Source organism: Chlamydotis macqueenii, chromosome 2 (assembly GCF_036417535.1).
Source record: "Chlamydotis macqueenii isolate bChlMac1 chromosome 2, bChlMac1.mat, whole genome shotgun sequence".
NCBI lineage: Eukaryota > Metazoa > Chordata > Aves > Otidiformes > Otididae > Chlamydotis > Chlamydotis macqueenii.
Genome location: NC_141557.1, coordinates 126,600,405 through 126,739,164, shown reverse-complemented (window position 1 = coordinate 126,739,164; position 138,760 = coordinate 126,600,405). Strand labels below are relative to the sequence as shown.

The 138,760-nt window shown below is 43.5% G+C and overlaps 2 protein-coding genes, 1 long non-coding RNA gene and 30 other non-coding genes across 37 annotated transcripts in view; 31 read left to right on the top strand and 2 right to left on the bottom strand.

Moving 5' to 3' along the window:
- Nucleotides 1-41,290, bottom strand: part of DNAJC5B (DnaJ heat shock protein family (Hsp40) member C5 beta) — a 55,324-nt gene extending 14,034 nt beyond the window's left edge. Inside the window, exons 1-2 of the mRNA XM_086742383.1 lie at nt 41,150-41,290; nt 38,504-38,634 (exon numbers count right to left, since the gene is read on the bottom strand). Of these exons, the coding sequence (XP_086598509.1) occupies nt 38,504-38,610 (107 nt within the window). The 5' untranslated portion in view covers nt 38,611-38,634; nt 41,150-41,290. The remainder of the gene's footprint in view (nt 1-38,503; nt 38,635-41,149) is intronic.
- Nucleotides 14,136-14,208, top strand: TRNAA-AGC (transfer RNA alanine (anticodon AGC)). Its single transcript has one exon. It is a non-coding gene; the product is annotated as a tRNA-Ala (tRNA).
- On the top strand, nt 15,360-15,432 carry TRNAA-AGC (transfer RNA alanine (anticodon AGC)). The gene has a single exon. It is a non-coding gene; the product is annotated as a tRNA-Ala (tRNA).
- Nucleotides 17,400-17,488, top strand: TRNAY-GUA (transfer RNA tyrosine (anticodon GUA)). The gene is given in 2 exon segments: nt 17,400-17,436; nt 17,453-17,488. It is a non-coding gene; the product is annotated as a tRNA-Tyr (tRNA).
- Nucleotides 17,808-17,880, top strand: TRNAA-AGC (transfer RNA alanine (anticodon AGC)). Its single transcript has one exon. It is a non-coding gene; the product is annotated as a tRNA-Ala (tRNA).
- Nucleotides 18,623-18,711, top strand: TRNAY-GUA (transfer RNA tyrosine (anticodon GUA)). Its single transcript is given in 2 exon segments — nt 18,623-18,659; nt 18,676-18,711. It is a non-coding gene; the product is annotated as a tRNA-Tyr (tRNA).
- TRNAY-GUA (transfer RNA tyrosine (anticodon GUA)) lies at nt 19,848-19,936 on the top strand. Its single transcript is given in 2 exon segments — nt 19,848-19,884; nt 19,901-19,936. It is a non-coding gene; the product is annotated as a tRNA-Tyr (tRNA).
- On the top strand, nt 20,257-20,329 carry TRNAA-AGC (transfer RNA alanine (anticodon AGC)). Its single transcript has one exon. It is a non-coding gene; the product is annotated as a tRNA-Ala (tRNA).
- Nucleotides 21,072-21,160, top strand: TRNAY-GUA (transfer RNA tyrosine (anticodon GUA)). Its single transcript is given in 2 exon segments — nt 21,072-21,108; nt 21,125-21,160. It is a non-coding gene; the product is annotated as a tRNA-Tyr (tRNA).
- On the top strand, nt 22,297-22,385 carry TRNAY-GUA (transfer RNA tyrosine (anticodon GUA)). The gene is given in 2 exon segments: nt 22,297-22,333; nt 22,350-22,385. It is a non-coding gene; the product is annotated as a tRNA-Tyr (tRNA).
- On the top strand, nt 22,706-22,778 carry TRNAA-AGC (transfer RNA alanine (anticodon AGC)). The gene has a single exon. It is a non-coding gene; the product is annotated as a tRNA-Ala (tRNA).
- Nucleotides 23,522-23,610, top strand: TRNAY-GUA (transfer RNA tyrosine (anticodon GUA)). Its single transcript is given in 2 exon segments — nt 23,522-23,558; nt 23,575-23,610. It is a non-coding gene; the product is annotated as a tRNA-Tyr (tRNA).
- TRNAY-GUA (transfer RNA tyrosine (anticodon GUA)) lies at nt 24,747-24,835 on the top strand. Its single transcript is given in 2 exon segments — nt 24,747-24,783; nt 24,800-24,835. It is a non-coding gene; the product is annotated as a tRNA-Tyr (tRNA).
- On the top strand, nt 25,156-25,228 carry TRNAA-AGC (transfer RNA alanine (anticodon AGC)). The gene has a single exon. It is a non-coding gene; the product is annotated as a tRNA-Ala (tRNA).
- On the top strand, nt 25,971-26,059 carry TRNAY-GUA (transfer RNA tyrosine (anticodon GUA)). The gene is given in 2 exon segments: nt 25,971-26,007; nt 26,024-26,059. It is a non-coding gene; the product is annotated as a tRNA-Tyr (tRNA).
- On the top strand, nt 26,380-26,452 carry TRNAA-AGC (transfer RNA alanine (anticodon AGC)). Its single transcript has one exon. It is a non-coding gene; the product is annotated as a tRNA-Ala (tRNA).
- TRNAY-GUA (transfer RNA tyrosine (anticodon GUA)) lies at nt 27,195-27,283 on the top strand. The gene is given in 2 exon segments: nt 27,195-27,231; nt 27,248-27,283. It is a non-coding gene; the product is annotated as a tRNA-Tyr (tRNA).
- TRNAA-AGC (transfer RNA alanine (anticodon AGC)) lies at nt 27,604-27,676 on the top strand. Its single transcript has one exon. It is a non-coding gene; the product is annotated as a tRNA-Ala (tRNA).
- TRNAY-GUA (transfer RNA tyrosine (anticodon GUA)) lies at nt 28,419-28,507 on the top strand. Its single transcript is given in 2 exon segments — nt 28,419-28,455; nt 28,472-28,507. It is a non-coding gene; the product is annotated as a tRNA-Tyr (tRNA).
- On the top strand, nt 29,644-29,732 carry TRNAY-GUA (transfer RNA tyrosine (anticodon GUA)). The gene is given in 2 exon segments: nt 29,644-29,680; nt 29,697-29,732. It is a non-coding gene; the product is annotated as a tRNA-Tyr (tRNA).
- Nucleotides 30,053-30,125, top strand: TRNAA-AGC (transfer RNA alanine (anticodon AGC)). Its single transcript has one exon. It is a non-coding gene; the product is annotated as a tRNA-Ala (tRNA).
- Nucleotides 30,869-30,957, top strand: TRNAY-GUA (transfer RNA tyrosine (anticodon GUA)). Its single transcript is given in 2 exon segments — nt 30,869-30,905; nt 30,922-30,957. It is a non-coding gene; the product is annotated as a tRNA-Tyr (tRNA).
- On the top strand, nt 31,278-31,350 carry TRNAA-AGC (transfer RNA alanine (anticodon AGC)). The gene has a single exon. It is a non-coding gene; the product is annotated as a tRNA-Ala (tRNA).
- TRNAY-GUA (transfer RNA tyrosine (anticodon GUA)) lies at nt 32,094-32,182 on the top strand. The gene is given in 2 exon segments: nt 32,094-32,130; nt 32,147-32,182. It is a non-coding gene; the product is annotated as a tRNA-Tyr (tRNA).
- Nucleotides 32,503-32,575, top strand: TRNAA-AGC (transfer RNA alanine (anticodon AGC)). The gene has a single exon. It is a non-coding gene; the product is annotated as a tRNA-Ala (tRNA).
- TRNAY-GUA (transfer RNA tyrosine (anticodon GUA)) lies at nt 33,318-33,406 on the top strand. Its single transcript is given in 2 exon segments — nt 33,318-33,354; nt 33,371-33,406. It is a non-coding gene; the product is annotated as a tRNA-Tyr (tRNA).
- On the top strand, nt 33,727-33,799 carry TRNAA-AGC (transfer RNA alanine (anticodon AGC)). The gene has a single exon. It is a non-coding gene; the product is annotated as a tRNA-Ala (tRNA).
- On the top strand, nt 34,542-34,630 carry TRNAY-GUA (transfer RNA tyrosine (anticodon GUA)). Its single transcript is given in 2 exon segments — nt 34,542-34,578; nt 34,595-34,630. It is a non-coding gene; the product is annotated as a tRNA-Tyr (tRNA).
- TRNAA-AGC (transfer RNA alanine (anticodon AGC)) lies at nt 34,951-35,023 on the top strand. Its single transcript has one exon. It is a non-coding gene; the product is annotated as a tRNA-Ala (tRNA).
- On the top strand, nt 35,766-35,854 carry TRNAY-GUA (transfer RNA tyrosine (anticodon GUA)). Its single transcript is given in 2 exon segments — nt 35,766-35,802; nt 35,819-35,854. It is a non-coding gene; the product is annotated as a tRNA-Tyr (tRNA).
- Nucleotides 36,175-36,247, top strand: TRNAA-AGC (transfer RNA alanine (anticodon AGC)). The gene has a single exon. It is a non-coding gene; the product is annotated as a tRNA-Ala (tRNA).
- Nucleotides 41,291-56,005: 14,715 nt separating the features above from the next.
- Nucleotides 56,006-58,486, bottom strand: LOC147601778 (uncharacterized). The gene is made up of 3 exons (XR_015257705.1): nt 58,266-58,486; nt 57,751-57,844; nt 56,006-56,966 (listed from the first exon to the last, which is right to left on the bottom strand). It is a non-coding gene; the product is annotated as an uncharacterized LOC147601778 (long non-coding RNA).
- Nucleotides 58,487-58,920: 434 nt separating this feature from the next.
- PDE7A (phosphodiesterase 7A) lies at nt 58,921-136,244 on the top strand. 5 transcript variants are annotated; one of them, XM_086740886.1, is made up of 14 exons: nt 58,921-59,227; nt 100,679-100,739; nt 107,908-107,940; nt 108,435-108,518; nt 121,279-121,430; nt 123,084-123,147; nt 125,444-125,539; nt 128,625-128,725; nt 130,603-130,734; nt 131,069-131,160; nt 131,839-131,983; nt 132,844-132,940; nt 133,876-133,956; nt 135,292-136,244. In XM_086740886.1, exons 1-14 carry the CDS (start codon nt 59,090-59,092, stop codon nt 135,501-135,503), a joined length of 1,488 nt encoding a protein of 495 aa, XP_086597012.1. In that variant the 5' UTR covers nt 58,921-59,089; the 3' UTR covers nt 135,504-136,244. The 5 variants fall into 5 exon arrangements, with proteins under 5 accessions (XP_086597012.1, XP_086597008.1, XP_086597010.1 ...); XM_086740882.1 differs by lacking the exon at nt 107,908-107,940; XM_086740883.1 differs by lacking the exons at nt 58,921-59,227; nt 107,908-107,940 and adding an exon at nt 93,592-93,680.
- The last annotated feature ends 2,516 nt before the right edge of the window (nt 136,245-138,760 follow it).

The following is a 138,760-nucleotide window of genomic DNA, read 5'->3' as shown; positions in this document are numbered from 1 at the left end:
GACGGATTATGGGTGAGCGTTTTTTGTCCGTGAGGAGAGTGCAGCCGTAGAAGAATGAGGTTGAAGGAGGTTGCGGAGGATTTCTGTTTGGGGGTTGGCCGGACTTGAGGGGCTGAAAGGTTGATGACGGGGCCGTGCTGTTGGAGCTGCGTGTGTTTGAAGTAGGATGTAGGAGAAGAGGCATCATGGCGTGCTGTGCATGGAGCAGTGTTGGATGCGGGTGTGGTGGGCGAGGTGCTGGGCAGTGCCCCATGATTCCTTCGATAGCTCAGCTGGTAGAGCGGAGGACTGTAGGCTCCTTTGCACGGCCATCCTTAGGTCGCTGGTTCAACTCCGGCTCGAAGGAGCGCCCTTTTGGCTCTGGCCCACACCCTGTGGCGCCTCGGCCTTTTGGCCCTGTCGGGTGGCTCCCCTTGAGGGGCTGGGCAGCCTGGAGCTCTTGCCTGAGGTGGGGAAGGCGAGGACCAGGCAAGGGAGTGGCTGGCGTGAACGGTGGTGAGGGGAAGGTGGTCCTGAGCGCTGGGTTGGTCAGGGCTCACGTTCATGAGGCAAGGGAGTGGGTGGGTGGGCAAGGCCGCTGCGAAGGCCAGGGTTTGGGTGGAGGGCAGAGAGGGTCAGGGGTGGGTGCCTGGGAGGGGAGAGGCCGTCCAGCAGAGGCTGTGGGCTGGGGAATTAGCTCAAGTGGTAGAGCGCTCGCTTAGCATGTGAGAGGCAGCGGGATCGATGCCCGCATTCTCCAATGCTTTTCATTCCCCTTGCCTGGACACAAGGCCCTTTGCCGGTGGCCTTCTGTGTTCTGGGCCCTATGAAGAATGCACGGTGTGCCCAGGTTTTACAGAGGAGGATGACATCCAGGGCTGTAGCAAGAGCGGCGCAGGCAGTTTAACAGAGGAATTGACTTTCTCCCTCTTTGCTTGACAGTCGTCAAATATCATCTCGAGTGCTCTGCGCAGCTTGGAGCTTCCCATACAGGAAGGACATGAACAAAATGGAGCAACTTCAGTGGAGAAGCACCAGGAAGCTCAGGAATGGAGAGATTTCTCTGTGAGGATGGGCTGAGGCCAGAGGGCGTCTTCCGCCTGGAGACAGAAGGGATCAGTGGGCTCTACGCATGACCTTCCAGCAGTCGTGAGCAGGTTAGGGAGTAGAGGCAATGCTGTCCTGGGCGTGGTGCTTGACCAGAGGGCAGGAGACAGCAGAGGGAAACAGAGTCAAGGGAAGTTGCGACGGATTATGGGTGAGCGTTTTTTGTCCGTGAGGAGAGTGCAGCCGTAGAAGAATGAGGTTGAAGGAGGTTGCGGAGGATTTCTGTTTGGGGGTTGGCCGGACTTGAGGGGCTGAAAGGTTGATGACGGGGCCGTGCTGTTGGAGCTGCGTGTGTTTGAAGTAGGATGTAGGAGAAGAGGCATCATGGCGTGCTGTGCATGGAGCAGTGTTGGATGCGGGTGTGGTGGGCGAGGTGCTGGGCAGTGCCCCATGATTCCTTCGATAGCTCAGCTGGTAGAGCGGAGGACTGTAGGCTCCTTTGCACGGCCATCCTTAGGTCGCTGGTTCAACTCCGGCTCGAAGGAGCGCCCTTTTGGCTCTGGCCCACACCCTGTGGCGCCTCGGCCTTTTGGCCCTGTCGGGTGGCTCCCCTTGAGGGGCTGGGCAGCCTGGAGCTCTTGCCTGAGGTGGGGAAGGTGAGGACCAGGCAAGGGAGTGGCTGGCGTGAACGGTGGTGAGGGGAAGGTGGTCCTGAGCGCTGGGTTGGTCAGGGCTCACGTTCATGAGGCAAGGGAGTGGGTGGGTGGGCAAGGCCGCTGCGAAGGCCAGGGTTTGGGTGGAGGGCAGAGAGGGTCAGGGGTGGGTGCCTGGGAGGGGAGAGGCCGTCCAGCAGAGGCTGTGGGCTGGGGAATTAGCTCAAGTGGTAGAGCGCTCGCTTAGCATGTGAGAGGCAGCGGGATCGATGCCCGCATTCTCCAATGCTTTTCATTCCCCTTGCCTGGACACAAGGCCCTTTGCCGGTGGCCTTCTGTGTTCTGGGCCCTATGAAGAATGCACGGTGTGCCCAGGTTTTACAGAGGAGGATGACATCCAGGGCTGTAGCAAGAGCGGCGCAGGCAGTTTAACAGAGGAATTGACTTTCTCCCTCTTTGCTTGACAGTCGTCAAATATCATCTCGAGTGCTCTGCGCAGCTTGGAGCTTCCCATACAGGAAGGACATGAACGAAATGGAGCAACTTCAGTGGAGAAGCACCAGGAAGCTCAGGAATGGAGAGATTTCTCTGTGAGGATGGGCTGAGGCCAGAGGGCGTCTTCCGCCTGGAGACAGAAGGGATCAGTGGGCTCTACGCATGACCTTCCAGCAGTCGTGAGCAGGTTAGGGAGTAGAGGCAATGCTGTCCTGGGTGTGGTGCTTGACCAGAGGGCAGGAGACAGCAGAGGGAAACAGAGTCAAGGGAAGTTGCGACGGATTATGGGTGAGCGTTTTTTGTCCGTGAGGAGAGTGCAGCCGTAGAAGAATGAGGTTGAAGGAGGTTGCGGAGGATTTCTGTTTGGGGGTTGGCCGGACTTGAGGGGCTGAAAGGTTGATGACGGGGCCGTGCTGTTGGAGCTGCGTGTGTTTGACGTAGGATGTAGGAGAAGAGGCATCATGGCGTGCTGTGCATGGAGCAGTGTTGGATGCGGGTGTGGTGGGCGAGGTGCTGGGCAGTGCCCCATGATTCCTTCGATAGCTCAGCTGGTAGAGCGGAGGACTGTAGGCTCCTTTGCACGGCCATCCTTAGGTCGCTGGTTCAACTCCGGCTCGAAGGAGCGCCCTTTTGGCTCTGGCCCACACCCTGTGGCGCCTCGGCCTTTTGGCCTGTCGGGTGGCTCCCCTTGAGGGGCTGGGCAGCCTGGAGCTCTTGCCTGAGGTGGGGAAGGTGAGGACCAGGCAAGGGAGTGGCTGGCGTGAACGGTGGTGAGGGGAAGGTGGTCCTGAGCGCTGGGTTGGTCAGGGCTCACGTTCATGAGGCAAGGGAGTGGGTGGGTGGGCAAGGCCGCTGCGAAGGCCAGGGTTTGGGTGGAGGGCAGAGAGGGTCAGGGGTGGGTGCCTGGGAGGGGAGAGGCCGTCCAGCAGAGGCTGTGGGCTGGGGAATTAGCTCAAGTGGTAGAGCGCTCGCTTAGCATGTGAGAGGCAGCGGGATCGATGCCCGCATTCTCCAATGCTTTTCATTCCCCTTGCCTGGACACAAGGCCCTTTGCCGGTGGCCTTCTGTGTTCTGGGCCCTATGAAGAATGCACGGTGTGCCCAGGTTTTACAGAGGAGGATGACATCCAGGGCTGTAGCAAGAGCGGCGCAGGCAGTTTAACAGAGGAATTGACTTTCTCCCTCTTTGCTTGACAGTCGTCAAATATCATCTCGAGTGCTCTGCGCAGCTTGGAGCTTCCCATACAGGAAGGACATGAACAAAATGGAGCAACTTCAGTGGAGAAGTACCAGGAAGCTCAGGAATGAAGAGATTTCTCTGTGAGGATGGGCTGAGGCCAGAGGGCGTCTTCCGCCTGGAGACAGAAGGGATCAGTGGGCTCTACGCATGACCTTCCAGCAGTCGTGAGCAGGTTAGGGAGCAGAGGCAATGCTGTCCTGGGTGTGGTGCTTGACCAGAGGGCAGGAGACAGCAGAGGGAAACAGAGTCAAGGGAAGTTGCGACGGATTATGGGTGAGCGTTTTTTGTCCGTGAGGAGAGTGCAGCCGTAGAAGATGAGGTTGAAGGAGGTTGCGGAGGATTTCTGTTTGGGGGTTGGCCGGACTTGAGGGGCTGAAAGGTTGATGACGGGGCCGTGCTGTTGGAGCTGCGTGTGTTTGACGTAGGATGTAGGAGAAGAGGCATCATGGCGTGCTGTGCATGGAGCAGTGTTGGATGCGGGTGTGGTGGGCGAGGTGCTGGGCAGTGCCCCATGATTCCTTCGATAGCTCAGCTGGTAGAGCGGAGGACTGTAGGCTCCTTTGCACGGCCATCCTTAGGTCGCTGGTTCAACTCCGGCTCGAAGGAGCGCCCTTTTGGCTCTGGCCCACACCCTGTGGCGCCTCGGCCTTTTGGCCCTGTCGGGTGGCTCCCCTTGAGGGGCTGGGCAGCCTGGAGCTCTTGCCTGAGGTGGGGAAGGCGAGGACCAGGCAAGGGAGTGGCTGGCGTGAACGGTGGTGAGGGGAAGGTGGTCCTGAGCGCTGGGTTGGTCAGGGCTCACGTTCATGAGGCAAGGGAGTGGGTGGGTGGGCAAGGCCGCTGCGAAGGCCAGGGTTTGGGTGGAGGGCAGAGAGGGTCAGGGGTGGGTGCCTGGGAGGGGAGAGGCCGTCCAGCAGAGGCTGTGGGCTGGGGAATTAGCTCAAGTGGTAGAGCGCTCGCTTAGCATGTGAGAGGCAGTGGGATCGATGCCCGCATTCTCCAATGCTTTTCATTCCCCTTGCCTGGACACAAGGCCCTTTGCCGGTGGCCTTCTGTGTTCTGGGCCCTATGAAGAATGCACGGTGTGCCCAGGTTTTACAGAGGAGGATGACATCCAGGGCTGTAGCAAGAGCGGCGCAGGCAGTTTAACAGAGGAATTGACTTTCTCCCTCTTTGCTTGACAGTCGTCAAATATCATCTCGAGTGCTCTGCGCAGCTTGGAGCTTCCCATACAGGAAGGACATGAACGAAATGGAGCAACTTCAGTGGAGAAGCACCAGGAAGCTCAGGAATGGAGAGATTTCTCTGTGAGGATGGGCTGAGGCCAGAGGGCGTCTTCCGCCTGGAGACAGAAGGGATCAGTGGGCTCTACGCATGACCTTCCAGCAGTCGTGAGCAGGTTAGGGAGTAGAGGCAATGCTGTCCTGGGCGTGGTGCTTGACCAGAGGGCAGGAGACAGCAGAGGGAAACAGAGTCAAGGGAAGTTGCGACGGATTATGGGTGAGCATTTTTTGTCCGTGAGGAGAGTGCAGCCGTAGAAGAATGAGGTTGAAGGAGGTTGCGGAGGATTTCTGTTTGGGGGTTGGCCGGACTTGAGGGGCTGAAAGGTTGATGACGGGGCCGTGCTGTTGGAGCTGCGTGTGTTTGAAGTAGGATGTAGGAGAAGAGGCATCATGGCGTGCTGTGCATGGAGCAGTGTTGGATGCGGGTGTGGTGGGCGAGGTGCTGGGCAGTGCCCCATGATTCCTTCGATAGCTCAGCTGGTAGAGCGGAGGACTGTAGGCTCCTTTGCACGGCCATCCTTAGGTCGCTGGTTCAACTCCGGCTCGAAGGAGCGCCCTTTTGGCTCTGGCCCACACCCTGTGGCGCCTCGGCCTTTTGGCCCTGTCGGGTGGCTCCCCTTGAGGGGCTGGGCAGCCTGGAGCTCTTGCCTGAGGTGGGGAAGGTGAGGACCAGGCAAGGGAGTGGCTGGCGTGAACGGTGGTGAGGGGAAGGTGGTCCTGAGCGCTGGGTTGGTCAGGGCTCACGTTCATGAGGCAAGGGAGTGGGTGGGTGGGCAAGGCCGCTGCGAAGGCCAGGGTTTGGGTGGAGGGCAGAGAGGGTCAGGGGTGGGTGCCTGGGAGGGGAGAGGCCGTCCAGCAGAGGCTGTGGGCTGGGGAATTAGCTCAAGTGGTAGAGCGCTCGCTTAGCATGTGAGAGGCAGCGGGATCGATGCCCGCATTCTCCAATGCTTTTCATTCCCCTTGCCTGGACACAAGGCCCTTTGCCGGTGGCCTTCTGTGTTCTGGGCCCTATGAAGAATGCACGGTGTGCCCAGGTTTTACAGAGGAGGATGACATCCAGGGCTGTAGCAAGAGCGGCGCAGGCAGTTTAACAGAGGAATTGACTTTCTCCCTCTTTGCTTGACAGTCGTCAAATATCATCTCGAGTGCTCTGCGCAGCTTGGAGCTTCCCATACAGGAAGGACATGAACAAAATGGAGCAACTTCAGTGGAGAAGCACCAGGAAGCTCAGGAATGGAGAGATTTCTCTGTGAGGATGGGCTGAGGCCAGAGGGCGTCTTCCGCCTGGAGACAGAAGGGATCAGTGGGCTCTACGCATGACCTTCCAGCAGTCGTGAGCAGGTTAGGGAGTAGAGGCAATGCTGTCCTGGGTGTGGTGCTTGACCAGAGGGCAGGAGACAGCAGAGGGAAACAGAGTCAAGGGAAGTTGCGACGGATTATGGGTGAGCGTTTTTTGTCCGTGAGGAGAGTGCAGCCGTAGAAGAATGAGGTTGAAGGAGGTTGCGGAGGATTTCTGTTTGGGGGTTGGCCGGACTTGAGGGGCTGAAAGGTTGATGACGGGGCCGTGCTGTTGGAGCTGCGTGTGTTTGACGTAGGATGTAGGAGAAGAGGCATCATGGCGTGCTGTGCATGGAGCAGTGTTGGATGCGGGTGTGGCGGGCGAGGTGCTGGGCAGTGCCCCATGATTCCTTCGATAGCTCAGCTGGTAGAGCGGAGGACTGTAGGCTCCTTTGCACGGCCATCCTTAGGTCGCTGGTTCAACTCCGGCTCGAAGGAGCGCCCTTTTGGCTCTGGCCCACACCCTGTGGCGCCTCGGCCTTTTGGCCTGTCGGGTGGCTCCCCTTGAGGGGCTGGGCAGCCTGGAGCTCTTGCCTGAGGTGGGGAAGGTGAGGACCAGGCAAGGGAGTGGCTGGCGTGAACGGTGGTGAGGGGAAGGTGGTCCTGAGCGCTGGGTTGGTCAGGGCTCACGTTCATGAGGCAAGGGAGTGGGTGGGTGGGCAAGGCCGCTGCGAAGGCCAGGGTTTGGGTGGAGGGCAGAGAGGGTCAGGGGTGGGTGCCTGGGAGGGGAGAGGCCGTCCAGCAGAGGCTGTGGGCTGGGGAATTAGCTCAAGTGGTAGAGCGCTCGCTTAGCATGTGAGAGGCAGCGGGATCGATGCCCGCATTCTCCAATGCTTTTCATTCCCCTTGCCTGGACACAAGGCCCTTTGCCGGTGGCCTTCTGTGTTCTGGGCCCTATGAAGAATGCACGGTGTGCCCAGGTTTTACAGAGGAGGATGACATCCAGGGCTGTAGCAAGAGCGGCGCAGGCAGTTTAACAGAGGAATTGACTTTCTCCCTCTTTGCTTGACAGTCGTCAAATATCATCTCGAGTGCTCTGCGCAGCTTGGAGCTTCCCATACAGGAAGGACATGAACAAAATGGAGCAACTTCAGTGGAGAAGTACCAGGAAGCTCAGGAATGAAGAGATTTCTCTGTGAGGATGGGCTGAGGCCAGAGGGCGTCTTCCGCCTGGAGACAGAAGGGATCAGTGGGCTCTACGCATGACCTTCCAGCAGTCGTGAGCAGGTTAGGGAGCAGAGGCAATGCTGTCCTGGGTGTGGTGCTTGACCAGAGGGCAGGAGACAGCAGAGGGAAACAGAGTCAAGGGAAGTTGCGACGGATTATGGGTGAGCGTTTTTTGTCCGTGAGGAGAGTGCAGCCGTAGAAGATGAGGTTGAAGGAGGTTGCGGAGGATTTCTGTTTGGGGGTTGGCCGGACTTGAGGGGCTGAAAGGTTGATGACGGGGCCGTGCTGTTGGAGCTGCGTGTGTTTGACGTAGGATGTAGGAGAAGAGGCATCATGGCGTGCTGTGCATGGAGCAGTGTTGGATGCGGGTGTGGTGGGCGAGGTGCTGGGCAGTGCCCCATGATTCCTTCGATAGCTCAGCTGGTAGAGCGGAGGACTGTAGGCTCCTTTGCACGGCCATCCTTAGGTCGCTGGTTCAACTCCGGCTCGAAGGAGCGCCCTTTTGGCTCTGGCCCACACCCTGTGGCGCCTCGGCCTTTTGGCCCTGTCGGGTGGCTCCCCTTGAGGGGCTGGGCAGCCTGGAGCTCTTGCCTGAGGTGGGGAAGGCGAGGACCAGGCAAGGGAGTGGCTGGCGTGAACGGTGGTGAGGGGAAGGTGGTCCTGAGCGCTGGGTTGGTCAGGGCTCACGTTCATGAGGCAAGGGAGTGGGTGGGTGGGCAAGGCCGCTGCGAAGGCCAGGGTTTGGGTGGAGGGCAGAGAGGGTCAGGGGTGGGTGCCTGGGAGGGGAGAGGCCGTCCAGCAGAGGCTGTGGGCTGGGGAATTAGCTCAAGTGGTAGAGCGCTCGCTTAGCATGTGAGAGGCAGTGGGATCGATGCCCGCATTCTCCAATGCTTTTCATTCCCCTTGCCTGGACACAAGGCCCTTTGCCGGTGGCCTTCTGTGTTCTGGGCCCTATGAAGAATGCACGGTGTGCCCAGGTTTTACAGAGGAGGATGACATCCAGGGCTGTAGCAAGAGCGGCGCAGGCAGTTTAACAGAGGAATTGACTTTCTCCCTCTTTGCTTGACAGTCGTCAAATATCATCTCGAGTGCTCTGCGCAGCTTGGAGCTTCCCATACAGGAAGGACATGAACGAAATGGAGCAACTTCAGTGGAGAAGCACCAGGAAGCTCAGGAATGGAGAGATTTCTCTGTGAGGATGGGCTGAGGCCAGAGGGCGTCTTCCGCCTGGAGACAGAAGGGATCAGTGGGCTCTACGCATGACCTTCCAGCAGTCGTGAGCAGGTTAGGGAGTAGAGGCAATGCTGTCCTGGGCGTGGTGCTTGACCAGAGGGCAGGAGACAGCAGAGGGAAACAGAGTCAAGGGAAGTTGCGACGGATTATGGGTGAGCGTTTTTTGTCCGTGAGGAGAGTGCAGCCGTAGAAGAATGAGGTTGAAGGAGGTTGCGGAGGATTTCTGTTTGGGGGTTGGCCGGACTTGAGGGGCTGAAAGGTTGATGACGGGGCCGTGCTGTTGGAGCTGCGTGTGTTTGAAGTAGGATGTAGGAGAAGAGGCATCATGGCGTGCTGTGCATGGAGCAGTGTTGGATGCGGGTGTGGTGGGCGAGGTGCTGGGCAGTGCCCCATGATTCCTTCGATAGCTCAGCTGGTAGAGCGGAGGACTGTAGGCTCCTTTGCACGGCCATCCTTAGGTCGCTGGTTCAACTCCGGCTCGAAGGAGCGCCCTTTTGGCTCTGGCCCACACCCTGTGGCGCCTCGGCCTTTTGGCCCTGTCGGGTGGCTCCCCTTGAGGGGCTGGGCAGCCTGGAGCTCTTGCCTGAGGTGGGGAAGGTGAGGACCAGGCAAGGGAGTGGCTGGCGTGAACGGTGGTGAGGGGAAGGTGGTCCTGAGCGCTGGGTTGGTCAGGGCTCACGTTCATGAGGCAAGGGAGTGGGTGGGTGGGCAAGGCCGCTGCGAAGGCCAGGGTTTGGGTGGAGGGCAGAGAGGGTCAGGGGTGGGTGCCTGGGAGGGGAGAGGCCGTCCAGCAGAGGCTGTGGGCTGGGGAATTAGCTCAAGTGGTAGAGCGCTCGCTTAGCATGTGAGAGGCAGCGGGATCGATGCCCGCATTCTCCAATGCTTTTCATTCCCCTTGCCTGGACACAAGGCCCTTTGCCGGTGGCCTTCTGTGTTCTGGGCCCTATGAAGAATGCACGGTGTGCCCAGGTTTTACAGAGGAGGATGACATCCAGGGCTGTAGCAAGAGCGGCGCAGGCAGTTTAACAGAGGAATTGACTTTCTCCCTCTTTGCTTGACAGTCGTCAAATATCATCTCGAGTGCTCTGCGCAGCTTGGAGCTTCCCATACAGGAAGGACATGAACGAAATGGAGCAACTTCAGTGGAGAAGCACCAGGAAGCTCAGGAATGGAGAGATTTCTCTGTGAGGATGGGCTGAGGCCAGAGGGCGTCTTCCGCCTGGAGACAGAAGGGATCAGTGGGCTCTACGCATGACCTTCCAGCAGTCGTGAGCAGGTTAGGGAGTAGAGGCAATGCTGTCCTGGGTGTGGTGCTTGACCAGAGGGCAGGAGACAGCAGAGGGAAACAGAGTCAAGGGAAGTTGCGACGGATTATGGGTGAGCGTTTTTTGTCCGTGAGGAGAGTGCAGCCGTAGAAGAATGAGGTTGAAGGAGGTTGCGGAGGATTTCTGTTTGGGGGTTGGCCGGACTTGAGGGGCTGAAAGGTTGATGACGGGGCCGTGCTGTTGGAGCTGCGTGTGTTTGACGTAGGATGTAGGAGAAGAGGCATCATGGCGTGCTGTGCATGGAGCAGTGTTGGATGCGGGTGTGGTGGGCGAGGTGCTGGGCAGTGCCCCATGATTCCTTCGATAGCTCAGCTGGTAGAGCGGAGGACTGTAGGCTCCTTTGCACGGCCATCCTTAGGTCGCTGGTTCAACTCCGGCTCGAAGGAGCGCCCTTTTGGCTCTGGCCCACACCCTGTGGCGCCTCGGCCTTTTGGCCCTGTCGGGTGGCTCCCCTTGAGGGGCTGGGCAGCCTGGAGCTCTTGCCTGAGGTGGGGAAGGCGAGGACCAGGCAAGGGAGTGGCTGGCGTGAACGGTGGTGAGGGGAAGGTGGTCCTGAGCGCTGGGTTGGTCAGGGCTCACGTTCATGAGGCAAGGGAGTGGGTGGGTGGGCAAGGCCGCTGCGAAGGCCAGGGTTTGGGTGGAGGGCAGAGAGGGTCAGGGGTGGGTGCCTGGGAGGGGAGAGGCCGTCCAGCAGAGGCTGTGGGCTGGGGAATTAGCTCAAGTGGTAGAGCGCTCGCTTAGCATGTGAGAGGCAGCGGGATCGATGCCCGCATTCTCCAATGCTTTTCATTCCCCTTGCCTGGACACAAGGCCCTTTGCCGGTGGCCTTCTGTGTTCTGGGCCCTATGAAGAATGCACGGTGTGCCCAGGTTTTACAGAGGAGGATGACATCCAGGGCTGTAGCAAGAGCGGCGCAGGCAGTTTAACAGAGGAATTGACTTTCTCCCTCTTTGCTTGACAGTCGTCAAATATCATCTCGAGTGCTCTGCGCAGCTTGGAGCTTCCCATACAGGAAGGACATGAACAAAATGGAGCAACTTCAGTGGAGAAGCACCAGGAAGCTCAGGAATGGAGAGATTTCTCTGTGAGGATGGGCTGAGGCCAGAGGGCGTCTTCCGCCTGGAGACAGAAGGGATCAGTGGGCTCTACGCATGACCTTCCAGCAGTCGTGAGCAGGTTAGGGAGTAGAGGCAATGCTGTCCTGGGTGTGGTGCTTGACCAGAGGGCAGGAGACAGCAGAGGGAAACAGAGTCAAGGGAAGTTGCGACGGATTATGGGTGAGCGTTTTTTGTCCGTGAGGAGAGTGCAGCCGTAGAAGAATGAGGTTGAAGGAGGTTGCGGAGGATTTCTGTTTGGGGGTTGGCCGGACTTGAGGGGCTGAAAGGTTGATGACGGGGCCGTGCTGTTGGAGCTGCGTGTGTTTGACGTAGGATGTAGGAGAAGAGGCATCATGGCGTGCTGTGCATGGAGCAGTGTTGGATGCGGGTGTGGCGGGCGAGGTGCTGGGCAGTGCCCCATGATTCCTTCGATAGCTCAGCTGGTAGAGCGGAGGACTGTAGGCTCCTTTGCACGGCCATCCTTAGGTCGCTGGTTCAACTCCGGCTCGAAGGAGCGCCCTTTTGGCTCTGGCCCACACCCTGTGGCGCCTCGGCCTTTTGGCCTGTCGGGTGGCTCCCCTTGAGGGGCTGGGCAGCCTGGAGCTCTTGCCTGAGGTGGGGAAGGTGAGGACCAGGCAAGGGAGTGGCTGGCGTGAACGGTGGTGAGGGGAAGGTGGTCCTGAGCGCTGGGTTGGTCAGGGCTCACGTTCATGAGGCAAGGGAGTGGGTGGGTGGGCAAGGCCGCTGCGAAGGCCAGGGTTTGGGTGGAGGGCAGAGAGGGTCAGGGGTGGGTGCCTGGGAGGGGAGAGGCCGTCCAGCAGAGGCTGTGGGCTGGGGAATTAGCTCAAGTGGTAGAGCGCTCGCTTAGCATGTGAGAGGCAGCGGGATCGATGCCCGCATTCTCCAATGCTTTTCATTCCCCTTGCCTGGACACAAGGCCCTTTGCCGGTGGCCTTCTGTGTTCTGGGCCCTATGAAGAATGCACGGTGTGCCCAGGTTTTACAGAGGAGGATGACATCCAGGGCTGTAGCAAGAGCGGCGCAGGCAGTTTAACAGAGGAATTGACTTTCTCCCTCTTTGCTTGACAGTCGTCAAATATCATCTCGAGTGCTCTGCGCAGCTTGGAGCTTCCCATACAGGAAGGACATGAACAAAATGGAGCAACTTCAGTGGAGAAGTACCAGGAAGCTCAGGAATGAAGAGATTTCTCTGTGAGGATGGGCTGAGGCCAGAGGGCGTCTTCCGCCTGGAGACAGAAGGGATCAGTGGGCTCTACGCATGACCTTCCAGCAGTCGTGAGCAGGTTAGGGAGCAGAGGCAATGCTGTCCTGGGTGTGGTGCTTGACCAGAGGGCAGGAGACAGCAGAGGGAAACAGAGTCAAGGGAAGTTGCGACGGATTATGGGTGAGCGTTTTTTGTCCGTGAGGAGAGTGCAGCCGTAGAAGATGAGGTTGAAGGAGGTTGCGGAGGATTTCTGTTTGGGGGTTGGCCGGACTTGAGGGGCTGAAAGGTTGATGACGGGGCCGTGCTGTTGGAGCTGCGTGTGTTTGACGTAGGATGTAGGAGAAGAGGCATCATGGCGTGCTGTGCATGGAGCAGTGTTGGATGCGGGTGTGGTGGGCGAGGTGCTGGGCAGTGCCCCATGATTCCTTCGATAGCTCAGCTGGTAGAGCGGAGGACTGTAGGCTCCTTTGCACGGCCATCCTTAGGTCGCTGGTTCAACTCCGGCTCGAAGGAGCGCCCTTTTGGCTCTGGCCCACACCCTGTGGCGCCTCGGCCTTTTGGCCCTGTCGGGTGGCTCCCCTTGAGGGGCTGGGCAGCCTGGAGCTCTTGCCTGAGGTGGGGAAGGCGAGGACCAGGCAAGGGAGTGGCTGGCGTGAACGGTGGTGAGGGGAAGGTGGTCCTGAGCGCTGGGTTGGTCAGGGCTCACGTTCATGAGGCAAGGGAGTGGGTGGGTGGGCAAGGCCGCTGCGAAGGCCAGGGTTTGGGTGGAGGGCAGAGAGGGTCAGGGGTGGGTGCCTGGGAGGGGAGAGGCCGTCCAGCAGAGGCTGTGGGCTGGGGAATTAGCTCAAGTGGTAGAGCGCTCGCTTAGCATGTGAGAGGCAGTGGGATCGATGCCCGCATTCTCCAATGCTTTTCATTCCCCTTGCCTGGACACAAGGCCCTTTGCCGGTGGCCTTCTGTGTTCTGGGCCCTATGAAGAATGCACGGTGTGCCCAGGTTTTACAGAGGAGGATGACATCCAGGGCTGTAGCAAGAGCGGCGCAGGCAGTTTAACAGAGGAATTGACTTTCTCCCTCTTTGCTTGACAGTCGTCAAATATCATCTCGAGTGCTCTGCGCAGCTTGGAGCTTCCCATACAGGAAGGACATGAACGAAATGGAGCAACTTCAGTGGAGAAGCACCAGGAAGCTCAGGAATGGAGAGATTTCTCTGTGAGGATGGGCTGAGGCCAGAGGGCGTCTTCCGCCTGGAGACAGAAGGGATCAGTGGGCTCTACGCATGACCTTCCAGCAGTCGTGAGCAGGTTAGGGAGTAGAGGCAATGCTGTCCTGGGTGTGGTGCTTGACCAGAGGGCAGGAGACAGCAGAGGGAAACAGAGTCAAGGGAAGTTGCGACGGATTATGGGTGAGCGTTTTTTGTCCGTGAGGAGAGTGCAGCCGTAGAAGAATGAGGTTGAAGGAGGTTGCGGAGGATTTCTGTTTGGGGGTTGGCCGGACTTGAGGGGCTGAAAGGTTGATGACGGGGCCGTGCTGTTGGAGCTGCGTGTGTTTGAAGTAGGATGTAGGAGAAGAGGCATCATGGCGTGCTGTGCATGGAGCAGTGTTGGATGCGGGTGTGGTGGGCGAGGTGCTGGGCAGTGCCCCATGATTCCTTCGATAGCTCAGCTGGTAGAGCGGAGGACTGTAGGCTCCTTTGCACGGCCATCCTTAGGTCGCTGGTTCAACTCCGGCTCGAAGGAGCGCCCTTTTGGCTCTGGCCCACACCCTGTGGCGCCTCGGCCTTTTGGCCCTGTCGGGTGGCTCCCCTTGAGGGGCTGGGCAGCCTGGAGCTCTTGCCTGAGGTGGGGAAGGCGAGGACCAGGCAAGGGAGTGGCTGGCGTGAACGGTGGTGAGGGGAAGGTGGTCCTGAGCACTGGGTTGGTCAGGGCTCACGTTCATGAGGCAAGGGAGTGGGTGGGTGGGCAAGGCCGCTGCGAAGGCCAGGGTTTGGGTGGAGGGCAGAGAGGGTCAGGGGTGGGTGCCTGGGAGGGGAGAGGCCGTCCAGCAGAGGCTGTGGGCTGGGGAATTAGCTCAAGTGGTAGAGCGCTCGCTTAGCATGTGAGAGGCAGCGGGATCGATGCCCGCATTCTCCAATGCTTTTCATTCCCCTTGCCTGGACACAAGGCCCTTTGCCGGTGGCCTTCTGTGTTCTGGGCCCTATGAAGAATGCACGGTGTGCCCAGGTTTTACAGAGGAGGATGACATCCAGGGCTGTAGCAAGAGCGGCGCAGGCAGTTTAACAGAGGAATTGACTTTCTCCCTCTTTGCTTGACAGTCGTCAAATATCATCTCGAGTGCTCTGCGCAGCTTGGAGCTTCCCATACAGGAAGGACATGAACAAAATGGAGCAACTTCAGTGGAGAAGCACCAGGAAGCTCAGGAATGGAGAGATTTCTCTGTGAGGATGGGCTGAGGCCAGAGGGCGTCTTCCGCCTGGAGACAGAAGGGATCAGTGGGCTCTACGCATGACCTTCCAGCAGTCGTGAGCAGGTTAGGGAGTAGAGGCAATGCTGTCCTGGGTGTGGTGCTTGACCAGAGGGCAGGAGACAGCAGAGGGAAACAGAGTCAAGGGAAGTTGCGACGGATTATGGGTGAGCGTTTTTTGTCCGTGAGGAGAGTGCAGCCGTAGAAGAATGAGGTTGAAGGAGGTTGCGGAGGATTTCTGTTTGGGGGTTGGCCGGACTTGAGGGGCTGAAAGGTTGATGACGGGGCCGTGCTGTTGGAGCTGCGTGTGTTTGACGTAGGATGTAGGAGAAGAGGCATCATGGCGTGCTGTGCATGGAGCAGTGTTGGATGCGGGTGTGGCGGGCGAGGTGCTGGGCAGTGCCCCATGATTCCTTCGATAGCTCAGCTGGTAGAGCGGAGGACTGTAGGCTCCTTTGCACGGCCATCCTTAGGTCGCTGGTTCAACTCCGGCTCGAAGGAGCGCCCTTTTGGCTCTGGCCCACACCCTGTGGCGCCTCGGCCTTTTGGCCTGTCGGGTGGCTCCCCTTGAGGGGCTGGGCAGCCTGGAGCTCTTGCCTGAGGTGGGGAAGGTGAGGACCAGGCAAGGGAGTGGCTGGCGTGAACGGTGGTGAGGGGAAGGTGGTCCTGAGCGCTGGGTTGGTCAGGGCTCACGTTCATGAGGCAAGGGAGTGGGTGGGTGGGCAAGGCCGCTGCGAAGGCCAGGGTTTGGGTGGAGGGCAGAGAGGGTCAGGGGTGGGTGCCTGGGAGGGGAGAGGCCGTCCAGCAGAGGCTGTGGGCTGGGGAATTAGCTCAAGTGGTAGAGCGCTCGCTTAGCATGTGAGAGGCAGCGGGATCGATGCCCGCATTCTCCAATGCTTTTCATTCCCCTTGCCTGGACACAAGGCCCTTTGCCGGTGGCCTTCTGTGTTCTGGGCCCTATGAAGAATGCACGGTGTGCCCAGGTTTTACAGAGGAGGATGACATCCAGGGCTGTAGCAAGAGCGGCGCAGGCAGTTTAACAGAGGAATTGACTTTCTCCCTCTTTGCTTGACAGTCGTCAAATATCATCTCGAGTGCTCTGCGCAGCTTGGAGCTTCCCATACAGGAAGGACATGAACAAAATGGAGCAACTTCAGTGGAGAAGTACCAGGAAGCTCAGGAATGAAGAGATTTCTCTGTGAGGATGGGCTGAGGCCAGAGGGCGTCTTCCGCCTGGAGACAGAAGGGATCAGTGGGCTCTACGCATGACCTTCCAGCAGTCGTGAGCAGGTTAGGGAGCAGAGGCAATGCTGTCCTGGGTGTGGTGCTTGACCAGAGGGCAGGAGACAGCAGAGGGAAACAGAGTCAAGGGAAGTTGCGACGGATTATGGGTGAGCGTTTTTTGTCCGTGAGGAGAGTGCAGCCGTAGAAGATGAGGTTGAAGGAGGTTGCGGAGGATTTCTGTTTGGGGGTTGGCCGGACTTGAGGGGCTGAAAGGTTGATGACGGGGCCGTGCTGTTGGAGCTGCGTGTGTTTGACGTAGGATGTAGGAGAAGAGGCATCATGGCGTGCTGTGCATGGAGCAGTGTTGGATGCGGGTGTGGTGGGCGAGGTGCTGGGCAGTGCCCCATGATTCCTTCGATAGCTCAGCTGGTAGAGCGGAGGACTGTAGGCTCCTTTGCACGGCCATCCTTAGGTCGCTGGTTCAACTCCGGCTCGAAGGAGCGCCCTTTTGGCTCTGGCCCACACCCTGTGGCGCCTCGGCCTTTTGGCCCTGTCGGGTGGCTCCCCTTGAGGGGCTGGGCAGCCTGGAGCTCTTGCCTGAGGTGGGGAAGGCGAGGACCAGGCAAGGGAGTGGCTGGCGTGAACGGTGGTGAGGGGAAGGTGGTCCTGAGCGCTGGGTTGGTCAGGGCTCACGTTCATGAGGCAAGGGAGTGGGTGGGTGGGCAAGGCCGCTGCGAAGGCCAGGGTTTGGGTGGAGGGCAGAGAGGGTCAGGGGTGGGTGCCTGGGAGGGGAGAGGCCGTCCAGCAGAGGCTGTGGGCTGGGGAATTAGCTCAAGTGGTAGAGCGCTCGCTTAGCATGTGAGAGGCAGTGGGATCGATGCCCGCATTCTCCAATGCTTTTCATTCCCCTTGCCTGGACACAAGGCCCTTTGCCGGTGGCCTTCTGTGTTCTGGGCCCTATGAAGAATGCACGGTGTGCCCAGGTTTTACAGAGGAGGATGACATCCAGGGCTGTAGCAAGAGCGGCGCAGGCAGTTTAACAGAGGAATTGACTTTCTCCCTCTTTGCTTGACAGTCGTCAAATATCATCTCGAGTGCTCTGCGCAGCTTGGAGCTTCCCATACAGGAAGGACATGAACGAAATGGAGCAACTTCAGTGGAGAAGCACCAGGAAGCTCAGGAATGGAGAGATTTCTCTGTGAGGATGGGCTGAGGCCAGAGGGCGTCTTCCGCCTGGAGACAGAAGGGATCAGTGGGCTCTACGCATGACCTTCCAGCAGTCGTGAGCAGGTTAGGGAGTAGAGGCAATGCTGTCCTGGGTGTGGTGCTTGACCAGAGGGCAGGAGACAGCAGAGGGAAACAGAGTCAAGGGAAGTTGCGACGGATTATGGGTGAGCGTTTTTTGTCCGTGAGGAGAGTGCAGCCGTAGAAGAATGAGGTTGAAGGAGGTTGCGGAGGATTTCTGTTTGGGGGTTGGCCGGACTTGAGGGGCTGAAAGGTTGATGACGGGGCCGTGCTGTTGGAGCTGCGTGTGTTTGAAGTAGGATGTAGGAGAAGAGGCATCATGGCGTGCTGTGCATGGAGCAGTGTTGGATGCGGGTGTGGTGGGCGAGGTGCTGGGCAGTGCCCCATGATTCCTTCGATAGCTCAGCTGGTAGAGCGGAGGACTGTAGGCTCCTTTGCACGGCCATCCTTAGGTCGCTGGTTCAACTCCGGCTCGAAGGAGCGCCCTTTTGGCTCTGGCCCACACCCTGTGGCGCCTCGGCCTTTTGGCCTGTCGGGTGGCTCCCCTTGAGGGGCTGGGCAGCCTGGAGCTCTTGCCTGAGGTGGGGAAGGCGAGGACCAGGCAAGGGAGTGGCTGGCGTGAACGGTGGTGAGGGGAAGGTGGTCCTGAGCGCTGGGTTGGTCAGGGCTCACGTTCATGAGGCAAGGGAGTGGGTGGGTGGGCAAGGCCGCTGCGAAGGCCAGGGTTTGGGTGGAGGGCAGAGAGGGTCAGGGGTGGGTGCCTGGGAGGGGAGAGGCCGTCCAGCAGAGGCTGTGGGCTGGGGAATTAGCTCAAGTGGTAGAGCGCTCGCTTAGCATGTGAGAGGCAGCGGGATCGATGCCCGCATTCTCCAATGCTTTTCATTCCCCTTGCCTGGACACAAGGCCCTTTGCCGGTGGCCTTCTGTGTTCTGGGCCCTATGAAGAATGCACGGTGTGCCCAGGTTTTACAGAGGAGGATGACATCCAGGGCTGTAGCAAGAGCGGCGCAGGCAGTTTAACAGAGGAATTGACTTTCTCCCTCTTTGCTTGACAGTCGTCAAATATCATCTCGAGTGCTCTGCGCAGCTTGGAGCTTCCCATACAGGAAGGACATGAACAAAATGGAGCAACTTCAGTGGAGAAGTACCAGGAAGCTCAGGAATGAAGAGATTTCTCTGTGAGGATGGGCTGAGGCCAGAGGGCGTCTTCCGCCTGGAGACAGAAGGGATCAGTGGGCTCTACGCATGACCTTCCAGCAGTCGTGAGCAGGTTAGGGAGCAGAGGCAATGCTGTCCTGGGTGTGGTGCTTGACCAGAGGGCAGGAGACAGCAGAGGGAAACAGAGTCAAGGGAAGTTGCGACGGATTATGGGTGAGCGTTTTTTGTCCGTGAGGAGAGTGCAGCCGTAGAAGATGAGGTTGAAGGAGGTTGCGGAGGATTTCTGTTTGGGGGTTGGCCGGACTTGAGGGGCTGAAAGGTTGATGACGGGGCCGTGCTGTTGGAGCTGCGTGTGTTTGACGTAGGATGTAGGAGAAGAGGCATCATGGCGTGCTGTGCATGGAGCAGTGTTGGATGCGGGTGTGGTGGGCGAGGTGCTGGGCAGTGCCCCATGATTCCTTCGATAGCTCAGCTGGTAGAGCGGAGGACTGTAGGCTCCTTTGCACGGCCATCCTTAGGTCGCTGGTTCAACTCCGGCTCGAAGGAGCGCCCTTTTGGCTCTGGCCCACACCCTGTGGCGCCTCGGCCTTTTGGCCCTGTCGGGTGGCTCCCCTTGAGGGGCTGGGCAGCCTGGAGCTCTTGCCTGAGGTGGGGAAGGCGAGGACCAGGCAAGGGAGTGGCTGGCGTGAACGGTGGTGAGGGGAAGGTGGTCCTGAGCGCTGGGTTGGTCAGGGCTCACGTTCATGAGGCAAGGGAGTGGGTGGGTGGGCAAGGCCGCTGCGAAGGCCAGGGTTTGGGTGGAGGGCAGAGAGGGTCAGGGGTGGGTGCCTGGGAGGGGAGAGGCCGTCCAGCAGAGGCTGTGGGCTGGGGAATTAGCTCAAGTGGTAGAGCGCTCGCTTAGCATGTGAGAGGCAGTGGGATCGATGCCCGCATTCTCCAATGCTTTTCATTCCCCTTGCCTGGACACAAGGCCCTTTGCCGGTGGCCTTCTGTGTTCTGGGCCCTATGAAGAATGCACGGTGTGCCCAGGTTTTACAGAGGAGGATGACATCCAGGGCTGTAGCAAGAGCGGCGCAGGCAGTTTAACAGAGGAATTGACTTTCTCCCTCTTTGCTTGACAGTCGTCAAATATCATCTCGAGTGCTCTGCGCAGCTTGGAGCTTCCCATACAGGAAGGACATGAACGAAATGGAGCAACTTCAGTGGAGAAGCACCAGGAAGCTCAGGAATGGAGAGATTTCTCTGTGAGGATGGGCTGAGGCCAGAGGGCGTCTTCCGCCTGGAGACAGAAGGGATCAGTGGGCTCTACGCATGACCTTCCAGCAGTCGTGAGCAGGTTAGGGAGTAGAGGCAATGCTGTCCTGGGTGTGGTGCTTGACCAGAGGGCAGGAGACAGCAGAGGGAAACAGAGTCAAGGGAAGTTGCGACGGATTATGGGTGAGCGTTTTTTGTCCGTGAGGAGAGTGCAGCCGTAGAAGAATGAGGTTGAAGGAGGTTGCGGAGGATTTCTGTTTGGGGGTTGGCCGGACTTGAGGGGCTGAAAGGTTGATGACGGGGCCGTGCTGTTGGAGCTGCGTGTGTTTGAAGTAGGATGTAGGAGAAGAGGCATCATGGCGTGCTGTGCATGGAGCAGTGTTGGATGCGGGTGTGGTGGGCGAGGTGCTGGGCAGTGCCCCATGATTCCTTCGATAGCTCAGCTGGTAGAGCGGAGGACTGTAGGCTCCTTTGCACGGCCATCCTTAGGTCGCTGGTTCAACTCCGGCTCGAAGGAGCGCCCTTTTGGCTCTGGCCCACACCCTGTGGCGCCTCGGCCTTTTGGCCCTGTCGGGTGGCTCCCCTTGAGGGGCTGGGCAGCCTGGAGCTCTTGCCTGAGGTGGGGAAGGCGAGGACCAGGCAAGGGAGTGGCTGGCGTGAACGGTGGTGAGGGGAAGGTGGTCCTGAGCGCTGGGTTGGTCAGGGCTCACGTTCATGAGGCAAGGGAGTGGGTGGGTGGGCAAGGCCGCTGCGAAGGCCAGGGTTTGGGTGGAGGGCAGAGAGGGTCAGGGGTGGGTGCCTGGGAGGGGAGAGGCCGTCCAGCAGAGGCTGTGGGCTGGGGAATTAGCTCAAGTGGTAGAGCGCTCGCTTAGCATGTGAGAGGCAGCGGGATCGATGCCCGCATTCTCCAATGCTTTTCATTCCCCTTGCCTGGACACAAGGCCCTTTGCTGGTGGCCTTCTGTGTTCTGGGCCCTATGAAGAATGCACGGTGTGCCCAGGTTTTACAGAGGAGGATGACATCCAGGGCTGTAGCAAGAGCGGCGCAGGCAGTTTAACAGAGGAATTGACTTTCTCCCTCTTTGCTTGACAGTCGTCAAATATCATCTCGAGTGCTCTGCGCAGCTTGGAGCTTCCCATACAGGAAGGACATGAACAAAATGGAGCAACTTCAGTGGAGAAGTACCAGGAAGCTCAGGAATGAAGAGATTTCTCTGTGAGGATGGGCTGAGGCCAGAGGGCGTCTTCCGCCTGGAGACAGAAGGGATCAGTGGGCTCTACGCATGACCTTCCAGCAGTCGTGAGCAGGTTAGGGAGCAGAGGCAATGCTGTCCTGGGTGTGGTGCTTGACCAGAGGGCAGGAGACAGCAGAGGGAAACAGAGTCAAGGGAAGTTGCGACGGATTATGGGTGAGCGTTTTTTGTCCGTGAGGAGAGTGCAGCCGTAGAAGATGAGGTTGAAGGAGGTTGCGGAGGATTTCTGTTTGGGGGTTGGCCGGACTTGAGGGGCTGAAAGGTTGATGACGGGGCCGTGCTGTTGGAGCTGCGTGTGTTTGACGTAGGATGTAGGAGAAGAGGCATCATGGCGTGCTGTGCATGGAGCAGTGTTGGATGCGGGTGTGGTGGGCGAGGTGCTGGGCAGTGCCCCATGATTCCTTCGATAGCTCAGCTGGTAGAGCGGAGGACTGTAGGCTCCTTTGCACGGCCATCCTTAGGTCGCTGGTTCAACTCCGGCTCGAAGGAGCGCCCTTTTGGCTCTGGCCCACACCCTGTGGCGCCTCGGCCTTTTGGCCCTGTCGGGTGGCTCCCCTTGAGGGGCTGGGCAGCCTGGAGCTCTTGCCTGAGGTGGGGAAGGCGAGGACCAGGCAAGGGAGTGGCTGGCGTGAACGGTGGTGAGGGGAAGGTGGTCCTGAGCGCTGGGTTGGTCAGGGCTCACGTTCATGAGGCAAGGGAGTGGGTGGGTGGGCAAGGCCGCTGCGAAGGCCAGGGTTTGGGTGGAGGGCAGAGAGGGTCAGGGGTGGGTGCCTGGGAGGGGAGAGGCCGTCCAGCAGAGGCTGTGGGCTGGGGAATTAGCTCAAGTGGTAGAGCGCTCGCTTAGCATGTGAGAGGCAGTGGGATCGATGCCCGCATTCTCCAATGCTTTTCATTCCCCTTGCCTGGACACAAGGCCCTTTGCCGGTGGCCTTCTGTGTTCTGGGCCCTATGAAGAATGCACGGTGTGCCCAGGTTTTACAGAGGAGGATGACATCCAGGGCTGTAGCAAGAGCGGCGCAGGCAGTTTAACAGAGGAATTGACTTTCTCCCTCTTTGCTTGACAGTCGTCAAATATCATCTCGAGTGCTCTGCGCAGCTTGGAGCTTCCCATACAGGAAGGACATGAACAAAATGGAGCAACTTCAGTGGAGAAGCACCAGGAAGCTCAGGAATGGAGAGATTTCTCTGTGAGGATGGGCTGAGGCCAGAGGGCGTCTTCCGCCTGGAGACAGAAGGGATCAGTGGGCTCTACGCATGACCTTCCAGCAGTCGTGAGCAGGTTAGGGAGTAGAGGCAATGCTGTCCTGGGTGTGGTGCTTGACCAGAGGGCAGGAGACAGCAGAGGGAAACAGAGTCAAGGGAAGTTGCGACGGATTATGGGTGAGCGTTTTTTGTCCGTGAGGAGAGTGCAGCCGTAGAAGAATGAGGTTGAAGGAGGTTGCGGAGGATTTCTGTTTGGGGGTTGGCCGGACTTGAGGGGCTGAAAGGTTGATGACGGGGCCGTGCTGTTGGAGCTGCGTGTGTTTGAAGTAGGATGTAGGAGAAGAGGCATCATGGCGTGCTGTGCATGGAGCAGTGTTGGATGCGGGTGTGGTGGGCGAGGTGCTGGGCAGTGCCCCATGATTCCTTCGATAGCTCAGCTGGTAGAGCGGAGGACTGTAGGCTCCTTTGCACGGCCATCCTTAGGTCGCTGGTTCAACTCCGGCTCGAAGGAGCGCCCTTTTGGCTCTGGCCCACACCCTGTGGCGCCTCGGCCTTTTGGCCCTGTCGGGTGGCTCCCCTTGAGGGGCTGGGCAGCCTGGAGCTCTTGCCTGAGGTGGGGAAGGCGAGGACCAGGCAAGGGAGTGGCTGGCGTGAACGGTGGTGAGGGGAAGGTGGTCCTGAGCGCTGGGTTGGTCAGGGCTCACGTTCATGAGGCAAGGGAGTGGGTGGGTGGGCAAGGCCGCTGCGAAGGCCAGGGTTTGGGTGGAGGGCAGAGAGGGTCAGGGGTGGGTGCCTGGGAGGGGAGAGGCCGTCCAGCAGAGGCTGTGGGCTGGGGAATTAGCTCAAGTGGTAGAGCGCTCGCTTAGCATGTGAGAGGCAGCGGGATCGATGCCCGCATTCTCCAATGCTTTTCATTCCCCTTGCCTGGACACAAGGCCCTTTGCCGGTGGCCTTCTGTGTTCTGGGCCCTATGAAGAATGCACGGTGTGCCCAGGTTTTACAGAGGAGGATGACATCCAGGGCTGTAGCAAGAGCGGCGCAGGCAGTTTAACAGAGGAATTGACTTTCTCCCTCTTTGCTTGACAGTCGTCAAATATCATCTCGAGTGCTCTGCGCAGCTTGGAGCTTCCCATACAGGAAGGACATGAACGAAATGGAGCAACTTCAGTGGAGAAGCACCAGGAAGCTCAGGAATGGAGAGATTTCTCTGTGAGGATGGGCTGAGGCCAGAGGGCGTCTTCCGCCTGGAGACAGAAGGGATCAGTGGGCTCTACGCATGACCTTCCAGCAGTCGTGAGCAGGTTAGGGAGCAGAGGCAATGCTGTCCTGGGTGTGGTGCTTGACCAGAGGGCAGGAGACAGCAGAGGGAAACAGAGTCAAGGGAAGTTGCGACGGATTATGGGTGAGCGTTTTTTGTCCGTGAGGAGAGTGCAGCCGTAGAAGAATGAGGTTGAAGGAGGTTGCGGAGGATTTCTGTTTGGGGGTTGGCCGGACTTGAGGGGCTGAAAGGTTGATGACGGGGCCGTGCTGTTGGAGCTGCGTGTGTTTGACGTAGGATGTAGGAGAAGAGGCATCATGGCGTGCTGTGCATGGAGCAGTGTTGGATGCGGGTGTGGTGGGCGAGGTGCTGGGCAGTGCCCCATGATTCCTTCGATAGCTCAGCTGGTAGAGCGGAGGACTGTAGGCTCCTTTGCACGGCCATCCTTAGGTCGCTGGTTCAACTCCGGCTCGAAGGAGCGCCCTTTTGGCTCTGGCCCACACCCTGTGGCGCCTCGGCCTTTTGGCCCTGTCGGGTGGCTCCCCTTGAGGGGCTGGGCAGCCTGGAGCTCTTGCCTGAGGTGGGGAAGGCGAGGACCAGGCAAGGGAGTGGCTGGCGTGAACGGTGGTGAGGGGAAGGTGGTCCTGAGCGCTGGGTTGGTCAGGGCTCACGTTCATGAGGCAAGGGAGTGGGTGGGTGGGCAAGGCCGCTGCGAAGGCCAGGGTTTGGGTGGAGGGCAGAGAGGGTCAGGGGTGGGTGCCTGGGAGGGGAGAGGCCGTCCAGCAGAGGCTGTGGGCTGGGGAATTAGCTCAAGTGGTAGAGCGCTCGCTTAGCATGTGAGAGGCAGCGGGATCAATGCCCGCATTCTCCAATGCTTTTCATTCCCCTTGCCTGGACACAAGGCCCTTTGCCGGTGGCCTTCTGTGTTCTGGGCCCTATGAAGAATGCACGGTGTGCCCAGGTTTTACAGAGGAGGATGACATCCAGGGCTGTAGCAAGAGCGGCGCAGGCAGTTTAACAGAGGAATTGACTTTCTCCCTCTTTGCTTGACAGTCGTCAAATATCATCTCGAGTGCTCTGCGCAGCTTGGAGCTTCCCATACAGGAAGGACATGAACGAAATGGAGCAACTTCAGTGGAGAAGCACCAGGAAGCTCAGGAATGGAGAGATTTCTCTGTGAGGATGGGCTGAGGCCAGAGGGCGTCTTCCGCCTGGAGACAGAAGGGATCAGTGGGCTCTACGCATGACCTTCCAGCAGTCGTGAGCAGGTTAGGGAGTAGAGGCAATGCTGTCCTGGGTGTGGTGCTTGACCAGAGGGCAGGAGACAGCAGAGGGAAACAGAGTCAAGGGAAGTTGCGACGGATTATGGGTGAGCGTTTTTTGTCCGTGAGGAGAGTGCAGCCGTAGAAGAATGAGGTTGAAGGAGGTTGCGGAGGATTTCTGTTTGGGGGTTGGCCGGACTTGAGGGGCTGAAAGGTTGATGACGGGGCCGTGCTGTTGGAGCTGCGTGTGTTTGACGTAGGATGTAGGAGAAGAGGCATCATGGCGTGCTGTGCATGGAGCAGTGTTGGATGCGGGTGTGGTGGGCGAGGTGCTGGGCAGTGCCCCATGATTCCTTCGATAGCTCAGCTGGTAGAGCGGAGGACTGTAGGCTCCTTTGCACGGCCATCCTTAGGTCGCTGGTTCAACTCCGGCTCGAAGGAGCGCCCTTTTGGCTCTGGCCCACACCCTGTGGCGCCTCGGCCTTTTGGCCCTGTCGGGTGGCTCCCCTTGAGGGGCTGGGCAGCCTGGAGCTCTTGCCTGAGGTGGGGAAGGCGAGGACCAGGCAAGGGAGTGGCTGGCGTGAACGGTGGTGAGGGGAAGGTGGTCCTGAGCGCTGGGTTGGTCAGGGCTCACGTTCATGAGGCAAGGGAGTGGGTGGGTGGGCAAGGCCGCTGCGAAGGCCAGGGTTTGGGTGGAGGGCAGAGAGGGTCAGGGGTGGGTGCCTGGGAGGGGAGAGGCCGTCCAGCAGAGGCTGTGGGCTGGGGAATTAGCTCAAGTGGTAGAGCGCTCGCTTAGCATGTGAGAGGCAGCGGGATCGATGCCCGCATTCTCCAATGCTTTTCATTCCCCTTGCCTGGACACAAGGCCCTTTGCCGGTGGCCTTCTGTGTTCTGGGCCCTATGAAGAATGCACGGTGTGCCCAGGTTTTACAGAGGAGGATGACATCCAGGGCTGTAGCAAGAGCGGCGCAGGCAGTTTAACAGAGGAATTGACTTTCTCCCTCTTTGCTTGACAGTCGTCAAATATCATCTCGAGTGCTCTGCGCAGCTTGGAGCTTCCCATACAGGAAGGACATGAACAAAATGGAGCAACTTCAGTGGAGAAGTACCAGGAAGCTCAGGAATGAAGAGATTTCTCTGTGAGGATGGGCTGAGGCCAGAGGGCGTCTTCCGCCTGGAGACAGAAGGGATCAGTGGGCTCTACGCATGACCTTCCAGCAGTCGTGAGCAGGTTAGGGAGCAGAGGCAATGCTGTCCTGGGTGTGGTGCTTGACCAGAGGGCAGGAGACAGCAGAGGGAAACAGAGTCAAGGGAAGTTGCGACGGATTATGGGTGAGCGTTTTTTGTCCGTGAGGAGAGTGCAGCCGTAGAAGATGAGGTTGAAGGAGGTTGCGGAGGATTTCTGTTTGGGGGTTGGCCGGACTTGAGGGGCTGAAAGGTTGATGACGGGGCCGTGCTGTTGGAGCTGCGTGTGTTTGACGTAGGATGTAGGAGAAGAGGCATCATGGCGTGCTGTGCATGGAGCAGTGTTGGATGCGGGTGTGGTGGGCGAGGTGCTGGGCAGTGCCCCATGATTCCTTCGATAGCTCAGCTGGTAGAGCGGAGGACTGTAGGCTCCTTTGCACGGCCATCCTTAGGTCGCTGGTTCAACTCCGGCTCGAAGGAGCGCCCTTTTGGCTCTGGCCCACACCCTGTGGCGCCTCGGCCTTTTGGCCCTGTCGGGTGGCTCCCCTTGAGGGGCTGGGCAGCCTGGAGCTCTTGCCTGAGGTGGGGAAGGCGAGGACCAGGCAAGGGAGTGGCTGGCGTGAACGGTGGTGAGGGGAAGGTGGTCCTGAGCGCTGGGTTGGTCAGGGCTCACGTTCATGAGGCAAGGGAGTGGGTGGGTGGGCAAGGCCGCTGCGAAGGCCAGGGTTTGGGTGGAGGGCAGAGAGGGTCAGGGGTGGGTGCCTGGGAGGGGAGAGGCCGTCCAGCAGAGGCTGTGGGCTGGGGAATTAGCTCAAGTGGTAGAGCGCTCGCTTAGCATGTGAGAGGCAGCGGGATCGATGCCCGCATTCTCCAATGCTTTTCATTCCCCTTGCCTGGACACAAGGCCCTTTGCCGGTGGCCTTCTGTGTTCTGGGCCCTATGAAGAATGCACGGTGTGCCCAGGTTTTACAGAGGAGGATGACATCCAGGGCTGTAGCAAGAGCGGCGCAGGCAGTTTAACAGAGGAATTGACTTTCTCCCTCTTTGCTTGACAGTCGTCAAATATCATCTCGAGTGCTCTGCGCAGCTTGGAGCTTCCCATACAGGAAGGACATGAACAAAATGGAGCAACTTCAGTGGAGAAGTACCAGGAAGCTCAGGAATGAAGAGATTTCTCTGTGAGGATGGGCTGAGGCCAGAGGGCGTCTTCCGCCTGGAGACAGAAGGGATCAGTGGGCTCTACGCATGACCTTCCAGCAGTCGTGAGCAGGTTAGGGAGCAGAGGCAATGCTGTCCTGGGTGTGGTGCTTGACCAGAGGGCAGGAGACAGCAGAGGGAAACAGAGTCAAGGGAAGTTGCGACGGATTATGGGTGAGCGTTTTTTGTCCGTGAGGAGAGTGCAGCCGTAGAAGATGAGGTTGAAGGAGGTTGCGGAGGATTTCTGTTTGGGGGTTGGCCGGACTTGAGGGGCTGAAAGGTTGATGACGGGGCCGTGCTGTTGGAGCTGCGTGTGTTTGACGTAGGATGTAGGAGAAGAGGCATCATGGCGTGCTGTGCATGGAGCAGTGTTGGATGCGGGTGTGGTGGGCGAGGTGCTGGGCAGTGCCCCATGATTCCTTCGATAGCTCAGCTGGTAGAGCGGAGGACTGTAGGCTCCTTTGCACGGCCATCCTTAGGTCGCTGGTTCAACTCCGGCTCGAAGGAGCGCCCTTTTGGCTCTGGCCCACACCCTGTGGCGCCTCGGCCTTTTGGCCCTGTCGGGTGGCTCCCCTTGAGGGGCTGGGCAGCCTGGAGCTCTTGCCTGAGGTGGGGAAGGTGAGGACCAGGCAAGGGAGTGGCTGGCGTGAACGGTGGTGAGGGGAAGGTGGTCCTGAGCGCTGGGTTGGTCAGGGCTCACGTTCATGAGGCAAGGGAGTGGGTGGGTGGGCAAGGCCGCTGCGAAGGCCAGGGTTTGGGTGGAGGGCAGAGAGGGTCAGGGGTGGGTGCCTGGGAGGGGAGAGGCCGTCCAGCAGAGGCTGTGGGCTGGGGAATTAGCTCAAGTGGTAGAGCGCTCGCTTAGCATGTGAGAGGCAGCGGGATCGATGCCCGCATTCTCCAATGCTTTTCATTCCCCTTGCCTGGACACAAGGCCCTTTGCCGGTGGCCTTCTGTGTTCTGGGCCCTATGAAGAATGCACGGTGTGCCCAGGTTTTACAGAGGAGGATGACATCCAGGGCTGTAGCAAGAGCGGCGCAGGCAGTTTAACAGAGGAATTGACTTTCTCCCTCTTTGCTTGACAGTCGTCAAATATCATCTCGAGTGCTCTGCGCAGCTTGGAGCTTCCCATACAGGAAGGACATGAACAAAATGGAGCAACTTCAGTGGAGAAGTACCAGGAAGCTCAGGAATGAAGAGATTTCTCTGTGAGGATGGGCTGAGGCCAGAGGGCGTCTTCCGCCTGGAGACAGAAGGGATCAGTGGGCTCTACGCATGACCTTCCAGCAGTCGTGAGCAGGTTAGGGAGCAGAGGCAATGCTGTCCTGGGTGTGGTGCTTGACCAGAGGGCAGGAGACAGCAGAGGGAAACAGAGTCAAGGGAAGTTGCGACGGATTATGGGTGAGCGTTTTTTGTCCGTGAGGAGAGTGCAGCCGTAGAAGATGAGGTTGAAGGAGGTTGCGGAGGATTTCTGTTTGGGGGTTGGCCGGACTTGAGGGGCTGAAAGGTTGATGACGGGGCCGTGCTGTTGGAGCTGCGTGTGTTTGACGTAGGATGTAGGAGAAGAGGCATCATGGCGTGCTGTGCATGGAGCAGTGTTGGATGCGGGTGTGGTGGGCGAGGTGCTGGGCAGTGCCCCATGATTCCTTCGATAGCTCAGCTGGTAGAGCGGAGGACTGTAGGCTCCTTTGCACGGCCATCCTTAGGTCGCTGGTTCAACTCCGGCTCGAAGGAGCGCCCTTTTGGCTCTGGCCCACACCCTGTGGCGCCTCGGCCTTTTGGCCCTGTCGGGTGGCTCCCCTTGAGGGGCTGGGCAGCCTGGAGCTCTTGCCTGAGGTGGGGAAGGCGAGGACCAGGCAAGGGAGTGGCTGGCGTGAACGGTGGTGAGGGGAAGGTGGTCCTGAGCGCTGGGTTGGTCAGGGCTCACGTTCATGAGGCAAGGGAGTGGGTGGGTGGGCAAGGCCGCTGCGAAGGCCAGGGTTTGGGTGGAGGGCAGAGAGGGTCAGGGGTGGGTGCCTGGGAGGGGAGAGGCCGTCCAGCAGAGGCTGTGGGCTGGGGAATTAGCTCAAGTGGTAGAGCGCTCGCTTAGCATGTGAGAGGCAGTGGGATCGATGCCCGCATTCTCCAATGCTTTTCATTCCCCTTGCCTGGACACAAGGCCCTTTGCCGGTGGCCTTCTGTGTTCTGGGCCCTATGAAGAATGCACGGTGTGCCCAGGTTTTACAGAGGAGGATGACATCCAGGGCTGTAGCAAGAGCGGCGCAGGCAGTTTAACAGAGGAATTGACTTTCTCCCTCTTTGCTTGACAGTCGTCAAATATCATCTCGAGTGCTCTGCGCAGCTTGGAGCTTCCCATACAGGAAGGACATGAACGAAATGGAGCAACTTCAGTGGAGAAGCACCAGGAAGCTCAGGAATGGAGAGATTTCTCTGTGAGGATGGGCTGAGGCCAGAGGGCGTCTTCCGCCTGGAGACAGAAGGGATCAGTGGGCTCTACGCATGACCTTCCAGCAGTCGTGAGCAGGTTAGGGAGTAGAGGCAATGCTGTCCTGGGTGTGGTGCTTGACCAGAGGGCAGGAGACAGCAGAGGGAAACAGAGTCAAGGGAAGTTGCGACGGATTATGGGTGAGCGTTTTTTGTCCGTGAGGAGAGTGCAGCCGTAGAAGAATGAGGTTGAAGGAGGTTGCGGAGGATTTCTGTTTGGGGGTTGGCCGGACTTGAGGGGCTGAAAGGTTGATGACGGGGCCGTGCTGTTGGAGCTGCGTGTGTTTGAAGTAGGATGTAGGAGAAGAGGCATCATGGCGTGCTGTGCATGGAGCAGTGTTGGATGCGGGTGTGGTGGGCGAGGTGCTGGGCAGTGCCCCATGATTCCTTCGATAGCTCAGCTGGTAGAGCGGAGGACTGTAGGCTCCTTTGCACGGCCATCCTTAGGTCGCTGGTTCAACTCCGGCTCGAAGGAGCGCCCTTTTGGCTCTGGCCCACACCCTGTGGCGCCTCGGCCTTTTGGCCCTGTCGGGTGGCTCCCCTTGAGGGGCTGGGCAGCCTGGAGCTCTTGCCTGAGGTGGGGAAGGCGAGGACCAGGCAAGGGAGTGGCTGGCGTGAACGGTGGTGAGGGGAAGGTGGTCCTGAGCGCTGGGTTGGTCAGGGCTCACGTTCATGAGGCAAGGGAGTGGGTGGGTGGGCAAGGCCGCTGCGAAGGCCAGGGTTTGGGTGGAGGGCAGAGAGGGTCAGGGGTGGGTGCCTGGGAGGGGAGAGGCCGTCCAGCAGAGGCTGTGGGCTGGGGAATTAGCTCAAGTGGTAGAGCGCTCGCTTAGCATGTGAGAGGCAGCGGGATCGATGCCCGCATTCTCCAATGCTTTTCATTCCCCTTGCCTGGACACAAGGCCCTTTGCCGGTGGCCTTCTGTGTTCTGGGCCCTATGAAGAATGCACGGTGTGCCCAGGTTTTACAGAGGAGGATGACATCCAGGGCTGTAGCAAGAGCGGTGCAGGCAGTTTAACAGAGGAATTGACTTTCTCCCTCTTTGCTTGACAGTCGTCAAATATCATCTCGAGTGCTCTGCGCAGCTTGGAGCTTCCCATACAGGAAGGACATGAACGAAATGGAGCAACTTCAGTGGAGAAGCACCAGGAAGCTCAGGAATGGAGAGATTTCTCTGTGAGGATGGGCTGAGGCCAGAGGGCGTCTTCCGCCTGGAGACAGAAGGGATCAGTGGGCTCTACGCATGACCTTCCAGCAGTCGTGAGCAGGTTAGGGAGCAGAGGCAATGCTGTCCTGGGTGTGGTGCTTGACCAGAGGGCAGGAGACAGCAGAGGGAAACAGAGTCAAGGGAAGTTGCGACGGATTATGGGTGAGCGTTTTTTGTCCGTGAGGAGAGTGCAGCCGTAGAAGAATGAGGTTGAAGGAGGTTGCGGAGGATTTCTGTTTGGGGGTTGGCCGGACTTGAGGGGCTGAAAGGTTGATGACGGGGCCGTGCTGTTGGAGCTGCGTGTGTTTGACGTAGGATGTAGGAGAAGAGGCATCATGGCGTGCTGTGCATGGAGCAGTGTTGGATGCGGGTGTGGTGGGCGAGGTGCTGGGCAGTGCCCCATGATTCCTTCGATAGCTCAGCTGGTAGAGCGGAGGACTGTAGGCTCCTTTGCACGGCCATCCTTAGGTCGCTGGTTCAACTCCGGCTCGAAGGAGCGCCCTTTTGGCTCTGGCCCACACCCTGTGGCGCCTCGGCCTTTTGGCCCTGTCGGGTGGCTCCCCTTGAGGGGCTGGGCAGCCTGGAGCTCTTGCCTGAGGTGGGGAAGGCGAGGACCAGGCAAGGGAGTGGCTGGCGTGAACGGTGGTGAGGGGAAGGTGGTCCTGAGCGCTGGGTTGGTCAGGGCTCACGTTCATGAGGCAAGGGAGTGGGTGGGTGGGCAAGGCCGCTGCGAAGGCCAGGGTTTGGGTGGAGGGCAGAGAGGGTCAGGGGTGGGTGCCTGGGAGGGGAGAGGCCGTCCAGCAGAGGCTGTGGGCTGGGGAATTAGCTCAAGTGGTAGAGCGCTCGCTTAGCATGTGAGAGGCAGCGGGATCGATGCCCGCATTCTCCAATGCTTTTCATTCCCCTTGCCTGGACACAAGGCCCTTTGCCGGTGGCCTTCTGTGTTCTGGGCCCTATGAAGAATGCACGGTGTGCCCAGGTTTTACAGAGGAGGATGACATCCAGGGCTGTAGCAAGAGCGGCGCAGGCAGTTTAACAGAGGAATTGACTTTCTCCCTCTTTGCTTGACAGTCGTCAAATATCATCTCGAGTGCTCTGCGCAGCTTGGAGCTTCCCATACAGGAAGGACATGAACGAAATGGAGCAACTTCAGTGGAGAAGCACCAGGAAGCTCAGGAATGGAGAGATTTCTCTGTGAGGATGGGCTGAGGCCAGAGGGCGTCTTCCGCCTGGAGACAGAAGGGATCAGTGGGCTCTACGCATGACCTTCCAGCAGTCGTGAGCAGGTTAGGGAGTAGAGGCAATGCTGTCCTGGGTGTGGTGCTTGACCAGAGGGCAGGAGACAGCAGAGGGAAACAGAGTCAAGGGAAGTTGCGACGGATTATGGGTGAGCGTTTTTTGTCCGTGAGGAGAGTGCAGCCGTAGAAGAATGAGGTTGAAGGAGGTTGCGGAGGATTTCTGTTTGGGGGTTGGCCGGACTTGAGGGGCTGAAAGGTTGATGACGGGGCCGTGCTGTTGGAGCTGCGTGTGTTTGACGTAGGATGTAGGAGAAGAGGCATCATGGCGTGCTGTGCATGGAGCAGTGTTGGATGCGGGTGTGGTGGGCGAGGTGCTGGGCAGTGCCCCATGATTCCTTCGATAGCTCAGCTGGTAGAGCGGAGGACTGTAGGCTCCTTTGCACGGCCATCCTTAGGTCGCTGGTTCAACTCCGGCTCGAAGGAGCGCCCTTTTGGCTCTGGCCCACACCCTGTGGCGCCTCGGCCTTTTGGCCCTGTCGGGTGGCTCCCCTTGAGGGGCTGGGCAGCCTGGAGCTCTTGCCTGAGGTGGGGAAGGCGAGGACCAGGCAAGGGAGTGGCTGGCGTGAACGGTGGTGAGGGGAAGGTGGTCCTGAGCGCTGGGTTGGTCAGGGCTCACGTTCATGAGGCAAGGGAGTGGGTGGGTGGGCAAGGCCGCTGCGAAGGCCAGGGTTTGGGTGGAGGGCAGAGAGGGTCAGGGGTGGGTGCCTGGGAGGGGAGAGGCCGTCCAGCAGAGGCTGTGGGCTGGGGAATTAGCTCAAGTGGTAGAGCGCTCGCTTAGCATGTGAGAGGCAGCGGGATCGATGCCCGCATTCTCCAATGCTTTTCATTCCCCTTGCCTGGACACAAGGCCCTTTGCCGGTGGCCTTCTGTGTTCTGGGCCCTATGAAGAATGCACGGTGTGCCCAGGTTTTACAGAGGAGGATGACATCCAGGGCTGTAGCAAGAGCGGCGCAGGCAGTTTAACAGAGGAATTGACTTTCTCCCTCTTTGCTTGACAGTCGTCAAATATCATCTCGAGTGCTCTGCGCAGCTTGGAGCTTCCCATACAGGAAGGACATGAACAAAATGGAGCAACTTCAGTGGAGAAGTACCAGGAAGCTCAGGAATGAAGAGATTTCTCTGTGAGGATGGGCTGAGGCCAGAGGGCGTCTTCCGCCTGGAGACAGAAGGGATCAGTGGGCTCTACGCATGACCTTCCAGCAGTCGTGAGCAGGTTAGGGAGCAGAGGCAATGCTGTCCTGGGTGTGGTGCTTGACCAGAGGGCAGGAGACAGCAGAGGGAAACAGAGTCAAGGGAAGTTGCGACGGATTATGGGTGAGCGTTTTTTGTCCGTGAGGAGAGTGCAGCCGTAGAAGATGAGGTTGAAGGAGGTTGCGGAGGATTTCTGTTTGGGGGTTGGCCGGACTTGAGGGGCTGAAAGGTTGATGACGGGGCCGTGCTGTTGGAGCTGCGTGTGTTTGACGTAGGATGTAGGAGAAGAGGCATCATGGCGTGCTGTGCATGGAGCAGTGTTGGATGCGGGTGTGGTGGGCGAGGTGCTGGGCAGTGCCCCATGATTCCTTCGATAGCTCAGCTGGTAGAGCGGAGGACTGTAGGCTCCTTTGCACGGCCATCCTTAGGTCGCTGGTTCAACTCCGGCTCGAAGGAGCGCCCTTTTGGCTCTGGCCCACACCCTGTGGCGCCTCGGCCTTTTGGCCCTGTCGGGTGGCTCCCCTTGAGGGGCTGGGCAGCCTGGAGCTCTTGCCTGAGGTGGGGAAGGTGAGGACCAGGCAAGGGAGTGGCTGGCGTGAACGGTGGTGAGGGGAAGGTGGTCCTGAGCGCTGGGTTGGTCAGGGCTCACGTTCATGAGGCAAGGGAGTGGGTGGGTGGGCAAGGCCGCTGCGAAGGCCAGGGTTTGGGTGGAGGGCAGAGAGGGTCAGGGGTGGGTGCCTGGGAGGGGAGAGGCCGTCCAGCAGAGGCTGTGGGCTGGGGAATTAGCTCAAGTGGTAGAGCGCTCGCTTAGCATGTGAGAGGCAGCGGGATCGATGCCCGCATTCTCCAATGCTTTTCATTCCCCTTGCCTGGACACAAGGCCCTTTGCCGGTGGCCTTCTGTGTTCTGGGCCCTATGAAGAATGCACGGTGTGCCCAGGTTTTACAGAGGAGGATGACATCCAGGGCTGTAGCAAGAGCGGCGCAGGCAGTTTAACAGAGGAATTGACTTTCTCCCTCTTTGCTTGACAGTCGTCAAATATCATCTCGAGTGCTCTGCGCAGCTTGGAGCTTCCCATACAGGAAGGACATGAACAAAATGGAGCAACTTCAGTGGAGAAGTACCAGGAAGCTCAGGAATGAAGAGATTTCTCTGTGAGGATGGGCTGAGGCCAGAGGGCGTCTTCCGCCTGGAGACAGAAGGGATCAGTGGGCTCTACGCATGACCTTCCAGCAGTCGTGAGCAGGTTAGGGAGCAGAGGCAATGCTGTCCTGGGTGTGGTGCTTGACCAGAGGGCAGGAGACAGCAGAGGGAAACAGAGTCAAGGGAAGTTGCGACGGATTATGGGTGAGCGTTTTTTGTCCGTGAGGAGAGTGCAGCCGTAGAAGATGAGGTTGAAGGAGGTTGCGGAGGATTTCTGTTTGGGGGTTGGCCGGACTTGAGGGGCTGAAAGGTTGATGACGGGGCCGTGCTGTTGGAGCTGCGTGTGTTTGACGTAGGATGTAGGAGAAGAGGCATCATGGCGTGCTGTGCATGGAGCAGTGTTGGATGCGGGTGTGGTGGGCGAGGTGCTGGGCAGTGCCCCATGATTCCTTCGATAGCTCAGCTGGTAGAGCGGAGGACTGTAGGCTCCTTTGCACGGCCATCCTTAGGTCGCTGGTTCAACTCCGGCTCGAAGGAGCGCCCTTTTGGCTCTGGCCCACACCCTGTGGCGCCTCGGCCTTTTGGCCCTGTCGGGTGGCTCCCCTTGAGGGGCTGGGCAGCCTGGAGCTCTTGCCTGAGGTGGGGAAGGTGAGGACCAGGCAAGGGAGTGGCTGGCGTGAACGGTGGTGAGGGGAAGGTGGTCCTGAGCGCTGGGTTGGTCAGGGCTCACGTTCATGAGGCAAGGGAGTGGGTGGGTGGGCAAGGCCGCTGCGAAGGCCAGGGTTTGGGTGGAGGGCAGAGAGGGTCAGGGGTGGGTGCCTGGGAGGGGAGAGGCCGTCCAGCAGAGGCTGTGGGCTGGGGAATTAGCTCAAGTGGTAGAGCGCTCGCTTAGCATGTGAGAGGCAGCGGGATCGATGCCCGCATTCTCCAATGCTTTTCATTCCCCTTGCCTGGACACAAGGCCCTTTGCTGGTGGCCTTCTGTGTTCTGGGCCCTATGAAGAATGCACGGTGTGCCCAGGTTTTACAGAGGAGGATGACATCCAGGGCTGTAGCAAGAGCGGCGCAGGCAGTTTAACAGAGGAATTGACTTTCTCCCTCTTTGCTTGACAGTCGTCAAATATCATCTCGAGTGCTCTGCGCAGCTTGGAGCTTCCCATACAGGAAGGACATGAACAAAATGGAGCAACTTCAGTGGAGAAGTACCAGGAAGCTCAGGAATGAAGAGATTTCTCTGTGAGGATGGGCTGAGGCCAGAGGGCGTCTTCCGCCTGGAGACAGAAGGGATCAGTGGGCTCTACGCATGACCTTCCAGCAGTCGTGAGCAGGTTAGGGAGCAGAGGCAATGCTGTCCTGGGTGTGGTGCTTGACCAGAGGGCAGGAGACAGCAGAGGGAAACAGAGTCAAGGGAAGTTGCGACGGATTATGGGTGAGCGTTTTTTGTCCGTGAGGAGAGTGCAGCCGTAGAAGATGAGGTTGAAGGAGGTTGCGGAGGATTTCTGTTTGGGGGTTGGCCGGACTTGAGGGGCTGAAAGGTTGATGACGGGGCCGTGCTGTTGGAGCTGCGTGTGTTTGACGTAGGATGTAGGAGAAGAGGCATCATGGCGTGCTGTGCATGGAGCAGTGTTGGATGCGGGTGTGGTGGGCGAGGTGCTGGGCAGTGCCCCATGATTCCTTCGATAGCTCAGCTGGTAGAGCGGAGGACTGTAGGCTCCTTTGCACGGCCATCCTTAGGTCGCTGGTTCAACTCCGGCTCGAAGGAGCGCCCTTTTGGCTCTGGCCCACACCCTGTGGCGCCTCGGCCTTTTGGCCCTGTCGGGTGGCTCCCCTTGAGGGGCTGGGCAGCCTGGAGCTCTTGCCTGAGGTGGGGAAGGCGAGGACCAGGCAAGGGAGTGGCTGGCGTGAACGGTGGTGAGGGGAAGGTGGTCCTGAGCGCTGGGTTGGTCAGGGCTCACGTTCATGAGGCAAGGGAGTGGGTGGGTGGGCAAGGCCGCTGCGAAGGCCAGGGTTTGGGTGGAGGGCAGAGAGGGTCAGGGGTGGGTGCCTGGGAGGGGAGAGGCCGTCCAGCAGAGGCTGTGGGCTGGGGAATTAGCTCAAGTGGTAGAGCGCTCGCTTAGCATGTGAGAGGCAGCGGGATCGATGCCCGCATTCTCCAATGCTTTTCATTCCCCTTGCCTGGACACAAGGCCCTTTGCCTGGCAATGTATCTAAGGGCTGTATCAGGAGTGTCTCAGGGCATTTGCTAAGTATAGTTAAGCAGTTATTTCTCCTTTTTACGTAATCTTTACGTGGTTTTCAGAGTACTGCATGTATTTTCTAATATAAGTCTAAATCACCAATGTGTACTTTTTATTTCGATTTTTATGTGCTTAATTTTTTAAAAGAGTCTATCTATCTGCATCCTTTCAAACCTGATCAAAACATAGGAATTACTATTTTTCTTTGGCGTCAGTTCTGTAAGCTGATGTCAAATTACAGTTTTAGTTATTATTTCAATAAAAGTTTCTCAAAATTTTTTTGACAGTGTATTGATCATAAACAGATCTCCTTTGAAATTCTTTTGATTAGAAGTCCGTTAGCTTTCCTCCTTGATAAATTGAACTGTACCTAACTCTAAATAAAAGCACAGAGAACTACCTCTGTCATGTTTATTAAAAAGTAAATTTTGCCCTGCGCTGTGGTAGTGTGATTAATACTGACTTAATTAATAATGGCAGGAAACTGAGAATCAAGTATTGCAGGTTTTATACCTTGTACTAAAGAATACCAGTTCAGCAGCAGATTTTTGGATTAGCATAAATTAAAAGATAATTAAAGGAAATCTATGAGACTGACTCATCATTTTATCTTGCAAATATTTACAACTACTCTATTAAAAGTGAATCCCTCTGACATTTCCACTTTAGTCTGAAGGAGCAATTTTTTGGCTGTAATTACTAATAAAGATGGATAAAGCACCACTGTCAGTTTTACCATAGATCACTGTGTAAATCATCCCTCTTCATGTTCAGCATTAAACATAGTTAATTCCATTCTACATTCTTCCATGACAACTCTCTCCTTTGGGGATTAATGAAGGCCTCCCTTCCAGAAATTTAAATGTAAAAGTAACAGGAAAACATGAGGTTTGATAGAGAATACGGTTTCTGCAGCCAGGCTATACTACAGGGATACAGAAGGTGCAAGTCATGAGTGAATTTGAATACTGTAGTAAGTTTATTCCCTAGTGGCACAGTTATGCAAGACAACAGAATCATAAGATGTCAACAGTTTTCCTTCCACTGCGTGAGGAGTTCACTACTTCTCTCACCTCCTTTGAATATATATGCCTTTAGGAACAAAAAGTAGGAGAGATGGAATTTGTTCAAAACACAGAGGACAGATTCCCAACAAAATTCCAACTAAAGAATGATGCAAGTAGATCTATTTCAGAACCCCTTTTTCAGTTGAAATGTATTCTTGCATTTGATAGGAAAAGCAAGTTGTGTTAAAGTTTGGCTGGTAATACAGTGCAACGAACAACACCCAGAATGATGCTGTAGTAAAAGTTTTACTATATTTATTAAGTCTGCACCTACATGTCTGGCATATTTCAATGTCAAGAACATCTATTTCACTCATGACATTTAAAGTTTTTAATAGCAGCAGAACAGATTTAAGAGCAAAATGACCCGCAAAATCTTCTAGTCTTACTTCTAGGCCTTGTTATGTTTCAGCAATAAAATACTTTTCACCATTTTGATAACTTCTATTTGAGTAAAACTTACCTTAAAATCCTCTCTTCTTTTTCAATAGAGAAGCCACCATTTCCTGTGCCAGTATGTTTCGTTGGTTGCTTATTTCACTGTTAAAACCAAGTGCCTCATTTTCAGCTCTAATTGCTTTTAGATTTCAAGCGCTGGCTTTGGTTATGTCTACCTTCATAAAGTGAAGAACCTTCTCACACCTAGCATTTTTCCACTTCAAAGCTATTGCACACTATAAACAATCTATTTGTCTTCTCCTTCATGACAAGATAAACTGATTTAACTCCTCATGTCTCTTACTCTAGTTCTTGAATCATTATTATGGCACTTTTCTGCATTGGCGTTACTTTTCAGCTTACTTCAGGAAAAGATGTTAACACAAGATCTAGGGGCACTATTCAAAAACTGCACTTCACAAGCATAATTTGCCTTATTTCATCCTAACAGTCTGACCTCTCATTCAGCTAGATTAAAACATTTTAGAGGAAAAACGCAGATAGCTTCTGGGATGAAATCAATAGATTCAAGTTGCATCATCTCTAATTCTTTTCAGGCTCATGGTGAAAAAAGAAAAATTGTAACAATGAATGTCTACAGTGCAGATAACTCAAAAGGTTTTACTATCAAAATCATGCCAGACATGTTGCAAACCACATTCTACATACCTGTAGGATTTCTTAATTTCATCATGTGTCGCTCCCTTCTCTAGGGCCAGGATTTCATATAGCGCTTCCCCTGATGTTGACAAAGCACGTTGCCTTTGTTCAGCCATGTTAGCAGTGCATTACCAAAGCTGCTAATGTAGAACAAAATATAAAATAGCAGGTACTGCAAGTATATATGGATAATATTTCTTATTGTTGATTTTAATAGATTTTAATCAAGTAGTAAAAGGTTAAAAATACATGGAAGTGAAACCAGAATAAACTATCTGAATTATCCTCCATCCTATTAAAATTATTCGAGAAAATGGAAAAGCAAAAAACAAAGAACAGAAGCTTTTATGTTAAGTGTCACTGTTCATATTAAAGGCTTCACGTTGCTCTCATTGAAATGAAAGCCTAAATTTCCTACAGTATTAATGCCTGCACATAGTATTTCCACCTAGTTTTATTTGTGTTTGTTTACATCTATCTTTTCTAAGTCTTAGAAGAATAATTCTAGTATTTGTTAAGGCTATTGGCTTCCTGCAGTGAGGTAAGAGCTTTCTACCTCCGAGTATAACCTAATGCAATACAGCGGTGAATTTCTACACCAATTTTAGGTGCATAATTTGAGTGATTAAGTTGAAGCTTAGTCAAACTAGACTTCTTGTATTGTCAACAGACAGACACACATACTCAGAGGACAATTGACCAAGTACTTTCTCCCTATTATCTCTACAGCATACTCAGGATGACTGCATTCCCAACTCATGGACCAGAGGACAGGTGGAAGGCAAGGAGACTAGACACCAAGAATTCACCTATTACAAAAGTAACCATTTATTGCGAACTTACGCATGGGAAATACTGACATCAATCAGGGTCCTATCTTATTTGAGGTACCAGACTTTGGGCTGAATTTATAAGCTTGTGATAAATTTACCAAGGTGCCCTTACAGTGTAGTGCAAATAAAAGCTACGCATAGGCCAACAGATTTAGTCCAGTTAAGATCTATCGTTCATTCCTTCATGCATCACAGAGGCAAAGCAGAAAAACAAGTGATTCTCCACTGAGTGGCTCTCCTACCTCCTTACAGTTCATAGTTCATCCTTTTGGATTTGAATAACCAAACATTTTAAACCAGACCTAGCTAATGCTAGGCAATGACATGAATAAACTAATATAAATGATAACTTAAAACACCAGGTATAGATACCTATCATTCATAAGAGAAAGCTACAGCTCTTTGACGACAGACTTGCCACAACAAAACTCTTACCACAACCTCTTTATTTCTTTGTGTGTTGCACCCTTCTCCAAATGTTGAGAAGTGATCACAGAAAAAGCCTAAAAGTGAGCTGTAAGCCCAGTCATAAGAAAAATTTCTGAGACTCTGTTTTGTTAGGTAAGACTACCCACTCTGCTATTTCACCCTTCTCATTGCTAAGCTAGAAACACTATCTTGCCATTATTAATGTATTATTTACTAGGCCACATTTTGGTTCAGAACCAGCCATGTAACACTCTTAGACTCCTCAGCTTTGTTCAGTACCAAAAAGAAAATAAAATACCATGTAATTACACACAAAAATATAATGAAATAAAAGTAATTCTGGCACATAGTATCCAATTTACTAAAAGACCTAAATTTACTAATATTTACTTTCATATTTTCTTTTTCTTAATAAGCTAACACACAATTCAGGGTCTTGTGATCTGCTGAAGAAAAATTCCTTTCTGCTTTTAAGTGTTGTACACAAATCATCAACTAAAGGGACTGAAATTTTGTTTTTAAAGTAACAATTAAGAATGAAATAATATATGAGCACATAGATATTACTTTACCACCTGCTATTTGTTAATAATGGTATGTCCAGAACATATTTAACATAATCCTGGGATCTCTCCTGATCACACTGGAATCATGCAAGGCACATCAAGCCTGTTAATGCACAAGATAATAGTGGGCAACCAGGTGAAGTCACAGATACACGGCATTATTTAAAAATTCTTTTACATAATGCTGATTAGCTACATGGCAACCCTAAAGCATAAAACAAAATTAAAGTTTTGATGGATTTTATTCTGGAGAACTAAAAAGTCATGTAATTTGTACTTTCTCATAAAATAATTTTAATAACCCGGTCAGCTATGGAAATTTAAACTCACTAGCGCATTCAGTCTTTTAGTGATTAATCACCTTGAAGGTCTAACTACTCAAAGTTATTTCTTACTTATTTAAAGCAGTCCTATAAAATACTAAAAGCACAATGAGATGACACTTTTCTAGGAAAAAAGTTAAGCTCTATTAAGGAAGATATAGCAATTACAATTTTAGTGCTAGATCCATTCCTGATGGCTGAAATTACATTAGAATCGTATTTTCAAGCTATATATTTTTGTTCCAGTGGAACAGAGACAAGAAAATACTGTTTACTTCCTTGACTGACAATGAAATATATTAAAAGACAACCCAAATTCTGATAACAATTCCATGTCTCCTAAGAGCATGGGACCCCAGTTAACTTAAACTTTTTCTGTGCAAATTTTATACTATCCAGGATGGACTATCTTATATGGAGGTTGTAATAATATGCCTTTTTTTCTACCATACCCATAATTCATGTGGATTTGCGCTAAAAAATAAGGCAATTCAAATAACATACCTGCTTCAAAAAGTGATGGAACACAGTCTGGCATGTATAAACTCACAACATTATCAGTTCAATATTTTGATGTCTTTAAGCCAATATAATCGAAAAGGAAAGAAGCAAGTGCCACCAGAAGCCCTGTTCCACGGAAAGCGGCTGTTGCTTTTCATCCTTCACAATCAAGGTTAAACAGGTCAGTGGAGTCTGATTACTCTTTTTGTTTGTTTGCTCAGTATCCAATTGGTTCTCTCTCAGGAAGACCTGTGAAAGAATGAATAAAACATTAATGAGTCTAAAGGTTGATATATCTGGGAGTTAATGACACCAAAAAAATATAGGACATCTGTGTATCTAGTTAGTTCTATGCTTTACTCTTGACAGAGTCTTGAGTTGTCTTTTTATTTTTTCACAGAAACGTATCAAATTTGTTTAAAGATACAACAATCTTTTCTAATGTTCACTTCCCCGAGACCAGCCACGGCTTAGGTTTACTACACAGTCTCTTCCAGAACACAATTAACTGAAGAAGACCCTTTAAGACTCCTGAATTCTTCTACAATTTTATATCAAAACAGAAGATGTGCATCTCTTACTCTGATGGAGCTACTCCTCTAACTTATACCATTAAAAAGTCTGGAGAGCCATTCCTTTCCATTTGGAATAAGGAAGATTGCAAATGCCAGAGGCTTAAAAAAAAAATGTTCTTGGGACATCATCCTTGGAACCAAATAGTTCATCCTTCAAACTCAAAAAGTTCAACTCACAGATCCCCAATTCCAAATGATATGTTTTTGTGGTGGATTGACTTTGGCCAGCTGCCAGACCCCCAACCAGCCACCTTCTCACTACTCCTCCTAACAGGATAAGGGGAGAAATTAAGATGAAAATCTTGTAGGTCAAGATAAAGATATGGAGATCACTTAACAATTACTGTCACAGGCAAAACAGGCTCAATTTGGGAAAAAAAAAATTAATTTTTTTGCCAATTAAAATAGATTTGGATGGTGAGAAACAAAGACAAAAATTAAAACAACTGCTGCTCCTCACCAGCCTATTTCCAGGCTCATCTTCACTCCTTTGGTCCTAACTCCGTAACCTCCCACTCGTGAGCGGCGCAAGATAGACAGGGAATGGAGCGTTGTGGTAAGTTCATAACAGCTCCTCTCTGCTGCTCCCTCCTCACAGTTTTCCCCTGCTCCAGCATGGGTCCTTCCCACAGGCTGCAGTCCTTCACAAACTGCTCCAGCATGAGTCCTCCATGTGCCACAGCTCCTGTTAGAGGAGAACCTGCTCCTGGCATGGGCTCCTCTCCATGGACTGCAGTTCTTTCAGGAAATATCCACCTTCTCTGGCATGGGGTGGATGGGCTGCTGTGTGGATATCTGCTCTGGTGTGGTCCTCTCCATGGGCTGCAGCAAAATACCTGCTCCACCGTGGCCCTCTCCATAGGCTGAATGGAAATATATGCTCCACGATGGTCTCTTCCATGGGCTGAAGAGAAGTAATCTGCTCTACCGTGATTCTTTCCAGGGGCTGCAGGGGTATCTCTGCTCCAGCGCCTGAAGCACCCCCTCCTCCTCCTTCTTCTCTGACCTCAGAATTCACAAGGCTGTTTCTCACACTTTTTTTCCCCTCACTCCTCACTGCTGTGTGGTTTTGCTCTTTCTTAAACATGGTTTCCTGGAGATGCCACCGGTTTGGCTGATAAGCTCAGCTGTGTCCCGTGGTGGGTCCGCTGTGGAGCTGGCTGTATCCAGCCTGGGGCAGCCTCTAACCTCCTCCTACAGGGACCCCCCGTAGCCCCTCACTACCTAAACCTTGCCACGGACACCCACCCAATACAGTGTTATACAGACTGCAGTCCTGCAAATGGATTCATGGAGCCCCGTAACCCAGCAAATTCTGCTTCAGCATGAGTTAGTGAGATTGTGCTTGGGTTCTACTGCAAGACTGGAACAATAAATCAATAAATTTTTGAAAACCAAGCATAATTAATGATGATCACATAACACTATTTATAGTGTTATAGGAAGAAAACTATGTGACAGCTGATGAATAAAATTGTTAACTGGATGCTTTTTACCATGAAACGTGCGATATGACCATTTCTCTTGATCTTAGGTATATTCTTTAACCGCAAACATTCCCTCAAATTTCAGCCTTGGATGAGGATGAAGCAAGGCACATTTCAACCTAAAATGTGAGTATTTTTCACAGTTGCGAGAAGTCAAAATAGCACAGTCAAAATATCTTTTCCAGGACATTAACAACAGAGTGGGAACAGCTAATTCTATTACGTTGTATGAACACAATAAACCAGATTATTCAATCAGCTTGTTCGATCTCAGTCTTTGAAATGACTTTATTATTCTTGCAAAACAAACAAAAAACTACATGTTTTAATGGTAAGAAGAAATTAAGGGGAAAAAAATACAAAAGGAAGAAAATAAAATCACTTTGAGGTTACCCAAATCCTCTGTACTTATAAACATCCTATTATCAAGAAAAAATCACTCCCTGTTCTGCAATCTGGTCCCATATCTAGAGCTACAGTTCTGTGTGAATACAGCTCCCTCTGGTGTGTTGAGCCAACACTGCTCTGTAACCTATACTGCTTTTCTTATAAGTGCTCTTGTTTTAATTTGAAGGAAATGAACACAATTCTGCAAATCTTTTTTTTTTTTTTTCCTTTGGGAATTCTATATCCTTGGCATATCCTAATGAGATTTTAAAAGACTCAAACGTTAATGAGTTGTCATAACTCTTTTGTCAGATCAGCTATAAAATTTAGAAGATTTAATACCTATTTACTCTTCTCACTAATTTTCAGTTTTTGTATCACAACACCTAATAGTGCCCCACAACCCCACTGTGGCAGGCAATGCAAAACTAAAGGCCAGCCCTAGTCCCAGAGGCCCTTATATCTAAAAAGTCTTACTTACACTTTACATTTGATTTGTATGTTGCATGCATTTCAAACCAGACAACTCAGAACATGTCTGGAAACATCAAGTTGCATATCAGCCCATAAAAATTTGAAACATGGCCCAGACAGAGCAGGAGGTCTGGGGTTGCTTTAGAAGCCTCCTGTTGCACACAACCAGAGCTAAGGGTTGAAGAACTCTGAGTCATTCCACTCCTTCCTCCCACCGCTCCCTCCTTTTCCTGGCTCATAGCAAGTTCAGGAACTACAAGCCTGGAGCTGAACGACTGGTAGTTACACATACATGCATGAAAGGACTGGCACCATTGCTCAACGGTGGTGTGAATTTTTAGCTTCCAAGGCAAGGAAAGACAATTTTTAAAAGCTGAATGGTTTTCTTAGTTTGTTGAATCTGGTGGTGTTAATATTGACATCATCAAATCATGTAGGAAATAGAAGCAGTCAGATAGAGCATTCCTGACCTTCATGGAGAATATACAGCTTCTGATTCTTTCCTCCGGTAGTGACAGGGAAAGAAAATATCTGATTTTACTCAGAGGAATTTGGGGAGTAAAATAAATTATCTTGCCGACATCCTTTAATAAAGCCAGCAGGTTAAGGGAGGTGATCCTGCCCCTCTACTCGGCACTGGTGAGGCCACACCTGGAGTGCTGTGTCCAGACCAGTGTCCTCCAGGACAAGAGAGACATGGGCGTGCTGGAGAGAGTCCAGTGAAGGGCCACAAAGACAATGAAGGGACCAGGCTGAGAGAGCTGGGACTGGAGAAGCGCAGGCTCGGGGGAATCTCATCAATATCTATAAATACCTGAAGGGAGGGTGCAAAGAGAACAGAGCCAGGCTCTTTTCAGTGGTGCCCAGTGCCAGGACCAGAGGCAATGGGCACAAACTGAAACCCAGGAGGTTCCCTCTGAACATCAGGAAACACTTTTTCACTGTGAGGGTGATCAAGCACTGGCACTGGTTGCCCAGAGAGGCTGTGGAGTTGCTGTCCTTTGAGATCTTCAAAAGACACCAGGACATGGCTCTGGGCAACTGGCTCTAGGTGGCCCTGCTTCCTTCCCCCAAAACTTCCCTAGTGTGATTACTATTATCACTAATCTTCTGACAAAAATGTGGCAAGGACATTAGCAAGGATGTTGGAATTTATATTGATGACTGCCCAGAAGTGACAAGAGAAACAATGCAGATGAGGGGACTGAAACAAGAGCTCTTTGTAGTTGATGACTTTTCACAGGTGAATGAATAGCAGTCTGAAAAAAAAAAAAGATCCAAAACAAATACAGCATGAACATATCAGTAAAGTGCAGTAGGCTGATGAGATGAGGGAACACGTACACTGAGAAAGGGTGTATACAGTGGTGGTGTGTACTGTTTTTTCACTCTTTGGGCAGGATCTATCTTTTGTTTTATTTTTGAATAGTGTGCTATGGTGAAGTCATCATTAATAACACCCAGCTGAGCAAGCTAATCAAAGGGCAAAAGACTGAGCAAGTGGAAAAGGATGCTTCTGCCAAGATGTGCTGGGCCTCTGGCTCAGGCACAAGGATTGATTTTTGTTAACGAGAGAAGAGTACTTCTAAGGCAGCTATGTCCCAAATCATTCCTCGTATTTCTTTTTAGCCAGTTCTGCTTCTCATGCTCCTGGACATCTAGTGTCCTGCCTGAACTGTATTGCATGCCACTTGTTAGATACTCAAACAATCTCCTAAAGAAGAGATAATTGGTTTAAGGTCCTTTCCACAGAGGGAGCCTTTTTAGATCTCAGACAAGCCCAACAATTCTACAGCAAAAAAATTACATTCCTCTTGCCACGTTTCTCTGTTACAGAATAGTTGCTGTCATTATGGCTTCAAAAGTAATAACAGAATTTATTTAAATAATATGATTGCATTGCATCCATTTTTAAATACACATAACTATATTGGAAGCAGGGTATTCCATCTGGTAAGCCATCTGACTCCATCTATACAAGAAGTAAGTATTCATAAGAGAACATTCATATATTTGAAATCTCTGAACATATTGTGACCTTCTGTTACTATTCACATAGAATACCTCAATTTAAATGTATGTTGGGTTTTTAATATCTTTCGACAACTGCAGTATTGGAAAAAAAATAGCAAATTCAATAAGTATGAACTTTAAATGAACAGTCAGTTGCATATCCAAATTGCTCATGCCTTTACATGGTCAGTTTGACAGAGAGCAGCAATCCAGAGCTGTAACTTCCTACCTCATCCCAGTAAATCCAGTCCAAAGGCTTGGTGGACTACCTAAGTGACATGCATATTAACATTATTTTCCCTAAAAATTTAATTAGAGTCTTAAAAATGAAGTTTTAAGTAACAGTAATACATTTAACTTTCTCAACAACATACTTAGTGGAGCACTGGGAATTTTATTTTCATCTGTGGTTTAGGAGAAAGTTCCCTTTAGCCTCCATAATTTAAAGTGGGTCATGGAGGTAGCCATAACCAACCAGGCTGTTATGGTTTATTGCTAAGGAAGACACAAGCAACTAAGCTGTAAATCATAGTAATCTCTCTGGCTTTAAGTTAAATTTCTTTCTGAAAAACAAAGGATAGGAAGTCCCTAGTTTATACAGCTTTGACAACTCTGAGGTGAGTTATCTAGGACTTCAAGCAAAAGCAAAGTAAGAGAGTTCCCTAATTTCTTATTTAAGCAGTGCCTTGGTAATTTGTTTTGCAAACAGCTGAAGCACCACTTCTTATCATAAGTTAACAAACCCACAGTTTGGGTAGCAGAGTTACCTATTTTAGCACAGCTTAATCAGCAACAGCTAAGAATTAGGAAGATTAGCTTGAACAGGAAAAAAAAAATTAGTACTTTGACCTATTTTTGAGCTCACTTTACTAGAAACAGATTAGCAAAAGGCAGTACATCTTCTCGGTGCCTGCTCCTTGGGAATCAACAGTTGCTTTTGGTCTTTCCCACCCGGTACAACCCTTCTCCAGCACCTAACTGTTCTCTCCACTTGCTCCTCCTTCACAGTTTTCTTAAACCACGCTTTGATACCTCCTGCAGTCTTTGTCTAAGCAAGCTCTTTCCTGAAATCTCCAACATGTTCCTCAGTTCCGTCCTGCACCAACACTCTAACTATTCTCTCCCAAATTCCTACAAGCTGGTTCCTTACCTAAATAGTTCCCATAAGGGAGGGGATGCAGCAGGGGAGATGGCAGCCAATAGCCATTTCTTTTTAAAGCTTCATTAATCCTCACATAGGATTTATTAACCCATCTTAGAAATGCTCACTTAATTGATGGCTGAAAAAGGTAAACTCTTTCTAAAGTGCTGATGAGTAACTATCTTATCTGGCTATCTAGATCCAGATTGGAATGTCTGGCCAGTGGTGGAGTTAAGAATCAAAGAACTAAAGCAACATGCAATCCCAGGAGTAGAGAAATTACAGATTAATGGATGAGAAAGCAGAAGTCTCAGATTTTTTTTTTTTTCTGAATGTCATTTACTGTAAGAAAGTAAAAATTTCTAAAAATGCTTTTAACTAGCAGAAGTGTTTCACTAATAAAGAAGTGAAAACATAAATGTGAATGCTATTCTCCACATACTAGGTGTAGAAAATGCCACCGGAAATATTTCCCAATTCAGCAGACTATAGTTTCAGTAAATTAATAGCTTCATTGCTAACCATTTATCACAACTGCTCTAAGGGCTTTTTCCCCCCTTATTATGACAAGACCTTTCAGCTAGAAAACACTTGGAGCTGAAACTCAAAGTCTGAACCCGTGGGCTCATGTCAATCTGAGGGCTGCCAGCAAAGGAGTGGTCCAAACTTTCCCTGATCTTTTTTTCTCATTATTAGATTTTTTTTTCTTGGTTTTCAGTAAAATCAGCTTGCTATTCTGACTCATTCTGTGACTGGCATCATTGCTACAGCTGATGCAACGGCAGTGGTGACTTCTCACCTTTTCAGCAGCAGTAAAGTCTTACACTGTCTTCAGCTCACTGCAAAACCACACCTTAAAAAGTATATAGAGTCCAGAATACCATACAATTGTGAAGCAGGGTAAATTCTGTGGAAAACAGGATTAATTAGGAGAATTAAGGCACCTACAGACTAGTTTGTGGCTATAGCATAGGCCAACATTTGACAGCATATTGAATATTTTGGAGGCTTCTGTTGCCAGCTTTACAGCGCCATGGGCACGTGAGACAACGTGCTGCTCCCACTGAAACGCTCTCTGCCAGTTCAATTTGTTCAAACAAACTTTGACAGGTTCACTTTGCCCCGGCGGGATGACTGCTACAACAGGCCTTGGTTGCCCACACAGCCCTAACCCTCTGTGGTTCAGGCACCGCGCGTTCCTCTGCAACCAGGATAAAAGCAGGCGGGCGGCATAAAATCCTCACGGAGCGCTCCGCTAATTTGACAAAAATGTAATCGTGTGCCCTCACCTGATCCAGATCAAATTTGTACTGCTGGGTGATGTGGCATGGCCCAGAGCCAGCGGTAATGATTGTGGAACCACAGGGCTCGGCTAAGGCTTCTCCTGCAGATGAATTACCCGTACGGGAGACTGTAAATACAGAACGTGGCCTAGTGCTGTGGAAACAGCTCACGCAGACTCCCCGGAACATGCCCCGATCCGCACAAAAGAGACATAGCCTAACCCCTTGCCAAAACCGCCTTTCTTTCTTCCCTTAGAGGGAGGGTGCTGGGTTCGCCTCTGACTGAGAGCATTAGGCAGGGGAGGGGAGGGAAAAAAAAAAAAAAAAGGAAATTACATGTCTGAGGTTTTTCTTTCGGGCAAGTCTCTTACAAAAATAAAGGAGTGTACAAATGTCTTTGTTTCCCTGCCAACTTTTACAAGAACTAATTAAGACCAAGGAGAGCTTCATTTTCCTGTTTATTTCACACCGAGAACAGCTAATGAATTTAACCTATTGATGATTCTGCAGCTGCATGCTTTAATTTGCTTATGATTGAGAAACAAAAAGTTAGTGTAAGGGCAATGAGTTGCCAAAGCCATGGAGCGGTCACTGTCGCGTGATCCAGCTGTGTGATCAAACTTCCATAAGGCAGCTGTAACCACAGAGCGCAGGCTGTCCTCCGGAGCCAGAAAGCAGTATTGAAATTATGGATGCTCCTTAGTAGTTGCTTATTTCCAAGTCAGCTGATTTGTCCATGAGAAGGTCAATATAATCGTAAACATATAGAGTCCTTGCTAAAGAATATCATGCACTTTTCAACTTCATGATTTATCTATTGATTGCAATAGAAAATTCAGGCTGTAAAATTCAGTGGTAATTGCTATCAATAAATGAAGAATTATGCTTTACCAGAAAACATTCTTTGGGGATAAATATTCACAGGCCTTAGCATAACTCTTATTTCTTAGTTCAGGCAAATTAATTACAAGATATTTACTATATCGACAAGTCCTAAGGACTTTATGGAAATCATATAGAATTCGATAAAGAATTTTATGGCTGCTATAAAATCTAAAAAATAATTTTTAATGTCCTTTTGATTCAGAAGGTGAGATCCCAGCCATCTATAAATCAGTGGCAGAATTCTCAATTGAGACTGACAGAAAATGAGCACCAAATCATTTGCAGCTCGTATTTATAAATTTTTCCGTAAACTACTCTACATGATTGGGGAACCTTATAGGTTTTACTCACATGAGTACCTAAGTGGAGTACCTAAGCTATTTAAGAAGGCATGTGCAGTCCTTGGGAATTACTACTGCCCTGCTGCACCCCTCGGGTCCCCAGCCAAGGTTAACCCTGTGTCAGCTCATGCACGAAGCTTTGTACAATTCTAATAAACGGAAACTAGAGCATCGAATAGCAGCTAACTCTCCAAATTTGCACTATTACATGTTTATCCTATTCCAAAATCACAAACCCGGAGATGTGAAGCTTTTCCTGGGAAGCTGAGCAAAAGCCTTCTCCTTACAGCCAGTAGAAATCGTCCACCAGTAACCTCTGGCTGGAATGTGGCAGTATTAGAAAGAGTTCTAGTGTGCACATGGAGTCTATGCCGTAGAAAGGTGAAATGATTTGCTGCAGTGTATGTTGCATCAGAGCACAACAGAATCCATATTATGTATACCTGGTAACAGTCAGTACGTGCTGCTACTGTTCATTCACATTGCAGTCTCCTCTGCTGGTGCTAGGCACCTGACTTTGTAATCTTTCATCATCAACTTTTGATGTCACAATTTAAAACAGACAATTTGCAATAATGGATTTCACCAATTCTTCCTTTTTCCTATTTGCATATTATTTTAAAGTCACATGCAATTTAAATTAATATATTGTTACAAATTACATACAAAACAATGTTTGTTCCTACATTTGATAACTGGTAATTATAAATAAGTTTGCATTATGAACATTTGCTGATTTTTTTCCAAGTAGTTTAGAAAGATCTATTTCATCAATTGTTTCTGCAAATGGACATTCATGCATAGAGACACAATAAAGAGACAATAAAACAAAAATGTATCTGAAAATTGAATTACAAAGCAATTATGCTTTCAGTTCCTATGTTGTTTGGAAGCATAGTTTCACACTGTACATTCTTTTCCATAATTTCCACTTGCAATACAAATGGTATTGACTTGCAGTGAATCAGGCCTAGTTCTGACTTCTGACAAACTAAAGTAAATTCTCCCATTATCTACAAATGTATTATCTTGGCCAGAGATGCACAACATGTAGTTTGCCCATAGATCATCCAGTTTAAGATCAACAGCAATATAACCAACCTTTCACCAGATTATGGGCCTACTGGTTCTCAGATCTTTGTGCTCTGCAGTGAAGTATCAGGATCTTTCTTTAGAAGCTTTACACTCCTTTTGTCTTTTTAGACAAATTACAGGTACTGCAGAATATGTTTTTTTTTCCTATTTATTTTGTGTAATCATGGATTGAGTGCACAAGTAAACCCTCCTGCATACACCTGAGCAGATGTCATGGTTTTCCCTGGTTTTAGGTATGCCATAAAACATGCTTTCTTGCAGGTTTTGTACAATTTGCAAACTAGCATATTTATTCATATTTTTAACGTTTTAGAATGAAATAGCTTAGTAAAGAATTATATTAACAAGCATTCAGAGTCCAAGGTGAGATTAAACATTATAAAAGTTGCTTATTTTCTTAGGACTATCCTTGAAAAAAGTATTCTACAAACTACTAGTCATGTAGTTTAATCTAGAAAAATGCTGACATGGTATTGATTTATGTAGATTTAACTGATGTTCTAACACATGACTAGAGGGTGTTCACCATAATCCTAACTCAGCAAAGCATGTGAGAACATGCATAAAATTAAGTATATACTTTGTACCGCTAATACTGTATGGCAATTAACCCAGATTTTCACTGCAAATTCTGCTATGGCTGTCTAGTATCATAAATGTATGTTATGAACTCCATATATTTGACTTGCTGGAGTGTATGCAGAGAAGGGCAATGAAGCTGGTGAAGGGTCTGGAGAAAAGTCTTATGAGGAGCGGCTGAAGGAACTGAAATTGTTTGATCTAGGGAACAGGAGGCTCAGGGGAGACCTCATTGATCTTTACAACTACCTGAAAGGAGGTTGTAGGGAGGCGGCATGTTGGTCTCTTCTCCCAAATAACTTGTGATAGGATGAGAGGAAATGGCCTCAAGTTGTGGCAGGGGAGGCTTGGATTGGGTATTAGGAAAAAATTTCTTTACTGAAAGTGTGATCAGGCACTGGAACAGGCTGCCAAAGGAAGTGGTGGGGTCACCATCCCTGGAGGTGTTAAAAAAATGCGTAGATGTGGCGCTTCAGGACATGGTTTAGTGGACATGGTGGTGTTAGGTTGATGGTTGGACTTGATGATCTTAGAGGTCTTTTCCAACCTTAAAGATTCTATGATTCCATTATTCTGTATGTTATATATTTCAATGTATGTTATACATATATTCCAAAGAATATCTTTATGTGAGATTTTAAAGCTAGATTTTCTAAAATTATACGTTATCTGAGTAATCCCTTACACAATGCTGATTCACACCATGTATGTGAGTTTTTATGTTATGGATTATGTGGTCTAACTGTAGGCTGACTCCAAAAGGGGCACTCTGATCGCCAGTTATATATCTGCACCTTGTAACAGCTGTGCTGTTTGGCTGGTCACACTTTTTGGGGGAGGGTTAAGGTTCTTTTTTTGCCAGCTTAACTCCCTGAACTCTCTTGGCTATCCTAGAGATGAGTAGCAGTACTGGTAGGAGCAAACAGCAAGGACGAGTGAGATGGAGCAGCACGGCCCCTCTGTACAGCAGCACCCAGCTTAGCACAGATGTATTTTTCAAACGACGTTTACAGTGCACTTCCCAGCATTAAGAGGCCCAGCCTCTGCATTTTAGTGCCCTAATCCCCCCCTCAGCTTTTAAACAAGAGACTCGTCTCTAATTAAATGCAAAGCTGCTTTTAAGAAATTGATTGAAAAATGTTCTCCTAGTACTCAGACTGACTTATATCTGAACATAAAAGTCAGTTTATCAGAGTTAATCCTTTTAGTATGCACTTGTCTTACAAGAACAATTTTTTTTTCATTTGGTCAAGACAAAGGAATTCAGGAATTTCTGTAGACTAACCCTCCCATTGCTTTGTTGCATTTTTGTTGACATATTGGCAACATTACTTCCAGTTTTAATTGGATTAAGCACATAGAAATTTAGTGAGTTGTAAATCAGACAGGATTCCAGCTACCTTTTTTTTTTTTTGCTATTGTTAAAAACAAAAAGTCTAGCAAAGAAAAAACCTAAATAAAACCAGAGGTAGTCTCTTGAAAGTAATGAAATCTCTCTGCATTTGCTCAGTTAGTTAATGGGAAGACTGGCAGAATGACAAATGTTTTTCCAGACTTTCAAGGAGAAGTCACGCTAACACTAACCCCGACACATTCTTTCCTTCACAAAGAAATGTCAGGATGCTACATGGTGGAAACACATGAGTTGCTGTGAATATTTAATCCTCTCACTTCTGTTCATCTGAATGGGATTACCTTCTATGGCTCTAGGTTTTGATAGAAGAGCCGTCCCACCAATTAGCGAAAAAGCAAGCATAAAAAGATGAAATACTGGATTAATTTTTTATGCAAGCTCAAATTTAATGGAGAAACTGAAGTAGTATATTTGAGCACCTTTTGAGAAGGTAGAAAAAAAATTATTCTGAATAGAATGGAGCAATTTAATTTGAATTCTAATTAATATACATTTTTACTACTAATGTGATCCTCTGAAAGTGTTTGTTAATTCTAATCATCGTTAATATTTATTTCAACTGAACTCCTTGTGAGGGAATAATTGCACAAAATGGCATTTTAATGAAAATAAAATTGAATAGTAAGAAAGCCAAAGTGCAAGAGGAAGATAGGTGTAGGAGAATGACTGCTACCCTCCTGGATGTAGTCATCTGAATTATCAGATGTGCAAATGCTGTAAACTATTCCAGTTCCCATTTCTGGTTTGCTTCATCCAGCAAACGGAGACTGTTGTTAATGTGCCCTTTTTGTTGATAAAAATTTTCCAGTAATTTTAGCATGTATCAAAAAGCAACTGTTCTAAATTCTCACACAAATAAGCTTCTGCAACAAGGGAGTGAACTCATCTTTAATTTAACCAGAAAGAAAATAATTTAAAATATTCTTTGTCTGAAAAATTCTAGTGTTATTAAGAAAAATGTCATTTTTGAGCTTTGAAGAAGAAACTACTTTCCTTTAGTCTTTGACAACACAACACAGTGAGATTAACAAGACAACACTTCAGTCTAGTTGGTATGTTGGAACTTGAGCTCATCATTTCACTTCTAGCAGTATTTGATACTCTCAGTTTTAATATTAGAAGGCATTTTTACCATCTCCCAGTAGGCCAATAAAAAATCAGAAACCAGGAATCTTCTGAACCTAAATACAACTTCCAAATCCAAACCTAACTCTCAGTCCCTAATTATGGGACTGTTTGCTTAACTTTTCTTAAAAATAGAAGTCAAAATTGCTTTAAGAAATCCTTGTTAAGACCATGCTGAAAATAGTTATTACACCTCCATGTAAAGAAACCTAGAAAGGATGTGCAATTTTAATGAGGTATTGGGGCAACAGATAAAACATAAAAAGCCCTTACAAAACCAAATCAAAACAAAGCACTATATTTTCTACAGAGAAAATGGGTGACTGATGCTCTATGGCTTATCACGGAGGCTAATGGTTGCTGTATGCTGGATGGTATATTGAGAAATGATTCAACTGGTGAATGTGCAATGCATTTGTTACATCTGTTCATAGGGGTCCAAACCCACTTCCATTACCAACACAAAAAGCTGTGAATTTTCAGCTTCTAATAACACTGTTAAACTTGCGAGCTGCACCTCTGAAACTGCACCTGGGGTTCTCATATCCTCCCACTCTGATATTAAAAATATTCTGCGCCTCAACTGTTATTATGCATATAAAAATGACACAAAGAGAAGCTTTCTCTACAGGCTTATGGTGACACCAACGCCCTTAGTCATCTTAGCGCTATTGTAGTATGAGGATTTTTGTCCAAACAACTGTAATCACTGAGAAAAATGTAACTTGGGACCATTTAGCCTGTGTGCACTCTAGCAAGTTTTCTAGAAATGCATTTAGGGAAGAGTAACAGTATGAAAAAAATCACATTTGCAGAGAGCCAGGGAAGACTGCAAGTGTATTAAAGGGCAGGACTAGTATTCAATCTTGGCCAACGGAAGAAAAATGGGTTGAGGAAATTACAATGCACTCACGCAAAGGCAAGTGCAAATTATCCCACTCAGGAAGGATGAACACACTGAGGGGACGGTTAAAAGTTCTGCAGAAAATTACCTGGAGGCCCAGAGGATGGCAAACCAAATAGGAGTCAAGAATGTCATATTGCTACAAAAATTAAAACAACCCCGATGCAGACCCAGGGCAAGGCAAGGGGAAGGGACACACCAAATGGGGACAGGAGTATGCTTCAACTGTCGAAGCATATCTATCGAAATAGACAGCATTCACTCAGACAGTAACTCTGGGTAGAAAAGAAGGATGTTTCTGGGTATGTGCTGGAGAAATGGCACATGCCAAAAACAATAAGTAAGAACGCAGTTACTGAGGACATAACAAATGAAAAGACATTTCCCTGTCTATAGAAATAACCCTGCCTTTTATATCATGTAACTTCTTCAGGTAAGAAGAAAAGCTAAAAAAATCTCTGCTTGTCTTGATCATGTATCTGTACAAATGAATATAATCTGTGTTCTTAGGGTGTTTTCAAACTACAAGCACATTATACCTTTGAGGATCCTTAGTTTCCATTTCGTACAAGAATGTGGGAATGTGGGAAAAGCATCTTCTTCTCTTCAGACTCTTCAGTTCTGCCAGCGTTAGCTGGCTGCTCTGGCGCCCTGTGCTGTGTGGTTAGTCCAGCAGAACGTCTGGCTGGTGTACCTTTGTGATTTCATCCTTTTTTCATAGTAACCAGGGAACTAAACTAACTCGAATTTTGTGATCTTCCATCTCTCTGGCTTCACGTGAGTGCCCCTTCTTTGTGATAAATCCAGTCATCAGTAATGCTTCTTCCAGAAACTGTGTGGTGACTGGGGCTAAACCACTACAGCAGATGAACTACGGCACCTCAGGATGCCATGATGCTTTTAAGCACCGTGGTGCTCAAAGAACTCCATGCTTCACAAGGAAAACAACTTAATTCAAACAAAATGCTGTGAATTAACACTTCAATGTTGCTATACCTCTATAACGAAAATAAAAAACAAACCTCTTTCCCGTGCTACAAGCTCTTAACTCGCAGCAAGACGAGAGAGCAGACAGAATAGGCAGGGTATCACATAGAACATCTATTATTTTTGTAACGAATGTATTTAGGCTGAAAATACGTTACTATGCCATAATTCTAAGGCTTTGTCTACCATCCTGGGATAGGATTAATCCTCACAAAGTTATACAGGAAATCATCATCTGGATAATAACTTCTGCATTTATTAAAAATAAAATTTGTGTCCTGAAAGCAGAACACTTACGGAATCAGCCACCACCTGAAAAATCTATGCTTACTTTGTAAGAATGTATTTCAGATTCTTTAAAGGTGTTTATGTAACATTAATTAGAGATCAAAGATAATTTGATTACTAGTGAAGGAAAATGCTGATTATGTTATTTAAGGATATAATGGCTCAGACTGAGTGCTAATATGACCTCGAAGAACTAGTTTCAACTAGTCAGATGGAAAGTACCTAGAGCTGATAGGAACAGTAAAACATATTATCAATAATCTTTATTTATAGTTTGACCTTGTAGGATTGAAATATATACTATCTATATTCAGGGAAAGTAAGAATACGCTTTTTTTTCCCCTACAAAACATGATATATTGTTCATAAATTGAATTGTAGTTTAATTAGAGTAAAAATCCATCTTACTTGAGTACAGAAAACTAATTTGTTACTTATAGAAAAAAAAAAGTTATTTTGAAAAATGAATGAGGAGGGAACTTCTGACTCCAGCGAAAGTGGTAGAGTTCTATTGGTAACTTAAATACACTGCTGATTTAATGGAAACAGGCCAAATATGAGTAAACTGTCAAAGAATGCAGAAGAAAACTTGACATACTTTAATTACTAAGGAAAAAAAGGCTAAGTATGTTATTTTACTGTGAATTATTATGTGCTTATTATATTTCGAATTATTGCATGCCTACATTATACAATCGCACTGTGAACGTCTGTGACATTTTTATTTCATGAAACTGGAGAAAAACAGCTGAAACAAGCTTTTAAGATGAGGCAGTTGATCCAGTGTCCTCTCTTATGTGTCCATATGCCTTGTGGCTATCCATGAGACAATGTTTGCAGTTCTGCAAAAGAATAAGGTGCATTTGTAAACTTCGCAGCTCAGAGCAGAATGGCCATCAGCCCACATCTATAAAACTTCTTGCTTCAACAACGAGTTCAAAGGCATGAAAATCCTCCATACAAACCAACTATTATTTCCAAGTGGGTTCCTCCAAAGTCATGTAATTGCCTATAAATAACCGTTATCATGTGAAATCTAAACCTTTCTGCAGCAAGCAAACACTTAGAAGAACAATGTATTATGCGAAGTTAAATCATATGAATCATTTTTCAAAATCTGATTTTTAAGTGGGTACAGGCACTTCATATATTATTCAAAGAACAGAAACGTTCCCTTACCTATCATGCTATATTTAGGATTTTTTTGTGATGGAGAAATAAGAGATGAAAGGTTGGAATAAGAGAGGCTGCAGGGAGAAAAAAACAGAGGCCTAGTCCTAAAAAACCAAGCAAAGTTTAGTTCTAAGTGTCCCCACTAGTGTGATGCACTAGCTGTGGACCAGAACACCTAATGAATTATTTCTTCCTCAAAGTCCAATTCTGGGAACAGTGTAGTTTGCCGGGAGTCTTATTTTTCAACCTTAAAATGACAGGATTTTACCTCTTCATCTCGCAAAAACCCACCCCTCCACACTCTAAAAAATGAACAGCAAGGATTCAAATTAAAATACAAACTCCTGCATGTAGCGCTTTTGCTAGATAATGCACTTTAAACAAAATTGTCTTTCCGCGTTTGATTTTTGAGCAGCAGATCTGGTCGAGCGCCCAAGGCCAGGCCATACCGACCGGTGCCGCGTCTCCCGCAGAAACGGCCAGAAAAGTTGGATCTCCCCCTTGCGAGATCGCTACCTCCTCGGCGAGGCTCCCCCTGCTACTGCTCCTGAGGGCACGGCCGGGGGGGCGGGGTGACCGAGGGATGACAGAAAACGTGGACTCCCGCACCCCGCCACGACCGCCCTTGCTGCCCCCCGGGCCCGGCCCCCTCAGGCCTCGCCCGAGCAGCGCCCGGCACGGCACGTGCTCAGCCCGCCGGGCAGCCAAGGAAAGGAAAGGAAAGGAAAGGAAAGGAAAGGAAAGGAAAGAACGGAAAGAGGGCAGCGCTGCCCGCCAGGGCGTAGGCCACCCGCCCAACCGTCCGTCGACCCCCCGCCGCCTCAGCCCCTGCCTCGCCGCCGGCCGCGGCCGCCACCGAAGGCGCGAAAAGGAGGGCGCATGCGCCTGCCGCGGCGCGCGGGGCCCCCTGGCGCCGCCGAGCCACCCTGCTGCGCACGGGCGGGAGGAAGGGGAGAGTGGGTAGTTACGTGATGACGCTCTGCGTGTCGCCAGTCGCGCGACCCACGCACAGTCCGTCGGGCTTGTGCCTCCTCCTGGGCCAGTGCGCTCGGGGCTGTTCCGAGTGGGGGCGGGCGGGGCGAAGGCTTCCTCCCTCCTCCTCCCTCTCCTTCTCTTCCTCCTCCCTCTCCTTCTCCTCCTCCTCTCCCTTCTCCTCCCCCTCCTCCTCCCTGGGTCCCCTCTCCGAGGGCCCGGCCCCTTCCCCCCGGCGGAGCCGTGCGGCGGCGGCGCCTCCTCCTCCTCCGCCTCCTCCTCCTCCGCCTCCTCCTCCTCCTCCTTCTTCTCCCTCCTCCTCCTCCTCCTCCTTCTTCTCCCTCCTCCTCCTCCTCCTCCCGGCCGCGCCGGACAATAGGGGCGAGCGCGGCGTGTGTCTCACCCAAAGCGGCCCCCCTCAGGCCGGCCTCGCCTCCATGCGCGGCACCGGGCAGCGGGGCTGACAGCGGCTCCCGCCGGCGGCAGCGAGGCCGAGGGAGCGGCGGCGGTCGCGGGGCTCCGGGCCGGGACTCGCCGCCTCGGGCGCTGACAGAGGCGTCCCGCTTCGCCGCCTCCCCCTTGCTCTCGCCGGCGGTTCCCGCCAGGCTTTGGCGGCGGAGGACAAAGGCCCGGGGCCCGGCGCGGCCCGGCTCCGGCCCCCCGGGGGGTGCGGGGGCGGTGAGGAGGCGCCGGGCCCCCGCGGGGTTTTGCCGCGGGCTCCCCCCCGCCGCCGCCCCGCTGCGGCGAGCCCTGCGCGGGCAGGTGCGGCGGCGGGCGAGGCCGCTGCCCTGCGGCGGGTCGGCGCACGGAGGCTTCTTCAATGGAAGTATGTTACCAGCTGCCGGTGCTGCCGCTGGACCGGCCGGTGCCGCAGCACGTCCTCACCCGCAGAGGGGCCATCAGCTTCAGCTCCAGCTCCGCGCTCTTCGGCTGCCCCAACCCCCGGCAGCTCTCGCAGGTAGGCACCGTTGCCGGGCCCGCCGGCTCCCGCCTCTCCGCGGTGACGGGGTCTACGCCGGTTCGGCGTCCGGCCGGTCCCCGCCGTGCCGCTGCCGGGCGGCAGGGCCTGCCTTTAGTGTCGGCAGGGAGCGGCTGCTGCCGGAGAGGGGCGGCGGGGGCGGGCGGCCGGAGAGCTGCGGCCCGCAGGGGCGAGCGGCCTGGACCACCTGCCCCTCCACCACCGTCCCCCTGGGAGGGCCGCCGATCGCGCCATCCCCGCCTGCTGCCAAATACCGGTGTCGGTGACGACAAAATACAGTATTTTATAGGTTTATGGCTAGTTATTGCCGAGGTTATCTTTTTAACATCGGTTGTAATGCGAGCGGTGAACTCCTTGATGTTTATTTCCAGAGCCAGGGAATTATTTGTTTCTTCTGCAATTTTTAAACGAGGGTTGTTCTCTAGCTTTTTAGCTTGGGCTTTTTTTGAAGGGTCTAAGTTTCCTATGGGGTTGCCAAAAGCTGCGATGACTTTACTGAAATAACTAACATGCACTGCCGTGTTTTATTTGGGATGCTAAGCTGCTGCTTCCTCCAACTATTAAGACTTGGCAATCTGTCTACAGAGAGACAAAGATCCTTGGGTTTTTCATTTCTACGGTATTGTTCCCTGCCCACATTACATCAGTCACAAGATGAACTATACTGTATTTTGTTTCATCTGATCGTGTTGGAAATACTACAAAAGGGGTCATTATAACTATCAGGACAAAAGGGAGTTTTTTTCTTGCGGACACTGCCCTGAATTTCTGAATATGCATTAGTATGGTTTCCCACCAAACAGTGATAAAATTATATTCTGGCAGAAGCCTCTGGAGAAAATTTGGAATTATGGTGGAAAGCATGTGTTTTGTTGGAAAATCGGCTGGTTTTGGATTCTAGGGATTTCCTATGATGTCTAGTTTGAAACTAGTGCTCTGAAGTATGTTGTCCTTACAGAAGATGTTGTCTTCACTCTTTACACATGTAGTGGTCATTTTTTGTTGTTTACATTTTTGGGATGTCTTGCTCTGCTTTTTAATGACTTGCTCTGCTTCATAATTGCATACATAGAAAATACAGACCTACCCATCTCTTTTGGGTTTGTCCGTGATTTGGTAGCAGTGAAGCTCTGTGTGTGTGTGAGCATTAGGCATATCTGTGCTTGGGAAGGAAGAATCAACAAAATACTGTGTTAATGACCAGGAATTTGAATATATGTGGAAATAATTATCAGTAAGCAAATGAAGCTGAATGTATGCTGATGGCCTACCCTTCCCCACTTATGAAAGTAAAAATTGACAAAAACTTTGGTTTTATAACAAATTAGTTTTCCATGTAGCGACTGGGTTAGGATGTTTTCTGTTTGTACCGCTTGATCTAAGTTTGACTTGGTGATGGTGAATTTTCTGTATGTATAAGTTGTCTTGAAAGTCCAGCCTAATTTAGCCCATTTTTGTCCTGTGCAGATGAGAGAACAGTCTCTCTAGTTCAAAGCGTTTTTGGTCTTCTGGGAAAAGGAGTAGGCAAAATGGTCAAGGTGATGTATTTATGCCTTCTCTATGTGGTCTCCAGAGCAGGTGACGCATGAAGTCTGTACAAGCTTATCAAATTAAATATGATATTGACATTGAAGTTTGTTGGGTTTTTTTTTCCAACTTTCAAGCTTCTCAATTGATTCTTTTGTTTTCTGACCAGGATGTTGCAGGTATGTTAGAGTGAGTTACAGGGAGAGGAGCTTGAATAACTTGTAAAAAAGTGAAAACTGTATGTATGGTTGACCAGGTGGTATTTCCATGGAGTAAATCAGATAAATAAGCTTATGCATTAATAAAAGGGAGTTAGGATATTTCAGTGAGGGAGTCTTTGCTAATATTGGCCAGCTGATTGGAGTACAGCTATGTTTTGCTATCTTTGCAATTTTTTTTTTTCTCTTTCCCTGGTGTCTCCTACAGATAATAGGATGTGAGTGTCTACCAGACCTGCAGTCACAGGCTGGTGTAAGTGATGGACTAAGAAGCATCACCAGTGACATTAATGATTCTGTGTAGCTTCTAAACTTAACTTCACCTTGCAAGTCTCCTGGAAGACTCTTAGTACTCCAGTTCCTTTGCTGTTCAAAGAGATCTGAACCCTTACCAGCCTGTCATTTTCAGTCTTCTGCTTGGGGTAGCTTTGAGCAATAGGAGCAAAACTGAAGATGTGTATTAGCAAACTCAAGAAGCCAGTATGTGTAGCCAGCATTTTATAGTTAAGACAATTTGCCAAATGTGTATTAGAAAATGTAAGATCTTGAAAACGGAATTCCCACTTGCAGATTAAAAGTGAAAGGATTTAGGCACATGACATTCTAGGCTTATCCTTTCAGCAAGGTGGTATTTTAAATGGGAAACAAAAGTGAGACAAATGTGTGCTACATTAAATATAGCATTCAATTCTGACAGTGCCAAGCAGGCAAATATTTATCTCTTTATATAAAGTGAAATTTCAGTTTAATATTTTGTTTAGGTTTCACTAAATGGGTTCAAAATGGGCTGTGTGTTGCTTTTTTAAAGCTTAAATAAAGTGGTGCTGGAAATGACCTCAAGAATTCTGGTCTACTCCTCTCAGCCCCAGGAAGGATAAATTGTACTTACAGTATTATTAGCAGATGTTTGTCTAATCTGTTTGCTTAATCTGTTTTTTAAGATACAGTCTTATGAGATGCGGTGAGCTGACATAACTCGTTATTGCTGAAGGTTAAAGTCCTGCAATTGGGCATGTAATATTGCTACTTCCTCTATGCCATCTCTGATGCTTGTCAGGTGTTTGCTGATTCAATTCACTAAAACAGCAGAAAACTAATACAAGCAGGAAACTGGGTAGCTGCCTGCCATCTCTTCAAATAGAATAGGCTTAGTGAAGTTTGCCAGAACTGATTTAAAGGAAAAGATGGTACCAGCAGGCTTTTTAAACCCATAAAAGCCTCAGATAGTAGAAATTATGCAATCTCACTAGCCAACTTAACTGTTGTTGATAGTACTTAACTGTTCTTGTCATAAGCGAGTTCTTTCCTAATACCGAATGTAGTTCTTCCATGTGGCGATTTACACCTGTTATTATCACCAGTAAATGTAGAGAAAAGCTTATTCCTTTTCTCTTTGCAGTTTTCTTTTATGTATTAATTATTTCCCTGTAGTTGTCTTTTCTTTCACTTCAAAGTATTAACAACAAAAATAGTAAAAGTGACATCTATTACCTGGAGGTTATTTGTGTTTAGCTTTTATTCAAGTCCAGTCAAGTGAAAAGCTGCCTTTGCATGAGTTTATACAATTATTTGAGTTAACAATTGTCTTTGAACATGAAATAATTTTAAATGCTAGTGTTAAAAGCTATTTTTAAGGACGCTTGAATGGGTAGCTGTTGAAATGACTAGGACATTTCACACTGGTAAGGCTGAATTAAGGTTCACTGTAAGATCAAGTGAATGTTAAGTAGTACCTTGGATCATATGTTTAGGATGTTCATTCCAAATGTTACAAAATTGAGTTTTTAAATTAAAGCTGAGCTTTCAGAGGACAATTTTTTTATTCTTTGCCTCACCTGTTTTTAACTTGCTATGTTAATAGTAGTAAAAAAGTTTCTAAAACTATCTGCACTTACTTAGTGTGAAGATTTTTAGGTGGTTTTTTTTTTTTAATTAATAAGAGTTTATAATGAAAAGCGCTTTATAAATGGAGCTGCAAACACTTTTAGATTGTGTCCTGTGTTGCGCTTCCCCTCCATCTCCCCTGAAAAGTTGAATTGACATAAATGTACCACAAATGAGTAAGAAAACTTTGGCTTAACCTGCTATTTTTGACTCTTTTCTCTCCTTCTACCTTGTAACTGGTTCTGCGCTCTCTTCAGTGCCTCTAAAGTTGGCATTGGTGGTATCTAGTAGCAGAGTGAGTAAAAGTAAAGATCTAGTTTTGACCTTTATGTTCTTAAATGTTTGAAATTGATGATGGGAAAGAAGGATATCTCCTAAATATGAGACTGTATGAAGAGGGAATGGAGCAAATAGTAGCAAATAATTTGAATCTCAGAAATGTAGGCACTAAAACTCTACGTGAAGTACGAAGTTATTACTGTGTAGCAGGTAGTACTAGTTCATGATCTCTCCTTATTGAATCTCCATTTTATGCATTTAAGCAATATAGCGTCATGTTTTGTGACTCTCTGTGTTACATTCACTTGAACAGTAGACTGCAGATCATGCACGTGGAACCCTAGAGTTGACTTAAAGAGAATGCAGTGGGAAAAAAAGTCCCTAAGAGCAGCTGGAAGTACACTGCACTTGATACTTTATTCAGTGAAAAAGGTACATGCTTCCTCTGAAAAATGTATTCTTCAACATCAACCAAGTGCTTTGGCCAACTTTTACTGTTTAACTCCTCTTTTCAATGTTTGTCGCCTGATGTGGTCCAAACATGTTTTGCTCTACATGTAGCGTTAGAAGTTCTAAAACGTAGTTGAGAGGTGTATTTTTTATGGTCTTGAACATAGGCATTGGTCTTTAATCCCACGGTTGCACCTTTTTGCTGGGAGAAGACTTGACATGACCTATTTTTCTCTTGCAGCTGCTCATTTTGCTCCTGCATTTTCCTATTAGTTGTGTAAACTTACCTTTTTTCCCTCTTTTTCTTATCTTTTTTTTTTTTTTTTCTTTCCTGATGGGGTTATTTTTTCGGCCCTGGCTGATTCGTAGTACAGTTTCACAAATGATTGTGCCTGTGAGTAAGGAGAAGACAGTACACCAGAATGCTAGACCAGGAATAACGACCAGTGGGGAGACAGAAGGAATGCCTTAGGTTGGCCCTGCTATTGAAAGTAGAACCTTAACCTAAACTGTTTCTTTCCTCATCCACTGTTTTTCGTAACTTTTCTTCTATACCTTTCTAATCCTCTCTGTCAATGTTTTTCAATTGCTTCCTCTTTTATTAGCTTTCTCCTGATGTTTGCCATATCTCTGCTGCATGAGTAATTAACAAGTTAAAATAATGAAATTATTTTTATGATGTGTTCCCTAGCCTCTGGAATTAATTTTGTGTGTTGCTGCTATGCTTGCCATTCCCTTCATCTTGTATTTATTGTGTCTGGTTGCTGAGATTGCATTTATTCATATGAGAGGCAGAGACTGACTGACTCTACGCACAGCACAGACACGTTCTGATTGGGGATTTCATGCACTACAGTAATTCTATGTGGCAGTTCATTTTTAAAATGCTATGAGTTTTATGACCAATTAACTTTTTCATATGTTGTAGTGTAAAGCAACATTGGTACTTTATTCTGCAAAAGGTCATAGCAGCTTATTTCGTGGCCTGTAATTGCCTATGTAAGATCTAAGCAGAATAGTAGTTTAAAGTCCCCATTAATTAGATTGTCTTAAATCACCAGGAGTCAATTCTTCTTTGTCTAGATTGTGTAATAGTATATTTGTGCTTTGTATGAACCTCAGTTTTCTGATGCTATCTTTAAAGAGAAATTGGTTTGAAAAGAGATTGTAGCTATGTGCCCCTTAAGTTGTGAAATACTGAATTTTAACCATGAAGCCATTTTACAAGAAGTCAGCATTAGTATATGAATATTCAATGTTCTAGATTAACTAATAATGTAGTAACATAATGCAAATATGGGTTGTTGGAGTTAGAAGTGGTTTGTATGGGATGTCTGTTTCAGCATCTTGCTTTAAAAAAAACAACCCTGGATTTTCTAAGTAAGTTTGGGGGTTTTTTTTGTTTTTTTTTTTTTCATGTTGCTTGAGAAAAGCAAGAGTATCTGAATGGGGTTAATTCTCAGTCAATATGGTAATATGCTCAATTATGAGATGAAATAAAGTATCATAAAAATAATGTAATTTTCTGACATTTCTGTTGTTCTACTGTTTGGCATGTGGAAAATAACATTGAGGATGTCTGCAGTTGAATCCTTATTTCTTAGGTTCTTTTATTTTCTGCAAAACCTATGGGGGAAGAAGCCCTGGTAATAGGTAGAATGGTGTTTTGTTAGATAAGTTCTCTGTCACGTCAATGACCATTGGCTTATTGCTTTCTTGTGTTTCCCCCATCACTTATTATCTACAAGTTTTTACTGGTTTTCTGCTAAAATTGTAGATTTCTGAATATGCTCAGTCACTTTCTAGCATAGAGGGTCTCAGGTTCATGACTATATTTCCAGGTCCTGCCAGGTTATGGCTCATATATAAGAAATACCTTTTGGATTGGACTAAATCTGTTGTATCTGCCTTTCTTAAAAATTCACTCGATCTGTATGGAAATAGTGAGCAATTTTACAGCTCAAACTGGATTTTTTTTTTTTTTCCCCCAGAAGTGTGAAACCAAGGTAACTTGGTTGTCCTTTACTGTGTAAATCTCTGTTAACACACATCAATACTTTCCACATGTGAATTTCTAAGATAGAAATTCATTTATCTTATTATATGATTAAAGGAATGTAGTATATTCTGTTAGTTAGAATATCCTTTCCTTGTAAATGAAGGACTGAGTATGGACATGCTTGAACTTGAAGAGTTTAATCATGGTCTCAGAAATCATACTAAATAATGCATTTAGTGCAAATAGTCCTTTGTGTGCATTTGTGGCTAAATGAAATGTTCCATTCTACTTGAGAAAATTGTGCACATGCGCGTAGGGTCTTACAGGAAGTGTGTGTCTGCGACCAGGAGTTAGACATAGACCTCTCAAATTCCAGTTCACTGTTATACACAGAAATCCTCATTGGAAAACTTGGAAGAGTTAGGAAAACTTCACATCTAATGAAACACTCGGTTTGTTCTGATTATGTCATTAACAAGTACCTGCATTGTAAATAAGCACCCTGTGTAATCCAGCAAGGCAGCCTGCCAAAGACAAAATATTTTATTATAAAAATGCAGTTCTGGAGAAGTGGATTTGAGGGTTAGTTGGGGAATTGTTTATTTGTATGTTTGCATCCTAGGTGTATTGTAAGGAATTTGTAGCCAAGTATTTTGTTTTCTTTCTGGTCGAAAATAAATTTGTGGCTGTTATCTCACCTTCCCTACCCTCCTCCCTTCTATACCCTGAGAATTTTTTATTTCTGTTACAGAAGTCTAACTCCTGTTTTCCTCCCACTTCCCCCGACTTTGTACACCTGTGATATGGCAATGTGATTTATTATCTTCCTGACCACACTCCCACAGTAATTATAATTAAAGAGATTCCTGGAGTCTGCTTTTCATTGCAAAGGTAGAGGGCAAATTCTTTTCTCAGCTCCTAGCTGAAAGTGTGAAGGAGCTAACGTTTGCAGCAGGCCCTCCTTCCCTTGCCTGCCTGAGCACTGGAAGGAGTATGCTGCAAGAAGAATAATGAGGATAGCTCTGTATTAGCAGACGATTTAACTGTTTCTCCTACTTCTTACTGCCAGATGAGATATGTGGAGAGGAGGAGGCTATTTACTCTACCAGTGATTTTTTTTTTTAATAGCAAACATGGCTGGAGGCTACTCTGACTAGTAAAATTGGATGTTTATTACGTGTGAAATATGACTTGTTGCCCACTTTAGGGCAAGGGGTCAATTCTATTCCAAGGGGAGAAGAAACACAAGAAAAGATACAGGAATCTATTCCGAGGCTCTGAGGGAAAAGGTTATAATGGGAAACTTGAGACTTTAGTAGGTGCATCAGCCTTGGTACAGGACAAGTTTAGCATCTTTATGTGCAGTCTCTATCGGATGTGGTGGTTCTTAGTTGTCTTAGAAGTTGAGGAATGGTGTTGGGATGCTGACAAGCAAGTGATTTCTTGGGGAACTCAGTTGTACATCTAGATGAGAAAAAGTTAACACTCTTACGAAAAATACTGGTTTTAATAGTGTAGTCTAGTAGTGGAGGGACTGTAGCTGTCATGGCAGGAGTGATGCTGACCTGTGTTATTTCTTGCTTTATGTTTGTAGCTAACACACTCCATATATTGATGTTGCAGTTGATCACATGCTTAGGAAGTTTTGCATTTAGTCAGTCATGAAATAGCACTTCTGTTTTTTCAAACTTTTCAGTAAAGTTCCTGTGCAACAGTAATCTGAAATGTGTATGTGTGGTGGTGGGGCCCTGCCTTAACTTCTCTTTTGGAATGGTCTGCAACCAGTTTTCAAAAAATCTGGAGTACTCACATTTTATTTATTGTTAGCTGTGGAATTTCAGACCTTAGGTGTCAGCAACTGCAATAATTGAGTGCTTTCTAGTATTGGGCAAAGAAGAATCCATACAGTTTCTTTTACAGCTGCAAAGATGGTGTGAGACTGCTAAATACATAATGTCTGTACATGGAAGTAAAATTTTCTTTGGTATTCTTGCTTATTGTGAGATATCTAGAGAGTAACTTTATGGAGTTCTGTTCTCTTGTTTCTTCTGTTGTAAAATGTGAGCTGTATCTCCTTTAGCATGGTGATAATAGGCATTTCTGCACTTTTCACTAGACTTAAACAATATATTTAATCAGCTTTTCCTAGCTTGTTTTCATTTGGACAAAACAAACTGATTATATCTTTGTCCAGATAAAACATCTAGTAATTAGCCCACAAATTGACAGAGGAAATGGTAGAATTTTATCTGTTGCCTTAATATGAAAAAAACAAAGTGAACGGGAGCTTTTTACATTGATAATCACATAATGTCCCAAATAATAAAAAAAAAGTGTCCCTCCCAATTATATTTGCCTTGTCCTTTCAAAAATGATACGATTTTTCTTCTGAATGTAGTCACCTTGCTTACACCTTTGTCACTTCAGATTGTAGTGAGAATTTTGCAACCTACCATAAATGAAGGCTAGAAGTTAAACAGAACAAATTGCAGGTACTTGGTGATCTGTATTGAGTTCTAGTTTTTTTTTTGAAGAGGAGAAAGGCTTCATCTCCCCTAGGAGTGTTGAGTGGTTGAAGCTATGGTTACCATGGTACCATACCATACCTTTCTTTTTTGTGTGATACTGTGGCATTGTTTTTGCCAGTGCCTTCCAGCTTGAGGCCTGAAGTGGTGTTTTGTGTCTTAATAAGAGGCTCATTGGTTAAAATTCTTTGGCTACCAGCTTTTGATAGAGTATAATATAAACGAAATAATCTGCTGTGCACTATGAGGCTAATCCATTTTCACAGGCTTTTTAGGAAAGATGATTTGAGAGGATTAAACGAGAAGTTATTATTCATGATTGGTTGACTAAGTAGGAAAGGCTATTATGACTAATGAAGTCTTAAGACTTTTTTTTTTTTCCCTTATCCTTAATACTGTTGTTTTCATATGAGAGCATAGGAAAGGGCTAGATATTAAAAGAATCTGATTGTATTGAAACCAATTTGGGAGCCAGGAGGTCAATTTTTTCCCTTATGCTGAGTGTAGCAGAGGATCTGGTTAGGGTAGGAGGAGGCAAAGAATGACAAGCTAAAGCATACATCTTAAGCTCGTTTCTTAATGTAACAGTACACGTGTTTCAGAAGGTTTTTGTTTCTGACACTTCTGAAATTAAGATTGTTAAAGTTAAGTACAATGGTTTTTGCATTTAATGTGTCATGAAAAGTAGGAGGGCAATTTCTTTAATTGTACCTTGTTTGACACTGTGATGCTGTGCTTAGTGCTTCGAGAGGCTTGGTGGTTGATGATTATCGTTGACTGGAGCCATAGTTTTTAATACTAATATTATTTTAAACAGAAATTATTATTTTTCAGTGAAGAGTTTTATTTAATTTCTGCAGTCATAGTTCCAAGGTGCTTTGGTGTTAAATGTAGGCACAGTAATTGTTTTTAGCTGTGTGTCTTTGCTACTCATCTCGTGCTCTAGCCCTGCAGAAAGCTAGTTTATAGAGCTACAGCAACAGCAAGCCCTCTCCTCTTTGTAGCAGTAATTTTCTGCTGATTTGGCTCCTAGCTTTTTGCAGTGTCTGAGGAGTGTTGGTGCAAGGGACTTGCAGTCAAGGGACAGCACAATGTGTGGCAACGCTGACTCAAGTTGTTTCCACTGCAGTTGGAGGAATGTCCAGAATAGCTGACAACTGTGTGGAATTGTTTCGCTTTCTCCCGAAATGAGAGTGGGCTGCATAATTCCCTGGCGTTATTCAAATTAACTAATGCACTATGTTCTGCTATTTAGTATTCTTGAAAAGGCATTGTGCACCCCATGTCTTTTATACCTCAGTATTCATGTAACTTCAAAATAGGTAATTTAATCTTTATTAGAAGAGTCCATGCTTCTGTATTTTTCAGATATTGGGTAGATTTGACTTAGTAAAAAGAACTTTTTAAAAGGGCTGTTGTTAACCTTTGAAAAATGATAGAGTGCATTAAGTCAAAATAATCTATATTTATTCTTCTTTTTTTTTAACTGTAAAACATCAAGTTTGGAAATTTGGCTTAATAGACTTCTTCAAAATGTTAAATTTTGGCTTTGTTTTTCCAATGTGTATGAATAGTACACTTAGAAATAATGTAAAACTGAAAGGTTATTTTCATGTGAAACTGAAAGTATCTTTCCTTTCTGCATTTTTTACTGAAAAGTAGCTATGGTTGTTACAGTTTATAAATGAAATGTGTCAGAACTGGAGGATCAATCCTGTCTTTTATCTATAAAGAATTGCTTAGAATACTTAAAAGGCTTGCTAGTGTGTATGTAGGTGTGTGTATATATATGAAAATAAATATGTGAAAATGTGGTAGCTGAATAAGGGTAGCTGCATAGATTCAGAAAAGAGAAAAAGACAGTATTCATTTTACCATTTGCCACCATATTGTCCTGTGTCTAGCAAGTTACAGGACAAAATCATACCTTAAATATATCAATTTCTGGAAGGTTGTTGCTTTAGCTTGATCATTCTAAGCAAGAAGTTTATACTTACTAGAGAGCTAACCTTTTTAATTTACAGTAAGGTTCTAGAATGGTTGCTTGGTTAGAATGAACAATAGATAAAGACACATAGTTTTACACTGTTTTAAGTGCTTCAGGATGATATCAGGTAACTGTTGGGATTTTTCTTTTTCTCTCTCTCTCTTCCCCCCCCCTCCCCCCTTCTTTCTCTAGATTCCTAGTTGTTAGATATCTCCTTCAAACTTTGTGGAGCTTGCCCTGAAGCATGTCTTAGGCCAAGGACAGTCATACCGTAGTAGCTATTCTCTGTTACTGAGTTGCCAAGTCAAATAAATTTGGATTGACTGAGTACGTGCGTGCACAGTTGTTGAGCCATCCGTTTTTGCTGAATTTAGTAGAGCACGCAGTATGCTGATTATGTTGATTGGCAGCCTGAAGTGCATCCAGTTCTGTGGAGGTATTTGTGAGTGGGTTTGTTAGGGGCCTGTGTGGAACCCAGCCCCTGTCTTAGGAGAAGTGCCTTGAGGGAGTTTGGATACCATATGCCAGTCTGCCCAGTGCAGCACCATGAGAATGTTACTGGGAACCATCAACAGACAGGAGATAAGATAGGCCATACTGCTGATACTTTTGCTGGATCATGGTGGAAGAGAAGAAGCTGCGGCAATAAATGTATTGGCTTCCATGTCATGCATGCTGGCACTTGAGAGAAGAGAATTGATCAGTAGCAGAAGATTGTTCTGCAGATGAAGTAAAATTTGAGGACAGAAAAAGTGATGTGCGCGGACATCCTTTCTTAGTAGTTCTTCATGTTTGTGGCAGAAGATGCCATCTAAAGGTCTTACCTGAAGTTTACTTTGTAATACTTTTGAGAGCAAAGAATGAGGACTGACTAAAGGCAGTGTATGCGGGTTATGCCATGAGTGCCTCCTGGAATTTGTCTCACTTGGGAGGAGGTGGAGACCAGATATTTTGTGTGAAGTGCTTGATGCAGAATGTTACCCCTGCATTTTGTGGTATTGGTTTTGTTGAATGCATACATTGATCCACATCTGTTTAATCTGTTGTATTTTCTCACCTCTACTGCCTGGTTCTTTCCTACACCATGGTCCAGGCCCACATACAACCTCTCAAACCCTCTGTGAAAGTTTCAGGTGTCTTTATGGCACCCAGTACTTCACTTGACTCCAAAAGTGCCAATGAAAATGAGTTTAGTAAATAAATGAAATGGATCTATTGCAAAAATATGGATTATTTATTATAGTAACATGTTACAAAGTTTTAAGCGGAGCTCTGCTTTTTATGAGTTCCACTGATTCACTACTTTGGGAAAAAGAAGGAAGCAACTCGTCAGGAGAAAAAAGCTATGGGCTTCTAGTGCTTCCATGGACACCTCAGCTTGTGTGTATTGTCATGTAGTGGTGTATACTTTCATCCCTGCTTCTGATACAGTGATATTCTTTGCTGGCTATGGGCTGTGTCACTGATTTTCTGCAGGGGATGAAAAAAAGAACGTGTTGCAGAGAGTATGGCAGCGCCTACACAATACAGAGCGGCCTTCGTTGGGGCATTAGTTGCTGAGTTATGGTTTCCAACATCGAGCTTGCTTCTCAATTGCTTCTTTAGTGTCTCTGTATCAATTTTCTCACCCTTGTTGAAGTCGTGTAGCGGCCTCCAGCACTGCCAGAGCAGTGAGACAGCTCTTACTCTTTTGTTGCAGTGGTCTTTTAAGCTTCTCTTGGGGCTTCACAAGGATGTGAACTGCTTCATATCTGTCTGGTCAGTGATATTGTCTCATAGATGATATAATTATCTGTGCTGCCAATTTGGACCCCCTGTGCTGCTGCTTTGCCTCGTAATTCCAGCAGATCCAGGACTGCTGTTTGCATGCAACTGGGATATAGGGGGTTGTGCATTTGACTGTGCCTGACATATAATTCACCAGCAGTTTCAGTGACCCTGCCTCTGGATTGCAGACTGACTTTGAGTGGATGGAGAATACAATACTAGATGTAAGAACTTGTGGTCCAACTATGGAGTGACAGTGTCTTTTGGAGCACAGTTGTTAAAGTGCTCAGTAACTGGAGAAGAGAGATAGTTGTTGGTTAGAGCTGAAGTGACTTAAAAAAGGAAGGACTCAGGGAAAGAGAGAGAATCCTGTGTTTGTAAATGAACCTGATTCTACTGAGTGCTCAGATGGAGAGCACGGTTATAGTTTCTAGTTTCTGTAGTTTTTTTCCATAACCCTATTCTTCCTTTGATTGCTGTGAGTCTTCTGAAGACCCAAGTCAACCAGTAGAGAGTATAGGCCTGAATTAGTTTATAAAGGGAGACTGTGAAATGTACTTTTGTCCTTAGTCCACAATTTGGCAATTGAAGAGGTTTGCTAAAAGCACCAGAGCAGTAATATCCAGAGGACTAACAAGGAAGCTACTAATGTAGGTTAATTAGACCCATAATGAACTGAAATAATTCAAAGTCAGGTTTCATCTTGTGAACAAACTGACCTGGCAAAGAAACCTTATATGCAGACAAAGGAATTAATATCTTATCGTTGCAGTACTTTAAAAATACCCTATTTTTTATATTTAATCCCAAGCACCCTGCAGGTTTTTACTGTTTTATCAGTCCATAGTCCTATGTTTTCTAGTTCAGGAAAAGGAAATATATTAGTGAAAATTCATTAGTTCATTCACAATGTAGTGTTTGGGTTCCACAAAGACAGGAGATTTGCAGTTTTAAAGGCGTATGAAATGTTTGTGTAGTTAAAATGGATATTTAGCTAAGTGATTATGTTCTTTAGTTTTGTAGCATGCAGGTCTAAATAGTTTGTGAGTTTTACTCTGCCTGAGTAGTTTTTGATTTTTTTTCAGTTTGCAGTTCTGAAGTAGATGTAAGCGTAACTAGCCAGCGCACACACTTGGCTGAAATGTGCAAGAGTTGTCTGCATTTTAAATCTCTCTCAGCACTGTTATGAAAAATAATGTTACAATAAAATCAGTAATAAAAATGCTGTTAAACTTCTGGTCTAGGGCTGAGGAATTATACAAGGACTGTAGATAAGGGACTTCATTATGTCTGCTCCAACAGCATGACCTCTCATGTCCTGCGTGATCTGGTTGAAAGGTGCTGCGGAAGTGTCCATCTCCTCCAGCATCTGTTCCCATCTCAGCTATGCAGATACACAGAAGTATGTCGCTTCACTTAGGTGTTTTTGGAATCTTTCCTCCTTCATAAATTCCCTTTCCAAGTCTTACAGACTGTTCTGTAGGCTCTTCTGCTCCTTTGCTTTTGAGGGGAAGAGGGACTCATGCTTAGGGGAAAAGCGTCTGGTCAGTCTGTAATCCTTCACACTGCTGTTTGAGACAGAAAAGGGTTGAGAGTGAAGACATGCATGAATATTCTTGGGGTCTGACGGTGAAAGCTGGGGCCCAGGACCAGTAAGGCAGAATTACTAGTACAGATACTGTAGTAGGCATTAGGACTAGACTCTTTGGTGTTGCTTCCACTTTTAACTCCAGTGTACTCTTGTAGTAGTATATTGCTTGTTCACTAAATGAAAAGAATGCATTTATACTTATTTGTGAAAAAATTACTCTGAGATAAGGACGTCTTTCATAATAGGTTTTTTTCATGCCAGATCTCCAACACTTATTTAAGCCTCCAGCAGCAGCTGTGGGTTATTCTGTTTACTGGATGTGGTTTGTGCTACGGAGAGCAACATGATGACTTCTACCTGTTTAGAATGGAGAAAGAATCTCTAGTTGGTGGGCTTTAAAATAAAATGTTGTCTTAGTATTCTGTGGACACTAAAATGCTGTTGGCCTGCTAAAGGAACTGCATTTATCTTTCATGAATGTTCACCTTCATGAGTACATTTCAAGTATTTAAGTATCAAATTATTCTATTTAACAGTTCTTAATAGACATTCTGCTAAGGGAAGGCTGAAGCTGCTTGTTTTTAAAGTTCTCAAGCAGTGTTTGAATGAAGTTAGCTAGGAGACAGATACATAATGGCTGTGCATGGTAATGCTGACTCTTTGTCATACCATGTGGAAACTCCCATAATTGATCCTTCATACTTGTAAAATGGAGCACATAGAAGTTTGCATCTCCTACTGTCTTGTCTAAGAAGAATGCTTTTTTTTTTTACCTCACAACTTCATCAAGCAAATATGTAGTGTTTAGGAGGAGTGTGAGCTGTGCTTCTTGATGTTGAATACATGAAGGTAAAATACTTCAACAGTAGTGTGAAGGAGAAAAAAGCTGTTTGAATGTCTAAAACTACCAGAAAAGATAGCTAAAATGCATAGTAGAGCCTGTAATTTAAAAAGAAAAAAAATCAGGAAGGTGTTCTTGTGTAGATTTTCCAAATATTTGAGATAGGAGTTCCTATATAGTGACATTTATGTCTTTGGTCTTGTCCTTTGATTCCTTGTCAGTGTGCAAAAGCTGGCCTAAGTGCAGCCCTCTGCTGGTTTCTGTTGCTAGTGGTAAAGGGACACACTAGATCATTCATTCTCTCTGCCAGACGCACATACACAGACACACACTTCAACAAGAAATAAAGGCATTTAAGTGTTGTGTGTGGATGGAAAAGCTTTGGAATTCAGAATTTTCAGGTTGGTTACTTTAAATTGTCTTGCAATCACAGACCAAATTATGGCAAAAAGATGCCTTCTTGAAGATGATTAAGGAGTTTTAAGTATTGTAAGAGCAGCTCTTGAGGCCATGGGGCACAAATTAATTCTAATTAGCCCATGGTGGAATGTGTCATTGAGGTTTTTAAAACTTTCTGTTCTATAAGGTAGATATCCCAGCGTGTTTCTCAAGATGTCTTGCCATGTTAAGATCCACACACCACCTGGAGGGTTCTTCTTTAAATTGCCAGTCTGCTTTGTGATGTGTATCTCCAAAGACAGCTGACAGCTCAAAGCAATTGAACATCTGCAGGGACCACATTACATAAATGTGTTGGCATCAACGTCAGTTCTTCCCACGCATTCAAATGAAGCTGGTATGGCTGTACTATATCTTCTTAATCAGCTTTGTCCAGCCATCCAGGTGATTTGTCTTTGGAAATGATGTCAGTTACTTAAGAATTTGTGGTAACTCACATATGGGCAAGGAAAGTGGTTGTACGAAACAGAGCTGGAGGAACAGAAGCTGAAGAAGCTGGTGATTAAGTTCCTTTCTGGATGATGAGACCTACAGAATGTCTTCAGTATTGTGTCTGTTCCTGCAACCTAGTTTTAGAATATACAGATTAAGTGAAAAATAAATGTCATTTTTTCCCTGAAGTGAACTTCTAGGCTGGTTTCTGGTGGATCCGTGTTGTTCTTTTTGTTTGAAAAGCAAAGTAACTGAATTTGTGGGTAGTACTAGCTGCCTTGTTGCCTGGAATATAGGCATGGATGTGCATTGGAAGCTTACGGAGCAGGGCTCCAGAAGCTCGCTCTATACTGACAAATGTCAACAACTCCAGTTGCAACTTGAATATTTTTTTCTATCTTAGTTTCCAAGTTCACATAAACTGGTTAAATTATTTCCTTAAAAGTTAACTGTTATACAGCTATGATACATTCATTATAATTTGCAGATAATATTGATTTAAATAACTTGATTTAAAAAATGCTTTGTGCGTCACGGCAAATAAAAATTATTTTTGTATCCTAATGCTTTAATTCAAGTACAATAAGTGAAGCATCATAATTACAGCTATTGGAATACACAAGGCTTTTATTCCTATTAGCGGAGGGCATTAAAGTTAAGAGAATGCTCTCTTCCTATTTTTATTCAGCCTCTCTTTTCTCAGCTTTCATTTAAAGACTGTGTGTTTTCAATGACTTTTTACAATTTCAGATCAAATGCTCAGTATTTCTGTAACAATTAACATCGGTTAGTGTTTTGTGGTTTTTTTTTTTTCTGGTGATGGAAAAGGGGGAAGTGAAAGTCTTATTTTAGTATCTTTAAATTGCAAACATTGATAGATGTTGCATCGTAGAAGTAATGAGTGATTATTACGTTTTCAGGTGTTTTATGCTTTTTAAAACAGGTTAATATCTTAGTCATTATATTATAACCAAGTATATTATTCTGATAGTATTTTGGCGTAGGTTGGTGCTGTTCCTGAAAGCAGTCTCTTGATAGAGGATTTCTAAGAGAGTTTGAAGATCTGATCTTTCAGGGATGGCTGGGGGATGGAAAGAGCCTCACCAGTAAATGCCTGACTAGATTTCTTCTTTACTGTTACAAGAAACTTTTTGTGTGGAATAAGGATTTTGGTTCCATCAACAGACAGACTATTATTTTACCAGCACAATAAAGAACCTGATGTAAAGTCATCATCTCACAGATCCAGAATCTGGCATCCTTCATATCTTGGAGACCTTCATTGTGACACACAAATTAAATTGTGGGCTGTCAATATTCTGCAGAAATCTAGACAGGAGTTCAAGGGAAGAAGAAAAATTGGTAGCATACTTGAGGAGGATTCTGTAGATTTAAAAGACACCTAAATCAAGATACTGAAGATAGCTTTATCAATTTTATTAAAGATTAAAATGTCTTTGTAGGTAGTAAATTAGCCTTTTATACCAGCAGATATAACGGGCTTGTTACTTAACTGATAATCATTACAGAATTGATATGCCATTTAGGTGTATTACAGTTCTTGGCTGTTTGGAAGGCTTAAGATAGGAATCTGTGCAATACTTGACATCATGCATTATTTCTAGTTACTAATTTCTTTCTCTCCTGATCTGATGATGCTTCAATGCTTTTAGTGCTGGATACATTTTGGTAGCTTGCCTGTCAGTTTTGACCATAGGTACAAAAAAAAAAAAAATCTTATTCTAGAAAGCCAGATTACCTTCCTTCCCTTGTCTCTCCCTTGCCCCCAAGCAACTACAGGCCGGTCAGCCTCACCTCTGTGCCTGGCAAGGTCATGGAGCAGATTCTCCTGGAAACCATGCTAAGGCACATGGAGAGCAAGGAGGTGGTTGGTGACAGCCAACAGGGCTTCACCAAGGGCAGATCGCGCCTGACCAATTTGGTGGCCTTCTATGATGGGGTGACAGCATCGGTGGGCAAGGGATGAGCAATGGATATGATCTATCTGGACTTGTGTGAAGCTTTTGACACCGTCCCGCATGACATCCTTCTCTCTAAACTAGAGAGGCATGGGTTTGATGGACGGACCACTCGGTGGATAAGGAGTTGGCTGGATGGCCACACTCAGAGTGGTGGTCAACGGCTCGACGTCCAAGTGGAGACCGGTCACGAGTGGCGTCCCTCAGGGGTCCGTGCTGGGCCCGGCCCTGTTCAACATCTTTGTCGGCGACATGGACAGTGGGATAGAGTGCACCCTCAGCAAGTTCGCTGATGACACCAAGCTGTGTGGTGCTGTAGAAACGCTGGAAGGGAGGGATGCCATCCAGAGGGACCTTGACAGGCTGGAGAGGTGGGCCCGTGCCAACCTCATGAAGTTCAACCAGGCCAAGTGCAAGGTCCTGCACCTGGGTCGTGGCAATCCCAGGCACAAATACAGGCTGGGTGGAGAATGGATTGAGAGCATCCCTGAGGAGAAGGACTTGGGAGTGCTGGTGGACAAGAAGCTCAACATGAGCCGGCAATGTGCTTTTGTGGCCCAGAAGGCCAACCGCATCCTGGGCTGCATCAAGAGGAGTGTGGCCAGCAGGTCGAGGGAGGTGGTTCTCCCCCTCTACTGTGCTGTGGTGAGACCCCACCTGGAGTACTGTGTCCAGTTCTGGAGCCCCCAACATAAGAAGGATATGGACCAGTTGGAGAAGGTCCAGAGGAGGGCCACGAAGATGGTGAGAGGGCTGGAGCACCTTTCCTATGAGGACAGGCTGAGAGAGTTGGGGCTGTTCAGCCTGGAGAAGAGGAGGCTCCGGGGAGACCTGATAGCAGTCTTCCAATATCTCAAGGGGGCCTACAAGAAAGACGGGGAGAGACTGTTCAGTAGTGCCTGTTGCGATAGGATGAGGGGTAATGGTTTTAAAACAGAGGGAGGTAGATTTAGATTGGATATTAGGAAAAAAATTTTTTACAATGCAAGTTGTAGAACACTGGAACAGGTTGCCTTGAGAGGTGGTGGAAGCCCCATCCCTGGAAATGTTCAAGGCCAGGCTGGATGAGGCTCTGAGCAACCTGATCTAGTCGGGGATGTCCCTGCTCCTGTCAGGGGGGTTGGACTAGATGACCTTTGAAGGTCCCTTCCAACTCCAACCATTCTATGATTCTATGATATGGCAAGTGATTATTAGCAGGACTGTTTTCATTTCAAGGGATGCCACTGGTCTTGTGATTTGGTCTGATAGAGTTTGACAACACCCGCAGCCTAAAAATAAAATTAAAAAAAAAAAATCTTACCTACATGAAAATGATGCATATAGACTTCAAGGAAATGAATCATCTAGTATTCTCTATTGGAGAAAGTGGTTAGGAATCTGAGGAGCCTTCTGCACACATGTAGCAGGCTTTGACATGCACAGATTTAGTGCATACATGTAGACTGTTCCATATTCATAAGCTCACTGACTCTGTTCTAGGCTTTATCATATCAAATGATCTCAGTGCCCAGAACGTGCTGTCATACCAAGTTGGTCTCTGAAGGATTTCCAGATATCTGGCAGTCCAGATTCATAAGTGCAGGGAAATTGGATAGGTTACTTTTTAAGAACTTTAGCCATACTGGCGCAGTTTGTAGATGTCTTATTGCATATGCATGCTGAAATGGAAACTGTCTACTTGCTGCTTGTTGAGGGGGGCAAGAATATGCCTGGCTTCCCTTCTTGTTCCTTGTTTGTGTGAACTGTGAAACGGAACCCAAGTTTCTTGTGGATTAATGTGATGGTGGTGGTGAGGCTCAGCTCCTACCTGCAGTTAACTGATTGTCATGAGTGGCAGTTAAAAAAAAAAAAAAAAAAAAGCCTGTAGGTGTTGTCTTCTCCTTTCTTAGGGTACGTGTGCTGAGTATATTTATGGATTCGTGAATTCAGTTACTCCTTTTCTTCCAGCTCCTGTGAAGAGTTGAGTTACTCTTCTGACTTTGCAAAATGTTTGCTCATCTTATTTCAGGAGAAGCTGTTATGCGTCATTACAAGCCTGAGGTGGATTTCCCCAGCCTCCCATTTTCTAAACTCTTGGTTAGTGAATTATCTTACTGTCAGGTTTCCTGAACAGTTTGCAGACCTTGTTAAAAAGGTTTCATTGCAGCATGAAAGCTGAAAGGTAAGAGCAACTAATAACATTGTTAAATAGGTCGTCCTCTTTGGGCTTGAGGAACTTCTATGTATGTTCTTCAGAAATTTGTAGGTTGGTTATACTTCTGCTAGTGCAAGAAAAAGGTAAGAAGTGAAGCCCATTGAAGTTGAAACGGAGTACGCAAACCTCTGTCAAATAGATAATGTAGCATGGGGGGAAAAAAGCCCAAACTCAAATATGGTTCCTTGAAAACTATATTTCTGTCTCAAAAATTTGTTCAGACTTCCCTCTCTTCCCATTTTTTTTCTGTCTTAAGAGCAGAAAAAATGATACACAGTTCTGATATTGAACTTTCTTACCTATTCTTAGTCTCATCTGAAGTGCAGCGGAGGGGCTTTCAGTTCAGTTGTTCATTGGGTTTCTTACATTGCACCTTTTCATATGTTTGAAACAACAAAAATACTGGTAGTTACAGAAATCACCACCTTTTCAATTTTAAAGGAAAAATCTCAAACTACTGCACAGAAATTAACCATAGATGTTAGGAGGAAAAAAATACTTCAGTAATCCATCAGGTGTGTTTGTCAGGATATATTTTATGGTACAGAATGTCCAGAAAAAATTAAAGTAGAGCAAGTATATTGTGGTATTTGGTTAGAGAATAAAAGTTAAATTCATCTTTTGAGAGGTTTGTGATATAATTTATAGGGAGGAAGAGGTTGGGGGCTGATAAGCTGCTTCCTTAATTTTGCATATGGAATTCCATTTTTATATGGAATAATTTCAATTAAAATATTGTGACGATATCCAGCTAATCTCATCTGCCAGTGGAAAATAGCTTATTGTCCCTTCAGCTGGTTTTGTGGGGGATATTTTTGTGACCATTAGAACTTTGCATTGAAGTAAATGTTTTAGTTTCTAGATGTCTTTTTTTTTTTTCCTACAAAAAGGGAAAAGAAGGGAAATGCTATAGTATTAACGTAAAAATATATTGTTTTGTTACAAACTTAAATTTATCCTGAGTATTTCACGTATGTATGCTGTTTTTCAAACATAACCATATTTTTCTCTAATGCAATAATAGACTTGCCTTTCTAAGCTTTGAAGAAGTCACAATTTTGATTTCAAAGCTGTCTTTCCATTGTCTGTTCCAACATATGATAACAGATATTTGCTTACAAAAAATTAAGTTTTTTACTCCAGTGCCTCTCTTCAGGAGCCCTGCATTTATATGAGCTTATCTCACTCCCCTTCAACATGTCTGGGATCAAGAAGAAGTGGAATAATATATATTGCCTTAGGGCAAACCATGCCTCGGTGGAAGGCTGAAAGGTGTGCATCTGAAATGCAGTGAGCCTCTTGTATCACACCTCCACGGTATGTAGGAGGCTGGAGCTGGGAAAGGAGTTCACTTTATTGGTTGTACTTCTTCCTACTTCTCAAATGTTGAGTGTTGTTATATCAAAACCTATTTTGCAAAATTAGGGAATAAAAAGAAGATCTAATAATGTCAGTGCATTGAGGTGCAAGTCAACACCAGCCCTGGGTGTTGTACCCCACACATACGTACTGTAGCAGGCAGCGTAGTAGTCTCTCAGCTCAAGGTGATCCTGGAGTACTTACAATAGTAGCTTTGTACCAGTAAACACAAGCCATAACCTGATGATGAGAGACATCAGTTACTCAGATAAACTGCCCTATACCTGTGGATTTTCAAAAATGAAGCAATTATTTTTATTAAACAAGGAAACTTAATTATAGCAATCTTTAGTCTCATTGTAATTATTGCAAAGCTTCTTAGGAGGCTCTTGAGCCCTCTGTTGTGCTCTTGTGGTCAACCCTTTCAAAGCTTTGTACAATTTTTGTATAATGCTAAATTTTCAGGGTCAAAGGCATTTCTGTGTGAATTATGCACTTGAAAAGTTATTCTCATCACTAAGGTCGGATTGCTTAATGGCTGACGCCCTGTCCATGCCTAGCCCCAATTACTATACCGTTTACAACTCTAGTAGGCATTGTGTGTTGAACTAACCTACCTAGAGGAAGCAAATTCGAACAAGTTTTAAACCAAGGAGTTCTAAAGATTTTTGTTGAACTTCTGGGTTTGTAGATAATAGAAGCATCCAATCCAGTATAGAAAGTTCAGTTGTTCAGGGAAAAGCGTAAGTAGCTGCTCAAGTCAAGAAGGATGAAAGTGAATCGGTATATGTAACTACTTTAATTTTTCTTTGCATTGTACTGCTTTCTTTAAAAAGATGGCACTCACTGGTTAAGAATGATTGCTTTAAATTTGTGCATTTATTTCCAAATACGGCTTCTATGCTGAGTATATTTGTATATCTCTCTGTATAAACATTTATTGCTTGAGATACATTTTCAATTTGTTAATTTTTAAAATAGATTTTAATTTGTTTTCTATTGTTAGAACGTGGTGAACTATGTATTTAGTTTACATCTTAAAACAGCAGAAGTGCTCTCTTAGATCAATCTAGAGTTTGCAACTTCTTAGGGAAGTTATGTGGGCAAAGTATGTTCTGACCCAATAGAACTTCATAGTTTGTTGCTTTGTTGGATTTTGGTTGGTTGGTTTTTTGGTTTGGTTGTTGTTGTTTTTTTTTTTTTTTTTTTTTTTTTGTTGAAAGAAAGCAAAAAACTATGACATAACAGTTTTCTTCCCTCATGGATGTAATTGTGAACAGAAATACAGCGTTAAAGGAATATGCATTTAGGTTGCCTGTGCCATCCGTATGGATGTAACAGCCTTACATTGATGCGTTGTGAGGTTTTAATTTTGTTAATATTTTCCAGGAAAACTCTGCTTCCTTTATTGCACAAAATGTACTTGATTGTGTTGTGAGAAGCATTATAACCATTCTTTTGTGTTTTTCATCTATAGAAGAATGGAGGATTGTGTGTACTTACAAGGCAATTAAATGCCACTCTGAAGAAAAAGATGTTTCACATGCTTCCATCTTGTAATTGCTTATTAGTGCAGATATGTAAATCAAGCTTTCCCTAGATCAGGATTGTATGCTTCTCATTTGTTAAGTGCTTGATGTGAGATCTTGCAGCCTGCTTTGCCTTTCCTGCCCTCTTCCTCCCCTCTGCCCGCTCCCAACAGAGGAAAAAAACTCAGGCCAGGGAGCTATGCTTACGTGATGGCCGTATGTGATTAAAAAATTTGGAAGAATACAGTTCTAGCAGTCTTAAATTGAGTGCACAGAAGGATTCATGTTCAGGCTCTGATCTCTGTGCTGGACTAGGATTTTGAAGTGGGTTACTTGGGAAGTGCTCTGATATTTTTGATGAGTGCTTTAGAGAAGCCACTGAGAAAATTAATTTCACCTTCAGAGTTTGAACACTTGGTAATATGTGAAGCCTATTGCCACTTCAGGCCTTTCACTTTTCTTTTTAAGTAAAGAAGTAAGTAATTATGACCTAATTATAGGAGCAACAACCAACGTGCATAAACTGACTTGGGAGCTCTGTTGAAAACCAGCATGGAATCTTACTCTTGCTCTATTAAAAAAAAAAAGTATGTGCTGTAAGAGAATTCAGTTAGGGTGCACCAGTACTCTTTTTTTTCTTTTTCTTTTTTTTTTTAAATTTTTTTTTTGGAGTTGAGGTTAAAATTAAGGACATAATAAGTATGGATGATAAACAGCTGACTCTGTTGGCTAGTGATCTATTACCATGAATACTTTTCAGTGCAGGATATTTTCCAAAATGTCTGTATCACTGGTTTAGAAGAACATGTCTGAAACTTTCAAGAAAGAAATAAATTACTTGATAGAAATACTCATATCTCTCAGAGCAGCATAAAAGTTCAGTGGTGAAAATGGATCTGTTATTTTCAGGATTTGAAAAGTTTTTGCTCTTCACAATTTGGAAAGTAAATGAAAAGATCAAGAGTCAGGCTTTTCACCAGTGACTTCCAGGAGACATTCTCCAGCATGGTATGCAGTAGGACTTTGACCAGGCTGATGGGTCAGCCACAGTGTGCTACCTTTCTTTTCCTGTTCTCCTACACTATTATTTCATGGACTATGATGCAAAAGAGGGAGCAGTAGGTTGACAGTGAGTTGTTTGATTACATATGGAAAATTTTGGTTAGAGGCATGAGGATAATTTGTAATTTTGTGTAGGAAGCAGTAAATAAAAAGTTGGGCAATTGTGGTGGAGGTAAGCTGATGTATAGCATCAATAGGGAAGCAAGGCTCTGCTATGTATGTCACAGGGTGGCTCTCCATGTCACCCCACCAAAAACTAGGGATCTTGAACTACAGACGGTGTTGCATTTCTTTCTGGTTTTTTTTCTTTTTCTTTTTTTTTTTTTTTTTTTTTCCCCTGGGTAAGTTTTGGGGGGTAGGCTCAGCACTTCCAGTACTGTTCCCTTCAGGAGCAATGACATCCATATTCAGTAACTATTTTAAAGCAAAGAATGTATTTAGTTTTTTTTCTGTTATTCTTTTGTTCTAGTCTTTTAGTTCTACGTGCTCATCTATATTTCCATAAATTTTAAAATTCCTTCATAAGGTGAGAAAGGCTTTAATTATATTGAGGCTCGTGTCTGTCTTCCATCATATTTGGAGAAGTAACTGACAGCAGATCCTCCTTTCCCTCGGAGAGCAGGGCGAGCAGTGCTGTATGCCTTTTGATCTGTAAACTCGCAGCTCTGACAGAATGATGAGGATCCTGAAATTATGCTACAGTTGTGCAAGTTACTCCTCTCTTTATCTTCCCTCATTTTCCAAATGTGTTTTGGAGCTTGCTTATGTAGCTTAATTGTTTTGCCATTCTGCTTCTCTCCAAAAGTCCCTCTATAAAATTAGATATTGTACTTCTCGCTTACTGCCTAAGTCATATAACGTTAACGAAATTAGTTCTATCTTGATATTCTTAGTTTGTCACATACAGAAAGCACAAATTTAGTACTGGAGATAATCCTGTAGCAAGCTAAAATGGCTTCTCACAGAGCAATGGGATGATTGGTGATGCCAAATTTGAAGACAAAACTGGGATTTGGTAATAAAAATTTGTGTGATTTCTATATAACTGAAAGATTAAATGCTTTCAAATATACTAAGCTGAACTACTGTTCAGGGTTCGCAGTTAAAATGAAAGGTTTTAACACTAGTTTGTGTGCAAACAGAGAATACTGCATGCAGACTGAAACTAAGATTTCAAATAATAAATTCACGCAAAGTAGCTAACTGTTGCCTTAATTAGATATAGCTTCAAAGCATATGCTAAGATTTTTCCACTACAGCTTTTCATCACTTCCACAAGTTCAGCATGCCCTATACAGATGCTTAATTTGTATGCTGGGCCCTGTGATAAAGCTATTTCTGTCGATGAGATTCCAAAATTATAGGCACTGATGTCAATGCAGATGAGGTTAGCCTAATTTGGTCAAGAGAGGGCTATGCCATGCAAAATCTTCTTTACATGGGCACATAAAGGCCAGTGCCAAGACTGACAGGTGTCCAGTGGGTGGCAAGGAGCTTCAGAGATAAACATTCTTGTTGGTACAGCTACAATTCTTGCTTCTTTAAGAAACAATATAATAATTGTGTGGCTTTTTTTCAGTATAACTGCAGGATAATTAAGTAAAATGGAAATGGAACTTAATTTTGCAAATGTAAATCTTTCAAAGCCTGCTGAAATATCTTTTTAATGCTAGATTCTTAAATTTGTTTATGTTTAATGTTAAAGGTTGACAATGAAAGTAGCATCTTGTTATCTTAAAATGGAATATTAAATTCAGAGGTGTGCTGCTGTGAAATCCCTGCAAGAAAAATTACTTGAAAATGGATTTTAATTGCAGGAGGTCTTGGAATGTTGTAAATGTGATAAAATCCACACTCAAGTTGAATACTGAGAAGTCTGTACAAGGATATTGTATTTTTGAAAAGGCTGTAGAAGGATATTAGTTGTAGTTGAAGAAGTCCCTAAACAGTCTTCTACTAACTTTCCACCTTTTTTCTATGTCAATGTGTCAGCTGTGATGTGTATTAAAAATGTATTAATCTATTAATAGAACGTTTTCTTTATATATGCCTGTTTCCATACCTCCTTCCACACCTCCCTGTAATAGGGAATTGCAGTTAGAAGGAATTTTTGTTGCCTGAGAATTTTTTATTAGTTTGGAGCTTGTAATTCTTCTGTTTCTTTGTCAGCTATTTATTTCTTAGTACTGATAGTACTTACAAAGGAAGAGGTTTTAATTTTTTATTAAAAACAAACAAAAAAACTTATGCTGGCATCTCTGTAATAGCAGGCTGAACCTCTTCAGTGGATTTCGGTGTCAAACCAAGTAGTCTTTTTTCAGTCTAACACCTGCACCCATAACCCGCAACACTACTGAAAAGCTCTCTCTGTTACTGGGTCAGCTTTATCTATAGTGGCTGAGATGCTGAAATAAATAATTAAGTTTTTGATAAAAAGTCTATGGATGCATGTATTGCTGGCACCCATATGCTAATATTAATAGAAGGCAATAACTACGTTTTACAAATGTGTGAATGTCTATAAAATATCAGTTTTGCATGAAAATACCTTTATTAAATTTTATTAGTAAGTTTTTAAAGCATTCGCTGTAAGAAAGTTGCATCTACTACAGATCAGAGAAGGAAAACTTGGAAGTGTGTAAGACAGGGCTGTATTGGTAGCTCAGTAAAATAAAAGGTGGAAAGCTGGCAATAAAATACTGAAGCCTGGAAAGTGAGGGAAGGTGTTGCAGTGGCAGGTGTTGAACCGTGGCTTTGGGAAGGTTAGGGTTTTCAGCTTATGGTCTCATTAGAGCCTTTCTAAGTTTAAGTAGTTCAGCTGGAATTGGTTTGCTTAACCAGTTCAGCTGAAATTGGTCAGCTTAACCTTAATGGGTGTAGGTTTAACTAGTTCTTGGAAGACTACAAGCATTTTTGGGTATGATGCATAAGCAAGTTCTGAAATAAATGTTTAGTGCAGACGAGTCTCCAGATGAATTTTCTCTGGAAATAATGTTGTAACAGAAACTATAATTCTTATTAATGGATTTTTATTTCAAGCTTAAAATGTTAGATTTTTGAGGTGAAAGAAGTTGAATGTAGTTGGCCAATGTAACTTCTGTTACCTTTTTTGTATTTCAAGTACTATGTGTTGCTGCTTAGTTATATTCTTTGCTTTTTTGCGAAATGCTTGGGCACAGCCAATATGATCTTTCTTTGAATCTTTTTAATCTTTATAAACTCGGTGATGACTTTTTAAGTTAATTATTAGTTTCATTTGTAATGCCATCATATTATAAATAAAATACTATATTGATTTGCAGATTGGACAGCAGATAGCGTAAGCAGTTTCAGTGTTTGTCCTGTGTAGTCATTCAGTTATTTTAATGGAAATGATCACAGAATAGGAAAATAACAGCTAGGCTTGATTCATTTCAGATGTTCTGTTGCCATCTCTGCTTAATTTATTAATGTGAAACTTCCAGCTTTCCCCTTGAAATTTAATTTTTTTTTTGTGACAACATAATATTTTCATGTTTTTGTGTGATGGCTAGCAAGGAACCAGAAACAAAGATGATTTTATTACTGCATTTTAAATGTTTTGCGTATTTTGGGGGCTTCAGCATATGGCTGTGTGCCTAGGGAAATGCTAAAATGTGGTTTTTTTTCTGTGGGAACTCTTTTTTTTTTTTTTTTTTTCTTTTTTTTTCTCTCACATAAAATTTGAAAATGGTATCTAAAATCCTTGCATAAATACCTGATTATAATAAACGGAAGCTGTGTTGCCTGAGGTGTCTCAATGGATGTCAATATTTTAATTTTGTGTAAACTGCTCTTTAAATACTTCCTACAAGTAATACTTCCTACACATCCAATTGATGTGTGTATGAGGGAGTTAAAAGTATCTTTTAGCAGTGCTGGAGTAGCAAGTACTTGCTAGTCAAGAACCAGGCAGGCAGATGTTTGAGGCTTTTGAGGGAGGTGAGCCCCCATAGTTATGGGAGATCACCTGGGAGCCAAATAGAAGCGCTTGGTTTTTTTATATTCCGTATGTTAGTTTCTGGTTGCTTTTCATGTCTGAATGAGAGAGAAGCCAGGGAGAAAGTTAAAAGCAGCAGCTCACATGGTACCCTGCCCCCATGCCTTTTAGTGTTCATTCATTGCACTGCGTTGCTCTCATCTTTGGGTTCTTGAGCTAGACAGACACATCTGTGGAAATTCATACGTACAGCTGCTGTCTGGGGAGGCCCCAATTGCTTCCCCTTTCCACACACGTTTCTAGGAGCTGTGAAGCTGCAGAGGTAAGCTAGTGGTGGTCATATAAGAACAAAAGTTATTGGAGAAGCTTCTCTCCAAGAAGAAAAGAAAAAAGCTTTTAAGCCTTGAATTTAGAGGACAAACTTCTTGTCCTTCGCTTTTTCCATAGGTAATTTATGAAGAATTATAAGATGCAACTACTGTGACTTAAATATGTGTAATTTCCTTTTCTGGTGTTGTGATGTGTGACAATTTTGTGATGATGTCCTTCTGTAAGATTGTAAGCTCAGTGTTTTCTGTTTAGGTTTCCAGTTAAATATAAGACAGACAGTAAGACAGGCTTTCACTGTTCAAAGGCTATGCTTTAGAAATAGAACATAAATGTTTTCTTAGAAAGTCTAAAACATTGGTAGCTTTTCTTGTCACACATTACTGTTCATCTGTTTTCACTTACATAGCCAGGTTACTTGTGGTATGTGAAGTATGTGGGACTGAAATTACTCTTTATTTGCTTCCAAGATACCATTCAGTCTTTATTGAAGGTGTGTTTAATAATGAAACATGGTAACTCAGAGCAGCTAAAAATCAATTTTTTGCTTGATTTGCAAAGATTTATGTGGTTTGTTTATAAAATACAGAATATTTCTTACCCCTTTGGGAAATGCAGTCCACATAACGTGATCCTGATAGTTTTCTATTGACAAATGAGTGACAGTATAGAAATGTAGGCTTCCTTCCATTTGCTGAGATTGGATGCTTTTGTTTTAAGGGGGAGAGGAGGTTCTTTCTTTTTCTATCTTAGGGAAAACTGAAATAGAAGATGTATAAAAATGAAAAGTGCTCTTTAAGGAAATTGGTAAATTCTACTTTCTGGACCTGTATTTGTCCTTGGCTTTGGAAATCGGTCTTCTGGAGTTCTAAGCTCTTGCTTAAAGATTAGCCGGCCTTTTTAGTTTAGTTGCAGTGAATTAACTAGTAATGATGATTTATATGTAGTAAAGAAGGTGAATTTTGCTTTCTTTAATTTTCATGTTTGCTTATTGCTTACTCGCTGATATGTAGCTTTATTAATAAACAGAATAGATGGTATCTTGTACGTTGTTGCGACATAGGCTAACATGACGAATCTTTTAAATAGGAAGCTGAATTGAAAGTAAATGCTTAGATAACATTTTAAATTAACATGTAAACAGAAGTAGCATTTGTGAAGTTGGTCACTGTATATACGTTGTGAAATTCTAAAATGTCTATTCTCAGTAATGGTAAAGATAATTACATATTCTCCTATTTTCCTTGAGTGCAGTGTTTAGTGGTTGGGTTGGGCTGCAGCAATAGCTACCCATATTTGTGACAAGAATACTTCTCATAGATTACCATTTAATTATTCTTTGTCAGTGAAGTGTGCTGGAGAGAGAGATTGCACATAATAGATAATGAGACAGAGAGAAAAGTGAAGAAATAATGGAATTTAATTTAGAGCTCTGTGAGTTTTTTCACTATGTGCTGGTGAATCAGTAAATGATAGTCTTATTTCTCTGCTGACTTTACATACTGTTAATATAAATATGATGAAGTTCCTCGACTGGTCTGTAACAAGTAACTATGCCAGTCAGGAATGTACTGTAGAAATAAAATCAACATGTTACAACCCAGTGTTCAGTGCTTGTTCTGGAAGGGGGTGTCTGAAGGGCAAAGGAGACTCTGTGGAGATCTCATTTCTGGGCCAGGTGTACAAGTGCATGCATGTGAAATCAGGTCATTCTGAAAAGCAGGAGCCATTAGCAATGGGCCTCAAACTTATGCATAAAAACACGTGGTGGTGGAGATCTGTGAAGCCCTGCTGCACTTAACAGGAGCATCATATGAGACTCGATAACGTCTGTGAATTATGGTGCTGTTGCTTCAACTCTGGATTTCCTGTAGGTGTTATTGAAATGTTTTTGAAGGGAGCATGTAAAGACACTTCTGTAGATGTGGTAGTTACTGAGGTTTGTAAGGCAACACTGAATCATTCTTCAGGACAGCTGAAATGTATTAAAAAAAAAAAAGAGAGAATTGGATTGGAACAGATGGGTATTTAGAAATATACAAGTAAAACTGGGAATCCTGTGCTTGGTACTTCAAATAACAGAGTACGCTAATAGGAAATAATGGGTTTCTGTGTGGAGCCTTGCAGATATGTAGGAGCATATATGGAAATAATTGGAGCCTTGCAAATCACCATGGCATATTAATGAGGTGCTACTTTGAATTGGTGTGAGCTTGTCCCATGTGATGCCAGTTTCACAATGAGAGCAAACTGGTATCTTGAGGAAATTCCTTAGTGAAATCTTTGTAACAACGGTTACAAGACCCTAGGTGCTTTCTGCTGTATTGATAATGAATTCTAGTCTTACAAGGAATTGCACAGAAAGGTTTACTCTGTAAATGCAAAAATTGTAGCAAAATATGCCTTTGCTTAGATGCTTCTACAATGCTATATATCATTAAATTTGCATTGAAGTCATTGGGGTATTTATGTTTCTTTAGAAATGGTAAGACAGCAATTGCATTTGTACATTTAGTAAGGATGGAGGAACTAGATAACGACTTGTATGCTATATTTGAGTTGCTAAGTACTGGAAATCTTGCCTTATCAAACATAGTATCTCTACATGCATTGAGAAAATGAATTTTGGAAAAAAAACTAAAAAAGAATCTGCTAAAAAGCAGGTAAGGAAAAGAAGACGACAGACACGTCAGCAGCCATAGGAACTTCCATAATTTTTAAAAGACAGAAAATGCAATATGTGATAGCTGTCCTTTCTGGTGTGCTCCTTCATTGCAAGATGAAGCTGAGGCTGATGGTGATGCCCGCAGCACAAGGGTCACTGACTGCACTCCCGGAACTCCAGCAGTACTGTCCTGCTTCCGGCTGGGATGGAGTGAATTTTCACCTGAGCTGGGAGGCGAGCTGGAGCTGGTGGCCCCTGTGGCTGGAGGGCACAGCTGGGATAGGTTACTAATCAGCCACCAGCTGGGGTAGTTTACCCAAATTGGCTCTTCCACACCACGTGACTCTGCCCAGTATAAAAAGGGGGGACGGCGCAAGGCAGGCGGTTCCTGCTGCTCGCGAGGGAGCTGGGCGTCGGGATGTACCCTGAGCTATTGGGCTGGAAATTACGCGCTTAAGTATTTGCTGCTGTTGGTTTTGTTTGTTTTCCATCTCAATTTTCTTCTGTTGTTCTCTTAGACTGTTTTTATCTCAACCCGGGAGTTTTGCCGCCTTTTCTTTCCCAGTTCTCCTCCCAGTCCCACTGCGGGGGGCGGGGTGGGGGGGGGGGCGGTGAATGAGAAACCGCGTGGTGTTTTAGCTGCTGAGTGGGGCTGAACCATGGCAAGTACAATAGGTAGTATGTTATCACAGGGGAAATTATGTGCTATCTTATTTTTAAGAAGTCTTGTACCTGAAGGTTTACTGTACTTGTTAATGACCTTGAGTAGTTTATTTCATATATCTGTAAAAATAATTTGTTTTGCCTTCACCTTAGAATTGTTAATGGAGTTGTTCCAAACAGTACTTTCCCCAAAAGACACACTTTAGCTTCTTTGTTGATTTCTCCTACAGACCAGTGCATTTCTTGGCCTTCCCTTGTCCCCAAATTAGGAATCCTATTTCTGAAACAGTCTTTCAATTTCCAAGCCAGAGTTAAAACAAATAATGTGGTCTTGGTGCTTAACAGATGGCCAAATATTTTTATTTGTGTTCTGGTATTAAACTTTTGCATGAGAGAATAGTGTTAAGAAAAACTTCAAGTAAGAAGAGGCTAATTAATTAAGCTACTTATTATGGGATGAGAGAAGAGGAAAGGGTGATTACTTTGTACCAGTATGTTTTCTAAGATAATGTGTTTCTGATATTTACAGAAGAAAGACTTTCTCCATGCAGCCAGGATAAGACAGTCCACACACTCAAGTAACATCTTCATGTATTTAGATTTAGGAAAACAGAGAAGACTGATCGAGGATTGAAAGTAGTGGTGACAGAGAGAAATGTTTGACCTTTCAAAGAGTATAAGGCTATATTTGTGTTAGAGTTTTTTTTGGAGGAGAGTTCAGTCTTGAGGCAAATCACCTAATTGTCCCTGTTTATCGTGCCCATTTGTTTGTTTTCCAGGGTGGCTTTGGTATGTGCTGACTAGGCTCCTTTCAAAAGAAACTAAGCCATTCCACTCCTTGTGTGCACCAAGCGTACTCTAATCCTTGATAGGGTCATAGAGGTTTGACCAGTTATTGGTCACTTTTGCAGTTTTGAACCTCTTGCAGTAGGGTCCAGTTCAGGAAGTTTGAGTAAAAAACCTGCAAAAGCCCCCTCTTTGGCTTCATATAGTATAGGTGTAAAGACCTCATCAGCAGCTGTGTTTTGATCTGCTCCAGTTGTGCCAAATAGCTAATGCCATTTATTGTGTGGTGGGTTTTTTTGTTGTTGTTGTTTTTTTTTTTTTTTTTTAACTTTAAGTAACATCAGACAAGTGATGACTAATTGTGAGGATGTCTTTAACCTTGTCAAGTATTTGGAGATGGCAATATTTTTAAATCTCCCTCCGTGACAGTTTGTATTTTGGGTGGAACTTGGCAGACCTTTAGATAAGCAGAGGTACCAGAAGGTCCGTTCTGAATGTACTTGCCTGTGGTTTTGATGTGACTGGTTTTCAGGGGCGTGAGGAGGGGAGAAAGCAGAAGATACATGCTTGGAATGTCATGGTGGTGTAGGAACCCACAACTGGTGCCAAGATCATGATTATAGCTTAAAAGCCAGCACAAATATTAGGAATCATATTATAAAATAACAAAGAGCTCTGTCCTAGTTACTGAGTTTTCATTCAGTAAGCATCCACTGTGGTATATGTCTCATTTTCCTTTGGACAGGAGGAGATTAATTTCTCAGTGCTAAAGTTACTCCTTTGGTAATCTGTGCTAACTTTTGTGCACATACTGGAATTTTCAATATGTTAATCTTATAATAAAAAATAATTATAGGAATAGCAGAATCTCTATATAATTTTCCTTTCAGTTACTCAACTTCATCCTTTTAAACTCCTCAGTATCCCACACTCTGTTCCTTTTTTTGCCTCTGTAGCTGCTCCTTTCCCAAACCCTTTGCGATTTCTTTGTATTTCTGAAATGAAACATTTTTTGTTGGCTTAAAATGTCAAAAATAAAAACGAACCTCAAAGCTGCACCAAGTCCTGTATAGGACTGCTTGGCTGCATAATTGATACTCTTAGAGGAAGTCAGTCGGGAGAGGGAGATTGTAGGCGAGTGGCGAGTTCAACCCTTGGAGCCGTGAACTGAAGCAACATGCCGGTTCCGGCGTGAGTACGGGGGGCTAGAGGGGCGCCACGAAGGACGGCTTGGTATTCAGTGGACGAAAGAGGAGACTGGAGAACCGTGATTGGTTTCAATGGTTGCATGTGTTCAGTGCATTAACTTTCTTTCCTTAACATAGCAAGTTGCTATAAAAGCAGCCTTGAAGTATGTTTTAAGTTCAGTTCGTAGGAGTTCTCCAGGTGGCGGAGATGAAGGGAACTTGTGAGTATCGGCTCTGGTGAAATCTGCTGAAAACGGGCTCTACCGTAGCATTTCATGGCAAGGCGATGTCCTGGCTGAGCTCAGGTGGTTTGAGCGCTGGAGTTTGATCCTGTAGCCTAGCAAGCTTTGCTGTGTTACCAAAGCACATAGTCGTGGTTTTTGATTTCCTTTACGGTTTCTTAAGGGGCGGGGGGGGGGGGTTGGTTAGTGAGGTTGTGCTGTTCGCCGTGTCCCCTGGCGGCGGAGGTTTCTGGCGGAGCGGGGCGCTGGCAGCGCGCCCTGCCGGGCAGATCGCGGGGGCCGTCAGCTGACCCACGGCGGCCCCGGCGCAGCTGTCGGCGGGGCGGGGGGCGCCCGCCTCCTGCCGGGCCGCTGCGCTCCGCACCCGGGGTTCCGCGCCCGCGCACGGCCTCCAGCGCTGGCGGGGGTCGGGGGAGGGGGGGGCGGAGAGGCTATGCCTCGGGTCTTCGGGGTGATCCAATGGGAATTGCGTTGATCTGGTGTTTAGCTCTGAGCCTGATCAAATGGATTGCTTCTAAGGTAGGCCATTTTATTATTCTGTTTTGACTAAGTGGGTTTACGGGTAGCCTGAGAGAAAACAAGTCATTAAGAACTTCACAAGTGCTCATTTTTCTTTTTTAAATCTTAATCTGTTTTGGAAACACATCATTCGTCATCTAAGATTGTGTTTCTTAAGTGTTCATACATGATTTTGTAGCTCTTGACTTTTGCCTGCCTTGAAGTGGGAAGACTGTGTTTGTAGCAGTGCCAGTTAGGAGACTGGGAAAAGGGAACTGAAATGGCTTCTGAATGGTTGGGGTTTGCTTGCCTCCTTTACTAACAGATCTTCAGTTTTATAGCACTTTAAAGCCTCTGTGAAAATAAGGAAAAACAATTTTAAACATAGTGAGAGTTACACAAATTAGTGTGTTTTGCTTCCTGGACAGGATATCCTTTTTGTATTGTTGATTTCAGGGTTACTGGAGTGGAAATACCAGTTTTGTTTGCTTAAGTGAAATACTGGCTACTTCACTTACTTTGTAGCCTTTCTATTTGAGATGCTTGTGTTTTGAAAAATGTGTGCTAACGTTAGACAAAATTAGGAGTTCATACTCTCTCATTGTAAGGAACGTAAGTATCCCCATACTGTATATTGTGGTGGTAAATATAGGTGAGATTAGTGCCTGGAGATGAGACCAGGCTCTTCTCAGTATAGCTTGCTGCCCAACTGAGGAATAAATTTAAGTTTAGGGTTGTGAAGGATGACTGAAATCACTGGAGAGAATGAGGGAAATTGAAGGGGGGGGGACACACCAAACAGTTTATGTATTTTTTTTAATCTAGATAGATTTTTTTTTTAAATTATACACAATTTTAACATTTTTGTACAATTAACAGGAGAAACAATTCAAATATGAATTTGAATTTGTTGTGAATACAAGCTTTGCCAGGTATCCATGCCTGTACTCTTCAGTCATTGCCAGTAACACAGTTCTAAATTTACTAAAAGTGAAAACGGTCAGGCTTGGTTGCTAGCAGTTGTGATAACTTTTGCAGCATCAAGAAAATGACCAGGATACCCTAATGGATGTTCACGTGTGACTGAAGGCAGATTCTAAATGCCAAAGTTTTAAAGCCAGTATGCTAGCCTAGCACCTCTTCTGCTTTTTAGTAGTATATTGTCAAATTGCTGGTTTTCTGAAACTTGACGTAAAGAGCCTGCTGAAGTATTCTGTCTGTAAGTCAGTTTGATTCTGTTAAGGTGGGAAGAATTCTAAGTAGCCGACGTAATGCAATTAAGCATAAACCCTCTACTGTTTATGATTGTGCTTTAAAATGTGCTAATGGTTGTTTCTTTTAAAGAGTAATTGTTTTTGTGTTCATCCAATTATCCTATTTTGCTGTTGCTTTTGAGGAGTCTTGCCATTACACTTTAGTTTTTAAAGGTAGTATCTATCCCCGTGCGTTTGTGTCCTCGCTTAAGTCAATCACTTATGCTTTTTTTGACTATTCTTCTTTTTCTGATGGATTTTCAAGCTTTTGTTTTGTATAATTTTGTTAAATCTTTGGATAAATCTTACGATGCCGCGTGGTGTACATCTAAGGTGTGTGAGAGAAAAAAAACCTTACAGATGCTTGTTAGCTGCAATAACGTTGATAACTCTTGTTCAACCAGTAGCTAAGTTCATAAATGATTGCCATCCATCTTGAGAGATGATCATATGAGAGAGCTTTATATGGAAGAAAACAGTAAAATTGTGACATTCAGGTATTTGAAGGGTAGGTGCATGTCTTATTGCTCATTGGTATTGCATTTCTGAAATTAAATACATTTTCTTATCAGTGGTTTGATAAGCTTTCAAAATACTGCTTTGAACTCCAGTGAAACATTTAGAAAACAGTAGTAGGGCTGTTCTGCAGTGGCTTGTCTCAGGTCAATGGCAGTTAAAGTGCTTTAAAAAGAACATTCTGGGCGAATAACTTGGGTAGAAAAGCCGAGTAGGTAAAAATACCTGGCTGTTGCTCTCCTCTGGCTTTTCCTTCCAAGTTTCTGAATAAACAACTGAGTTGCCAAATGAGAGTTGTGCACTCCCTCAAGAAGCATAGATGATTCTTTCTGATGAGAGGTACTGAATTTTGAAAGCTGACAGCTCAATCAGTTTTTCTGCTGCTACAGAATGAGACCAGCAGTTGTTTTGCTTGACAATCTGAAAGCTGGCTTGCTGAAATGAAGTGCCCAACAGTAGTGCTGGTGCTCTGCTCTGGATTGGGTTTGCGAAGTCCTTGTGATAAAACTGATACATCAATGGAAACGTCTGTTTGGCACAAACAGCAGCAGGTGCTCTGTTTCCAGGGGTTACGTGCATATGCCGTACTCCTTAACATCACTGAAGGGGTTTCTCTTTGAAGATATATCTATATGCATGTCATTCCTATTGCATGGCCTTTAGTAACTTCCTATACTCATGTGAAAAGATTTTCAGAAAGTTCTGATTTAAATGTATTTTGGTAGATACTCCCTTCGCCTGTTTTAGTGGAGTTCTTGTGTCGTTGTTCTTAAGGGATTAATGGATCTTCTACTTTAGTATGAAATTGTTCCATTCACTTCCCATAAAGAAGTGACAAAAGAGAGGAGAAATGAAGACTTTTCTTACTATATTTTCCTTTGTAAGAATAAATGAGACTCCAATATGAAATATTTAAGGTGAATTTTCAAAGTGGAAGTCCGGTATAAACAATCCTTCCCAGTCATATTTTACATTTGTTTTAACTGCAGAAGTAAAGCAGCTCACCCAGCTCAGATGGCTGTGCTCATGTTTGGAAAGGAGCGGAGTGGTTAAGAACCTCACCTAATCATTTGAAGAATTTGTTTAATCGCTTAGTGTCCAACAGATGTTCCTACCAGACCAAGTTGTCCTTGTACTTGAAAAGGGAACCTGCCTAAACACATTAATATTGTCTTCAGTTTGAGCACTAGTAATTCTGCCTGCCTGTTGGAATGATTTTTATTTGTTTGAGATTTGTACAGAGAATCAAGGAGTTCAATATGCTTCACGGTTGTTAACAGATGTACAAAGCTTCATGTAGACCAAAGAGATGACAGACATCTAGAAATAAAATTTTATGCTAAAGGAGTTAATATTAACAATAACGTGATATTTTGAAGTGCCAGAATTCAAGCTCTGTCCGGTGAAGTTTTTAGCCAAGGTTTGTAAGTAGGCTGATGACCAGTGTATGCTACAAACATCTTGACTGTGTAAGTCAGGTAAATTTATAGTCTAGGTAATAGTCTTGATGTCTTGGTGTAGGCTACAGAGAGCGAGCCTTTGATTAGCAATGAGGGGGGTACTTTTTTAGCAGTCAACAGGGGTAGAATTCTGGTAATTAAATTGTTTGAACTCTTGAGTGCTTTACAGGAACTTTAGTTCTTCAAAATGTATTTACCTTTCCACTTACAAATTAGCAAAAGACAGTCATGTTTCTATAGAAGCTGATGCATTAAATCTGGTCTTTCTGTTTGCTGAATTTAAAAAGTGGAATCTGGGCAGAATATCTTAGAAGAACCACAGGCAGGGTGGATTAAATTACTTCTTTTTTTCTCTTGTTTGGTTGGTTTTTTTTGTTTCGTTTCTTGCATTTTTCTAGAGTAGTGTAGAGGGTAGTGTAACTAATATGCTGACAGTATTATTTGAAGTGGGAAGATAGGCGATACACCTCAACCTGCAGTACGTAGTCTGTTACCTATTCAGAGTGTGAGCTGACACAAAGCAATCCTGACTGAGCATAATATTATTTAATTTAACTACCTATCACCAGTTGTTAGGGACCCCTATACCATTAGCTCCCTCCACTGTCTCTGACTGCCCACCACAGTGCTCCTAGCTATCTGTACCTCACCTGTTTGCCTGGTCTAAGGTTATAAAGGACCACTCATCACCCACTCCTGTATCTGTCCCTTGGTGGAACTTGCTAATAAGTGTTTTCCTCTTATTTTTATTTCAATTAATAACATATGTTTAGGAGTTTACTTTTTTAGCAAAATTAGCTGAAACTGTCCTACTACTTCTGAAGTATTATTAGTAAGGTTTACACAATAAATTGTCCCTTTCCTTAGGAAACCACACTTTGAAAGGTAATTTTAAAAGGATTGGATTGTTCAAAAATTCCTACGAGATCTTTCAGAGTCCTTGCAGAATAAAATCACTTGTTTGTATAAACAATTGGTTTATGCTTTAGAAATGTTCTTTGTGTTTGATATAATGCATGGTTATACTACTTTATCTAGGAAACGGTATTTTAGGTTTTAGAGAGCAAGTATTACTTTAGAATCAACATATCAAAAGGATTTATTTTTCACTAAATTTTGGCATATTGTTTTCCTTCTCGGAGACTAATGCTCCATCTGGGCATGATTCTTCTAACTGCTTGTGTGCTTAGCTTTCTCCTGTATTAGATTACAGAACTGTACTGGACGTGTTCAGAAATCTGTGATAGACAGGTGCAAGTTGCAAGTTAGCACTAAGCTACGTCACCGATTGTGCCTAGTCAGTAATATGAAGTATCTCGGACTGCTGAAAATATGTTCAGCTGAGATTTGCTGAAATTCTAAGGTAGGTTATAGGAACAAATTTGAAAATGTTAGTGGGACATCGGCATTGTTTTCTGGCTGATAGTGCGTTGGTGCTGATGAGATGCATTGGTGCCTTTCCCTTCAAGACATGCACATTCCTGTGAGAAATGCTGTACAAGCATATTTCAAGGGAAGGATTATTTACATGGTTTATGATCTTCTAAGGAAATCTAGAACAAAAGCCAAGACAACGTAACAGTGCTGAACAGGGCGTTCTTCCTTGTAGTCTTTACAGCAGCTACTATAATTTAGAGCTAGATCTTTGGTCATTTCTGTAATTAAATATTAAGCTTGCTTTTGGAAAAGCTTTTCTGACTTAGTGTGACAGTTTTTCTTTTTTTAACATGAAACATATTAAGTGTAACCTCTAGATTTAGAGTCGACACATCGGTTGTACGAATCGTGCTGATAGAGGTTATTAATCTCTCATCTTTCTGTGCATTCAGTTTGCTCAGTAGAGAGATGTTTATAAGGTATTTTGCCTTTCACCCCCTTTCAAAGCAATTTGTTTCTTTATCTCTTTTTCTTTCTCTTGGAATTTTTCTCAGTGTCCAGCATCTATTTTTCTGTCCTGTTTCCTAGCATCATTTGGTTTCCCATCTTTTGAACTTGTGCATTTTCAGGCTGTTGTGTCTCCCTGGTATACTGGTGTTCCTGCTACATAGAGGAAAAAATCTGATTGCGTTCACTTCAGGTTGGCTTTTATCTAAAGTTCTCAAAGGTGTTTGACAACCCTTTGTGGCACCCAGGACTTCACTGTTCTCAATGTAAATAAGAGCTGTGGTAGACACAGAAAGGTCATAGGAGTTTTTAACACACGCGCACACCCACCCCCTTCTTTAAAGAACAAGTGTTACGAACTGGCAGAATTGAAGTTTGATTATGAAGGTAATGCTCTGATCCAAGGGTTAAGAAATAACGTTAATGAAGGCCCTAGGAAGTGACAGAAGATGGTGAAAATACAGTAAATGCAGGGCATGAGGCTGGGTGCTAGCTTGTGCCAAGCTTTGAAGACTACATGATACCAGTGTTGTGTGACTATGAGAACATTCCTCCAGTTTTGAGCTATTAGAGGACCAGTTCACTGCACTTGTGTGAGATTTCCTGGATTATAACTATTATTGCATTAGCTGAATATGTATGGAACATACATATTTTGTGTAGGTAAGAAATAGAGCGTATGTGGGAACATCTCAATCATAAAATCACAGAATAGTTTGGATTGGAAGGGACCTGCAAAGGTCATCTTGTCCAACCCCCCTGCAAGAAGCAGGGACATCTCCAACCAGATCAGGTTGCTCAGAGTCCTGTCCAGCCTGGCCTTGAACGTTTCCAGGGATGGGGCATCCACCACCTCTCTGGGCAACCTGTTCCAGTGTTCCACCACCCTCATTGTAAAATTTTTTTTCATTATGTCCAGTCTGAATCTGCTTCCTTCTATTTTAAAACCATTACCTCTCATCCTATCACAACAGGCCTTTCTCCCCTTCTTTCCTGTAGGCCCCCTTTAGGTACTGGAAGACTGCTATAAGGTCTGCTCAGAGCTTTCTCTTCTGCAGGCGGAACAGTCCCAGTTCTCTCAGCCTGTGCTCGTAGGAGAGGTGCTCCAGCCCTCTGGTCATCTTTGAGTCTGGCCATCCAGCCAATTCCTTATTCACCAAGTGGTCTGTTCGTCAAATCCATCTCTCTCCAGTTTAAGAGACAGGAATGTTGTACATGGATAGCTTGATGACTTTTTTAGACGTTTAAAATGTGAAATATTGCTTGCTTGTTTTCTTTAAAATACCTTTGTTTTACATCCTGCTTCAATGATACCTTGATTTGCCTACAGAAAATACTGGGTGGAATGAAAGTAGTATGTGGCAGCCAGGTCCTGCCCTTGCAGAATATATGTTGAATTCCTAGGATTGCAGTAATGGTATCATTTGAGTTGTTTTAAGTCTTTTAAAACTGCTTTTAGCTTTGAAAGATAGAAATACCCATAGGTAAAAGTAAATAAATCAGGAACTGCAAATATTTATTTTACGTGTTATGTTCTGGAAGGCTATGAGGAGCAGTGTGTTTTGTCTTTTTTTTTTTTTTCTCTGATTAATCTTGTTCTGTGTCGTTTTTATTGTGAGGAATGACTGAGGAGCATCTGGAAAGAAATTTAGGGAGGGGATTTTTCTTCCACACTCTCGTCTTGTTTTTCATAATTTCTTCACTACCAATTCCTGTCCTTCCTTTGTCCCCTTTTAAAACAAATTCAGTGTGTATATACCTAAATATATTTGCAAGATGCATGTTCAGATTTCCAAAATTAATATTGAGGGTTACAGTGGAAATGGACAATTGATACTTTCATTTTATTTCAGTTTGAAAATAATTCAGTTCTAACTTGCGTAAAATATATCTTTTTCTTTTTTAGAGACGTGGAGCAATTTCCTATGACAGCTCTGATCAGACTGCGTTATACATTCGTATGCTAGGTAAGCATACTAGTTTCTATATTGCAGAGTTCTAATGCTTATGATTGGTTTAAAGTAATACTTTTATATATATACATATGAGTGTTGAAATCTTAAATTTATCATTCCCTTTCTCCTGGGTAATATTCTGGTTAGATTCTTTAGAAGACTTCTTTTGTGTTGACTTGGGTTTTTTGGTTGTTTGCCTTTTTTTTTTTTTTTTTTTTTTCCCCCTGAGTTAATCATTGTGTCAGATGTTTTACTCCTATATTAAAAAAAATGAAAAGTTCTTATAATTAACGTAATGTGTTTGGTAGAAGTTAAGTTTTGCAAGTGACTCATGATTGATCTTTATTTCTGTGATGGAATTTATCACCTCTGCGTGGTATCCTTCTGGTTAAAACTGTAGCTTAGAGAACATTTGTGTGAGAGTTACCACACACTTTTAAAACCTCCAATACTGAGGCTATGAAATGCTCAAGATGTTCTTAAAATAATGATACGATTTTAAACAATACTTCTCTTATTAATTCTAGAAAAGATGACTTGAGAAGGGAAGGGATGCATGACAGGGCCAGTAGTTTAGTCAGCCTCCTGAAGAATGTTTCCGAAGTAGCAATTAGATAAAGGGTAAAGCTGAATTAAAATGAAAGAAGTGTTTGGAGGGGCAAGTGTCTGGGGGAGACGCTCTGTGATCGTGAGTGCACACAAGGAGGAGATGAGGTCAGTTGTTGAGAGGAGAGAGATGCAAAGCTCTTGCAGATATGGCTGCTGGATTCAGTACTACCTGCACCTCTTCTGGAGGTTGCTGGTGGTGCAGATGGTGTGGGAACTGCATATATACTGTACTGTCTTTTTCATTGCAAAATTATGACACTTAATTTAAGACATTTTGAGCTATGATTTTGTGTTGAAATGGACTATGAATGCTTCTGTGGTGTCTCACACAACTCAATGAACGTAAATGGCCAGTGATAATATTAATTCTTAGCTGGCTCCAATTAAATGAGCCAGCACATATCTCTCTATTCCCCTGAATCTTTTAAATTTAATTTTATATTGTACCTATTGAAGTCCCCAGAAATTTGTAACTGAATTGGCTGTCAATTTAAAGTTGTAAGCTATATGCATGTGTACGCGTGTGTGCATATATATAAATTCATAGTCATAACCTACATATGTAGGCATACACATGCGTATGTATATAGAAATCCAATTTTGACTTGGCATCTTTGCATTTTTATTTTTCAATTATGATTTTTTTTTTATAGTTTGTGAAGTTGTTAATACTGTAGCACTGACTGTCTCCTGAAGGATTTATGATAAGAGAATGTAATTACTTTGGAGACTTGTTACGAAGAGGAGGACAGAAAATGCTGGCTTCTAAATGTTTATTGAAAAAGCTGCTGAGGTTTTTTTGTTGTTGTGAATATTTTTTTTTTTTTAATAATCATCCATTTTGGAGGATGAACACTAGAATTCATCAGAATATGTTTTTTCTGCTCTAGTCATAAGAATAAGAAAGTAAATTCAGGCCTGCAGTAGTTTTGTTTCCTTGATTTTGTGATTTTTTTTTTTTTAATTATTTATTTCATGCTGTAATTAGAAAATACAGTTATTCTGCTTCAAAATACTACAAATTAAGTACTTCTAATTCCACAAAAGAGGAAATATGTATTAGTTAAAATAATACCTGCATTAAAGGTAGTGTAAGTATATGTCTCTGTTTTTATCTTTTAAAAATTAATCTGCTAGTGGTAGAAACTCAGCTTGTAAGAAAATAATTCTTAATTTTTGAGGAGAGTAATCTGATTTATTTTGCTACTTTGGAACTGTACCATGAAGTAGTTAAACTAGGCCCATCATTTCTGCAGAAGGGTTTATGATAATGCTCAAGTAAACCTAGAGGAAAAGCAAAGCATGACTTCCTGTGGTTCTTGGTATATACACCTGAACTGAGGGGAAAATCTTATTTGTTTTGAAATCTTTCATTGACTGTTCTAATAGGGAGAACTGGAATACACTCAGAATGTGATGTTAAGTAAATTAAATTTTCCACTTGTTCTCTTATTGGAATTAATTATGAGACTGTGATTGGTGCTTGCTATGAATAGTGTAACTCTTGCTGGCGTTCATTGCTGCTCAGTGCTGCTAGCGATTTAGAGACAGTAAGTCTTTTGAAAGATTGACCTCTTCTAACTTTGACTGAGGGGAGGAGGGTACCAACAAACAAACAAAAAATTGCTCACTGGATGTTTGAATCAGTATGCTAAATTTGTATTACTTTGACTTGCTGGTGATCACTTTGTTTTCCTGAATGTTATGTATGCTATACTATACAAGTTGGCAACTATTTACAGATTTATTACTGTTGTATTTTAAATGGACTAAAAAAGACCAGCCTGAAAGCTGAACAGTTGGATGCATTGGTATGTAGGAACATTTATACCAGAGTAGATTCAAGAATGAATATATTCAATTAGAATTTATTTCAAGAAATGTGAAGCATTTCATTTCCCCTACAGTATTGTGAGGCATGGGTTTTTTTTTTGTTTGTTTTTGTATTTACCTTAGTACAGTTTAGCAGAGTAAGCTGTAAGGAATTGTCAGCTGTAACTTAATGGGAAGTTCAGCACAGTCCTGAGAGGTTTTGCCTTTTTACTTGGTTTGTTATTATTCCAAACAGACTATATCTACTAATAAAATGTATCTTGATAAGGTGTTTAATTTAGCAGACCGAAAATACAAAGCTAAAGGTATCTAGGACACTTTTCTCTTCCTCTGTTTAGTTGTGCTGGCTGTAGAGTTGCTTTCTTTGATGTTTTCATACTGTTCCAGTGGGAATCCAATGGAAATTCATTTGCACCAAGTAATTTGAAATTCCTGTGGTATGGCAGTGTTTCCAAATTCAATTTAAAAGATCAGATTTTAGGGGCACACAAGATAAGCAGCTAACTCTTAACTGTCTTCATCAGTGTCGATATAAACAAACAGCATTGACTCTAATGACTCATCTGTCATACCCCATTCCCAAAATATACACTAAGCCACTCCCGAATGGCTTATTTACTATTTAAAAATATAGATACAGATGCAGCGTTGTAGAATTTTTCTTTTAAGACCTTAGAAGGGCTAATATATCTGCATCACCTCAGTCAGCTACTTCTCTCAGCAGCTATGAGGAATTCTCAACGTTTTTTGTAAGTGCTTCTGTGTAGTCTTGAATACATTCTTGATTTTTCTCTTCTTTGCTTTTCTGGTTTCTTTTTCTTGTTTTATATTGCCTGAAGGTTTTACTACTGTGCATGGGGTGGGAAGAATGAGGCACTGCCTGCTTGTATCGATGAGTGTGCACCTCTCAACTAAAACTGGAACATTTTAGCTTCCTTTAAAAGTTTTTATCACTTCAAATAGGAAACAGTGGAGGCGAGCTACTGCGTAATGCAGGTGCACGCTCTTCTCTGGTAGCAGTTGTTAAGTTCTATTCCTTTTGCTTTAATTCTGGCATATTTAGCTGACCTGTCATCTCTTTCTCCAACAAATTTAATAGGAACTTTATTCTATGAAGCTAGTAATTCTTTCTGGAAATCCTGCTCTTCACAACTTTGTGGCTTTGACTTGGGTGGTTTACCCTGAGGTGGCTGTCATAATTTGTGCTCCCAGCTGTCCTCTGTGATCTCTGAGATTTCTGCCTCTGGTGCTGAAGGCCTCAGCTCCCCAAGCAGCTGCTGCATTGTTGCTGTGCCGCACTGGAGTATTAGGGTAGCACGAAGTATGTGTTGTGTAACCCTAACGCACAGGGATGTCAGCTATGGCATTTCAGCTGCCTTATAAGTATCAGAGCTGTCCTTGCGGTGTGAACAGGAATCTGAGAGCGGGGTAGGATCAAAACGATCTGTTTCAAGGTAAGTTTTGTTACAGCCCTGATTCCTTTTCAGTTTTCAGTTGTAGCTGCAAACCTTCCTCTTGCATTCCTCTTTCTGCTATTTATTTAGTCTTCAGTTGAGTTTCTGCCTGTATGGCCCTTGTCTTAACAATGCAAGCAGTCCTGGTCACCTAGAACTATTCTGAAAAAAGTCTAGTTAAATACTCAGCCAACAGGTAGTTTGTCATGCTTGTGCACAAAATCAGATTTTGAAAGGAAAGCTTCACAGTTCTTAAATTTTTCTCTTGATTCTTTGGATTCACAGAAACTCTCAAAGAGGAAAATCCAGTGGAAGTCTGGTGTCATTAAGATGCTGGACTTGAATGTGTTCCCCTAAGGGAGCCGAGGAGTCTTTTCAGAACCGGTAAAGAAGAGACACTTAAGATGAAAACTGTCGGCTTGCTACCACTTCTGCCCACCCCCCTCCCAAGGAATTTACATATAAGCAAATACTGCGATCTGATGGTTTCAAAAGGTTTTGTAAACACTTTGATGGTTTTTAAAAGGCCTAAGTAAACTGTTCATAAGTTTGTTTGGTTCAGGTGTTGAATTTTAATTATCTTTCAGTTACCATAATAATATTTGGCTTTGAGGTTAGACTTCTGTTGCTGTTTGAAGGAATTATGTAACAGTGTCCTTTTGTCTGATAGAAGTAATCTTAAATCTGAAATGTCTTGTGCCTTTACCTATGATGATAAGCATGTCTCTTCCGTAAAATTAGATTTTATATCATTTCAGAGTCATAGGGTTACAAAAAAACCTGCACAGGGTTTCCTAAACAAATACATGTGAATATGTTATGTTGTGTGCAAGCACGAAATGTGAAATGGGTGCACTTGCGATCTGTTGATCTTTGTGAGATTAACTGAACAGTGAATGCATAACGATGGTCCAATATTTCTGGATGTTTTGGGATTAACTATGCATAAGCAGTAGAGATTAGTCTCACTATGCTAATAGCACTAATTTCATAAAATGCTAATGTGCAGGCAGTTTGCTATTCCGTTTAATACTTCTAAACACATAGAAATTTCAGATGGGTGAATGGTATCTTCAGATTCCACTTGTACCAATTTTTCCAAGCACGTTTGTTGTCAGCCATCTTGCATAATGTAGTAGTTCTTTAAAGTGATAATGGAGACAGCTCTTCTGCCTTTGTTTTGACCCAATAGGAATTTCTACTGTCTTTACAGTGATAAATTCCAGTTAAAAAATTCACCTATTGCTGAGATCTTGATTCTTAACAAAGCACCCTTTGCTTCTACCACGATCAAGGACAGAGAATTTTATTTAACAACTATTTAAAGAAAATATTTTGCTTTCTTTTGATAATTTCTCATTTCATGTGTATGCAAGTAAATACCCTCATTTTAGAATCCTAGAATCTTTAAGGTTGGAAAAGACCTCCAAGATCATAAAGTCCAACCATCAACCTAACACCACCATGTCCACTAAACCATGTCCTGAAATGCCACGTCTACACATTTTTTGAACACCTTCATCTTGCTACAATTGCATTTCCAGTAGTTTACTGTGTGCATTTTTAGTATATAATTTCTTTTGACTATTCTTGTAAATATGTGTTTTAGTAGTTACTGTTAAAAGCAGTGTAGTTAGTTGTACTTCTGCATTTCACTTAACAGACAGTTTTTCTTATTTTCCTACTCAAAATTCACAACACTGGGAGTATTTCAAGGGTAACAAGGATACTGGTATTCTATGCTGTTAGACCAGGTACTAGTAAATAAAAAAGAACAAAGCAGAGTGAAATTTTCTGGATATCATTTATCAGATGAACACCTGCTTGTTTTGTTATTTGCAGAATTTTATTTTAGTCTTCAGGTATTTTTCTGTGAACTTTTTATCTTCTTGATACTTTCAACAAGTAAATTGTTCACCACAACCTAGTTGTACACTGAAACTATTTGGTAATTCACGTGATGGTTGGTAAATTTTGAAAGTTAAGACTACACTGAAAACAAAATATAATTGACAAAAAATTGTATCACCGTTTCTGTTAAAAAAAAAAATGAGCTCAACTAAAAAAACTTTTATTTTTCTTTTACTTCAGCTTGTGAACTCATTCACACAGCTGTAGCTATGACTGATTTCCCAGATAAATGTGGGTGAAAGGTAATGGAAGTTGCATTTTCCTCCTTGTAACCTGATATTTTCATACACAGCTACTAATGCATTTGTCTCTTCTTTTTCAAAATTTCCTCCTTTTTTTAATTCACTTATTTCGTAAATAAAATCCACCGGTTGCTTGTGCCTAACAGAAGAATTCTACAATTTGCTGCCTCTGTATTGCCTGGAACAAGACAATCCTCTTGCGCTCCTCTACTCAGATGAATGCTTGAAATCTTTCTAAGTAATCTTTTGTCAGTGGTCTGTAAAATAATGTTTGCAGGTAGTAATTGGGTTACTTTCCCTTGCAGCTCTGATTATGTTTTCAGTTTCAAAAACATAAAAGAATTAATAACTGAAAACCACATGTATTTGGTGTGTTTTTACTGATATGTAAACTTTCAGACTCATTATTTGGGAAGCCCTGGGTCTGCTTATCTTTTCGTAGTCTTTCCAGCATGCCTCACAAGATAACATTCATATGTAGTGTGTTTCTGTAGATATGTCAGTGTTTGTAGATATGTATCTGTAGAAACACCCCTATTAAATATCAAAAGTGTAGTACTGAAGCTTTAGTCAGTATCTTTAGCTGTTTTGTGACTTAAGTTGCTTGCTTCAGCATTACGAATTAGCAGTTTGGAAAAGAAAAGGAAAAAGCACTCAAGATATTAGAATATTTCCAGTTGCTGGAAATTAAATAGCTGTATTTTTATTTTGCTCTTACAAAATCAGTTAGTTCCTTGTGCTAAATATTTAGTTTTGATTCATATGAAAATCACTGAGGACAGGAGAACGCATCACTTGGAGGATTTTAATAATTAGAAACCAGAACATTTTCACATCTTAAATTTCACTTTTTTTTTTGTTAGGATTTGAGAAGGGAACGATTATTACATGTGATCCTCAAAGGTTTGCCCAAATTTGTAATTGCTGAAGGATTTTAATTGAAATCTTTTAATCCAGGTGGACTACGTACATTAATGCATACAAATACCTAATAAAAAAATACTGATCAGCTTTCAGTTGGTAAATGCATAAGTAGAAATCAACTAGCATGCTGAAAGATTCAGGTTGCAGCTAATTGCAGTGCAAAATAGTTTGATAAAATTTTAATACTGAGTTTTGGTATTTTAATAGGCTCTTGTGTAATATTCAAACAGCTGAGCACAAGTAAGTAAATGTTAGTGGGAAAATATTCTATTATGTAATATTAAATCATGTTGTAACTAGCTTATTTGCTAAAAGCTACCATTTCTAGAAGCTGAATCTTTTTTGTACTATACAAAATGTTATTGTTTTATGTGTGTTACTGAGGAACAAATCAGCCTTTAATGTCCTTGTTTCCTGTCATATTAAGGTGCATTTTTATCATACTGGTGTAGCAAGCTGTTCCTAATTTCATCTGAATGCTTATCACATGCTTCTGGCAACGTCTGCTTAGGCAGGAGAGATTTTGACAAGAAAGCATGCGATTGCATGTTTAACAAGTCTTCAAACTTTGTTTTGAATTTCACCTTTAAGAAAAAAGCATTGAAATAGGCCTATTGTTTGAATAACCCTCTTCCATTAAGTACATGAATCTTTACCCCTCCAGGCTATGTTCATTTGCATTTTATCTCTGCCACTCTTCCACACTTTTATTTCACTCTTGACCCTGTTTCTAGGAGATGTGCGAGTAAGAAGTCGGGCAGGATTTGAAACAGAGAGAAGAGGTTCTCATCCATACATTGATTTCCGTATTTTTCACTGTAAGTATTTAAAAGCAGATAAATGACAAATAAACAAAGGCTTCCATTAATTTTAACTACTGAGCCTCTAAAAATAAAGTTAACAGCTTATATAACAAGACCATTTTTTAAATACTTCTTAGGAAAATGTTTCATGCTACTTCATTACCAAAAATAAGAGGAAAACCTTCAGTGCTAAACTTTTGTTTTTAAAAATATAGTTTAAACTGATAATCCCTATGGAAGTGAAGGCTATCTTATATGCAGCTGCTGATCGTGCGTGCCGAGTTCTTACTTGGCAGAAACAATCAGCTGAGAAGAATACTTTCCTGCTTTCATAAAGCAGCAGAAGGACCTGGTCCAGGATGATGTTTGAAGAGAATTACAGTAGATGTCAATATTCTTGACCTGATAATAATCAATTTAACATTACATATACTCAAACATGTAGTTAGGACTTAAATTTTTTGGACCTAGACAAATCTTAACTGAAGACTAAAGTGTTATAAGAAAACAGGAGACTAGTATTTTTTTTGTGTTTTAGGAAACTTTTTTCTCAGAAATGTTACAAGAAAAATATTTTTTATATATTTTCACTTTTTTTCTCTACATCTATATTGTTATAACCTAATATGTCAGTAATTGTTGTAATATAAAAGCTTTAATAACCACCATATCATTATGCAGAAAAAGTGCAGGGCATTTAAAATGTAATTAAAATATGCCAATAATATTAATGTACTAAGTGTCATAAAGTATACCAACATTGTATCAGCACAATTCCAAGTATTCTGAATGCAGTGGAGACTTCTAGAAAAACTGTTTCATGTTAACAAGTGTGGTTGTTGTAATTATCGTATTAATAAAAATGAGTGGCAGAAACTGTGCTAATTAATATTCTGATCTTAACTGAAGTTACTCTTTTTAAAAGTAGATCACTACTTAAATTTAAAACTCTTAAAACTTAGTTTCATTCAAAAGTTAGTATCGTAAAATAGGTGAGAAAACAAAGTTTGAAGAGTATGCTATATTGATTTTTTTCATTGAAGAGGGTAAGAATTATGTCTCAAGTCCTGATAATTCCACTGAGTATAATAAAAGTTCTCTGTAGAAACAGCATGCGATTTATGAATTGTGTTACTGTCTTTTTGTGTGTAATATATGTGGCTTTTCATGCTGATACAGAAAAATACTAACAGAAGTGTTAATCGAACTACCTGTTAAAAGGCAGTCATGTATGACATTATCACTTTTGTCAAATTAACTGTATTTTCTGTGGTACTCATCATGCTGATTCTTTCCATTCTGATAATTGTGCATCAGGCAGATCATGACTAATCAGGAAAAAAATTTTCACACTCCGTCTTCTTGCCCCTACTTGTTCAGGCACAGGCACCAACTTTTAGCAGCATCAACTGTGGTGTCTGATGACAGCAAAGAATGTTGCTAGGAGGCCCAAAAAATTCTTTGGCTATAACTTCCCTCTCGAGTCAGCTGCTGTGGCAGTTTTCAGAGTTGCCATGTTACAGTCAGATTTTTTTGCACTTCAGGATTGTGGCCTGTTGCAGCGTTGCTCTTTGACTTAAGACTCCTGCTTTCTTTCAAAGTGAGTAAGGAATTCAGCCCCCTCCCTCACCATATCACTAGATTATATATTAATTTTATGGAAATGTTGGTGTTTTTAAATCAGTAAAATGTTTTCTTTTTCTCTGCAATGCTAATTGAGTACTGATCAATGTTTCCTTAATTGTTCTAAGCAAAAGAGTTTTAGTATCCTACGATCACCCTGCGGGTAGAGAGAAGTTGTGGGAATCAGATTTGACCTCATTTTTAGGATATTCTCCCTGCCCTCCTCCAGTAACTCCAGAAGGTTTTTGCCACATAGAGCTACATGGCTGAAAAATGTTCACCCATATGAGCAATAGACAGGATGTGAGAAGAGCCAGCCAAGCCAGCTAACTCTTCTTTGCTTGGGGCAAAAACTGAACTGAAAAGGATCTCTTCTGCAGCTGAAGCAGACTAAACCATCTGAATGTTAGCTTCTTTTTTTTTTCCCCCACCACAGCTGCATACTGTACAACAGTAGTGCATGGATATGCTTCCTTCATGGTGTTTGTGAAGTTTCACTGTGATTTTCTCCTACTGTCCACTAACTTTGCTGTGTGGTTCTAAATATTTTGCAATGATCTTTGCTTACCTGTTTTGCAGATGACTTATATACTATCATTCAGTGTTGAAGCATTGTTGCCATTTTGTATTTTGCTTAGCTAACTTGTTGTTTAGTGTTGTTTTCTTTTTCTGTCGATGTTTTGTGAAAAACTTGAATGTCTTTCAGGAAGTCCAGCTAATAATCTGCTGACCAGTTTTCTTTTTCCAGTGTTTTATAAATAGACTCTTAACCCAGTATTTTATTGGTAGGTTTGGAGACTACTGAATTTTAAATGCATTACTCTATTGTCAAGAAGTGACTGGGTTTTTTGTTGTTTGTTTGTTTTTTAAATAATCACTTCTGTTTCATTATGTTATTTTTACTTGCAACTTTGCTGAAGTAAAGTTTGTTAGCACTTAATTCTTAAGACCACTTCTGTTTCTTCTTAAGGATTATAAGCTCAGTGTCTGTATCTTTATCCTAGAGTTCTCTGTGACATCCATCAATATCCAAGTTTCTAAATTGGCTAGAAGTATTCTCAACAGTAACTTCTTTTCTAGGAAATTCAGTTTTAACACTCGTTAATCGTTGGAAAAATACCTTTGTTGTTGTTGCTAGAGATGGTGGCATGGGAGTCATATCTGAGGATTATTAAAGGTAGGATTTGACTGACAATCAAACTAAGCTTGTTAGGTGGTAGTTTTCCTTCTATATTCGTTATTCTCAAAGTCACGTTTTTATAGCTAATTGCAGGAACTAGCCAGGAGGAATAGCTCAGTAAACAGATTTTTCTTTCAACAAGACTGCTTCCTGATGAATGGGGAAAGTCTGGATTATATTCTTCATGTTAGTTGGTAATTGGTTAACACCAGGACATCAATTAGTAGTTTTTATGTTACTGTGGTCTGCTGGTTATATCTGTGTGGGACCATGGGCGTAAACTCCAGTTAGCAGCTGAAAGCTGCTGTTTCTGGAAAGGAAGGAGCAGCCATGTAACTTTATTTCTCAGAAGGAATTTTTACCTTAAATATAATGGTCCGGTTTTGTTCAGTGGATGTACACATTTGAGTTGCACAGTAAATTTTGTACACGTTATTGAGTTGAATATAGAGCACTGTATCTACTTTTCACTCCTACTGTCTGAGAACATAGCATGTTTTCAGGGACGTTATAGAAAAAGTTATTGCAGTGGTTATAACCACTCTTACTCTCTGCTGATTTACAAATAGACTATAGTTAATGTGATTATTTTTAGGGTTTTTTACATTACTCAAGACATCATAGTAATTAAGTCTTCAGTGTTGACAGAATATGTTGATAAAAGCTAATGCAAAACAAAAATCTTTGGGAGAAGAGTTGGTAAATGACAGTATAAAAATATTCCCTTTTTCAGAAATAGCAAACCAGCAATAAAATTTTAGATTGTTTTCTTGCTGTTGAGAGGTTGTCAGTAATGTCTGCTGTTTTTTTATACACCTGTGTCTGTGTATATATGTACACATTAGAAACTTTGATTATGTTTGTGAGGATTTTCTGGCATGCACAAACAGAAGAATATATGATGTGCCCCAATCACTCACTGATTCACCATTTTAAAAAAAAAATTAGTGAATGTTCTCAGTGACGTGTACAGTAAGTTATAGTGAGGAAGTGAAGCCAAAACGAACAAAGTGAAGCTCAAGTGAGTAATTAAGATAACAGCAAAAATACTGGGAAGTGTCATATGCAAATACAACTTTAATGCTTTCAGGCTTCCTTTTTAGGAAAGAGTTGTTGGATATAGTCTGGAAGAACTGGATAAAAACTAAAGACTTTGGTTTTGTGGGGAGGAAACAATTTTTTTTTTCTTCTTGCTTTTCCTGTTGTATCTGCACTAGAATAGATAAGATCTTGTTGAAAGATTTTTAGAATTCTCTCCTGCCACTCTAGTGTGAGCATGCTCCTGCTGAGAGGTGGTGATGTTGCCAACCTGTGGCTCTGTCGTGTTTTATAGATTACAGGATATGTCACATCTGTGAATTAAAATATCTTAGAAATAAAGGTTCAGTTGATCAGTATGCTTCTGTAAACATTTAAGAATGACTCAATTTTGAATCAAATTGATGTTTGCGTGCAGTACAGTCCTTCATGTAGGAGAGAAAATTATATGATGGGAACTTAAGATTTCATTAAGACTTAGATGGTTCTTCTTAGTTGTATATGGAGCCCTTTTAGTGGGGAAAGGAGGAGTTTAGGTGACTTTAATAGGTGATGGATACATATAATTCTATTTAAGAGTGCAAACACATGAAGAAATTCCAGAGTTTATCTTCAGTATACAGCTTCTAGACTGTTTACTTGGAAATTGTAGTTCACAGGACATTTCATATGCTACTTTGAGATCTGGCAAAGATGTCAGTATCTACTGTTCGCAGTGTTGTTTTGAACTTTTCAATATTTTACTCACAAATCATTGGAAAAGGTTTATCTTGGACAGTGAATAAGACTTCCCTTAAGTGAGAGCCCAGAAGTCAAAGAAGAGAGGAGTTCAAATACAAATGGATTGCCTTAAACAAATTGAGAAATCTTTGTGTGACAACACCTGATGATGCTTTTGACAGTACCATCTAGAGGTTGGGACAGACTAGATGAAGTTGAATGGCCTTTTTTTTTTTTTTTTTTTTTTTTTTTAATTTCACGAAAATAGAGGAATTACCTAGCTGAATCTGGTTAAGAGTATTTGACTGTCTTGTTCAACAGTCTACTGTGAAGAAGAGTGAATTTCACAATGAATAAAATCATGCAAGAAGATTTCTGTCTGGTTATAGGTTGAATTGAAGTATTTGTTTCCATGTGAAGATGCCAGCACTGAGCAGTGAAAAACTTGTACTCAAGAGATTTCTGTAAAAGGTGCCTTTCTGTGAAGGATGCATTCTGAAATTGTCATCTAATTATTCACAATAGAAATTACTCAAAGACATTGTTTTCCTCAACGTGAGAGAAATTTTAATGTTGGTTTAAGTGCGGAGAATGCAGTCACAAAAGGGGACGTCACAGAAAATGTCCTCAATACAGCTTTGGCCAAAAGAAGACAGTGAAGAGGATAAACTTGAAGTGAAAAGTGAGCTTGATTAAGGAAGATTTCAGGCTAAGAGCATCCTGTTGAGAATACAGAACAGATTATTTTTTTTTCCTGTTGCTGTCCTAGATGGTTATTTTACTTAAAATTTCTTATTTTCAAGTTTCTCTAAAAACAGCATGTGTGCTCTGGAGTCTTGCACTGGTACAGCTCACTGTTTTATTGCTGAAGTAAGTTTGACCTTAGAAGATGACACATTCTAGGTGTGCATTGTTTTTTGGTTTTTTTGTTTTTCTTTTTTTTGTCTTTTTAGAACCTCTCCAATGTGTTCCTTCAAGTAGTTTATTTTGAAATACTAGGGTTTTGTTGGTTTTTTGGTTTTTTTTTGTTTGGTTTTTTTTTTTTAATGCTGGACAATTTGGCATAAAGTATGTGAGAATTCTGTTTTCATCTCTGATTCCGGTTTGACTTTTCTATTGACAGTCATACAGGCTCCTAAAGGATATTCTTTTGTTAACCATGATGTGTTACTTTTGAATTCTTCTTTCATTTCTGAGGATAAAAAATAGCCAGAAAGGATTACTTCATAGTTCTGTCATTCCATTGCTGTAGAACTGAAGAATTCTAGAACACCAAAGAACAGTGTTGTTTTTGGAACACGTTAAGAAAAAGATCTGGTGATGGTCTGGAATAATACTATCTTTCTTTTGGGGAAAGGGTTGAACCATCATGTGTTACGGACTTGTCTGTTCAGGAGCATCAGTATCTTGATTAACATGGCAGAAACCATTTTTGTAAGGGGTATGTGTATTCTGATGATATTCCTCTAAATATTTTGCTTCAGTGAAGTTTCTTAGTTCACACTATACTGTTGTGAGCTGCAGATTTGCCTTGCCCAGTGGGTGGATTCAGGTTAAAAAAAAGTACACAATTACAGGATTGCTGAGATTATGATTCAGTAAATTGGTAGAGAAATAATATGCCTTGTATATACTGTTTCCTAGTTTTAATAAAATTGCAAAATGTTGTGCATTTTCTGCCCTTCTTGGAGTGTTTACAGAGATACTAAGGGAAGCCAAAACTGAAAAGAATTACATGGATAGAATCCTTTAGATACCTTTTCACAGTGTTCTCTTTACACTTTTACTGCTGTATTTATTTAAAGGCTTACAGTGCTCTTGGAGAATCGGCACTTAATTCATCCTGAAGTAATCCAGTCTTGCACTTCGAGCAATTTCTCTCAAATTAGCTCAGCTTTGAACAGAGGATTGGACCAACCAACCTTAAGTTAGTGTACTGTTCTGTGTCTCTATACTTCGCTAAGGCAGTATTTCCTTCTATAAGATCCTGAAACGTAACACATTTTTCTGACTCCAGTCAGAAGACAATTGCAAAGCTGTGTTTACTTAATCCTTGACCCACATCATATTTTCCAGTGATCATTGTAAAGTGGAAAAAAAAAGTATGAATGTATATATAAATACATATATGATTCATTAAAACCAAAACAGTCTGGCTTAATTTTTTTCTTTTAAGTAGAAGGAGGGTTATAATGCCTTACACTGATGCTATCAGGCCTTCAGAGTGGTTCTAAGGAAGACGGGAAGTATAATAAGGTAATTTAGACACCAGTAGTCTTTATATGTAACTTTAAAATCCTTGCTGAAATTTTACCTTCTAAAGGAAATTGTAGTTATATACGAAACTTTAATACTGAATGTCTTAAAAGTACTTTTCATATGCAAATTATTAGTTGAAAGCTTAAAGAAGAGCTAAATAACAGGACTTTTCTGCATGGATTTAAAAGAATGTATTTGATGATTTGATGTCAATAGATGTGACATTAGAATGCTTTTGGGTCCCTCTAGTGGTGTGAAGTGTGAGATAATACTTTCAAGTTATTCATAAGTAGAAAATGATTTGTGTCCTGGAAGGCCCTAGAAATATGGTTATAATTGACATGTGAAATGGAGTATTTCTTCAAATGTACAGATTTACAGTTAGTGGAAACTTTCAAATATTATGTTATGTTTGATGATAGTATTTGCTATGTAAAAGTGATAAATACATTGTTGCCTTTGATAAGAAAAAAATTGAGAGATTACTTTCATGAAAAGATTTTCTTTATTTTTTTTAGGAAAAAAAAACCTGCTCTGGTGGACTTATGCACCTCAAGCTTCAGGTTTCACATTCACATATAAGAAAGATCCAAACTCTCAAATTTTTTTTAATTCCTTTTTTTTTTTCTGTTAGTGACAGTGATACTCGAAATCTTCAGTTAAGCTCCTTCTGTTGGTGTAGTAAAATTCAATGATTTGTCATGGATAATTTCATATTTACCTTTTGGTGGTAGCGGGGAAGAAGTGGAAGGTATGGTTTTTATACCAGATAAGCCTTGTTTTGACCAGGACCTCATCAGAGGCTGTGAGTCTTTATCTATGTATTACAAGAAAGTTGAAGCATTTTGCTAGGATTTAAGGTTTCTATTAATAAAAAATTAAGCCAAACCATAATTAAGTTGTCATTATTCCTTTCACTGTCTGTCCTTAATCTACAAAGGATGCAAAAATTCTGAAAATAAATATATCAGTATATGATGATTAAGTGATTTTGACTTGGTTTTTCCCTACTTACTTTGTATTTTTATTTCAGGATGAGAAAAATAATTTTTAACATGCCTGTGAAATGTGATAAAATGATATTTTTTTAGGTTTTCATGAAGTACAACACTCAAAAGATGTGTGGTAAGAGAGATTAAAAGAAGTGTCTTGGAATACAGATGGAATGTCTTGCTTGAAGACAACTTGCATTATTTTATTTTCTTGCTGAATATGCATATCTTTATCAAAATAACTAATGTTAGTAAACATAATTATTCCTTTAATTTAGAGAGAGGCATTTTTTTTTTTATTATGCCAGCATCTCACTTAAGATGCTTGGAAATGAGAATATATATTTTGGATGATATTCTAACTTTAACTAGAGCGTGAAGAATTAAGAAGAGAAGAATAATGCCATAGGAGAGCTGCTGTTGTCTAGGCACAAAGAACTACAATTTGTCTTCTGGTTCCTTGCGTGGAAGGCACTTCTGGGTGCTGTGGCTTGCTTCTTAACATGCCCAACATCCTGACTTTGCTTTCATTCCGTTTCAGTTCTCAAGATTGTAAATGTCATATATGTTTGTTTGTTTTCTCATTCTAATTTGTCCTTTAACTGTCCTTGTCTCTTAAAAGCAAATAGTCACTACTGGGTATTAGGCATTTAGCACACTGAAAGCTCCAAATGAAATGGTAGACTTTTGGGCTGAGAGGAGGGGTGTTTTAGCAGCATAGTTTTTCTTGAGCAAATGTAATGCACTTTTTGCTCTTCACCACCACCTTCTTTCTATTATAAATACATTATTGAACCTTGATTTTGGTAAGGTCTCTGAAATTAGCATCTTGTTTCGTGACTAATGATAGAAGAGGGTAGGCTGATGCTCTCTTATTAATCACGCATATAAAGGGAATGAGTTTTCTGCTTGTGCCAGGAGGGAAATACCAAGGTTCCATTGCACAACTGTATCGTTCAGTTTGCCAGTCCTTTCCGTGAACTTGTCTTTGCTGGTCTGCCAGAACTGCAGAGCTTTTGATTTTTTTTATCCTTCATAGTAATTTATCTGTGAGAAAAAGGAAACTGCTAGCACAGGTACTGTTGGTGTTCCTGCAGCTTAAGAACCTCTTTCTTCTTCCACCCCACATCCCTCCCTGCCTTCCTTGAAAGCTAGCTATTTTCTTTTTCAACCTCTCTTCTAAATTAACTACCTGTCAAACCTCCACATCTGACTCACTTATTCTAAATTGTCCAATATAAAATCTTAGCTGTTAAAGAGAGAGTAATTTACTTTTTGGGTTGGTGTAGACCCCCTGAATTAGGTGTTCTGGAACTGCTGAGGGCTGGAAGGGCTCTAAATATGTGTGTGTATATACATATATTTTTTTTTTCTTATTTGGAAGTTATTCTAATCATTGCATGTCTAAATGATAGGACATTTGGTCAAGCTGTTATTACTTGGGCTATACATGTGGGGTTAATAGTGGTTCAGAGGGAAGTGCAAAGTCTGCCCCAGAGAGGAACAACCCCATGTACCACCACAGACTGGAGACTGACTGACTGGAAAGCAGCTTTGCAGAGAAGGATCCTGGTGAGCACCAAATTGAACGTGAGCCAGCAGCGTGCCCTTGAGGCAAAGGAGGCAAATGGTATCCTGGGCTGCATTAGAAGGACCATTGCCAGCAGATCCAGGGAGGTGATCCTGCCTCTCTGCTCAGCACTACTGAGGCCACATTGGGTACTGTGTCCAGTTTTGAGCTCCTCATTACACAAGAGATGGACATGCTGGAGAGAGTCCAACAAAGAGTCAGGAAGATGATTAAGGGGCTGATGAGGAAAGGCTGAGAGAGCTGGAACTCTTCATCCTGGAGATGAGAAGGCTCAGGAGGGATCTTATCAATGTCTATAAATACCTGAAGGTAGGGTGCAAGAGGACAGAGCCAGGCACTTTTCAGTGGTGCCCAGTGCCAGGACAAGAAGCAGTGGGCACAAACTGAAACATAGGAAATTTCCTTTGAGTATCAGGAAACACTTTTTCAGTGTGAGGGTGATTGAGCACTGGCACAGGTTGCCCAGAGAAGCTGTGGAGTCTCCCTCCTTGGAGATATTAAAAAGCTGTCTGGACATGGCCCTGGGCCCATGGCCCTGCCTGACCAGAGGGGGTTGACCAGGGGCCCTCCAGAGGTCCTTTCCCACCCCAGCCATTCTGTGACTTTGTAATAGCAGTGTTGCTGCCAGGAAAGCTGGAATGAAGTAGGCCTATTGTGGTTTGTTTCAATTGCATCAGCTGGAGCAGTGCTCTTTTCTTTTTCTTTTTTTTTTTAATATAAGCGAGAGAGAAGTAGGATTATTGTGTAAGAGTAGTGGTTTATGAACTATACAAAGTGATGATAATTCAGAGAGCTTAAAAGTATTTTTGAGATGAATGTCTCAATAGCATATTGCGAAGTAAAGAGTAATGAGTGTTCAGCTTCACAGAAGACTGAGTAATTAATTTGCCTCTGCACCTGCATCATCGTCAGGAAAAATACTGAAGCAAAAACGTATGCGATGCCCCCAAAAGGCTTATGAACACAAATATACGTTGAATGCAGACCTGTGCTGCCAAGTTATGGCATTTCTGTGTTCTGTTGTGCACTTCTCTGCAAAAGCTGGTGTTTTACTCTTTATTGTCTATATCATACTGTTCTACTAAAGATTAACAGGTGGCAGCTGTGAAACTTATTTGTAGCATGATAACAAAAGTAGGTTTTTTGTTAACTAGAGATCTGTAAAAGACTACTTACGACCAAGAGAACTGCCTATACTTCCAGAAAAGTACTGATTTCTCCTACTTAAATTATTTCATTTTACTGAGACTTAGTGTTCCTGGATTTTTCTATGTAACTTTGTGGACATTTTGTATCGTTTTATGACCCAAGTATACCCATTTTATATTCTTTTATTTCAAACCTAATGGCTTCTGTTCTGAAAATTGGATTTTAAGGGACTGGATCAAGATTGAGAGGGGAAAATTTCTTAACTGCAGCCTACGCTCTGTTAACAGGAGCAGCTGTGTTGCTCCCTGCTTCTCTGTTCTGCCGGCTGGTGATGCTCAGACTGTAACCTGATGTTAACAAAAGTGGTTAGAAATATTGGTAGAGTAATGCAGCATGACAGATTCTATTTATTTGCCTGCTGTACAAGTGAATGTTGCTTTATAGGCAACCTTTATCATATGTAGTACACCTGCTTACATAAGTGGGATATATATGTATCAGTATCTTCAGAGGAAGTGCCCTCGGCCTTAGGTATGATGACTTGAAAGATATTTCATGTGCAGTTGTCTGTGTTAGCCCTTTCAAACTGATGGGCATATCAGTTTCTTGATTAAGTGTTTCAAGCGTGTCTGAAAGAGTATTCCAGTTTTGTCCATTTAATCTCTGTTAGCGCAGACTGTTGATGTGAAATGCTGCTGCATGTGATTAGATACTGTATGTTCGGGTGATTCAATTCTGTTCAGAGGTGTTTTATTAGTGTAGATTGGGAATAAATGTATTAATGAGTTAACGTAGAACAGAGTACGTTGGAGCTCCTGCAGGGAGAATTTCTATGGCTAAAGATTTATCTTACATAGAATTAAACTGCTTTCAGTAGAAATCACTTGGGTTTTTAATTGAGGTTGTTAATAAGGCCACACCTTCCCCTGTACAATACTGTAGACTGACTTTAAGAACAAAATTTGTAACTGCTTGCTTCAGCAATTTTTAATACGCCTTGTTCTTGGAAGCACAGGTGGTCTATACTACAGAATTGGGCTCTGGTTGATTTTGAGGATCTGCGTTTTAGGAAAAGACCCTGTTTGCTTTGACTTTCTTAGAATCATAGAATCATAGAATGGTTAGGGTTGGAAGGGACCTTCAAAGGTCATCTAGTCCAACCCCCCTGCAGGGAGCAGGGAGCCCCTCCTGCAAGGAGCAGGCGGGGCTTCTTACTGAGTACCTTTTTTCCTTTTTTTTTTCTTTCTTTTTTTTTTTTTTTTTTTTCCCCTCTTTACCATAAGTAATTTCAGGCAGCATGAGGGAATGTCAAGGTTATTGACTGTCTCTTGGTTCTATAAAATCATTGTTGGGGTACTGCTGAGAAGAAAGTAAAGGTCCAGTTTGGCCTTAAGTATTTTGGAATAAAATATCTGGCCTGTTGCAAAGAAACTGTAGCTATGTGTGGTTTGATCTTCAGGTTTCTGAAACACTTCAAGCATATCATGTGGAATTGAATGCAAGCTAACAACAGTCATTTGAATAGCTAAACTGCGAAACCTAATAAGAGTAAAATATTTGGATTAATCTTTGAAAAGAGGCTAAAAACCGCTTTCTGTAGTGATTTCACTGTGTTGGGCAAGGGAATTATATCTACTGTGAAAGTAAATGTGGTGCTTGTTTGGCAGAGTAGTTCTGAGCGTAATTATCTGCAAAAGTACCAAAATCACTTGAGTGCGTTTAAGTCTTTACTGTCAAATTTAAGACATTTTGAGCTTTAAAATCTATGTTAAGTTATTTGTATGTGCTCAAAACCTACTTGAAACTCCTATATCAGCACACATTTTATATTATCTTGCTGGCATTTATATCTTATGTGGTTTGCTAGGATTGGATTAGGTATACATGAGAGCAGTTTTCCCAAAAGAACTTCTTTGCAATACTGTCTGTGTTTTTACGCAATTTCTATAATATTTTTGTCCTTTCCATACTAGAGTTCCATAAAAAGATAAGTTTCAACTGTAACTTAAATATTTGTTTTTCTTTGCAGGATGCTTACATAGAGAACTCTTTTTTTCCTAAGCTCTATAAGTCTTATTAATAAAAATCTTTGTGGATGAAACATTTGATACACCTATTAAAAAGAAAAACTACAGCGCCTTTGTTGTACCAGACTTCCCTGAACAATTTTTTCTTTTGTTAAAGATTTATTAGAGAGAGTATTTATTCTCTTGTTTTTCGTAGCAAATTCTGAAATCGAGGTGTCTGTGTCTGCGAGAAATGTGAGAAGGCTGCTTAGTTTCCAGCGATACCTGAGATCTTCCCGTTTTTTCCGTGGTATCACTGTTCCAAATTCTTCAAACATTTTAGATGATGATTATAATGGACAAGCAAAGGTTGGTGTTTTTTTTTTTTTTTAAAGTGTGTTTTTAAAAATGTTTGATTTATGACTGTATCTTATGTTAAGAGATGGTGTAGCCAAATACAAATTTTAAGCTTGTGGTTTTTTAAATATATATATGTGTGTGTGTATATGTCTATATCTTTAAGTTCAGCCAAAATTACCTCATTTCTAACAAGCTCCTGCATTTCCCACAATTTTATTGGGATGATTTTTAAAGCTTAGGTGGCTGGCAGTTTTTTTAATAATTGTAGTGAATGGAGGATGCACTGTAATAACTGAAGAAGTGGTGAAGGAAGAAAAATAAAGCTATTTTAAAAATGTAATGGAGCAATTTGGACAACTGTTACTCCCCCCTCACCTTTTTAGTGTAACCTCATTACTGAATATCTGGAAGAGGGATTAACTACTACTGAAAGCTCAGTAAAACGCATAAATGGATTTATCAGAAGATTTTTATGCCAAACTGACTTTTTCTTTGGTAGGCAATTCTTCTAGGAAAAAAAAAAGCAGTAGCTGGAATATACCTGTGCTGTAAGCACACTGGGAAGATAGGCAGTACTGAAAGAATAGTTAGTTGGATGAAGTGCTAGTGAACTGGGGGGAGAGGATGGATAGAGCTAAAGGGGAACAAGCAGGAAAAGTTTGCAGGTTATTCAAGATACCAAAGATTGTGTTGTCTTAATGATTGTGTGTAAAGCTGCTTGTTTATAACCTTGACGCAGAAAAGGAGTATGCTTATAATGCAACGTATCCATGCGGCACAGTATCAGGCTACAGTGTAGGAAGAAGCCAATAACCTGGAGAATGGATTTAAAAATGTACATTTTATTAAACAGCAGAAAGATTTGTTAATGCTGTTTGTTTCTTCTGGTAGCTGAGTTTCAGTGGCTGGTGGAGAAAAGCTAGAATGTAGTAACTGGGTCACAAAACAGCTCTACCAATCTGATGAGATTAGGAGAGGGCAAGTATGTGTTGTAAAATGTGCTGGGCAGGACTTTCAGATAAGAGGTCGTGGAGGCAAAGATTGTGACTGCTGAACTCTGGGGAGGCCTCGAGTGCTGTTCACTGTTCTTGTTCGTCCCGGTTGCTGGAAGAAGGGTTTGTGTGGAGCAGATGTGAAGAAGTGCTCGTTCAGTGAGGTGGGAAGTCAAAAGCCAGTTTCTTAAAAGAGCAATTAAAAGCTTTTCTTAGGTCTAGTAAAGCATCTAGATACTATTTCTCTTTTATGAACAAGGGAAAGAGAAAATGAGGTGAGGAACTATACAGAAATTAATTTACTAGCTCATTGCAAAAATAAGTGGAAAAAGTATGAATACAGAGTCACTCTGTCGTACTGTTCCTGGTTTTAACCCAATTGTTTTAAATTGTGTCTTACTACTTTTAAAAAATGACTAAAAGAATGAAGGGAAAATCTCCAACCAGTTCTGTGAAGGCATTTCTCATTTTTTCAGTTTTTAAATTTGTAACATGTACTTTAATGTTTTTCAGTTATCAGACAAATTTAATTATTCTTTTAATGCTATTTTTTTGTGTCTGTGTTAAAGCCTAAGACTTGCATCTGTCTGAAATCTTAAATACTCCTCTGGGCTATGGGAAGATAGGCTTATACTGAGAAAATAATGACAGCTTTTGTGTTTTCTTGCAGTGTATGCTGGAGAAGGTTGGAAATTGGAATTTTGATATTTTTCTTTTTGATAGACTGACAAATGGTGAGTTTACTTTTACTATTTCATTTGTGTTTTATCTGTTAGTGTAACTTAATTATTACGTTGCAGTATGTGATTGCTTGTTCACTAAAAAGCACAAATTTCATCAGGCAGTACTCTTTGATTTAATAGCCTTTAACCTAAAGCCTAGTTTGTCTGGTCACACTGTTAAAATATCGTTACTGTCAGTACTGACAATAACCATTGAGTTGTAGGTGAGCCCTTCTTGTACTTTGTAGGTTGCTGTTCTCTCTTAGTAATTTGATATAAATTAAGAATTTTGTAAATTGAGTCTTTTTTAATTACAGAATGCTGGTAATTTATATAATTGTGTCCAAAAGGTCATTTATATTGAACAAATATTTTTCCATTAGGTAGAATAGTTCTATTACTTTACAGTAAAATAAGAAAGCATGTTGGTATGAATGCATTATAATTACGACATAGAATAGAATACCTAGAGAATTAAGAGTTGAGCAGACAGAAGCTGCTGTACACATAGCTTGCATAAAATACAAAAAGGAAGAGAATATTACAGTTAGTTTTGTGCACCCATTACAAATAGCGGTAAGAATTCAGAAGTCATTGGTTTTTAAAAAAAAAAAATTGTTTAAGTTATGGACAGATAGAAGAGAGATCTGTAGATGTGCTGGAAAGGAGGAGGGAAGGTTGCTGCAGCAGGGTAGGGTGAAGTTTTGTATTATAAATCACAGCAATGGAAGCTGAGTTTTGAATAGAATGGAAGCAGGAGATGAGCAAGTCCAGCACCAAGGCATCGTTTGTGCCAGCATAGGAAACAAATGGAGGGCAACTCTTGCAGGCTTTACATCAGTCGAATGGAGTTGGTAGCAGAGATGCAGTTAGTGTTTAAAGCTGGCAGAAAGGGAAATGACGTCCAGAAAGGAAAGTATGACACCAAAAGATAATTTACTGTGCTGTTTTGTTGAAGGGATGCTTGACGTAATCTAGTGTAAAAGTAGCATCCTCACAGTTTTATGTAGTAGAGACAATGGATATAAAAAACGAAAACAGCGAAGATTTTTACAAATAGAATATTTATATAGATAATGATAAACATTAGACTGGATAACTGAATGAGAAATAGCTATGAGTGCAAGTTAACCTGTTTGTAAGTGTAGCTTATTTTGGACTAGTTGATCAGATGGCAGTAATCTGAAATCATTCTTTTTATAAGAGGCCTTCTGTACCTTTTAAATATGCTTTTTAAAAATACATTTTAGATACTACCAGTACAGCTTCTGTTGTGGAAGCCTTCCTACACCATCCTTTTTGCATCCTGATTTAGTAGTTTTAGAAGAACATTTTGAACAGGCAGTCTTGTTCTTGAAAGTTTGTAAGCTGAGAATGCTCTGTATAAAACTCTGCTTGATGAGCTGCCCTGGTCAAGCCTGTAAGAAACAAATGACTCCGTAAATGTTGTTTGAAGAATTGCGTACCTTATTCTGAGGAAGTGGTGTGCCCGTGTGAATACGTTAAGCCTAGTAATAAGCTAGATTTAGCAGAAAATTTTGTCCTTCTGTACCTCAATTTCTGTCTGTGCCAGGTTCTTTAGTTCTTACTAAAATGAAGATTGTCAGTGTACCAAAACCGAGTTATCAGCCACTACATATTGTTTGCAGAGTAAATAACAGGCAAACCATTTCAAGTAAACATTTGCAAGCTATTTCTGTCTTACAGTTTTACTTCTTTTACCACTACAAGTGATTATAATATTGTAGCTATGAGTAGGCAAAGTCTATTGTAAGCTTTATAATAGTGTATGTTTCCTAGAGAAACTGAAAACTTTTTATTTGAGTTCTGGATAAAACTAAGGAGTAGTTTAGCAAAATACATGATGAAAAGGAGAGATAGCATATGCACAATGTACGCTAATCAAGAGTGTTGGTTAGCTTCTTTTCTTCGCCCGATTATTTTTGTATTTGGTTTTAAGCTGTATATCGGTCTATAAAAATCACAATGCGACACACAATGAAGCTGAATACCATTGCAGTGGGTTTGTACATTGAAACCTGTTGCTTTTTTAATGTTCAGTAATATTTACCTCTTATCAGTAGACAGTGGACAATTGATGAATGCATTATAATTATGCAAAACCACTGGTGATTACTAGAGGAGATAGGATTCCATTATCTATCCCGCAGTAAGATTTAAATATTTATCATAAATTGATGTACAGAAATTTGCTTGTGTAGTTTTTTTTTACCAATTTGTTTGAAATAATACATGAGTCACTGATTTCATGACTTCCAATGAATTAGTATTTTCGTCTTATTTTTAGGAAACAGTCTAGTCAGCTTAACCTTTCACCTGTTTAATCTTCATGGACTAATTGAACACTTCCAGTTAGATACGATGAAACTTCGTAGATTTTTGGGTAAATACAGCTTTTTATTATGATGACTATTGCTGTTTATCCTCATTTTTATACCTTAAATGAAGTGCTGGTTATAGTTTAGCAATAAGATTTGAAGAGTACTGATGCAGTCTGGATTGTGCAGTGATTTAAATTATATTGCTTGAGACAATCTCTCAAAGTTTCTATGAGTATAGAAATCTCCATGTTAAATCCAAGCAAGTATGAACAGATTTAGTAGATGCTGTATTGTATTTATTATATCTGAATAATTGGGAACATGTGTGACATTTTTCTTGGGAAAGGCTGGACAGCTCCTTTCTTTGTTTTGATTTTCAGTTCTGTTTTAATCTCCATTTCCAAAGTTCCTGATATAATTTCCTAACTGTATTGAACACGCCAGCTTGGCCATATTTAATGATGCCAATTTCATGCTATCTTTTGTTTGCTCAAACTCTCCTACAAAAAAGCACTGTACTGTGTGGGCATACTTTCCATAGATAGAGTGCAAGATGATTTTACTCAAATGTTTGGGCCTGCAGCACTGGAATGCTTCAACGGAAAGAATTGTAAATACCATGTGAAATAGTCAAACCAAGTGGTACTTCCACTTGACAGCTGAAGGAGCTGCCTTTCTGCATCCCCATACCATAGACACAGATCCTGGTGTGAAACTTCCTTCGGTTCTTCTGTGACAGTACCTTTTCTTTAATTTTGTGGAGTGGGATGCTTTTTTAACTGAGTGGGAGAAACAAGTTTCTAGTCCCTTTTAGCCGGCTTTCACAGTTTCAGAGAAGACAATTTTGTGGTTACAAAGCTTGTCATTTAACAGGGGAGAAATCACATTTGGAAGGCTTTTCTCCCCTTTCAAATAAGGCAATGATTTTATCATTTAGTTCTATTTCAGCTTTAAAAAGTTTCAGTTCTGTCTTACATTTCGTCTTGTTTTAAAGTAGACTCAGTTCCTTCTAGTTTCAAAAAGGTAGATCAGCTGACCTTGAGGACTGATATATTGGAATGTGAAGCAAATTATAGAAATCTGGTCTTGGGCTACTTAAGTTGTAGCTGAGTGTGTTTTTTTCTGTAAACAACAGTACTTGAAATGAAAGACCAGGGTTGACTGGATTAGATAAATGCTTATCAAAAGATAAAAATAATTTAAAATACATATGACTACTTAAAGCCTTAAGTTACTAGAATGAGATTAGACTTTGAAGAGGGCAAAACTTTATTTTAGCTTTGAAATTAACCATCTTTCCCTTTTCGTTAATGACTTCTACTTAATAGAAATAAGAAATACCTTTCTTTACTCTGACCTAGCCCATCTGTCCAATCAAGAAACCTTTCCTCCAAATACAGCTTCTTAGCATGAACCCAATTCATTCTGGTCTTTGCTACCTCTTATACCCTAGTCCAAAGTAATCTGAAGATCAAGTGCCAGAAGACTGGGACAGTTTAAGTGGTCCATAGTGCCACAAAAAATTCAATTTATTTGAGAACTTGCTAGAATTTTTTTAAAAAGACAAATCTTATTTTAGTCCTCAGTAGGATCTCAACATTTATTTTTGTGTTTATATCTGTCTATCTGTATCTATATCTATCACATGTGTATGTGTGTGTATATGATTGTTTATACACATAAACAGTCTTTCTGTGATTTCCAAAGTTTACTTGGAGATCTGTCTCCTCCTGCTGTGTGTTTTCAAGTTCTTATTCCAGACCTGAACAGGAGGAGAGAAAATCTGAATTACTGTGTTCCTGGAAACATAGAGTTGTTGTGCCATTGTAGTTCTGGCAAACCATGATCAAAATATTGTCTTAAGTCTGTTTTATTGAATAAGTTAAGGAAATTGTAGACTTGGGGTAGCTGGACCAGCCTATGAAGCCACAAAAAATGGAGGAGTAATCCAAGGACATCCTCAGTCATGCACTGGATGTGAGTGAGGAAAGGGAGTTCTACTGCAGGTTAATAGAACCTGAAGATGCTTTTTTTTTTTTTTTTTTCTTGTTATTTTCTGTGTGAGGTGTCAGGTGTGCATTAAGTATGGTTGAGATTACACGATGATTACAGTATTTTGACTTTTTGTGAGCCACAGCTCTTCACGAATACCGTGGCAGTAATGCTTTAGCCTTACAATGTTAAACACAAACAATCACAATTACACGGAGGGTACTGGCTTGTAAAATTGGTGGGAAAAGAGGTTGTGGACATGTTTGACTGGGGCTGACAGACTGTTGTCAGCCAGGAAAGTGTTCTTTTGAGGCTTGCTTTAAAGAGCTAATGTGTGCTATCAGGCAAGACTTCAGAATACAGTTTGAGTGCTGTGCTTCAGATCTTCTACCCCTCCATCCTTTCTAACATTATAGTTTTTACTCTACATACTCAAGCTAATGTGGATGTCCTTTAAAGTATTATACATGTAATATTTAAAGAAAGCCAGGAAAATAGAGGAAATAGGAGGAAAGCAAGGAAGAAGTTAAATAGGGAATATTAAATCTAGGAGTGGTTAGCCCGACCATCATCTAAATTAGATTCTTTTTTAAATTGCATATAGGCTTAAATTTTCCTGAGTACAAGTATGAGAAGATGCCTAAACTATGTAGAGGTGGCTTCCTATGACCATTCTCCTGAAGGGGAAAGAAAAGCACTTCATATGACAGGAAAGCAGTGCCTAATTCCGCTGATCCTGTCTATTTTCAAGGCATGATACGAAGTCATCCTGATGCTTTGGTAAATAGTATCATCTTCCTTTTGTATTCCAGGTTGCCTCAACGTTCAGGCAGGCTAGATTATCAAAGGGGAGCCTTTCCTGGGAAGTTTTCAAAGTCAAAGTATCTCAGATTATATATTGATTTGAAGTTGTTTAATTTTCACTCTGAGATGATTTTATATGTAGTTGATTTCCTTTAGAAAATACTGTTTCTTCACATAAAAATCTTTTATACTTGGGTCTTGGTTCAACTGACAATTTATTGACTTTGACGCTTTTATGTATATGTAACTTGTGATACTGCATATTTCTGTGCCTAACAAGGACATATAAAATGGTACTTGAAAAAAAATTGCTATTTTATTTAAATTTGGGTATTTGTTGTTTTCCTGCAGTTATGGTTCAAGAAGATTATCACAGTCAAAACCCTTATCATAATGCAGTTCATGCTGCTGATGTGACTCAGGCCATGCACTGTTATTTAAAAGAGCCCAAGGTAAGGGAGCGTTCTCACTTTTACATCACAGAAATACATGTATTTGTGTGTGTGTGCACGTATATACATATATGTGTATATCCACATACACACACTTTTTATTAAAAATAAACACAAAGCCCAACAAAAACCACTCCTAAACACAAAAAGGCAGGGAATTACTCTCCATGTTGTTGCAGCTGTGGGTTCACACTTAGTTGTTTGCTTTTCTTCCCCTCTTCTGAGCTGGCATTGTCTTTTGTGTGACTTCATGTTGAACCAGAGTAGGGAATTGATTAGGATTTCAACTGTTTGAAATAGCCTTATGCCACAAGAAATATACATAGAATTGCATCCTGACTCAAAGCTTGCAGTAATAAACCTCTGTGTGTGTGTTTTGGGGTGGGGATTTTTGTTTGGTAGTTGTTGTTGGGTTTGTTTTTGTTTGTTTGGGGTTTTTTTGGGGTTTTTTTTGTTTTTTTTTTTTTTTTTTTTCTGTAGAAACTGTTACCCTTGCTTTGCTCATCTTTGATGTTAATTAATAGTATGCTGCTGCCAGAGACACCTTAAAGCAAGACATCATGAGTTCTTTGGCCTTTCTTTCTAAAAACGGGCAGTGTGACAGATCTTAAGGAGCTGAGCTGGTCGAGTGTTTGTTTCTTATTACTTGGACTGCTGGCAGTCTGCTGTAAGTGATGTCTTAGATAATTCTGGGGCTAAATCCTGCCCTTCTGTATTAAATTGAAAACCGAAGTGCTCTCTAGCCGAGTGAGAAGTTATCTACCCCGACACAGATTATCACCAATGTGGTATTCCCTTGAAGTAGCATAGCTCTTTATTCTGCTTCTCAGGTAAAAACAAAAAAGTTCTGGCTCTATGGATGTTTTTCAGAGGTTCTTTGCCCACTCCTCCCACTCAGTTTCTCAGTGCTGCTCTTAGATCAATTGTTGGTGCAGTGAGCCACATCAGAGCTGATACATGATGAGCTTTTTTTATGGCATGCAGTTTGGAAGCTCTGAGTGTTTTTTATTTAATACTCGTGATGGAAGTTTTGTAATGCTTCGGATACAATTATAAACTCTCTATTTTTAGTAGCATATACAGCTACTAGTTTGCACCAAACTACATTAGAAACATGTGAGGTGTGATAGATAGCAAACGCAACAGGGAATATAAACTTCTATCCTTGCAGGGTGTTTGCTGCATTTGACTTTTGTGCAGGCAGAACTGTCCTCTCTGTTTTAGTATAAGCTGGACTTTATAACTTATTTTAACTCATAAACCTCCCAACCAGAAGTAGTAACCGCTATGAGCAGTAAAATTAAGTCTGTGCAGTTTCACGCTCAGTTAATCGACATACACATATTTCTTGAAAATATCTATTTTTGGCAGATTTTCCTCCTTTGTGTTTTTTTTTTCCTCGTAGACTTTGAAATATAGTTTTGCCTAAGAGTAGAAATCCATTCTGAACAGTTCTGAAGTCTACCAGAACATTAGTTTCTTTCTTTTAAGGTGAAAGGTTTTTATGGTTTTGAAACTATACTCTGTATTTAAAACAGAATTGACGCATACGGACAGACTTGGTAAATAAGATGGAGAACTAATTTTGACAATATGCTGCTCTGACAAGATCTGGTTGGAAATAGTACTTCTTTACCAACCAGAAAGTAGCATTTTGTGTGCCAGCATTTTTTAAGACTGAACCTTCTCATGCAGAGAGAATAATGTTTAAACTATTGTTGAAATTTTGTAACATTTGGGGGGTAAATACTGTGAAAAGTCAGAGGAATATTAATTCTACTACTGTTAAAATTTTCTGAGTTTCTGTTGTCTTTTAATTACTGGAAAAGTGTACTTGCATTGCTAACAGAATTACATTTGTTCTTACTATCTTACAGCTTTCCAAATCTTTAACTCCATGGGATATTCTGCTTAGTTTAATAGCAGCTGCCACACATGATTTGGATCACCCAGGTGTCAACCAACCTTTCCTAATTAAAACAAACCATTACTTGGCAACTTTATATAAGGTAAGGACAAAATCGGTTGCTTTGTTAAAACCAGGTTTGGAGAATGCCCGAGCAGTACAGAAAAGGAGTATAAATTGTGATGTGTTTAGCTAGTGGTAGGTTTTAATCCAGACACTATTTTCATGTCACTGGGATAAAAGAATGTGCAAGCTAACAAGGTATTCAGGATTTGTGAGTTTTAACCTCCTTGGGGGGGGGGGGGGGGCGGGGGGAGAAGAAGAAAGAAAAACATCACCCCCAAAACCCAACGAAACTGTCTGGTACTGCTCTTAGTATATAGCTTTTCGGTTTAAGAAAAAGTCATTGATACCTGTAATGCCCTTTTCATTTGCAGAATACCTCAGTATTAGAGAACCATCACTGGAGATCAGCAGTAGGGTTGCTGAGAGAGTCTGGTTTATTTGCACATATGTCATTAGAAAACAGGTATGTTTATACAAAATAGTATTGATTAGTTTAATGTGTAAGTAATCTGTCACAAGTGACAAGGAGTGACAAGGTTGCAAAACAAGCTAAATTATTGCATGGCAGTTCTGAATACAAAAAGTAGATTGTGATCTATTTTAAGAATTCCCAGATACCATGCTGTTGGACTAGAGCAGTTCATGGTGCAATGTGATATTTGGAAGATAACATTTACTGTGAGCACACTGAAGAAGTGTATTCGTAAAGTCAGGCACCTGTTAAGATTAAACTTGGCAGCCTTTTCCTGTTTTGCTACCACATCTGTAGTTTAAAATAGACCCTCTTCACCTACTTTGACAAGAAATAAGTTTTAAACAATAAGTTTGTTCATTTTTAAGAGAAGAAAAAAGAGGGGGAGAGGGGCTAAAAACTGCTTGTCTTCCTGAAAGCTGCCAAGGAAACATCCTAAGATTTCTATGGGTGCTGTAGGAATTTTTCAGAGGGGGGAAAACAAACAAGCAAAAAAACCAACCCAGTTCTGTGAAAATGCTGATTATAAAGCCTGTGACTTCTATTTATATATAATATATATATAATATATAATATAATATTTATATAATATATAATATAATAATGAATATGATAAAGCCTTGCTCTTCATTCGTATGCTTTTTAAATGTTTGGTATCACAAATTACAGGCAGCTGATGGAAAGCCAGATAGGTGATCTCATTCTTGCCACAGACATCAGTCAGCAAAATGAGTATTTGTCCATGTTTCGATCCCATTTGGATAGAGGAGACCTATGTTTAGAGAACGCGAACCATCGTCACTTCATTTTACAGGTGATCTTTTTGGTAATATTTTTTAAAACATCACTTTAGCGTCAACAGTATACTTACAATGCTAAATACTACTTCTTCGAGGCTATCTCCTACTTTCAGAATGAAGTAGAAATATTTTTTAGTTATTTTGTTTAATTACAAAAAGATTGTTCCCTCTGCTTCAGTCTCCTCCCCTCACAGCAGTTCTCCCAAGTGATGTTGCGTGTTGGTAAATCTGATAACTAAGAAATGCTAAACCAAGGAGAGCTGTGTTTCCAAGACAAGGTTTGGTTTTTCTGATGACTCCAGTGCAGTCTCAGAACTGTGAAATGCTTTGTCAGAACCTATTTCAGGAAAGGAAAGCAGTACTGTTGTGAATCAATTTGCAGCTGTGCTGGAGAGAGGTTTAGCAAGCTTTAAAACCAAAAGCTTGGAGAGTTTCTTTAGGTTTGTAGAAATTTCTAAGTTCATACTGTGGACTATAAAAGAAAGTGGACAAACAGATAAGCTCAGTCCTGGGCAAACCATTATTAAAAATGTGAACTTAAGAGCCAGAAATTCAAAATACTGTTTGCTTGCTTTGATGTTTCTTTTTCAGAATTTATTGTTGTCTCCTGTACCAGGGAATATACTAAATATAGTTCCCCTGAAATACTTTGACTTGACTAAATTTCCATATTACTCAGAGATTATAACAAGATCTGATAGTTCCCTGAGCATTTTTGGAATATGATTATAGACTGTAACTTTAGAGAGAAGCACAAATGGTAGGTAGGTTTGTTATTCACAAAAGTTAAAATAATCTGCTGTCAGGAAATAAATAATTACAGATGCTTCTGTTGGAGGGAGAGGTGATCTAATGCTGTATGTTAACTTACTAGATGGCTTTGAAGTGTGCTGATATTTGTAATCCATGTCGGACGTGGGAGCTGAGTAAGCAGTGGAGTGAAAAAGTAACAGAGGAGTTCTTCCATCAAGGCAAGTAAGAGTAGAAGTGTATGTTGGTACAGAATGTATTTATACTGTGGAGAGAGCAACTGTGAGTCATAGCTGCTTGCAAATACAGGCATTTATATTTAGGACTAATGGATATTTACAGTACAGTGTGGGATTTTTTACTTTAATTGTTACACTTGCAAAAGGTCAGTGTTACTAAAACCCAGCGAAGAATCTGCTTAGAGTCTGAATCTAGAATGGCTGCTTCGATAGATCCTTCCCCCTGAAAGGTGCTTCAGATGAATGATTATGCTCACTGTACATTTATTTGGTGGTTTCAGTAACTTATGAAATACGTTCATCATATATCTTCAATATTTAAACTTTGGCCGTGAGGCCTGTTGGTAAGCAGGTGAGAGCTAGGGAGGAGATTTTTAGTTGCTGTACAGTTAAGGCTACTTACTTAGGTAGGCTAGTTTAGCCGAACTGAGACATGCTGATTTGTGCACTGATACAATAAATGGGGAACAGGCTGCTTTATTTGGTGTTAATAATGTGAAGTTTATTCTTAAATAAAAGTGATGGGGAAGTAGAACAACAAATTCCCTTCAGTGAGAAATTTCTGAAGGCTAAGCTATTCTCTTCCGTATTGCTAATGGGGATCTTATTTGTCATTTCTTGTGGCAGTCTGGGAGGTTTTGCAAGGAAGTGTGTTAATCCTTCAGGAAACCTGTGATTTAATGTTTTTTCTTATTGTTTGATGAAAAATAAAGTACTGCTAGTCTTGCTGACAGACCTACTTTGGGGTTTTTTTTTTTTTTTTGGTAGATGAGGGAGGGAAGTAAATGCATTCAACCTGCCACAAGATGCCATCCTTGTTAACCAACTTGCACAACTCGCATCTGTCGGTTTTTGATGATTGCATTTGGGTCTGGACTTGATGACTTAATAGTTGTATTGTACTTCTGTTTCTTTAGGAGATATTGAAAAAAAGTATCACTTGGGTGTGAGTCCACTTTGTGACCGGCAGACGGAAACGATTGCCAACATCCAGATTGGTAACTGCAGTTCAGTTTATTTCAGTAGATTTCTTTTCAATTTGAAAAAAGTACCTTTAAGATACATTTCCTAGAGGCTCTGCATGCTCTGTGTGTGTGTGTGCAGCACTTTGTTATAAAGAGCAATTTTTTTTCTATTTGCTATATAACATTTCTCCCTTGAATTGAGTGTTTACGAAAAGTGCTGTGCTGACAATCCTAGAGACCAAAGCCCCTGTGTTTTCTCGCTGTCTCTGACTCTTCCTGTGCTGCTGTCCAGAACTTTCCTCCTCTGAAGTTTGCGAAAAGGAAGAGCATTCATTCCCTTGTCCATGCAGTCTCGGGTGCCTTTCCCAGTGAGGCTGCCACAACAGGGTTCCAGCTCTCTGGGTTCAACTCTCTGGAATCTTCGTATTCCTTTTAAATGCAGCCTTGAAAACGGTGGTGGGCTGAGACTTGATGGAGAACTGTGAATAGCCATTATAATTCTTTTTTTTTTTTTTTTTTTTTTTTTCTCTAACTTGAGTTGAATTTAAAATAGCAAAAGGGCTCACTTTTTATAGTTATTTTTTTGAATAAAGTTCATGTAGATTGAATGGAACTCAATTAAAAACATAGTAAAGAAAATGTAACAAACATAATCTGAATTAGTGTTTGAAATTAGAGACAAAAAACTGATCTGTTCACAGCTACCCTGTTTGAATTAAGAATGTTAGAAAATTACACGTTCTGTATTTGAGAGATTCAGTTTTGGTATTCTTACCATTGAATTTTTGTTTCATGGAAATAGACGCTGTAAGTGTGGGTGCATACATGCAGATGTGTATATAAATGTATGTTGATGTTCTGTGGCCTTTTTGTTTAAAAACTTCTCTGATTTGTATTTTTCAGTGTTTTTAATCAGCTTAGTACTGTGACAATAATGCGGATTTTTCTCCTGTTTAATATAATTCAGACTGTCTATGTAATTTGTTACATAATCTGTCCTTTAGAAATGTAGGTTTTCAAAAGTGATTTGTGTGACTTCGTTGCTGATGTTTAGACTCTCCCCCCCCCCCCCCCCGTGTTCTCCAATATTTGCATTTATTTGGTCATTAATGTGAAAGAAAGTAGGTTAATTTGTAGTCCAATATAATGCTGATCTTTTGACTGACAAGTGAAATATTTTATAATTTGAGAGATTATTTTGTAAAGATGCCCTAAATATTGGAATGAATTTCCAAATCCACACTGGAGAAGAATATATTTATTTTTTGGCTACTACATTTTATTTAGAATATTTAAGTGGTTTTTTTTCCTTTTTTTTTTTTTTTTTTTTAATTCACTTGAGTATGTTTGTTTTGTTTGTTTTTGAAGGTTTTATGACCTACTTAGTGGAGCCACTGTTTGGGGAATGGGCCCGGTTTTCAAACACCAGGCTGTCGCAGACAATGCTTGGCCACCTGGGACTGAACAAGGCTAGCTGGAAGGGAGTGCAGAGGGAGCAGTCTGGCAGCGGTGACGATGTTGACCCCGCTTTTGAGGAAATGGACTCAGACATATTACCTCAGGAACCTCGATTGTCCTGACCTCAGTCTTCATGACAAAACTGCCTCTTCCTTTGGTATCTGCACGGTTGGATTAAAGGAGATCACTTGCCTGCCCAAGGTTTTGGTAAAATGGTAAAACGATGCCAGCATTATTTATTTCCAAGTTTTCCTTTGACACAGACCATTTGAACCAGAATTTTTTTAAACTGCAAGATCTGAACATAGAGCAATATGCATACGCCTCAGTTGGTTTTCGTTCGGAACCTTGAATATGCAAAGCACAGCAGTGACTGAGCCTTGAAGGAACAGTACGAAAGCTTCATTGTGCCACCTGGTTTTGGGGTTTTTTTTTTTTTGTGAAATCTGGAATACGGTCTTCAAATCTAAGACTTGAGATGGATTGTTCCACTTTCTTGGAATTTAGCAAGACTTGCATAAATGTGTTCAAAGCATACCTTCCACTCAGTCCCTGTTTTAATACGGAAATGTGAAGTGCCCATCCTCTGCTGCCTCTGGCAAGACTTGATGTTTACAAATGTACTCTGAAACTCTTGGTTCTAGACTTAACCTTTGCGCATGGCTGTGAAGGAACCACTAACTTGTTTTTTGGCTTTTTTTAAAGAAAAAGATCAAATCTGAGACTGCAGCTCTTGTTTCTTTGGATGCCAGAAAAGCCTCCCATTTGCCATAATTTTGTTTGTGCACTGGGAACTGAGCATTCATCATAGAGCACAGCCAAGCTTTACTCCAGTGCTGTATGGGAATGCAATTTTTTAACAGTGGAAAACACTTCTGAATTTGGGAAGGGAAGGGGTGGGGGTGGGGGCGGGGGGGAAGTGTCCAAACTGCATTGCGATTCTGCAGTGGAAACATCGCATGTTGTTTTCACTATTGTACACTTGAACTGCACATGCAAGAAAAAGGTGGAATGTCTAAACACCATAATCAGCTCAGGGTATTTGCCAATCTGAAATAAAGTGGGATGGGAAGCGTGTCCTTCAGAACAAGGGTACAAATGCCCCTTTCGCTGCAGCGTGTGTGTATGTGTGGGTGTGTGAGTATGTTTGGGACGGGGGAGGGCGGGAGGGTACTGGGATGGGTTTGAACGGCAACATTTTTTTTTTTTAATTTATTCTTTTAAAATGTGACAATTTCATGAACAGCCACACTGGGGAGGAAACTGTAACAAATTGCTACAGATGCCTTAAACTATGCACAAAGCTAAGTGACCAAATTTGTTTTTGATTTGAAAAATAATAAAAAACAAAAAGTGCATTGTTTACGTATTCCTCCCTCTACTGAAACATTACCCACAAATGGGGTTTTGATGGGAAAAGGAGAAAATGTTTTTTAGGACAAAATTAAAGGACTAATTTTAAACTTAAAACATTCCATTTTTGTAATTTGTTTTACATTGTTTTAAGTACAGTAAGCACAACTGTAATCTAGTTTGAGAAACTGGTGCTTTCTTTTAGTTCATTTGTATTTCCCTGTTATTATTGTAAAAGACTGTTTATTAATTCTGTTTACAGTTTGTTGCAACAGCCATTTTTGGGAGAGAGCTTCAGCGTAAAGCCATTTGTAAAGGCTTTGCCATATTCATTTTAATATGTGCCTGTTGCTGTTAACTTTTAATTAATAAAAAAGTTCTTTTCACATTATGCTCCTGTACATTTAAGTTACGACCGAGTCCAGCATTACAGAAAGGTAGCTAAGGTTGCAGTCAGCTTCCACTGTAAGACTAAGCCAACTTTTGGATTTGAAAATACTAGTCCTCATATGCCAAAATTTATTGCCTCTTGGAGCTTGGCCTTTTACTGTTCGAAAAGCAAGTCCTGATTTACCTGATTGTTTCCCTTCTAAAAGTGGGGTTGTTTATTAATCCTTCATGTTCCCTGAAGTGGTATCATTAATCTCAAAGTGGCCATGTTTAAAGAAATAAATTTCTAATGAAACAATTTTTTTTGCACCTGTGTGAACTTCCTTTGCTGTCAGTGCAAGTTCTTGCTGTTGTCTGACTTCAACAGAGAAGGATCAGATGTGGTGAGGAGCTTTGGTAATAACTTGCAGTAACAGAAAAGCCTGATTTTAACAGGTTGTCTTTGAAAGGGGGGATACATCCCAGTGGTGTTTGGAGCTGTCAGGACAGAGGTAAGCGCTGTGTGTGAGTAACTACTACAGAGAGACTGCAGCTGAGCTTCTGTACAGCCTGCATGGAGTCATAGGGCTAAGTGTGGAAAAGTACTCATTCCTCTTCAACGTTTTGGAATAAAGTGTGTTCCAAGTCTGCAGCTATTTTCAAAACAGCCACTAAAATCAGTATCTAATGTCTTCTGTGACTCACATTTTTTTTTTTTAAATGTGACTTGGTTTAAATACAGGGCCTCAACAGGAATATAAACTTTGCTACTTTTTACAGGCCATTTATAAGTATATTTTAATATGTAATTTTAATGAAAATTAATTTAAAAGTATGTATATAGCAATATTTCAATATAATATTTATAAATGTGATTCTTTAACATTGTGCAATCTTGCTGTCATCTGTTCTGACAGGAACCAGTACAACCTGTCAAGGTGCTACAGTAAAACAAGAGTAGTTTTGTTCTAAGCCACCTTTCCTGGAAAGGAGCTTGTCTTTTCCTACCAGACTGGATTTAGAAAGACTGGTTCTAATCCCATCTATTAGTGTACGTGGCAGCTTCTGACATTTGACTGAATTGAAAAAAAACCAAAACAATTAATGCCTTTTCTTGAACATCTTGTCTAGAAATACCTTCTACAAATCTACATCGAACATCAGCATTCCTGTAGTTTAAATGTTTGATATGAGAGTGTGCGTATGCCAGGAACGTTCCTAATGTGCTACAACTGCTAATGGCCAGTCAGTGCACGTGACTCCAGAAATGTGTTATGGGATGGAGGCCAGGTCCCTACCATAAATTGTTTTAATCTACAGATCTGCTGCCTGGTGGGACATGCTCTTCACTAACATACACAGACAGGCCTTAGGTTATGTCCAATGCCTCTGCGCAGTGTGCATGGACGTCCTTAGCTGGAGCACTTCTGCTTTAGCTGTTTTTCTGTGGGCAGAGGCGTTGTGCATGTAAAAGATTTTGAGAAGAATGATAAAAAAAATTAAGGTACAGAAAAGTATGAAATAAGTTATTTGATGGCAGCTTTCTTATTTTATTTTCTTGTGCAGGTAGTTCTTTTACTACAACATCACATTATTAATGAGGCTTACCATGTTGTTATATTTCTGGGGTGCTGGATACCTGCACCTCACATCAGCA

Coding starts and splice junctions, on each gene's coding strand:
- PDE7A (XM_086740886.1), top strand. CDS start 59,090: ATGGAAGTATGTTACCAGCTGCCGGTGCTGCCGCTGGACCGGCCGGTG. Junction 100,740..107,907: donor GTTATACATTCGTATGCTAG/GTAAGCATACTA, acceptor GTATTTTAATAG/GCTCTTGTGTAATATTCAAA. Junction 132,941..133,875: donor AGAGGAGTTCTTCCATCAAG/GCAAGTAAGAGT, acceptor CTGTTTCTTTAG/GAGATATTGAAAAAAAGTAT.